Source organism: Oncorhynchus masou, chromosome 10 (genome assembly GCF_036934945.1).
Source record: "Oncorhynchus masou masou isolate Uvic2021 chromosome 10, UVic_Omas_1.1, whole genome shotgun sequence".
Lineage (NCBI taxonomy): Eukaryota > Metazoa > Chordata > Actinopteri > Salmoniformes > Salmonidae > Oncorhynchus > Oncorhynchus masou.
Window position 1 is genome coordinate 26,568,815 of NC_088221.1, and position 142,830 is coordinate 26,711,644.

Sequence of the window (142,830 nt, forward strand, 5' to 3'; positions counted from 1 at the left end):
GGTCACCGTGGTAACTATGAAAGTTAGATGCCAATCGCCATATAAAGTCCAAAGAAGAAAAAGCCTGAAAGGAGGAGAGATGACTAGAAACGATTTGGTTGACCGTTTTATGTGTGAATACATTTTCGAAGTAGAGGACCTTGTGCATTTCAGCTAAAATAACATCTCAACGTTTATATCCTAGGACAAATTAGCTAGTAACAGCAAGCTAGCTAAATAGAACAAATTAGCTAGCAATTGCATGCTAGCTAGCTAAATTTACATAAATGTTTAGTGCTTTGCGACCTGTCCCCAAATTAATTTAATTGGTTCAGAGTTTGTTTTGATTATTTCAACCTGCGTGTCTTGATCGCATTTGGTGTGGGGGGACAAAATCAATTTGCGCACGATGGCACACACGCGCGAGCGGTTTGCGTACAGTGTGAGGGTTTTGTTTTTCTTGGAATAGAAACACCATAATATTAATCAAATTATTTAAGCTAAATTTCTTAAAATCTATCCCATATACTATGTTCTTTCAAAAAAAGGTTTTAAATTCTCTAGTACAGCCAATATTACATTTACATTTAAGTCATTTAGCAGACGCTCTTATCCAGAGCGACTTACAAATTGGTATTGAAGGTTATCAAATATTTCTCAAAGATGCCCTCTGGTGGTCAAACTAACACTAACTAGCATTGTTACTATTAATGGCTGACAATTAAATAACGTGCCATAGAATTCTGCAGCAGCCCGCAAGGTGTGCTGCAGTATGACACAACTTTTAAAGGAAGAACCACTGTATATACAGGGGGTACAGGTTAGTTGAGGTCATTTGTACATGTGGGGGGTGGTCAGTCAATCTAAATAGTCCAGCTGGCCATTTCATTAATTGTTCAGCAGTCTTATGACTTGGGGGTAGAAGCTGTTAAGGAACCTTTTGCACCTAGACTTAACACTGGTACCGCTTGCCATGCGGTAACAGAGAGAACAGTCTATGACTTGGGTGACTGGAGTCTTTAACCATTTTTGGGCCTTCCTCAGACATCACCTAGTATATAGGTCCTGGATGGTAGGAAGCTGAGCCCCAGTGATGTTTTGGGCCATACACACTACCCTCTGTAGCACCTTACAGTCGGATGCCGAGCAGTTGCCATACCAGGCTGTGATGCAACCAGTCAGGATACTCTCTGGTGAAGCTGGAGAACTTTTTGAGGATCTGGTGGTCCATGCTAAATCTTTTCAGTCTCCTGAGGGGGAAAAGGTGTTGTCTTTTAGAAATTAGTAGGGCTCTTTTTTATTTTCTCAGAGGTACTGAATTAGGTAGGAGGATTTAGAAATGTTGTGAACTGTGACTGACCACACACTCCAGCACAATAGGTAGCGGCATGCACCTTTAACTTTGGTTTACGGACCGCCATTATATCATAGAAGAAGAAGAAACTCATCTTGTCTCCTCTTATCTTTGGTTGACCTGAAAAAACAAACTATGGCGGAGCACACAAACTATGGTGGAGCTCACAAACATGGCAGAGCACACAAACTATGGTGGAGCACACAAACTATGGCGGAGCACACAAACTATGGCGGAGCACTCAAACTATGGCGGAGCACACAAACTATGGCGGAGCACACAAACTATGGCTGAGCACACAAACTATGGCGGAGCACACAAACTATGGCGGAGCACACAAACTATTGCGGAGCACACAAACTATGGCAGAGCACACAAACTATGGCAGAGCACACAAACTATGGCAGAGCACACAAACTATGGCAGAGCACACATACTATGGCAGAGCACCCGTCGTCGGATTACTTCCGATTTTTTTGAAAGTGTTTTACTCAATTATTTTGATCAATGGTGAGCTCACCGTGATGTGATGAATTGTAAATACAAATTTCTGTTAGCTAATGCATATTATGGTTTCTGTCAGCAGAGAGTTTGCTAAATATGACCGCTAGGACTAATGTAGCCTCCATATTCCGGTTTGGATGATTGGTCATGCTGTCGCCACTTCTGTGAATGTCTGGACACTGCATCTGTTAATATGTGCATGTGAGTAATTCAAGTCAGAGAGTTGGATAAGATGCTAGCATAATCCTTTACTCATGTATTACATGGTACAGGTCACAACATCCTAATCAGACACTCATAATGCACCTGTTTATCTATCCCAGATAAGTGCCCCGCTAGCGCCATCTCTGGGTTGGCATTATGCCCATTATCTCAACATTTTCCTTTTCATATAAATTAGCTTGAGCACTTCCTACCATTTTTAAAACCACAGTGAAAATACCTATTTACATTATCAGTACCTTGTTCCATTTGTCTTAAAAAACATAATATTAAATAATTAAGGGACTGTAGGGGCAGTCTTATGCTAGCCTGTGTCCTAGTGTGGTGCACTGGTAGCATATTGGGCACCTCTGGGATATTGGACACCTCTGGGAGCCTCAGGGCCTTTCCTTCCTCTTCCACATCATCCTAAAATTGTGGAGGCACAGTCGGCAGAGATAACTGCCCTGGTTGGGTCTTCCCTGTCTCCTCATTATGTGTCCTGCCCACACCATCCAGAGGATATTCAGTCTTCCCACGTGGCCCTCCTATGTTCTCCTGAACTGGGTGTATGTCAGCCCTTTACTTCCACTTCATATGACCTTGCGCTGATGTGCCCTATGCATGTGCCAAGACTCCGTGGCAGCCCTGATATGCCCTATGCATGTGCCAAGACTCCGTGTCAGCCCTGATATGCCCTATGCATGTGCCAAGACTCCGTGGCAGCCCTGGCGTGAGGTGACAGGAGCACTCTGACAGCTTGGTCTTGTTTTTTTACAGGTAGAGTTTTTGCATTTTTGTTTTGACTTGTCCTGATGTGCACACTTGTGTGCCTAAACATCCCTAATGCCCTTTGGTGCGAGGAGCTTTGAAGTTGTTGACAACAGAGAGCGAGTGCATCTAGACATTAAGCGCTGTACTGGACTGCTGCCGAAGCCCTCTGTGGGAGTATTTCTCCATGTCAAAATGGCTTGCCACACATCTGTGCCTTGCTGCATAGCCTTTGTGAGGAGTCTTTGCTATTTTCACTGCTGTCTCCACCTTAGTCTGACTGTGGTAGGGTGAGGAGGTCACATGATGGAACTCCCAGGCTTTTGCAAAAAAAAGCAAAGTCTTGAACCGTTAACTGGAACCTATTATCCGTAACTACACCACTGTCAGGTAAGCAATATCTGCTAAACTGATGCTTAGAACAGTAGATGATCAAATCAAATCAAAGTTTATTCGTCACGTGTGCCAAATACAACCTTACATTGAAATGCTTACTTACAGGCTCAAACCAATAGTGCAAAAAGGTATTAGGTGAACAACAGGTAAGTAAAGAAATAAAAACAACAGTTAAAAGGCAGTGAAAAATAACAGTAGTGAGGCTATAAAAGTAGCGAAGCTACATACAGACACCGGTTAGTTGGGCTGATTGAGGTAGTATGTACATGTAGATATGGTTAAACAGACTCTGCATATATGATGAACAGAGAGTATCAGTAGCGTAAAAGAGGTGTTGGTGGGTGGCGGGACACAATGCAGATAGCCCGGTTAGCCAATGTGTGGGAGCACTGGTTGGTCGACCCAATTGAGGTAGAATGTACATGAATGTATAGTTAAAGTGACAATGCAAATATGATAAACAGAGTGTAGCAGCAGCGTAAAAAGAGGGGTTGGTTGGGGGGGGACACAATGCAAATAGTCCCGGTAGCCATTTGATTACCTGTTCAGGAGTCTTATGGCTTGGGGGTAAAAACTGTTGAGAAGCCTTTTTGTCCTAGACTTGGCACTCCGGTACCGCTTGCCATGCGGTAGTAGAGGGAACAGTCTATGACTGTGGTGGCTGGGGTCTTTGACAATTTATAAGCGTCTGTTGTGTCAATCACTTTCTCCACCTCCCAAAAATCTGAATAGTAGTCCACTATAATCAGAAAAGGAATGTTCTTGACTGTGAACAGATCCATTCCCACTTGACTAAGGACATGCTGGTATATCATGTGGCTGCAGCGTTTCCTTTTGCTGCTTAGGTAGAATAGCATTACATATGCTGCACACAGCCACAAAATGTTTAATTCCTTGGGTCATGTTGGGCCAGAATACAAAGTCTCTGGCTTTCCTGAGACTGGCTTCAACCCCTGAGTGCCCTGCAAGGATACAAGAGAGAATCATCAGGCACAGAGTTTCTAGCACTACCAACCTGTCGCCTTTGTAGACAACCTCTTCCTGCATTGTGAGTTTGTCTCTGTATGTCCAGTAGTCCTTCACCAGGATGGGCATACTCTTTATTGTGTCCGAGCAGCCTCTTAGGATAAGAGATTGAAGCGTTCGAGAAGTCTTGCCCTCTGCTGAATGAGCTTTGATAGCATCCTGTGTCTGCGGGGAGATGTGTTGATCAGTAACATGGTTCACATCTTCAAACTCAGCCTGTAGAGCATATACAGTTTCATTTCTCCAATTTTGCGGGTGACTAGTTGTTGGTAGTGCTACCCTGGAGAAGAAATCTGCAATGTGAAGCTCTATTCCTTGTATACACCTGTAGTTGATAAGACTGAAGCTTAGGATAATCATTCTTAGTCGCTTTGGGGCAGACAGAAGAGGTTAATTTGAAGATAACCTCAAGCGGCTTGTGATCAGTGTGCACCGTGAAAAAGTCCCTACCATTTTAAGGTATTGATCAAAATGGTCACAGGTGAACACTATGGCTAGGCACTCCTTTTCAATTTGGGCATATCCATATCCTCAATGTCATTGACAATTCTTTGACAAGTCTTTGACCATTTTTAGGGCCTTCCTCTGACACCGCCTGGTATAGAGGAAGCTTGTCCACGGTTATGTACTGGGCCGTACACACTACCCTCTGTGGTTCCTTGCAGGCGGAGGCCGAGCACTTGCCATACCAGGCGGTGATGCAACCCGTCAGGATGCTCTTGATGGAGCAGCTGTAAAACTTTTTGAGGATCTGAGGACCCATGACAAGTCTCCTGAGGGGGAATAGGTTTTGTCGTGCCCTCTTCATGACTGTCTTGGTGTTCTTGGACCATGTTAATGTGTTGGTGATGTGGATGTGAAGGAACTTGACGCTCTCAACCTGCTCCATTACCTGCCCCTTTTGATGAGAATGGGGGCTGCTCGGTCCTCCTTTTCCTGTAGTTCACAATAATCTCCTTTTGTCTTAATCACGTTGAGGGAGAGGTTTTTGTCCTTGCACCACACGGTCAGGTGTCTGACCTCCTCCCTATAGGCTGTCATGTCATCAGCAAATGTAATAATGGTGTTGGAGTCGTGCCTGGCCATGCAGTCATGAGTGAACAGGGAGTAAAGGAGGGGACTGAGCACGCACCCCTGAGGGGCCCCCGTGTTGAGAATCAGTGTGGCGGATGTGTTGTTACCTCCCTTTACCACCTGGGGACAGCCCATCAGGAAGTCCAGGATCCAGTTGCAGAGAGAGGTGTTTAGTCCCAGGGTCCTTATCTTAGTGATGAGCTTTGAGGGCACTTTGGTGTTGAACGCTGAGCTGTAGTCAATGAATAGCGTTCTCACATACTGTAAGTGTTCATTTTGTCCAGGTGTGAAAGGGCAGTGTGGAGTGCAATAGAGATTGCATCATCTGTTGATCTGTTGGTGTGTTATGCAGATTGGAGTGGGTCTAGGATTTCTGGGATAATGGTGTTGATGTGAGCCATGACCAGCCTTTCAAAGCATTTCATGGCTACAAACTACAGAGTGCAACGGGTCGGTAGTCATTTTGGCAGGTTACCTTAGTGTTCTTGGGCACAGGGACTATGGTGGTCTGCTTGAAACATTTTGGTATTACAGACAGAGAGAGTTTTAAAATGTCAGTGAAGACACTTGCCAGTTGGTCAGCGCATGCTCGGAGTACACGTCCTGGTAATCCGTCTGGCCTTGCGGCCTTGTGAATGTTGACCTGTTTAAAGGTCTTACTCACATTGGCTGTGGAGAGGGTGATCACACAGTCGTCCAGAACAGCTGATGCTCTCATGCATGTTTCAGTTTTACTTGCCTCGAAGCGAGCATATGTTATTTAGCTCGTCTGGTAGGCTTGTGTCACTAGGCAGCTCTCAGCTGTGCTTCCCTTTGTAGTCTGTAATAGTTTGCAAGCCCTGCCACATCCGACGAGCGTCGGAGCCGGTGTAGTATGATTCAATCTTAGCCCTGTATTGACGCTTTGCCTGTTGGATGGTTCGTCGGAGGGCATAGTGGGATTTCTTATAAGCTTCCGGGTTAGAGTCCCGCTCCTTGAATTCGGCAGCTCTACCCTTTAGCTCAGTGCAAATGTTCCCTGTAATCCATGGCTTCTGGTTGAGGTATGTATGTACGGTCACTGTTGGGACAACGTCCTCGATGCACTTATTTATAAAGCCAGTGACAGATGTGGTCCCAGAGCATATTACAGTCTGTGCTAGCAAAACAGTCCTGTAGTTTAGCATCTGCTTCATCTGACCATTTTTTTATAGACCGAGTTACTGGTGCTTCCTACTTTAATTTTTGCTTGTAAGCAGGATTCAGGAGGATAAATGTATGGTCAGATTTGCCAAATAAAGGGTGAGGGAGAGCTTTGTATGTGTCTCTGTGTGTGGAGTAAAGGTGGTCTAGAATGATTTTCCCTCTGTTTGCACATTTAACATGCTGATAGAAATTAGGTAAGACTGATTTAAGTTCCCCGGCCACGAGGAGCACCGCCTCTAGATGAGTGTTTTCCTGTTTGCTTATGGCAGTATACAGCTCATTGAGTACGGTTTTAGTGCTAGCATCGGTCTGGGGTGGTATGTAGACAGCTATGAAAAATACAGATAAAACTCTCTAGGTAGATAGTATGCTCTACATCTTGTCATGAGATACTCTACCTCAGGCGAGCAAAACCTCGAGACTTCCTTAGATATCGTGAACCAACTGTTGTTTACATATATGCATAGGCCCCCGCCCCGTGTTTTACCAGAGGCTGCTGTTCTATCCTGCTGATAGTGTATAACCCGCCAGCTGTATGTTCTTAATGTCGTCGTTCAGCCACAACTAGGTGAAACATCAGATATTACAGTTTTTTATGTCCCGTTGGTAGGATATACAGTGCCTTGCGAAAGTATTTGGCCCCCTTGAACTTTGCGACCTTTTGCCACATTTCAGGCTTCAAACATAAAGATATAAAACTGTATTTTTATGTGAAGATTCAACAACAAGTGGGACACAATCATGAAGTGGAACGACATTTATTGGATATTTCAAATTGAAAAATTGGGCGTGCGAAATTATTCAGCCCCTTTACTTTCAGTGCAGCAAACTCTCTCCAGAAGTTCAGTGAGGATCTCTGAATGATCCAATGTTGACCTAAATGACTAATGATTATAAATACAATCCACCTGTGTGTAATCAAGTCTCCGTATAAATGAGGTCCGTTAAAAGCGCAGAGAGCATCATGAAGAACAAGGAACACAGCAGGCAGGTCCGAGATACTGTTGTGAAGAAGTTTAAAGCCGGATTTGGATACAAAAAGATTTCCCAAGCTTTAAACATCCCAAGGAGCACTGTGCAAGCGATAATATTGAAATGGAGTATCAGACCACTGCAAATCTACCAAGGCCTGGCCGTCCCTCTAAACTTTCAGCTCATACAAGGAGAAGACAGAGATGCAGCCAAGAGGCCCATGATCACTCTGGATGAACTGCAGAGATCTACAGCTGAGGTGGGAGACTCTGTCCATAGGACAACAATCAGTCGTATATTACACAAATCTGGCCTTTATGGAAGAGTGGCAAGAAGAAAGCCATTTCTTAAAGTTATCCATAAAAAGTGTCGTTTAAAGTTTGCCACAAGCCACCTGGGAGACACACCAAACATGTGGAAGAAGGTGCTCTGGTCAGATGAAACCAAAATTGAACTTTTTGGCAGCAATGCAAAACGTTATGTCTGGCGTAAAAGCAACACAGCTCATCATCTTGAACACACCATCACCACTGTCAAACATGGTGGTGGCAGCATCATGGTTTGGGCCTGCTTTTCTTCAGCAGGGACAGGGAAGATGGTTACAATTGATGGGAAGATGGATGGAGCCAAATACAGGACCATTCTGGAAGAAAACCTGATGGAGTCTGCAAAAGCCCTGAGACTGGGACGGAGATTTGTCTTCCAACAAGACAATGATCCAAAACATAAAGCAAAATCTACAATGGAATGGTTCAAAAATAAACATATCCAGGTGTTAGAATGGCCAAGTCAAAGTCCAGACCTGAATCCAATCGAGAATCTGTGGAAAGAACTGAAAACTGCTGTTCACAAATGCTCTCCATCCAACCTCACTGAGCTCGAGCTGTTTTGCAAGGAGGAATGGGAAAAAATCTCAGTCTCTCAATGTGCAAAACTGATAGAGACATACCCCAAGCGACTTACAGCTGTAATCGCAGCAAAAGGTGGCGCTGCAAAGTATTAACTTAAGGGGGCTGAATAATTTTGCACGCCCAATTTTTCAGTTTTTGATTTGTTAAAAAAGTTTGAAATATCCAATAAATGTCATTCCACTTCATGATTGTGTCCCACTTGTTGTTGATTCTTCACAAAAAAAAATACAGTTTTATATCTTTATGTTTGAAGCCTGAAATGTGGCAAAAGGTCGCAAAGTTCAAGGGGGCCGAATACTTTTGCAAGGCACTGTACATGCTTTCAGTTCGTCCCATTTATTTTACAGCGATTGAACGTTAGCTAGCAGGATGGAAGGCAAAAGAAGATTAGCCACTCGTCGCCTGATCTTCACAAGGCACCCTGATCTTTTTCAGTGAAATCTCAGTTTCCTTCTCTACGAATGACGGGGATCTTGGCCTGGTCGGGTGTCTGTAGTATATCCCTCCCGTCTGACTCATTGGAGAAGAACTCTTCGTCCAATTTGAGGTGAGTAATCACAGTTCTGATGTCCAGAAGCTCTTTTCGGTCCTACGAGACGGTAGCAGCAACATTATGTGCAAAACAAGTTACGAACAACGCGAAAAAACAAAATAGCATGGTTGGTTAAGAGCCAATAAGACGGCAGCCATCCCCTCCGGCGCCATCATGGTTCTTCTTAGCTAGTAGTCATCATCATGAACCAAGTCGACAATCTGCTGGCAAATCCTTTTTAATCCTTGTCATATGAAGACAACTAATGAAGAGAAATTATAGATAAAACGTATCGGTGCTGATCGGCCATTGTACTTAAACAGTACACAACAAGTTGGAAATTCCAAATTCAACAATGAGTGGTTTGGAAGGAATCAGTGACAGTGGCTAACTGCAATTAAAGCAAAGCAGTCACTAGCCTGCTATTCAATGTGACTGTGTGGTCCCAAATCTGGGATTAAGGGTCTCTTTTCCAAGTTTAAAATGCTCAACATTCAACATTTGCCATGCTGTCGATGAAGCATGATTTGTGCCGCACTCAAAACAACTGTTAACTCAGAACTGTGAAAACCTGACTTCAGTGAGTTCAAGACAACTGGGAAGTCGGGACTAAACAAGCTCAAATCCAACTCGGAATTTTAAATCCGGCTTCTTTCTAGAGCTACGACCTCAAGATCAATGATGTCATCATGATTTGACCTTGTTCCCAGTTCGTTTGAAAACAACATTAATCCAGAGAACTTGGATGACAAAATCTGCCTACGAAGGACCACCTCGCCCCCTTCCTGTTCAAGTGAGCACAGCACAACGTGGTGATTCCAAAAATGTCTTGTATTTTTCTGCATAAATAATGTAATATGCCAGGGAGATATGTATACTGTAGCTAAGAAAGTAATACTGTGTAATAAGATTTTAGAAGCCCATGTGCCTCACTCTAATAATTTGGTCTATTGGTGGTGCGCATGTAGCCTATTACCTGTTTTAGATAAATGTAATCATTGAATATTTTAAGAACTATTATTGTCTGCTCATATGCCCCCTTTATTTATCCTACGGTTCTGACTTGGTGTTCAGGGAGAACACTGTAAGAACGGCCCATGTTCTATATTCTGTTGCTGTACATTTCAAAAGGGATAAACAAATATTGACTACATTCGTCCTAGCTCGCTCATTAATGTCTTAATCGAAATTACGTATGGCCTCTTATCCGCTTATCCGCTATTCCTGAGGCAGCGATGACACAGCAATGACACCTAAGAAAAAGTCATGAGATGTGAAATTTGAGAAATCACACAACACCCACACTCTCGTTCTGGCACACACGCACAAACACACACACACACACACAACCTAATCTTTGTATGTATAGTAGTACAGCCCAGTTCAAACAGCAGGGGGCGGCAGGGTAGCCTAGTGGTTAGAGCGTTGGACTCGTAACCGAAAGTTTGCAAGTTTGAATCCCCGAGCTGACAAGGTACAAATCTGTTGTTCTGCCCCTGAACAGGCAGTTAACCCACTGTTCCTAGGCCGTCATTGAAAATAAGAATTTGACTTGCCTAGTAAAATAAAGGTTTAAAAAAACACAGGTGTGACTTAGCAGGGCTTCCTTCCTCTGTTCCATTTAGGGTGCAACATGAGAGTTTTCTGAGTATTTTAGCATACAGTGGGGCAAAAAAGTATTTAAACAGCCACCAATTGTGCAAGTTCTCCCACTTAAAAAGATGAGAGGCCTGTAATTTTCATCATAGGTACACTTCAACTATGACACAAAATGAGGGAAAAAAATCCAGAAAATCACATTGTAGGATTTTTTATGAATTTATTTGCAAATTATGGTGGAAAATAAGTATTTGGTCAATAACAAAAGTTTATCTCAATACTTTGTTATATACCCTTTGTTGGCAATGACAGAGGTCAAACGTGTTCTGTAAGTCTTCACAAGGTTTTCACACACTGTTGCTGGTATTTTGGCCCATTCCTCCATGCAGATCTCCTCTAGAGCAGTGATGTTTTGGGGCTGTTGCTGGGCAACACAGACTTTCAACACCCTCCAAAAATGTTCTATGGGGTTGAGATCTGGAGACTGGCTTGGATACTCCAGGACCTTGAAATGCTTCTTACGAAGCCACTCCTTCGTTGCCCGGGCGGTGAGTTTGGGATCATTGTCATGCTGAAAGACCCAGCCACGTTTCATCTTCAATGCCCTTGCTGATGGAAGGAGGTTTTCACTCAAAATCTCACGATACATGGCCCCATTCATTCTTTCCTTTACACGAATCAGCCGTCCTGGTCCCTTTGCAGAAAAACAGCACCAAAGCATGATGTTTCCACCCCCATGCTTCACAGTAGGTATTCTTGTTCTTTGGATGCAACTCAGCATTCTTTGTCCTCCAAACACAACGAGTTGAGTTTATACCAAAAAGTTATATTTTGGTTTCATCTGACCATATGACATTCTCACAATCTTCTGGATCTTTCAAATGCTCTCTAGCAAACTTCAGACGGGCCTGGACATGTACTGGCTTAAGCAGGGGGACACGTCTAGCACTGCAGGATTTGAGTCCCTGGCGGCGTAGTGTGTTACTGATGGTAGGCTTTGTTACTTTTGTCCCAGCTCTCTGCAGGTCATTCACTAGGTGATCATTTTGACCCCACGGGGTGAGATCTTGCGTGGAGACCCAGATCGAGGGAGATTATCAGTGGTCTTGTATGTCTTCCATTTCCTAATAATTGCTCCCACTGTTGATTTCTTCAAACCAAGCTGCTTACCTATTGCAGATTCAGTCTTCCCAGCCTGGTGCAGGTCTACAATTTTGTTTCTGGTGTCCTTTGACAGCTCTTTGGTCTTGGCCATAGTGGAGTTTGGTGTGTGACTGTTTGAGGTTGTGGACAGGTGTCTTTTATACTGATAACAAGTTCAAACAGGTGCCATTAATACAGGTAACGAGTGGAGGACAGAGGAGCCTCTTAAAGTAGAAGTTACAGGTCTGTGAGAGCCAGAAATCCTGCTTGTTGTAGGTGACCAAATACTTATTTTCCACCATCATTTGCAAATAAATACATTAAAAATCCTACAATGTGATTTTCTGGATTTTTTTTCTCATTTTGTCTGTCATAGTTGAAGTGTACCTATGATGAGAACTACAGGCCTCTCATCTTTTTAAGTGGGAGAACTTGCACAATTGGTGGCTGACTAAATACTTTTTTTGCCCCACTGTATATTGACTCTTACAAAGTAACGTGTATATTGAACCTGAGACCTGGAGTGAGTTTGCTCTATACATGTCAGTCACTTTTTATATATTCATCAATCTCTTGTACTGATGTATCAAAGTAACCTGATAACCAGTAGTTAGCAGTCGGCAGGGCTTATTGCTTAGCATTAGTAAAGCTGTTTCAAACGTAAATGACTGAGTCACTATCTTTGCCAACAGAGGGCAGTAAATACTCACTAACACTTGATACACGGTTAACCATGTACATTCAGAATTCTCTGGTAAGTAAATGTACTGTGGCAATAGGCTGCAAAGCATCAGATGTCAGCAAAATGTTTGTGTGAGTGTGTTTGTATAGTGTGTGTGGGGGGGTGAGAGAGAGAGAGTAGTTTGAAGAGAAACACTGACGCAACACTTCTTGCCCACGTGTGACCTTTTATTGCCTTGGTTCACTGTCCAAAAGATCATACAGCCACACAACTAGGAGGACTAGAAGTTAGTAAAAAGTTATCTTTTCTTTCCAAAGATTAGTCAAATGTTCTTACAAACAATTAAGCAAGGGGAACTGTTTGAAACACAACACACATGTACCAGTTATATGAATTTACCACACATGAGAACCAGAACACGTTTTGGGATATATTTCAGTGTTGAAATGTGCTAAACTATTCTTTATTTGTGAAAAGCCTGTTGTCTCATTCACAAGGTTGTCAAAGCATTGGCTTATGGGAAGCAAATGAGTGGCTAGGGGTCACAAAGGGGTCAAAGCTGCCTTTCTGTCAGAGTTTGTCTAGAGCCGTTTGATCATACCCCCAAAGCCAACACTGGAAGTGTGTGTGCGTGTGCATGCACACGTGTATGCATGTGTGAGTGCGTGCTTGTGCTTGTGGCTTTTCTGCATCATTTGATCTGTGCCACTGGATAAACCCACTGCTGCATTGACCAATGCTTTGCTTTAAGGCACAGCACTGACTGAGAAGCAAGTACAGTTATTTGCAGACAAACTTTACATTTCCCAAACAAATTAAGGGAGTGTTTGCATGTACAAAGGATTATTTGAAAGCTAAGGGAAAAATTTAAGACATGACATTCACATAGTTCCCAGAGCAATGGAAGTTCTTTAACCTTTACAAAGACATCTGAGAATGTACATTTACAGATAAAGCACATACAATTATACATTGGAAAGCAAAATAGCCAAGCATTCTAAATAAAGCAGAGAGAGCAAGAGAGAAAAATATAGAAATATTAAATTAAATACACATAAGTCATACTTTAAGGCATCCCTTTCAAGGGGAATTGTTTTTTTGTTTTAATTTAAAAAGTACTTGTAAGAGAGAATTCTGCTCTCTAACAACTTTTTAAACATGTAAAAATAAAAACATCTCTGGGACAGCGATAAGAAAGGTCAAAGTTCTGCAAAGCAAGTCTTTGGTAATCATGGAAATAATTATTCAATTCTGATAAGCACTTAATTTTCCCTACCAAATCAGTGACTTGAGCAGCATTATGATGTTTCTTGACTGTTTTCTAGTAATTTAGCTAGACATAATATCATAACTTAAACTGTCTCAACATTATGTTTGCTATTAGACATCAGACAGGATGATAGTTTATGTACAATGAGATTCACCATTTATTGTTTTTCTTTCAAAATTTTGTAAACAAGTATTTCATATTTGTACAGGGGCAAGGAACATCAAGGGCAGATAAAATCAAGTAAAACTATTTTTCCCCCACAACAATGTCAAGAAAGCTTGTTTTTCATATGTGAGAGTGGTTTATTTTATTGTCTGTGGCTCCACAATACTTTGTGCTGATCGTGCGTGATCTTTATCGCTCTGAAGCCTGTTTGTACAGCGCGAAAAGAGAGGATTTGGCCTGAGGTTGTTACTATGGTCCAGTCTGTGATCGGGCAAAACCAGCACTCCTCTCTTTCACAAAAAGACATCATTATAACAGTTCACACTTTTGCATTATATAGGCAACAAAATATATAAGTAATCCAAAAGATGAGCTGTAGAATCACATTGAAAAGAGACATTCAACATGTGGTATTTTTGGGGTTTGTTTTTCTCCACTACCCAGCTTTTTGGCTGTACAACGCTGCATATAAACATGAACGGGAGAGATATGTTCTTGTACATAGATGCAAATCTTCCTTCAATTGAAAGAAATGTAAATCTAAGCATAATTGAGTTGATATGAGGGTTATATTGACCTTGCACAGAGTTCTCTGTTCTCTAGGAAATGTGTGCCAAAATGATGCTATTTTTTATCCAAAAAAATGACTACCAACATAGTGTTGAAGAGTCAGTCATAAGTTTGTAAATTTTGTTCCATGATTTTTCTGTGCAAGGACTTGGTGTATAAGAGCCCTTCCACCTGCAACATGTTTGCAACTACATAATTGCAGTCTGTCACTGACTGTATGGGAATGAAAGTGCTTGCCTGCCGACAGTAATGTTACTGTCTTGCAGACAGGAATATATGCTCAATCTCTTCCCCTACCCATTCAACCCCACCAGAATATGTAAACATTAGTGAACTTTCATTGGTTATTGTTAAAGTAAAAATATTTTCCCCTTTCTGCATGTTTGCCCTTTCTACATTTTTTACATAAGAACACGCTTAATGAAAAACATCTATCCCTCTTGTTAACCGCTACTTTTTATAATATTCACTTATCTCACAAACAAGCTCAGATCTTTCTTTGCCTTGTTGAATGATGTTGCCCACGTCATAAGGGTAATGTGTAAGTTGTGATTGAATCTATCCCTGTTGGATTTACATGCGTTTCCCTTGGTTAAGCCCTGCTGTCTTAAGTGTGTGTTGTCTAGAGTTAGGTGTATGTTCTCCAGTGTCCGGTGTGCGTGTGTGCGCGTGTTTTCTCTCACAGGTTCATACGGTGAGATCGTCTGACCTGGCCCTGCTGCTGGCTTTGCTCAATCTGCTCAGTGGTCTGGTGTCTTCTATCGTATCCGTCACCTCCATCTCCGCCTCGGTTGGAGGTCTCCCTTCCCCGTCCACCACCACCGCCTCCTCCACCACCACAACTTCCTTCACCGCATCATCCTGCTCCACATCCTCTTCCACCACAACCTCCTCCACCACAACCTCCTCCACCACCTCCTTCTCCCTCTCCTCTTCATCCTCCTCCCTCTGCTCTTCTTCTTTCTCTTCCTCCCTTTCCACCACACCATCCACCACATCCTCCTCTACCACATCCTCCACCACAATCTCCTCCACCACCTCCTTCTCCCTCTCCCCTTCATCCTCCTCCCTCTGCTCTTCTTCTTTCTCTTCCTCCCTTTCCACCACACCATCCACCACATCCTTCTCCACCACCACCTCCACCACTCCATTCACCACCACCTCCTCCACCACTCCATCCACCACATCCTGCTCCACCACCTCCTCCACTACTTCCTCCTCTTCTTTGTCCTCCTCCTCCACCACCTCCTGCTGCTCCTCCTCCTCTTGGTGTAGTGGTAGTGTGTCCTCCCCTATCTCGGTGGTCTGGGCGTAGGAGGGCAGGGTCTCATTGTACACCTTAGAAATGTCCTCCGTGTGCCTCAGTTCTTCCACCTTCTCCTCCATGCACTGGAAGGGTGGGGCCAGGGGGGTTAACCTCCCTGCCTCCATGCACGTCTCTGCCAGAGGATAGAGGTGGGTCACGGACGGGGTTTTCTCCTCCTCCAGCAGCCTGTAGCCTTTGGCCCTCTGGATGGAAGGCACGGCCAGGGGAGGCAGGCTCTTGAGGATCCCACCTGGGGGGGGCATGGGGCTCAGGCCTTCACCCTGGGCTTGTCCCGGGGTTGGCTTCCAGAAGACAAAGCGGATCTTCTTCAAGCCCAGATGGCTGATCTCCACAAAGTTGAGGAAGAGCGAGACGCAAGCCACGGCCAACATGAAAATTATGAAGACTGTCTTCTCTGTTGGCCGGGACACGAAGCAGTCTACGGTGTTGGGGCAGGGCCAGCGGCTGCACTTGTACAGCGGCAGGATGCGGAAGCCGTACAGAAAGTACTGGCCCACTACGAAACCCACTTCGAACAGCGTCTTGAAGATGATGTGGCAGATGTAGGTCCTCAGCAGGGTGCCCTCCAGCCTGAACTTCTTGCTACCCTTGGTGCTGGTCTCCTTGGTGGTGCGCACACTGCCCTGGTCAGGCGCTAGTGGCAGCCGCTCCTCACTTAGCTCCTGTTGGCGACTCAGCTCGGCCTCCTCACGCTCCTTGCGTTTCTCCTCCATGTGGACGTGGTGCACGGCATGGCCCACGTAGACCAGAGATGGCGTGGACACAAAGATGATCTGCAGAACCCACAGGCGGATGTGGGAGATGGGGAACGCCTCGTCGTAACACACATTCTCGCAACCCGGCTGCTGCGTGTTGCAGACGTAGTCTGACTGCTCGTCGCCCCACACAAACTCTGCCGCCGTACCCAGGATGAGGATGCGGAAGATGAAGAGGACCGTGAGCCACACCCGGCCGATCACCGTTGAGTGCTCATTCACTTCCTCTAAAATATTACCCAGAAAGCTCCAGTCACCCATGATCGGTCCGTAGCGCTGTAGATAGAATGAAGTGGTGGACGCAGGGGGATAGAGAGGGTGGAGGAAATAGAGAGACAGAGAGGTTTTAAAAACAGCCCCGTGGAAAGCAGCGGAACTTCCAAAATTCCTGTCCCTCACCACACGGTTATTGCAATGTCTTTGTTCAGCTAAAAAGCTGTTGCATGACAAAATCTGAATAATGGTGAAAGAACAGCGATATGTCGAGTTAAAGTCCCTCTGCACAGCCTATCACTAAAGCACCGTTCCACTAGTCACCAAATCAACCCTCCATGAAAACTAGCAATAACACACTCATAACCCACATATTTACATCTGTAAGGTATGATATTTGGTTTAATGTGAACAAATAGTTAACTTGCCACAGATGCGGCTCCGGCGAAGTTGTAGTGTCCTGTCCTGTTCTCTTGGCACCCGGCGGGGAAAAGTAGACTTCTGCCCTCTTTCCCACCTAAAGCCCTGTCCTTGTTGCCCCACTGAGCAGATGTGAATGAATCGGCTCTGATGGTTGGTTTTTAGTTTGCTGCAATATTTAAGCTTGGAGCCAGACGGCCTTTATTCGCCGGGCGATGCGTGGTGACGGAGGAGACAATAGGATCAACAGACCCAGAGTGGGATGTATGGGAGCAGGCCTGAGGCTCCCAAAGCAACATGGACACCACAGAGCCAGGGCACCGAGTACATCCCCTCTGCAGCTCTCCTCAATACAGCCCTACACACACACACACACACACACACACACACACACACACACACACACACACACACACACACAGACACAGAGAGAGAAGCACAGCAGCTGACAGGCGACTGTCCTACTATCGGCCTGCAGAGACCGAGTCAGGCTTTAACAGTATGAGAAGTGGGGGGATGGGGGTGAATTTCCTCGTGGACCTGCACTTTTTGGTTGTTGTCATTTCATCCATGGTCATATTGACATTGCTATTAATTGTGAATGGTAGCTTAATTTTATAGTCTTCTACAGAGAGAAAGTATTTTCTGTAGGTGTACTTTTTTGTAAATAACTTAAATTGCAACCATTCATATTCTCATACAATTCACAGTATATGATATGTGTCATGCATTCGGGTTGCTTAGGCTATAAATGATAAGTAGGCTAGATGGTAAGCAAATCAACAGTACTGTAATGAGAATTCACAGTTTTCATCTACATTACTTTGGTGACTAGTTTATGACTAAGAACTGAGTAAGGATCATGTCATGTGTATGTTCGATACATGCCATATTTCGTTAGTGTCACAGGTTTGAATGATCTGTCCAGAATGTGAAGAATTTCAGCTATTGAGTGAAATGATATGTAGCAAGGACTCTATTTTGGAAAAGATCTTTCCAGGAATAGGTAAGGCAAAAATGTCAACGCTTTATGGCTCGCTTTTATCTTTCTATCTACAGTAAGACTCATCTACAACATCATTACATTACATGCTAATAAAAAAATATATGAGCACTTTAACAGATGTGTAGCAGATTTGTCAAATTAAATGACATTTTTTCATGAATTACTTCAAATTAAGGGTTTATAACATTTGAAAACCCTCCACAACGTTCTCTACATTGTATTTACCTCAACCCAGTGCCTGGCACAGGAAGATAAATGAAATTCAACTACAATACTTTTCTCACACTCTATGCCAGTGTTTCCCTGACCCTGTTGATAACATGGCCAAAATTCAGGAGCCGAGCATTAAAGCAGGAGACAAGAACAGGATGGCAGTTAGAGGCCAGAGCTTCATCATTCTGGAGGTGACACAGCCGGTCGCAGTGGCATGTTTATCACCTGTCATACACGCATACACATGCGTACACACACATTCTCATACTTACAGTCTGGAATACAATGCATGACTTGTCTGTGGCTAATATAGATGTACAGTGGGGAGAACAAGTATTTGATACACTGCCAATTTTGCAGGTTTTCCTACTTACAAAGCATGTAGACGTCTGTAATTTTTATCATAGGTACACTTCAACTGTGAGAGATGGAATCTAAAACAAAAATCCAGAAAATCACATTGTATGATTTTTTAAAAGTTTTGTCTTGGCCAGGTCGCAGTTGCAAATGAGACTAGCCTACCTGGTTAAATAAAGGTGAAATAAATAAAAGTAATTCATTTGCATGACATAAGTATTTGATCACCTACCAACCAGTAAAAATTCCAGCTCTCACAGACCTGTTAGTTTTTCCTTAAGAAGCCCTCCTATTCTCCACTCATTACCTGTATTAACTGCACCTGTTTGAACTCGTTACCTGTATAAAATACAACTGTCCACACACTCAATCAAACACACTCTAACCTCTCCACAATGGCCAAAACCAGGGAGCTGTGTAAGGACATCAGGGATAAATTTGTAGACCTGCACACAGCTGGGATGGACTACAGGACAATAGGTAAGCAGCTTGGTGAGAAGGCAACAACTGTTGGTGCAATTATTAGAAAATGGAAGAAGTTCAAGATGACGGTCAATCACCCTCGGTCTGGGGCTTCATGCAAGATCTCACCTCGTGGGGCATCAATGATCATGAGGAAGTTGAGGGATCAGCCCAGAACTACACGGCAGGACCTGGTCAATGATCTGAAGAGAGCTGAGACCACAGTCTCAAAGAAAACAATTAGTAACACACTATGCCGTCATGGATTAAAATCCTGCAGCGCACGCAAGGTCCCCCTGCTCAAGCCAGCGCATGTCCAGGCCCGTCTGAAGTTTGCCAATGACCATCTGGATGACCCAGATGAGGAATGGGAGAAGGTCAAGTGGTCTGATGAGACAAAAATATAGCTTTTTGGTCTAAACTCCACATGCCTTGTTTGGAGGAAGAAGAAGGATGAGCACAACCCCAAGAACACCATCCCAACCGTGAGGCATAGAGGTGGAAACATCATTCTTTGGGGATGCTTTTCTGCAAAGGGGACAGGACGAATTTGAGATGGGTCGTGTATGGGTCTTCCAGCATGACAATGACCCGAAACACACAGCCAGGGCAACTAAGGAGTGGCTCCGTAAGAAGCATCTCAAGGTCCTGGAGTGGCCTAGCCAGTCTCCAGACCTGAACCCAATATAAACTCTTTGGAGAGAGCTGAAAGTCCCGAAACCTGAAGGATCTGGAGGAGATCTGTATGGAGGAGTGGGCCAAAATCCCTGCTGCAGTGTGTGCAAACCTGGTCAAGAACTACAGGAAACGTATGATCTCTGTAATTGCAAACAAAGGTTTCTGTACCAAATATTAAGTTCTGCTTTTCTGATGTATCAAATACTTATGTCATGCAATAAAATGCAAATTAATTACTTAAAAATCATGCAATGTGATTTCTGGATGTTTGATTTAGATTCCGTCTCTCACAGTTGAAGTGTACCTATGATAAACATTACAGACCTCTACATGCTTTGTAAGTAGGAAAACCTGCAAAATTGGCCCACTGTATATTACTGCCAGAAACATGAGCATTTTCAGTTGAGTGCCATTATATTGATCATAAATGTAAAACGGTGAAAAAAGATGAGTGACTGGGATGTCATAAGGTGAATTCACCAATTTGTAAGTCGCTCTGGATAAGAGCGTCTGCCAAATGACTTAAATGTAAATGTACTGTATACTATATAACACCTGCATATTTGAACTTTGAACAGTCCTACTTCTCACCAAGCCAATACTTGAGATGGCAGATACATTCAACCCCCACTCAGACGTGGGAAAGGTTTATTTGAATAAATGAATTGTTTGTGTGTTATCTAAACTGTTGAAATATTGTGCTCCAGAGGAAACCATTGGTGCAGTGCTAAAACGGAAGGGGAAAGAGTTATGGCGCAGTCAATGGGCGATGTTTTATGCAACCTATACAGAACTTTTATTTAGACTTACACTTTAAATCTCCCCTCCACAATCTCATTCTCATGACCCAGGGTTGGTTCATGTACTCAATAGGAGATTTATGCACAAACTATTCATTTAGGGCATAGTTCTTCTATTGAAAATGACTAGATACTGTACGGACTACCACACGCCTATAAGGACAGTTAGAATTGATACCTTTAATACATTATTAGATTAAAAAAACAATAGTTCCATGCTGGTCATTTATGAACATTTGAACATCTTGGCCATGTTCTGTTATAATCTCCACCCGGCACAGCCAGAAGAGGACTGGCCAACCCTCATAGCCTGGTTACTCTCAAGGTTTCTTCCTAGATTTTGGCCTTTCTCTGCAGTTTTTCCTAGCCAACGTGCTTCAACACCTGCATTGCTTGCTGTTTGGGGTTTTAGGCTGGGTTTCTGTACAGCACTTTGAGATATCAGCTGATGTACAAAGGGCTTTATAAATACATTTGATTTGATTTGATTCTTTGGGCTTTAAATGGATTATCACCAGTGGACGCAAGCCACGGCACTTTTCTACACCACTAAAATCTCATGTCTCATTTTAACCCTCCCCTGGGATTTCCACCAACCAGTAAGTGATCACGCTCTCATTGGGTTTTGGACTGGACCCAACAATCTGGGTCTTCAGACTCTGGGGTGTCATTGAGTTGGGTATTTGGTCTCAAAATCTCGATACCAAGAGCAAGCTGCTGGGAACAGCAGTACAGCAGTTAACCCGAGTATTTTTGACCTAGGAATTTACTATATGTTTATTACTGCAAGACTAATGCAGGACAAAACCAAGAGATAATGAATCCTGGTCTTCCTTCATCACACAGAACAAGTCATATTACTTATAAGTGGTATTACTAATGGCTCAGTTGATGAGACTTCCGGAACTTCCGGTGTCAAGTTAGTGGGTGTGTTTTAGGAAATAGTTTTCTGTGCTTCCAGAATTAAGAGGCAGGTTGTAATGTGCTTGCCACTCATCCTCAAATGTGAATATCAGAGAAAAGCAAAAGGTCAGCAAAAGGTTATGAAACACATTTCCTCTCCACCAAGGCCAGGGGAGTAACCCCCTAGAGGAAACGCAGCAGAAAGCACAGGTGTGGTGGTGGCAAGTTGACATTTTCCTAGCCGGTGGACCCATGGTGAAGGATGTATCCTCTGAGGAGGCTGGGGCACTGGAGGACTCCCTTTAAAGCGCTGTGTGTTGGTTTGGTGGATGCTGGCATGCTAAGCCCTGCCATGGGCCCGTGAATGGTGCTGGGATTTCACACAAAGACATGATGTCATGATGGAGGGTGCGGACTCTATTGAGCATGTGCGGTGAGGCGTGAGGCCAGATTAGATTCCTGTGGCAGGGCACTAACCGGCCACTAATCAGAACGCTAACACGCTAACAAACCTATCGTACAGCGATCTGCCTACGGCGCGATGGCGCCACTCGCTTCCTGCTCCCAACATAGCCATTGGAAAAGATGGAGCGAAAAGGAGAGAGAGACAGACAGAGAGACTAAAAGTTATGGTAAAAACTAATATACAGTAAGAACAAAAATACAGTAAGGACAGTACAGTAAGCAGGGTAAATACATAATGGTTGTCATCATGTTATGAGGAGTTTATGTAGAATAGACTAACATTGCCCCCTCCCTTTTTACCCACAAACACACCGACACACCACACAGACAAAAAAAAAGACCACTCAGGTATCTGTGGTTACTACAGTAGCTTCCATTATTGGTCATTGACCTTGCTGCAACAATACCATTACATAAACCTACATCTCTCCCAATGACTCCACATACATTTCCCCAAAGTTAAGAATCTTACATAACCATTTATATGTATTGAGAACGAGTAAGACGAATGAGAAAAATAAAATACATGCCATACTGATTTTATGCTTAAAGCTGCAGCCTTACAAGTTACAAGACTGAAGATTTCCATTATATTCTCAATGTGATTTACAAAACTCTGATTTTAGCCTGACCCCTGACCACCATTTACTCAGTTGATTAGAAATTAAAGTTTATATTGTGTTTGCCTTGAGGGTGGCATAAATGTCCCAGAACATCACAATAGTGCTGACAATCCCAAGTCAGAGAGATGTAACACCCTTCAATAACAAACCCATGAGTCTCAGCCCTTCTACTCCTCTCTACACGAGGCAGAAGTCTCACAGAAGAGATACAGGATGAGTGTCATGAGAGAGGGATGAAGGAGAGAAAAGAAAGCGAGTGACAGAAATGAGTAGAAAAAAAAGACTGAAAACCCAGGGCTAGATCCTGTGAGCTTGTTGTGGTCCTAAGATACTCACACACTTGAATACTTGGTTAGAATCCATAGTGGAACACTGTGCATGTAGCCACCCACGCATTTCATACAGTACATGTCAGGTGATGAATAGGTTATTTGTAAGGGAAGGTTTTCATAAAGCATCCTATTTTCCATTCAGATATACTGTATGGGCTATATATATGGAATTGTTCAATCTGAACACACACATACAGTGGTGATTTTAGCATGTAAATCTTGGTGGTTCAAACTAAAAGCAAAATGTTTTTGATGCATGCCAGCAAAGCCACTACACAATGCAACACATCCCTAAACAATACATTCATTTCACTACAACGGTGACAAACGGTGCCTACAAACTCTTAGGGCCTAGATAAAGCTGTCCCAACAGCAGTCCCAACAGCAGTCCCAACAGCAGAGTCCCAACAGCAGTCCCAACACCTTACCACTGCTACACCTGGCTATCAGCGGAGCCTTGTCTGGCAGTTCATTCAGCCTCATTTACTGCCTTTTAAAAAACATAGCTGATATGGCTGACTTGCCTAAACAAATGTGGTTTCTACTGACAATTGAAATGGACAAACTACGGCATAACGGTGCGACGAGTACATAAAAGGCAATCCGTAATTTCGATTAAGATATTAATGATCAAGCTAGGACGGGCATACAATACATTTTTGGACTCACCTTGTTGTGCTGTGCTCACTTGAACAGGAAGGTGGCGTGGCGGTCCTTCGTGGACACATTTTGTCATCAAAGTCTGTCATTCTCTGGATTTATGGTGCTTTCAAGACAACTGGGAACTCTTAAAAAAACAAGGTCAAATCATGACATCAGTGATCTTCAGGTCGGAGCTCTAGAAAGAGGCCCTAGTTCCCGACTTGGAATTCTCAGTTGGATGACTGTTCAAAACGTATTTTCCCAGTCGGAGCTAGTTTTTTTCCAGAGTTCCCAGTTGTCCTGAACTCACTAAAGTCGGAGATTTCCCAGTTTCGAGATTCCACTTGTTTTGAACATGGTAGAAGTCATTCTGGATTGACAGCATGGCCAGTGTTGAATGTTTATCGTTTTAAGCTCGGAAAAGAGACCCTTAAACCCAGACTTGAACCACACACTCACTGCACTGAATATCAGTCTAGTGATTGTTTGCAATGCTTGATAAACAATGCAAAGCAATCACTAGACTGATATTTAGTGGAGTTGGTGTGTGGTCCAAGCCACTGATTCCTTCCAAACCACTCATTGTTGAATTTGCGATTTCAAACGTGTTGTGTAATGTTAATGTCCAATGGCCGATGATCACTGGAGCAGGGTTTTGGCCGATGATCACTGGAGCAGGGTTTTGGCCGATGAGCACTGGAGCAGGGTTTTGGCCGATGAGCACTGGAGCAGGGTTTTGGCCGATGAGCACTGGAGCAGGGTTTTGGCCGATGAGCACTGGAGCAGGGTTTTGGCCGATGAGCACTGGAGCAGGGTTTTGGCCGATGAGCACTGGAGCAGGGTTTTGGCCGATGAGCACTGGAACAGGGTTTTGGCCGATGAGCACTGGAGCAGGGTTTTGGCCGATGATCACTGGAGCAGGGTTTTGGCCGATGAGCACTGGAGCAGGGTTTTGGCCGATGAGCACTGGAGCAGGGTTTTGGCCGATGAGCACTGGAACAGGGTTTTGGCCGATGAGCACTGGAGCAGGGTTTTGGCCGATGAGCACTGGAGCAGGGTTTTGGCCGATGATCACTGGAGCAGGGTTTTGGCCGATGAGCACTGGAGCAGGGTTTTGGCCGATGAGCACTGGAGCAGGGTTTTGGCCTATGAGCACTGGAGCAGGGTTTTGGCCGATGAGCACTGGAGCAGGGTTTTGGCCGATGAGCACTGGAGCAGGGTTTTGGCCGATGAGCACTGGAGCAGGGTTTTGGCCGATGATAAGGATTGAAAAGGATTTTCCAGTAGATTGTTGACTTGATTCATGATGATGACTGCTAGCTAAGATTTTGAAAGTATGATGTTGACATGATCAGTCCAATTAAATCTACGGTAGGTATAAAGTGATTTGACTTCATTTTATCTGTCGTCCAATGACCTTGAGCATTCTTGGATGGGCCCTTCTAATGTAACTCTATGGCAGCCAGCGCCCAATGGGCTTCAATTTTCGAGCTCTCCCTGAAGATATTACAGTGATGTAGAGTCCGCATGAGTGACTGAACACTGAGCCAGTCAAGGCGCAACTAGAGAACATTACCAACCCCTACCCAATATTTTAGAGCTGCCTTAGTCAAGAAAGCAAAAAAGAGATCAGGTTTGTATTCGACTTTATTAACTCAATTATTATTCAATGTTTTATATTGTTTGCAAACTGATATGTGACGTATTAATGCCAAAATAACATGCAAACAAGGCATTAACAACAACAATATATATATATATATATATATATATATATATATATATATATATATATATATATATATTGCTAAACATGTGGGGCTCTGAATGACAGGTCGCCACTGCACACACGTCACAATATCAAACATGCCTGAGTGGTTATCACATGCAGTCTCACATGCATAGAGAGGTTATTCACTGAGAGTGTTAAAGAGATGCTATTGGAGATGTCTGTATAGGAGGGCCTGGGGGCAATTCTCCCATGACCTAGCACACTACCATGACCACTAAAGTATTGGACTTACTGTGCACTGGAATGCAGAGGGGCTATGCAAAGGGCTATGTCACAATTTTGTAAAACACTAGATATATCACCTTTATATAATGGACCATCTGATTTTAAGTTATGGAGCATTTATGTAGGCTTAATAAAGGCTTAATAAAGGCCATATAAGCCAATTTACCAGTAAAATCAGGCCTAGGCAAAATACTTTTATGGTCATGGCAGCTCCAACCTCTCGCACCTCCAATGTGTGAACAAAACACCTCTCTCTATCCTTGAGAAATGTAGTGTTTCCTCTGAGAACCCAACATTCATTACTTTCCAATGATTGTTCTTAAGATTGAACAGACCACACAAAGGCATTTCCGACCCTTTCCTCTCATAGTCACCAAAGCAAATAAAGCCAAATGTTTGAGAGAGAGAGAATGTGCATCAACGTCGGCCAAGTCAAACTGGTGATAAGACTTTTTTATTCTCAGTGTTTAAACTGGAGCCTGCATTTGGACCAGCTTCTGTGCCAGTAGAGTGGTAAAGGCACACACACCTTGGGTTATGGAAGACATTGTGCTATTTGGCTGGTCACGAGCCATACCATTGTGTTTAGGAGGGCAGATCTGTTGTTGCCCAGCTGGACTTAGGTTATACCATTGTATTTGGGAGGTCAGGTTTGTTGGGTTTGGACGAGCACTCTGTCTCTACCTCTTCTGGAGTAGACCTGGTTTCCAAACCAGATGGGGCATAGCCAAGGTCATTTCACACACACACCCAACACACAAACCAAGCTTCCTTCATTTTAAGTGTGATATTAGAGCTATGCAAAACAAGGAAGTAAATCTGACTAGCTTATCCTTAACGTTTAGCCAGTGATAAATATTTGCGTCGACCATTGTTACATGGTTCGTTAGAGAGGTAAATACTGTAAGATTGCTCATTAGATTGTAAAACAGTTATCAAGATTGTTAGAGATTGTTCGATGGTGGAGGGTTGTATTGTTTGGGTTCACTACCTGGGTTTTTGCTCCAGGCTTCCCTTCCTATGTTCTGCCACATTGCTAACACAATGCTAACACACGCCGGCTACTGTGTGTTTGTGAAGGGACAGAGTTCCTGTATCCAACACTCAGCGTGTCGAGAAGGCCTCTATTGTCTTCAGCTTGTGTTTACTGTGTTGTCTCCACTCCAGACAAGCGTTTTTAGGAGATCTAGTGGTTCTAATGGTCCACATGAGACATGGGGCATACTCCTTCCTGCCTGCTGGGCAAAGGCCTACTCTACACCAGGGCCTGCTTCCTGCCATGTACAGATGTGTTTGTATTTAGTGCAGGTAACTATGTAGAGGAGAACTTGCCTGAGCATGGGACACAAACAGGCAAGGCAGGGGAAACACTGGACTCTGTGACCATGCATCATCTAGTCTACATTCCCACACACCCAGTGAGGGATCTGGCCTGGTCCTGGAGCTAGGAGGGATGAGTGAGTCTCATGTATCCTGAGTCCTGTAGTCAGAGCTCACTGCAGGTTCACAAGCCTAAACCCTGCTCCAGTAAGCCTGGAGACCAGGGAGCTTTTAAATAATTTTTAAATGAGGCAATAAAATAATTCCTTACTGGAAACCAGGAAACACACTCATAGAGCCCATGGGCCCAAGCAGTGGTAGAAAAGAACTAAATTGTCATACTTGAGTAAAAGTAAAGATACCTTAACAGAAAATGACTCACGTAAAAGGGAAAGTCATCCAGTAAAATACTAGTTGAGTAAAAGTCAATTGTAATTACGCAAATATACTCAAATATACTCAAAAGTAAAAGTATAAATCATTTCAAATTCCTTATATTAAGAAAACCTGATGGCACATGTATTTCTTTCTTTCTTTTATTTAAAGATAGCCAGGAGCACACTCCAACATAATTTACAAACAAAGCAATTGTGTTTAGTGAATCCCCCAGATCAGAGGCAGTAGGGATGACCAAGGATGTTATCTTGATAAGTGCATGAATTTGACTATTCCTGTCAAAAATAAAGAGTACTTTTGGTTGTGAGTTAAAATGTACGGAGTAAAAAGTGCATTATTTTCTTTATGAATGTAATGAAGTAAAATTAAAAGTTGTCAATAAAATATAAATAGTAAAGTACAGATATCCAAAAAATGACTTAAGCAGTACTTTAAAGTATGTTTACTTATTAATAAGTACTTAACCCCACTGCACCTAAGAGAGAGAGAGAGAGAGAGAGAGAGAGAGAGAGAGAGAGAGAGAGAGAGAGAGAGAGAGATGGATTGTTCCATTCTGACAGGATGTGGAAGGGCAGCTTCCTCTCTGTACCATGGGAAACCTTGGGATGTAGAGGATGATCGACACACACAATGGAGGAGAGGAAGAGGGAGGGTAGGATGGGGTGGCGGAGGTGAGCAGGTTCAGTGTGATAAGATGACAAGAACGGGGAAAGAGGATAGAGGGTATGGGAAATAAGAAGCAGATCCATAGTTTGAGAAGTTGGGGTGCAGGGAGAAATGCATAACCATAGGGTTGAAATGATGTCTACAGAGACGTTTAGCATATCCAGACCTCCAGGCACACATGCCACTGATGTAGGCCTTTTGAACATACATTTAAAAAAGTATAAGTATAATTTAATATACACCATCAAAATAAATCCATTATTTATTTTAATCATGTATTTAAGAAATGTGATATGAAGAAAATGTATTTCGTTAGCATAGAATGCGAGTTGACATAAATTAATTGTATTTTATTTTATAGTAAGAAGAACATACTTGAACAGCTTAAAAAAATGGGAAAAAACAACATTTTTTCCATAATGCAACGACTGCGAATATGAAGTGGCTACGTTGAGCCTAAAAGTGATCATTTGAAAAAGGGTCCTATATGCTAGATTGGGTTATTTGACAACGTGAGTTGTGAATGACACAAACCTTAGAATGTCTTAAAAATCAAAACATAATATGGGCTGCATGGTGCGACTGACTATAGGCTACTGATGATTTGACGAAGAAGAAAAATAGCTTGGCACAGCTGTTACAGCATCAAGTGATCATAATTTCCAACCATCAAGTGATCATAATTTCCACCCATCAGACTATTCTCAATTTAATCTCGTTTTTACTAATATGTCAAATTAGTTTCGATTTAGAATGGCCCTTTATCAGATAGGCAGGAACAGGGGCAGGAGGAAAGTACATGTATGCATTCGAATAGCGAATGGAGGCCGCGCGCTTTCCCACGGGTCCGTTTTGTAGGCTACTTCGGTTTTATAGTGGAGCATGTGCTTAATATGAGCAACTGAGAAACAAATCTAAGAACACTTATGTCACTCGACGCATCAACCACTGTTTGAGGAGCAAACTCTCGCTGACCCAGCAGGTGATATTCCGCCCAAACTCTGGTGCCACGGGCACTCCAACCTTGTTCCTGCAGCTACCCGGTGTTTAATTTGGGAAACCAAGTGAAATCTGTTCGGGAACATCGATAGTAATATGTTTTTGAAACGAAAAATATTTCACTAAACTGTTGACTGCCCGTCTGCGCGCTCGAGAAAGGAATAAACAAGAGAGAGGAGGAGATGGAAACGCATGGTGGTGAAATATTCTATACACAATTGAAGTCGGAAGTTGACATACACCTTAGCCAAATACATTTAAACTCAGTTTTTCATAATTCTTTACATTTAATCCTAGTAAAATTCCGTGTTAAGTCAGTTAGGATCACCACTTTATTTTAAGAATGTGAAATGTCAGAGTAATAGTAGACAGAATTATTTATTTCAGCTTTTATTTCTTTCATCTCATTCCCAATGGGTCAGAAGTTTACATACACTCAATTAGTATTTGGTAGCATTACCTTTACATTGTTTAACTTGGGTCAAATGTTTCAGGTAGCCTTCCACAAGCTTCCCACAATAAGTTGGGTGAATTTTGGCCCATTCCTTCTGGCAGAGCTGGTGTAACTGAGTCAGGTTTGTAGGCCTCCTTGCTCGCACACGCTTTTTCAGTTCTGCTCACAAATTTTCTATAGGATTGAGGTCATTGCTTTGTGATGGCCACTCCAATACCTTGACTTTGTTGTCCTTAAGCCATTTTGCCACAACGTTGGAAGTATGCTTGGGGTCATTGGTCATAAATGGGTCTTCCAAATGGACAAGCTTTAACTTCCTGACTGATGTCTTGAGATGTTGCTTGAATATATCCACATGATTTTTCTTCCTCATGATGCCATCTATTTTGTGAAGTGCACCAGTCCCTCCTGCAGCAAAGCACCCCCACAACATTGTTTTTTTCACCTTTATTTAACCAGGTAGGCTAGTTGAGAATAAGTTCTCATTTGCAACTGCGACCTGGCCAAGATAAAGCATAGCAGTGTGAACAGACAACACAGAGTTACACATGGAGTAAACAATTAACAAGTCAATAACACAGTAGAAAAAAAAGAGAGTCTATATACATTGTGTGCAAAAGGCATGAGGAGGTAGGCAAATAATTACAATTTTGCAGATTAACACTGGAGTGATAAATGATCAGATGGTCATGTACAGGTAGAGATATTGGTGTGCAAAAGAGCAGAAAAGTAAATAAATATAAACAGTATGGGAATGAGGTAGGTAAATTTGGGTGGGCTATTTACCGATAGACTATGTACAGCTGCAGCGATCGGTTAGCTGCTCAGATAGCAGATGTTTGAAGTTGGTGAGGGAGATAAAAGTCTCCAACGTCAGCGATTTTTGCAATTCGTTCCAGTCACAGGCAGCAGAGAACCAGTTTGCTGAGTAGAGTGTTGGAAGCTATTTTGTAGATGACATCACCGAAGTCGAGGATCGGTAGGATAGTCAGTTTTACTAGGGTAAGTTTGGCGGCGTGAGTGAAGGAGGCTTTGTTGCGGAATAGAAAGCCGACTCTAGATTTGATTTTAGATTGGAGATGTTTGATATGAGTCTGGAAGGAGAGTTTACAGTCTAGCCAGACACCTAGGTACTTATAGATGTCCACATATTCTAGGTCAGAACCATCCAGGGTGGTGATGCTAGTCGGGCGTGCGGGTGCAGGCAGCGAACGGTTGAAAAGCATGCATTTGGTTTTACTAGCGTTTAAGAGCAGTTGGAGGCCACGGAAGGAGTGTTGTATGGCATTGAAGCTTGTTTGGAGGTTAGATAGCACAGTGTCCAAGGACGGGCCGGAAGTATACAGAATGGTGTCGTCTGCGTAGAGGTGGATCAGGGAATCGCCCGCAGCAAGAGCAACATCATTGATATATACAGAGAAAAGAGTCGGCCCGAGAATTGAACCATGTGGCACCCCCATAGAGAATGCCAGAGGACCGGACAGCATGCCCTCCGATTTGACACACTGAACTCTGTCTGCAAAGTAGTTGGTGAACCAGGCAAGGCAGTCATCAGAAAAACAGAGGCTACTGAGTCTGCCGATAAGAATATGGTGATTGACAGAGTCGAAAGCCTTGGCAAGGTCGATGAAGACGGCTGCACAGTACTGTCTTTTATCGATGGCAGTTATGATATCGTTTAGTACCTTGAGTGTGGCTGAGGTGCACCCGTGACCTGCTCGGAAACCAGATTGCACAGCGGAGAAGGTACGGTGGGATTCGAGATGGTCAGTGACCTGTTTGTTGACTTGGCTTTCGAAGACCTTAGATAGGCAGGGCAGGATGGATATAGGTCTGTAACAGTTTGGGTCCAGGGTGTCTCCCCCTTTGAAGAGGGGGATAACTGCGGCAGCTTTCCAATCCTTGGGGATCTCAGACGATAGGAAAGAGAGGTTGAACAGGCTGGTTCCCCCGTGCTTCACAGTTGGGATGGTGTACTTCGGCTTGCAAGCCTCCCCCTTTTTCCTCCAAACATAACAATGGTCATTATGGCCAAACAGTTGTATTTTTGTTTCAGTCTGCGTGAAGACATTTCTCCAAAGAGTACGATCTTTGTCCCCATGTGCAGTTGTGAACCGTAGTCAGGCTTTTTTATGGCGATTTTGGAGCAGTGGTTTCTTCCTTGCTGAGCGGCCTTTCAGGTTATGTTGATATAGGACTCGTTTTACTGTGGATATAGATACTTTTGTACCTGTTTCCTCCAGCATCTTCACAAGGTCCTTTGTTGTTGTTCTGGGATTGATTTGCACTTTTCGCACCAAAGTATGTTAATCTCTAGGAGACAGAACGCATCTCCTTCCTAAGCAGTATGATGGCTGCTTGGTCCCATGGTGTGTATACTTGCATACTATTGTTTGTACAGATGAACATGGTACTTTCAGGCATTTAGAAATTGCTCCCAAGGATGAACCAGACTTGTGGAGGTCTATAACTTTTTTTCTGATGTCTTAGCTGATTTCTTTTGATTTTCCCATGATGTCAAGCAAAGAGGCACTGAGCTTGAAAGTAGGCCTTGAAATACATCCACAGGTACACCTCCAATTGACTCAAATTATGTCAATTAGCCTATCAGAAGCTTCTAAAGCATTACATCATTTTCTGGAATTTTCCAATCTGTTTAAAGGCACAGTCACCTTAGTGTATGTAAACTTCTGACCCACTGGAATTGTGATACAGTGAATTATAAGTGAAATGATCTGTCTGTAAACAATTGTTGCACAAAGTAGATGTCCTAACCAACTTGCCAAAGCTATAGTTTGTTAACAAGACATTTGTGAAGTGGTTGAAAAACTAGTTTTAATGACTCCAACCAAATTGTATGTAAACTTCCGACTTCAACTGTAGCTAAAGGGAATGTGTCACACAATTCAAATCAAATACAAATTCACGAACTGTAAGCCAGACTTCACAATCAATGAACCAGCAGCATTGCCTAGGCCTGACGTTCTCTCCCAGACTCGTGGATGGAAATGTTGGACCGTAGTATAAGGTAACCAGTCCATCCAGTATGCATAATAATGCAGTCCACACTCAAAGGAAAAAAACATTAATTTGTTTAATTTTGGAATATAGTTTAGACCAATTATGTTCCAAAGACATCTTAAATCACTTTGATTTTATGTTTTTCTGCCATGCTTAATATGCAGTAGGCTATGTATTGTTGGCACATTTTTATTTTCAATGACAGCCTAGGAACAGTGGGCTAACTACCTTGTTCAGGGGCAGAACAACATATTTTTACCTTGTCAGCTCAGGGATTTGATCTTGCAACCTTTCAATTACTAGTCCAACACTTTAATCACTAGGCTACCTGTCACCCCTCTTGGCAAATGTAATGGGTTGCGGTTCTTGAACGCAGCCTCCTGCCTCTGTCAGTCACAGGTGTAGCGCATTCTAATTAGAGGTGTGGCTTTTTGTATAAAAGCTGTACTTTTTACCCTGTTTCAGGGGGTGCTTTTTACCCTGTTTCAGGGGGGGGCTTCTTACCCTGTTTCAGGGGGTGCTTCTTACCCTGTTTCAGGGGGTGCGGTTTATCCTGTTTCAGGGGGGGCTTCTTACCCTGTTTCAGGGGGTGCTTCTTACCCTGTTTCAGGGGGTGCGGTTTATCCTGTTTCAGGGGGTGCGGTTTATCCTGTTTCAGGGAGTGCGGTTTATCCTGTTTCAGGGGTGCGGTTTATCCCGTTTCAGGGGGTGCGGTTTATCCCGTTTCAGGGGGTGCGGTTTATCCTGTTTCAGGGAGTGCGGTTTATCCTGTTTCAGGGGGTGCGGTTTATCCCGTTTCAGGGGGTGCGGTTTATCCTGTTTCAGGGAGTGCGGTTTATCCTGTTTCAGGAGGTGCGGTTTACCCTGTTTCAGGGGGTGCGGATTACCCTGTTTAAGGGGATGCCTTTACGTGCAGGCTGGTATGAGCCAAGGTATGGATTGTGACTAGCCTATGTTTATGAAAACTGTGCCCGTAGCCACAGGTACCTGTTTCCCTTCCTAAGTATGTGATTTGTATTTGGCCAGAAAGAGTAAGAATATTTCTTGTTATCAGCAGTGATTGTACTGAGCACTAGGTGCTGAAGATGGTGTCTGAAATAAGCTTTCATTGAGTTACTTGAATAATTGCAATAAAACCTATTTTTGTATAATTCAGGCCTGATCCTTCCCATGCTCCACTACTTGATGTAAAGAACCGGTGCATTGTTAGTTTAGTCCCGAGGACCTCACCTCGTGTATACAAAATGTGGTGTGGTACTACTACAGAAATTGTAAATATGTATAAATCCCCCAATGTTACACAGGGGAACTACATCACTGCCTATGTCACTACCTTATCCCCTTGAATAAAATGCTAAATAGTAGCTAGCAAGATGGAGGTTATTTTTATTGAAATCATGTTGCATGTATTGGGAGAGTTGTCTTTTTAAAGAGGACCCACCCCGGAACAATTTGTTTTTCCCTTATTGAAGTTGCCAAAAGAGTCCATCACTGCTGTTGCCAAGGGTCAGGTTTTCGAGACTAGGCTAGCAACAACAAACTCTTTCTGTTAATAATATTCTGAGATGTTTATCAACCCAATCCATTGCTAACCAGTTTAGCAAAAGTGTGGTACATTTCTTGGTGAAGTTTTTGGAATAACCCAGATCCGTGACCCTTCAGTCGAACCCTGGGCCGGTGATTGGGTATTGTCTGTTGCGTAATATAGTTATGTGGGTAAATCCATTTGAATTAAATCACTTTGACAGCATCTCTTTTGCAACTAGCGCTCTCTCTCACATCAGAATTAGAAGTTTATCCATGTTTCTCAAGGACCTCACCACCTGAGCCTGTTCTCTCCGCTTCCATTACTCAGGCATGGGCAGGACAGGAGCATCATGGCTAAAACTAACAGACTGGCCAATAGCTTCTACCCCGAGAGACATCAGGCTGTTGAATAGCCACCACTTGTCATCTCCCTGTCCCCCCCCCTCCATTTTTTTTGTTTCATTCACACATGCACTGTTGGAGATCGGGGCTTAAGTATTTCACTGTACACTGCAACTACATCTTCAACCCTGTGCACGTGACTAAATATAATAATCAATCTAATCTATTCGTTGTTGTAACTTACACACTATTTCACATCATTTAAGGTTTTTGTGTTGTGCCAGCCATTTGGTTGAGACACAACATGCTCTTGAATATAGGGTGAGTTCCATTTCAATCATATAAGTAGAATGGACCTAAACCTTCACACCACTGCAATTTAGCTGGTACACCATTGACATTTAAATTGTATTGAAATGTTAACTCCTAATTACTACCACAAAGATAACCACCAGTCCACCTACTGTTAAATGTCAACTGAAATTGTCATGTCTATTCTATTATCTATATTTCTATCATTTCAATAGGTTTCCTATGGTAGATTTACAGTATACTTTAAAACAATGGATTTTGCCACTCAAGTCAACATTCTAATGTGTGGACCTCCAATCATCTTTGTGGTACCATTTAAAAGTTTCAACATAAATTCTATTTGTTTATCAGCCAAAACAGCACACCCACCCTGTATTTAAGAGCATGTTATGTTTCAAATGATCATGGGCACAACAAAAAAAACATTAGATGCTGTAAAACAGCTACAACATATGAGAATATTTAAATAAAAACATCAGAGTTTACACCTTCTTAGATTATGGACTGTGGCAAAGAAGGGGGTCGAGTGGTAAATGGCAGATATGTGAGAGCAGAACTAATAAACGGGCTCTGCCCGATCACTAAAATGGCCACCCCTGTCAGAACTACAGATCACAAAATGGCCGACCACCAGAACTACAAGTCACAGAAGCAAGGGGAACCCTCAGAAGGTGGAGCCAACCCAGAGATAAAGGGTCAAGAAAAACCAGGAAGAGAAGAGAGTGCTGGAAGGATCTATGAACAATAGAGAAAGATACAATAGAGATTGGCTGGATTTACTGTGTATGAGTTGGACTGTTTTGGACTTACCTGTTGGCGTTTGGACCTGGACCTACCGAGTACCCGATTTGTGTACCGAACCCTTTTTTGTGGCTTTGTTTGGTTAGGACAGTTTCTCAGGAAAATGAGTATGGAGGGAGCCATACAGGCCCTGTTACAAGCGGCGGCCGCCCAACAAGAGGCAACTAGAGCTCAACAAATAGCTCATCAGGATGCAATGCGAATGTATCAGGACACGTTACAGGTCCAGCACCGCACCAACCAGCTGCTCAGAGAAGAGCAAGATAGAAACACCCGGGAGTTAAGAGAAGGCCTAAAGGTTCTAGCAGACCAAATTGGGGCTCAATTACCAGCTGCAAATACCCAGAGGAGGGCCGATCATTTTCTTCAAAAAATGACAGCGCAGGATGATGTGGAAGCATATCTTACCACCTTCGAAAGGACGGCAGAGAGGGAGAAGTGGCCAAAAGAAGAATGGGCAGGGCTTCTGGCACCATACCTGGCAGGGGACGCTCAAAAAGCGTATTTCGACCTGGAGTTGAAAGATCCACAGGATTACGATAAACTAAAGGGAGAGATCCTGACTAGACTGGGAGTGACCAATACCGTGAGGGCACACCGCTTCCACCAGTGGTCCTACCGGCCGGGACAACCCCCACGAACACAGATGTTCGACTTGATTCACCTGGCACGGAAATGGTTGCGACCAGAGACCCGGTCATCCGCCGAGATCGTCGAGACCATCGTACTCAACCAGTTTCAGCGAGGTCTACCCCAAGAAGTGAGACGATGGGTTGGCCAGAACGAGGTACTTTCCGCCGACCATCTCGTGGGTTCTCCTCTCCTGGTTGAACGGTATTGTATGGCAGGAACAGTTGAGCAGGCACAGGAGGAAAGATTCCCGTTCCCCAGGCATGGGCAAACGAGCGGACAGGGTAAGGCTGTCCCAGCATATAGAGGGGAAGAGAGCAGCGTGGGGCCATGAGGAAAGAATCAGAATCAGGCCGAGACACTAAGGGAAAAAACGGAAACCGGGACTGGGTGTCGAGGGGGTTTCCCCCCCGAACCCCTATTATCTGTTACAATTGTAATCAACCAGGACATATTGTAGCCTACTGCCCTATTAAAGAAGAGCCAATGCAATGTAACCTCGGTGAAAATGAAGATGATATACGGTATGCATGTCCTGTTGTAACCACTGTACTTGAAAGATCAAGAAACAAACATATGTGCAGGGTGAAGGTTGAAGGGAAAGAGGTTGAAGCACTGCTGGATTCCGGCAGTATGCTAACCCTGGTCGTTGCAAGCCTAGTGCCGAATCATAAACTGGATACAAGACAAGATATCAGTGTTACATGCATTCATGGGGATACCCGTCTGTACCCCACGGCCTTAGTGAGCATACAAACAGAGGACGGTCTGCTGGATTATGAGGTCGGTGTGGTCCCAACGATGCCATATGATGTAATATTGGGTAGAGACTTTCCTAACTTTGCGAAGTTAGGCCACAAGAATGGCATATTTGAGAAGCCAACAACCCTGACCAAGCAGGAAGAAGCATGGGGCCTTCAACCAAAGCCAGAAAAAGAGGTATCCCAGGGGACAACATCACAAGTGCTAGTAGGGGAGGAGGAGGATGAAGTGGCAAACCTCGCTGATAACGAACAGCCCGGTACTAGTGGGGCTGGGGTCGGTCTGAATCCAGAGGACGACGAACTAGAACCCGCAGACCTGGCAGGTTCCTTGACTAATTTTGGGACGGCCCAAAACCAGGATCCAACCCTGCAGCAAGCCAGAGCAGATGTGCAGGTCGTAGATGGTACTCCCATAAATGTTGGTATGATGCCTAATAGTTTTCCCCACTTCATCATGAAAAAGGGTTTGGTGTACAGAGTCTCGAAAATAGGGGTTGATGTGGTGGAACTGTTGTTGGTTCCCACTCGGTACCGGATGACAGTACTGGATCTAGCTCATGGGCACATTCTGGGTGGACACCTTGGTATCGATAAAACCCGAGACCGGATTGTAAGGAGGTTTTACTGGCCAGGAATTCAAGCTGAAGTGGCTCGCCATTGTGGAGAGTGCCCGGAGTGCCAGTTAACAGCTCCCCGACCAGCTGTTAGAAGCCCGTTAGTGCCACTCCCCATAATCGAAACACCATTTGAGAGGATAGCGATGGATTTAGTGGGCCCACTACCCAAATCCGCCAGAGGGCACCAATACATTCTGGTCATTCTAGATTATGCCACTCGCTACCCAGAAGCCATTCCCCTTCGGACGATGGCTTCTAAGAATATTGCAAAGGAATTAGTGCTCTTGTTCACCAGGGTAGGGGTTCCAAAGGAGATCCTTACCGACCAGGGGACCCCCTTTATGTCACGAATTATGGCGGACCTTTGTAAACTGTGGCAGGTGAAACAGTTGAGGACATCGGTTTACCATCCTCAGACGGACGGACTGGTCGAGAGATTCAACCGGACCCTGAAGTCAATGCTCAGGAAGGTAATCGATAAGGATGGGAAGAACTGGGATTGCATGTTGCCGTATCTGATGTTTGCCATTAGAGAGGTTCCTCAAGCCTCGTTGGGGTTTTCTCCTTTTGAGCTGGTATATGGGAGGCATCCCCGGGGAATCTTAGACATCGCCCGGGAAACCTGGGAGCACCAATCCACCCCGTATATTAGTGTCATAGAGCACGTCACGGCAATGCAAGACAGGATAGCCACAGTCATGCCCATCGTCAGAGAGCACATGAGACAAGCACAGGAGCACCAGCGGCACACTTATAACCGGCAGGCTACCCTGAGGGAATTTCAACCGGGAGATAAGGTGTTAGTGCTGATCCCCACGGTAGAGTGTAAACTACTGGCCACATGGAAAGGACCATATGATGTACTGGAGAGAATAGGAGAAGTCAATTATCGGATCCGACAGCCAGGTCGACGGCCCCAGGAACAGATTTATCACATAAATCTGTTAAAATCATGGAGAGAGAGAGAAACACTAATGGTCACATACCCCACACACACTCAGGAGACAGCCGAAGTAAATATCTCACCCACTCTGTCCCCAGCACAAGTACAGGAAGTAAAGACCCTGATCCAGAAGAACAGAGATGTGTTTTCAGAGGTACCTGGCCGAACTGAGGTTACGGCTCATGATATCGTTTCCCTACCAGGGAGAAAAGTGAGTATGAGGCCATATCGGGTACCCGAGGCTCGACGGGCCGCGATTAGAGCAGAGGCAGAGAAAATGTTGACAGCTGGAGTGATCGAAGAGTCACATAGTGAGTGGTCTAGCCCAATTGTGATGGTCTCCAAGCACGATGGGTCTTTGCGGTTCTGTAACGACTTTCAGAAGGTAAATGAAATCTCCATGTTTGATGCCTACCCCATGCCCGAGTAGATGAACTACTGGAGAAAATTGGTAATGCTCGGTACATTACGACTCTTGATCTGACAAAAGGGTACTGGCAAATTCCTCTGACCCCCAGGGCCAAAGAAAAGACAGCCTTTGCAACACCTGACGGTTTGTTTCAATACACCGTCATGCCATTCGGCTTACACGGGGCCCCAGCCACCTTTCAACGGCTCATGGACAAAGTCCTAAAACCGCACAAAGCATATGCCGCAGCTTATTTAGATGACGTGGGGATCTACAGCCCAGATTGGGAATCCCACTTACCCCGGGTACAGGCAGTGTTAGACGCCCTTAGAAAGGCAGGGCTCACGGCAAACCCTGCCAAGTGTTATGTGGGGTTAGAGGAAACAGAGTATCTGGGATACACTGTGGGAAGAGGGTTAATCAAACCCCAACATAAGAAGGTGAAGGCAATTAGAGAATGGCCGAAACCAGTAAATAAGAAGCAGGTTCGAGCCTTCCTAGGGCTGACGGGTTACTACCGGAAGTTCATCCCAAGTTATGCCACAGTGGCCGCCCCACTTACCGACATGACTAGAGCCAGAGGGCCAAACATGGTCAAATGGGATGAAAGGGCCACCAAAGCATTTAGGACATTACAGGAGGCTCTCTGCTGTAATCCAGTGCTGGTGGTACCAGACTTTGAGAGAGAGTTTATGGTTCAGACGGATGCCTCAGAGGTCGGCTTGGGAGCAGTGCTATCCCAAGAGGTAGAAGGGGTGGAACACCCCATCCTGTTTTTAAGCAGGAAGCTGGAACCACGGGAAACCAACTACTCAGTCGTTGAGAAAGAGGCGCTGGCAGTAAAGTGGGCTCTAGGAAGCCTGAAATACTACCTGCTGGGGCGCTACTTCACCCTCATCAGTGACCATGCCCCACTCACCTGGATGCATAGGGCTAAAGAGAAGAACGCTCGGGTGATGCGGTGGTTTTTGAGTCTCCAACCGTTTCATTTTGACTTGAAACACAGAGCAGGGAAGGAAATGGGAAACGTGGATGGGTTATCCCGCATGCACGCATATTTTGCTGCGGTAGCCCGACAAAAAAAAAGAACTCTCATTCTTGGGTGATTTGGTGACAGTTTACCACTTAGTTTGTGACAAACGCTCCTAACCTTGAAGAGGTTTGCCACAGGACGTTAAAGGTTAAATGTCATTTTTTTCCCAGAAATTATCAAATTGTTTGACAACTCTGTTTGTAAGATTTCAAATTATATCAATCTCAACCGTTTATCTTCCCCAGTGATGAAGACATGGATGTCTCATGGTATGGTGGAGTATGCAAATTGGGTCACCTTTATTTCTTGAATGGTTTGGCATTCAGATCCAAAAAGTCACTTTCTGAGCATTTCTACAATGAGCAAATATGTATGGAAGGTTTCATTAAAATCATAAGGGATGCTGTCAAAAGTGATTGAATTCATATAGATGTACCCATATTCACTGGCCAAGTTGATGAGCGATGCCCTCCTCATTCATTTAGTTTGTTTTCATGGACGTATAGCACACACACACACAATACACACCCTTTTCTGCCTTCTATCACAAAAGGAGCCATTTCAGTCCACACGCACTCGTTGCATATCTGTCCTCGTATCTGAGGTAGTTGTCTTTGGCAAGGGAGCCTTGTAGATACATCTCTTCCTGCATTTGTTAGCTCTCTCCTACTCAACTGCTCAGTTCAAACTCGACTGGAGACAAACATAGCATTAAAGCCCAAATTTCCTCTAGCTATCTCCCAGTCTTGATTGCCTTGTTCTCGTGGTGGAGGAGGAACAGGGACCAATTTACATTTCTGCTTGTTTTGATTTGAAGAAAAGACCAGTCAGTTATGTTAGGTCTACTAAAGGAAAAAGTCAGAAAACTCATGGAACATTTTGAATATAAACACTGATAAGATCTAAATTTGAATAACAATGGCCCAGCATATGTTCCAGTACATTTCCCATCAATAACTGATGAGAGACATTCCAAAGAAATAGGCTAATTGTAATATATTAGTATAACCTTTTTGTCGATTGTCCTATAACTGTAGGTTATCAATATCATCTTTTTTCCCCTTCACGTAACAACGAATGGAAGTAATCCCTCTCAGAATTCTCTATATGGGCAAAGCCTAGAAGGCACATAAATGATCATTGAGAGGCTGAATGGAAAACACACACGTAAGCAGGATGTAATGACAGTCTCCAGTCTTTAGGAGGGAGGTGAAGGGAGGAGATCAGAGAGGGGAACCGACAGTCAACCTTAACACACATGACCCATATATTCCCTCTATCCCTCAGGTCTGGGATAACAGCACTATGATGATGAGCTCAGAGGGGTCTAAAAAGCAGTGGTCTGATACCCCGTCAGTTGAATGCATTCAACCAAAATGTGTTTTACGCATTTAATCCAACCCCTCTGAATCAGAGAGGTGCTGTCTTAATCCACGTCCACATCATCGGCACCCAGGGAGCAGGTGTTGTTGAGGGTTAACTGCCTTGCTCTCAGGACAGAACAGAAGATTGTCCCACCTTGCTGGCTCAGGGAATCAATAGGGCCCATGCAGGAATGGGAGCAACATCTCTGGGTTAGCCTATCGAATGACTGAGAGAGGGCTACATTAGAACAACACTGGTTTATCAGGAGGCCTACTCGGATCACTTACTGTATGTGGTTTAGTATGTAAGAACAATGCAGACTGCCCTGGCAAATCACTCAGCACATACTTAGAGCACATATCTCACCTATGTGCGAACACGTATGTGCGCACAGACACACACACACACACGTAAGGTTTGGTGATAGTGTCATTGTATATCACAACATATCACTGTTTTTGTCTCTTAAAAGCCATTGTCAGGTCAGTTGTGCTATTTGTGTGTGTTGAACTGAACTTTTGTTCAATTTTCCACAGTGGTGTAACCCAGGCAACCCAGGACTACATCTACATCGGGGTGGGAGGGTGTTTTGGGGGAGCCTGGGGTCAAGCCTGGTTTCCCTCGGACACAGGAGCAGCAGGGCTGAAATCGTGTCAAGTCACCAGTAGGGGTAGTACGTGGGGGTGGTTACTAGGTTATGTTAATACGATCTGGCAGAGTGCCCCCCCCCCCACACGCTCCTCCCCACACACAGCCCCCACCCTGGCACTGCTGCTCTGTTGTAAATGTTGAGATTACGTTAAATTGGAGAGCGTAACCTCTCTGTTCTAGATCACTTGATGCTGTTTGACTAAACAAACTCTGCTCTCACCATAATCCTGCCTGATGATGATAAACACTAAGAGGTGAAAAGGGGTTGAATATCCCTTAGAATTAAAATAGAGTGATTAGGAATTATTAACATATTTTCTTTCCTTAAACATTTCCTTTAAGACTATTATTGATTGATTCAGCCTCAAGGCGCACAGCATGATATCTACATCATTAACTAGTTTCCCAGATGTATATATACATGCACAGGCATTCTCCACAGTCCGCCATCAAAGACAGACTTGTTACAGGGAGAACGGGCTCTTTTCATTACTCTTCAGAACTAGAGTAACCCGCAGAGTAACACCACTGGAGATCTGGCTGATCTAGGACCAGCACAGACAACACATACTGTAGGGAGTATGTTTCCACCCCTCTCATTAGAGATCAGAATTCCCACAAGGTGATGGAAAGCAATGTCACATTTGACAGAGGTGCCCCTGCCATTAAATTAGCATTGTCATAATGTGTATGTGTGAGTGTGTGTGTGCGTGTGCGTGCGTGTATGTTTGTATTCACGTGTGTGTCTATGTGTGTGTGTGTGTGTGTGTGTGCCCTCACCACTTACTGTAATAACAGTCGTTCGAACAGGCTGCCCTGCATCAAGTAGGAATCACAACCTAAAGGATTGACACTATATAATGTCATCATATAGCTGCAGGCCCGTACATCTAGAACAGTGAAATCAGCCAGGCCAGACACTGGCTCGGTGTACAGGAGAAAAGGAGAGAGAAGGAGAAACAGGAGTAGGAGGGTGTGGAGGAGTATCGGCTGGCATCCCAAACTCTGTCTCCTGACTTCAGAGCAGGACTGTGTTTGAGAGCAAGGGAGGAGGGAGAGAAAAGAAGAGAAGACATGACCAAAACAGGTATTCTCGGCACAGAGTGGAGGGGGTAGATTGTTTTTGGCATCCGTGGGGCATGCTTTATTATACAGTATGCCAGATTAACTTGTATTATCCCTGACTTTATCATTCCATAGTAGTTGAACGAGAGTGGGGTACCCAATTCTGTCTAATTTAAATGCTTATTGAACCCTGATCATCATAAATAATGTTTTTGTTTGTAACCTATAATATTTGCATAAAATCTCTATTTTTATTGTAAACTTATTATAAAACATTAAACCTGTTTCACATATAACAGTGACATTATTTACTGTGAATAACATACTTAAAACGTTGCTTTACTAAGCATTTTCCACAAAACTTACTGAACAATGTATAATAGCGAAGGCTTATGCTTCATGACTACTTGCATTCATATGAAATCTCATATTTCTTTCCCGGTAGAGTGATTCTACCTGGTATATTCCTTGACATAATTAATCATGTTACCTACACATTTCGCCACAAAAAAAAACCACGGTAGTTATATAGTAAGCTGGGAAAGTTTGTGTTGCAATGTCAGACTGTTGCTTATGCTGACTACCACTTTAAAGACAATGTACTGTTGACGGTAGTAAAACAAAAAAACACACAACAACGACTAAGTAATGCCTCTGAAAGCTTTGTCAGAACGGAATTCCTATTGATCCCTGAACACAATTCCACTTCCCTTCCCGACGCTAAGGAATTCTTCCCACCTAAATAAAGTGCCAGGGAGCCTACCAGGGAATCTGTGAGAGGGATGTACCATACGAAGACGGGGGAGGGAGGGGACTGCGGATGAGAGAGAGGCAGGGAGGAGGGCAGAGAGGAAATCCTCTCTCATGATGCCCCTGCTTTTCTTCCCGTGCCCCCTGCACAAGTTAGCATTCCCACCCTGGGACGGCACAGAGCTCCAGTACTACTCCATTCTACTCTACAGAGATCCTACTCCACTCTACAGAAATCATATTCTTCTCTGATCTACCCAGCTCCTGTTGATTATATCTGACGGTGTGTCTGCAAGAGGTACGGCTCAGGATCACTGGTCTCCACCAACCGCTGTCCTCCGACCCAGCCCATCTCCACTCATCCCACCAGGTCATCACTCCTCTACGGCCCGGTCCCATCTCCAATCATCCCACCAGGTCATCACTCCTCTACGGCCCGGTCCCATCCACCCTCCACCATTCCATCAGTCTCTGAGGTGAAGACCCTTATGGGAAGCAGCTAGGACCCTCTTCCTCAGTACTGACAGCCATCACCATCTGTAGCACGAAAAGGTAATTTACCACCACATCACCCTCGATGGGATACATAAACATAGGAAGGACACTTCAAAGTAGAACAGGAAACTTGTAGAAATGGACCAGAGTCTTAATTTATCCCTTTTCATAGGTGCACTCAAGGCTAACAGGACTCACACAGCTGTCACTAAGTGAGTGTGTGTGAGGGTTTTATAGAGGTATTCTATTAACATCTGTCTCTTGTATTCGTACTATATAGTTGCTGGGCCACTAAAGCATCATACCCAGTGTCTCTGTCTTTTCCTAGTTGAGACAGAGCATTGCCAGGGCGCTGGTCCATAGCGGTGAGGTATCTGTCACAGAGAAGAGTGTAGGGACGATTAATAAGGGTCCTGGTGTGTGTTAGTCTCACTCTCTCTCAACACTGACTCATCCAGCCAGCCTGCAGCTCCAGAGACAAATATATTTTAACAAACGACTCCACTGTTCCGCTGTCTAAGATGACACGGGTCTCTTAGAGCAGTAAAGGTCCTTATATTAAGTGTTTCTTTCATGAAGGTTATTCATACAGCTACAACACCATTTTAAATCTACAATAATTTACAAGACTTCAGATTGGATGGCTTGACATAAGATTGCTTACATGAAATATCAACAACAGGATCATTAACAAATACAAGACTTTCACCAATTCGGCATTAAATGACATGACAGATGTGTACCTTTTTCACCTCTTTGTTCACCTATAGATGCATTGTCTCATGACCATGGCTGGATGTAGCCTTTTGGGGGCCATAATTGAGATTTGGTTGGGGAGCCCCACCCACCAAGAGGGCAAAAATGTTTACTTGCCTCCCTTTTGATCGAGGAGAGAAAAATGTATGTTTTAAAGTTTAGTTCCTGCAGTTCTACACATTTTGCCATGACTTATGTTAATGATATTTGAGTGAGAGTGACTAACACAATCAGTAGTGGACTCCTTCAGGTCAGGGCCCCTGGGCAGCTAGGGGTACTTCCTGATAATGAGCATACGTTGCTGTGCAGCTAGAAATAGAGATACTGTTGATAAGAAAGACTGTTATAACACCCTATTGCACAAACATTCCATGGTCTGACACACACCTGTTTATTAGAAGAACTGTTGAAAAGTGAAGAGATAACTGCAGGAAACATCAAGACACACCTGGTCTCTGTTTTGCATGCTACTGATTATCACCTCACTCTCTACCTCATGAAAAGATGAAATGCAATTTGATAATCCTAAGAACCACAGTAAATATAAATGTACTTCCCGAAGGCAAAGCATATAGCAACTCAACTTTAGAATCAAACTAGAATCATGTACAATACCTGCAATGAACATTTACTTTTATAACAAAACTTTAATGCAGGTACTATAATTGATAATCAAACATCAATAGTCTTCCCCTCCGGCAACAGGCTGGTGTCTGGGCTGAGCGACCCAGTGTAACACAATTAAAACAATAGCTCATAACAGGGCTGTGGGTCTGTGTACAGTTAGTGGCAGACTAAAAGGCAGACCTCCATGTAAGGTAGCAGATGATCTGGCTAGCTGCGTGGCATCTGGTGGGGTGAGACGGTGACTGATATATGGCTCGCCAGTCCTCAGGGCTTGCTGGTGGCTCGCTGCTCTATAAGTAGCAGTCGTGTGGCAGGTGACTAACCCACTCTGTGATGTAGGAAGTATTTCTCCCTCCGTCTCCCGCTGCCTCCCCACCAACTCACCCAGGGGGTCTGTACCCACCCCACCCCTGCCCATCCATGGCTAAACTAAGTCAGTTAATAGTCAATGTGTTTAGAGAGGAGGGCCATTCAGACCTCAAACTGTTGATGTCTCATATACACATATACAGTTTATTAGGTACACCCATCTAGTACCGGTTCGGAATCCCCTTTGCCTCCAGAACAGCCGGAATTCTTCAGGCCATGGAAACATTGCTCAATTGGAATCGAGGGACCTAAAGTGTGCAAGGAAAATACTCCCCACACCATTACACCACTGCCACCAGCCTGTACCGTTGAAACCAGACAGAATGGATCCATGGACTCCTGCTGCTTACGCCAAATTCTGACTCTGCCATCAGCATGACGCAACAGGAACCAGGAGATTTTTTCCACTCCTTAATTGTCCAGTGTTGGTGATCACGTGCCCACTGGAGGCACTTGTTCTTGTTTTTAGCTGATCGGAGTTGAACCCAGTCTGGTCATCTGCTGCAATAGCCCATCCATGACAAGGACCGACGAGTTGTGCGTTCTGACATGTCGTTCTGCACACCACTGTTGTACTGCGCCGTTACTTGCCTGTTTGTGGCCTGCCTGTTAGCTTGCACAATTCTTGTCATTCTCCTTCGACCTCTCATCAACGAGCTGTTTTCGCCAACAGGACCGCCACTGACTGGATGTTTTTTGTTTATCGCACCGTTCTCTGTAAACTCTAGACACTGTTGTTTCTGAGATACTGGAACCGGCGCGCGAGGCACCAACCATCATACCACGCTCCAAGTCACTTCGGTCACTTGTTTTACCCATTTTAATGTTCATTTCAACAGTAACTGAATGCATCAATACCTGTCTGCCTGCTTTATATAGCAAGCCACAAACCATTTTCATGAACGGGTTGTACCTAATGAACTGTATATATACTTTACTATTCCCCTCTTTCTCTCTCTTCAATCTTTCTTCCTCTCATGTTTCAGGCCGCCTACTAAAAAACTGTGGAGTGTTTTTGTCAGATAACAGGCCCACCTGGCATCCATGTTAAAACCAAAACAACGATTGAGCACCTGCCTTATGTCAGGGTGGGGGTCGCCTCCTTACCCAACCTCTTTGTTCTCCAATGGTACAACAAGCAGTGTGCTGGGACTTCATAGAGAGAGGTGGGAGGAGGAGGACTTTATGTTTTCTTAATATGTCTCTGAAGTTGTGCCACTTTTACTAAGCTGTCACTGCACAGTATATGCATTCGGGGCTGTTATTGATGAGGATATTTTGTTCTCCCCCACAATGAAATCGGGGCGGGGACTGTGGATTTGTCTCTGTCTGTTAGTCAGTTAGTATGTTCGTTTGTACGATATCTCAGACAGCATTGGCCCGATTTTGACGAAACTTGGGTGAATGATGCGTCTTGCCACAGAGATCTGGCATTAAACACTTTCATAGATTGGCCAGATGGTGGCGCTATAACAATAGATTGAACATGTTAACTTTGAAAGGTCACGCACCTCACACCATTTTACCTAAAATCATGAAATACAGCGCATAGGTCCCTCTCCTCACAAGGAACAGATTTGTCTCAGGGACCATAAGGTCGGCCATGATGGATTTTCCGACATTTTAACACTTAACGCTACTCTCCTGTGTCGTGTCTTTACATTTACATTACATTTAAGTCATTTAGCAGACGCTCTTATCCAGAGCGACTTACAAATTGGTGAATTCACCTTCTGACATCAGTGGAACAGCCACTTTACAATAGTGCATCTAAATCATTTAAGGGGGGGTGAGAAGGATTGCTTTATCCTATTCCTTGAAGAGGTGGGGTTTCAGGTGTCTCCGGAAGGTGGTGATTGACTCCGCTGTCCTGGCGTCGTGAGGGAGTTTGTTCCACCATTGGGGGGCCAGAGCAGCAAACAGTTTTGACTGAACTGTACTTCCTCAGTGGTAGGGAGGCGAGCAGGCCAGAGGTGGATAACGCAGTGCCCTTGTTTGGGTGTAGGGCCTGATCAGAGCCTGGAGGTACTGCGGTGCCGTTCCCCTCACAGCTCCGTAGGCAAGCACCATGGTCTTGTAGCGGATGCGAGCTTCAACTGGAAGCCAGTGAAGAGAGCGGAGGAGCGGGTGACGTGAGAGAACTTGGGAAGGTTGAACACCAGACGGGCTGCGGCGTTCTGGATGAGTTGTAGGGGTTTAATGGCACAGGCAGGGAGCCCAGCCAACAGCGAGTTGCAGTAATCCAGACGGGAGATGACAAGTGCCTGGATGATTAGGACCTGCGCCGCTTCCTGTGTGAACTCTGCAGATGTTGTAGAGCATGAACCTACAGGAACGGGCCACCGCCTTGATGTTGTTGAGAACGACAGGGTGTTGTCCAGGATCACGCCAAGGTTCTTAGCACTCTGGGAAGGAAACAATGGAGTTGTCAACCGTGATGGCGAGATGCGGGCAGTCCTTCCCCGGGAGGAAGAGCAGCTCCGTCTTGCCGAGGTTCAGCTTGAGGTGGTGATCCGTCATCCACACTGATATGTCTGCCAGACATGCCGATTCGCCACCTGGTCATCAGAAGGGGGAAAGGAGAAGATTAATTGTGTGTCGTCTGCATAGCAATGATAGGAGAGACCATGTGAGGTTATGACAGAGCCAAGTGACTTGGTGTATAGCGAGAATAGGAGAGGGCCTAGAACAGAGCCCTGGGGGACACCATGGCGATTTTAGGAGCGACCTGTCAGGTAGGACGCAATCCAAGCGTTGCCCAACTCGGAGAGGGTGGAGAGGAGGATTCCGTGATACAGAGAAGAGCAGTCTCAGTTGAATGACTAGTCTTGAAACCTGACTGATTTGGATCAAGAAAGGTCATTCTGAGAGAGATAGCGGGAGAGCTGGCCAAGGACGGACGTTCAAGAGTTTTGGAGAGAAAAGAAAGAAGGGATACTGGTCTGTAGTTGTTGACATCGGAGGGATCGAGTGTAGGTTTTTTCAGAAGGGGTGCAACTCTCGCTCTCTTGAAGACGGAAGGGACGTAGCCAGCGGTCAGGGATGAGTTGATGAGCGAGGTGAGGTAAGGGAGAAGGTCTCCGATAGGGTCAAGAGGGCAGGTTGTTTTCACAAGAAGCAAGATTTCATCTGGAGAGAGAGGGAGAAAGAGGTCAGAGCACAGGGTAGGGCAGTGTGAGCAGAACCAGCGGTGTCGTTTGACTTAGCAAACGAGGATCGGATGTCGTCTCGTCGACCTTCTTTTCAAAATGGTTGACGAAGTCATCTGCAGAGAAGGGGGGGAGGATTCAGAAGGGAGGAGAAGGTGGCAAAGAGCTTCCTAGGGTTAGAGGCAGATGCTTGGAATTTAGAGTGGAAGAAAGTGGCTTTAGCAGCAGAGACAGAGGAGGAAAATGTAGAGAGGAGGGAGTGAAAGGATGCCAGGTCCGCAGGAGGCGAGTTTTCCTCCATTTCCGCTCGGCTGCCCGGAGCACTGTTCTGTGAGCTCGCAATGAGTCGTCGAGCCACGGAGCGGGAGGGGAGGACCGAGCCGGCCTGGAGGATAGGGGACATAGAGAGTCAAAGGATGCAAAAAGGGAAGAGAGGAGGGTTGAGGAGGCAGAATCAGGAGATAGGTTGGAGAAGGTATGAGCAGAGGGAAGAGATGATAGGATGGAAGAGGAGAGAGTAGCGGGGGAGAGAGAGCGAAGGTTGGGACGGCGCGATACCATCCGAGTAGGGGCAGTGTGGGAAGTGTTGGATGAGAGCGAGAGGGAAAAGGATACAACGGAGACTTGGAGGGGAGTTGCAATGAGGTTAGTGGAAGAACAGCATCTAGTAAAGATGAGGTCGGTTTATTGCCTGCCTTGTGAGTAGGGGGGAAGGTGAGAGGGTGAGGTCAAAAGAGGAGAGGAGTGGAAAGAAGGAGGCAGAGAGGAATGAGTCAAAGGTAGACGTGGGGAGGTTAAAGTCGCCCAGGACTGTGAGAGGTGAGCCGTCCTCAGGAAAGGAGCTTATCAAGGCATCAAGCTCATTGATGAACTCTCCGGGGGAACCTGGAGGGCGTTAAATGATAAGGATGTTAAGCTTGAAAGGGCTGGTAACTGTGACAGCATGGAATTCAAAGGAGGCGATAGACAGATGGGTAAGGGGAGAGAGAGAGAATGACCACTTGGGAGAGATGAGGATCCCGGTGCCACCACCCCGCTGACCAGAAGCTCTCGGGGTGTGCGAGAACACGTGGGCGGACGAAGAGAGAGCAGTAGGAGTAGCAGTGTTGTCTGTGGTGATCCATGTTTCCGTCAGTGCCAAGAAGTCGAGGGACTGGAGGGAGGCATAGGCTGAGATGAACTCTGCCTTGTTGGCCGCAGATCGGCAGTTCCAGAGGCTACCGGAGACCTGGAACTCCACGTGGGTCGTGCGCGCTGGGACCACCAGATTAGGGTGGCCGCGGCCACGCGGTGTGGAGCGTTTGTATGGTCTGTGCAGAGAGGAGAGAACAGGGATAGATAGACACATAGTTGACAGGCTACAGAAGAGGCTACGCTAATGCAAAGGAGATTGGAATGACAAGTGGACTACACTTATCGAATGTTCAGAACGTTAAGCTTACGTAGCAAGAATCTTATTGACTAAAATGATTGAAATGATACAGTACTGCTGGAGTAGGCTAGCTGGCAGTGGCTACGTTGTTGACACTACACTAATCAAGTCGTTCCGTCGAATGTAATAGTTTCTACAGTGCTGCTATTCGGGGCTAGCTGGCTAGCTAGCAGTGTTGATTACGTAACGTTACGTTAAAAGAACGACAATAGCTGGCTAGCTAACCTAGAAAATCGCTCCAGACTACACAATTGTCTTAGATACAAAGACGGCTATGTAGCTAGCTAGCTACGATCAAACAAATCAAACCGTTGGACTGTAATGAAGTGAAATGAAAATGTGATACTACCTGTGGAGCGAGGCGGAATGTTGACCGGGTTGTTGAAGTTCAATTCGGAAGACGTTGGCTAGCTGTTGGCTAGCTAGCTAGCAGTGACTCCTACGTTAAGGACGACAAATAGTTGGCTAGCTAACCTCGGTAAATTAAGATAATCACTCTAAGTCTACACACTCCAAACTACACAATTACCTTGGATACGAAGACAGCAAAGACAACTATGTAGCTAGCTAACACTACACTAATCGAGTCGTTGAGTGTAATAGTTTCTACAGTGCTAGTGGATTAAATTATATATGACATTTATCAAATCAATTCTCTGTAATTAATATTACCCGATTAAACTAATCATGCAAATGTAATTAACTAGGAAGTCGGGGCACCACGGAAAAATGTTTATAGAGTTCAACTGGCTAACAAGTTGAATCAGCAATACTAAATTTGGTTTAATTATTTATTTACTAAATACCTAAATAATCACCCAGAATTACATATACACAGGATGGATCATACATTGATTACTAATTATGTCATCGAAGAAAACGTCCCTAGCGAATGAAACGATATGACGGCTGGTTAGACAATGAAAGGGTGTTGGGTTTGAATGAAAGAGCGGGAAGACTGAGGAACAAAAGGATTGGGTCTCTATCGGACCTATGCTATCGTAAATACAGAATCTTGTGCATTATAAATAACCGCCCATTTGGAAAAGGAAAATGCAAGAAATATATTTACTCTGAGCTGCACTTCGATAGATTGGTCGAAGATGGAAGGCTGGGTTCTCCAGCAGAGATCTCCCTTGTCCTTTGATGAATATTTCTGGGCGGATACGTTGTCGTCTGTTGTCATGTGGTAGAACGGATACGTTGTAGTACCCTGTCATTCTGAAGTGATTGTCCGTCCTTTCCTAGGCCACGCATGTTTACAGCTGCTGATAACTCAAAGTCTAGGATGTATCACTTCTTTAGTGAATAAGAGTTCAAAGTTCATACCAAGTTGCCATACTCAGCTCATGCTATATTCTGGCTGGTGTAGTCTAAATTCATCCTTCCAGCGTGGCGATCGTCACCTCCACGTTGAAATTAGCCCTTTTAAATGAATGGACACCAGTCCTCATGTCGTCGGGAACATAAGTTAATTTTGTTAGGTTGCAGTCAATATTAGCCCTTTTAAACGTATGGACATCAGTCCTCACGTCATCGGGAACACAAGGTTGACTTTCGTCAATGTGCTTTTGTAGTGGGTTCAGAGGAAGGCGTGTTTCATATTTCTCAACCAATGTCTGTTCACTTGGGCGTGGCCACCGAGTGATCATAGTTTACATAATGAAAACAATTCTCTCATTGAGAAGCTAAAATTACATTTAATTTTTCACAAATTGTTTCATATTTAAACATTTAAATTGCACAACAATTCCATGTGAATCTGATAACTAGAATGTCTAAACTTTCCAAGATACATTTTATGTCGTCCTATCATCAGATATAATGTCTTAGACAACAACTGATCTGACATCATATTCTTTAAGTACCAACGGACACTTTCAAATAGTTGGATTACAGAAAGATTGTTCTTTACCCCAACCTTTTGATGTTACCATACTCTCTCTATGTTAACAAATGGCTTTCCAAAAGTTCATTCTGTAGAGTGGAGAGAAAAAGGGGAAAAGGTATTTAGGGGGGTCATAAACCTCTTATTTGACACCGGGCACCAAAAGGTCTGTAGAGTGGAGAGAAAAAGGGGAAAAGGTATTTAGGGGGGTCATAAACCTCTTCCAACAAGGCAACTTTATGACACCGGGCACCAAAAGACCGATCTGTAGAGTGGAGAGAGAAAAAGGGGAAAAGGTATTTAGGGGGGGTCATAAACCTCTTCCAACAAGGCAACTTTATGACACCGGGCACCAAAAGACCTGTAGAGTGGAGAGAAAAAGGGGAAAAGGTATTTAGGGGGGTCATAAATCTGTAGAGTGGAGTGGAGAGAAAAAGGGGAAAAGGTATTTAGGGGGGTCATAAACCTCTTCCAACAAGGCAACTTTATGACACCGGGCACCAAAAGACCGATCTGTAGAGTGGAGAGAAAAAGGGGAAAAGGTATTTAGGGGGGGTCATAAACCTCTTCCAACAAGGCAACTTTATGACACCGGGCACCAAAAGACCGATCTGTAGAGTGGAGAGAAAAAGGGGAAAAGGTATTTAGGGGGGGTCATAAACCTCTTCCAACAAGGCAACTTTATGACACGGGGCAACTTTATGACACCGGGCAACCAAAGACCGATCTGTAGAGCGGAGAGAAAAGGGGAAAAGGTATTTAGGGGGGTCAAAACCTCTTGATGTGGCACCGATCTAGTGGAGAGAAAAAGGGGAAAAGGTATTTTCTTCTGACACCGGGCACCAATGCAATATTTTCTTCCAACAAGATGAGATCTGCACAAAACTTGATGTGGCATAAAACAATGCAATATTTTCTAGATGAGTACATAAAACAACACGGCCGCTATTGACCAATAAACACTCACATGGGTGTGGTCTGTCACATAAATGTATAAATATCAGTCAAGGATATTCGTATTGTAACTAAATTTGGCACACATGTTGCAAACACTGTCAAGACTCAACATATGGAAGAACATTCATATTAACTTCACGGTGGTTCTATAACGGGCACATGTTTATATGTCTTGATCTGCTTGACTCAGAGTGATGAAATTTGGCACACATGCTCAGGGATATAAGTCTTGCTCAGACACCACTGGCCTGATTTTGACAAAACATGGGTGAATGATTTGTCTTGCCGTAGAGATCCGGCATTGACTAAATTATACTGATTGGTCAAACGAGGGCACTATAGTAATCAACTGTATGTACATTTGTCACACACAATCTCAGACACCAATGGCCCAATTTTTACGAATCTTGAGTAAATGATGCGTCTTGCCATGGAGATAAATGACAAAATTACACTTATTGGCCCAAGTAGGGCGCTGCATCATTCGTGGGGGATGACATGTTTACTGTTGCCTTGTTATAATGTGCATTTGGCAAAGGCTTGTATGAATTAATTTAAAATGCAAACTATGCCATACAGTGGCATGGTACAGTATGTTTGTTTCTACAGTTGTTGAGACACATATGGTAACATAGACACAGGACATTGCATTCCTCTATTTCCCAACCAGACATGGTGTAAACCACCTGACAAAACAAACCCTTTTAGCCAATAATACGAAGTTTATGCATTAGGCATATCACTTCTTCACTACCACTTAAAAAGTTTCATCTAAACAGAGCATGGCCTGGAATCTCTGTGTAAATTTACTTATTACTTACTCTGATTGTCTGAAGTTTTTCAAGATGCTGTGGTAAAGTCGTAGTCATATACAGTACCAGTCATACGTTTGGACACACCTACTCATTCAAGGGTTTTTCTTTATTTTACTATTTTCTACATTGTCTTTGGCCTGAATGCCAAGCATCCCATCTGGAGGAAATCAGGCACAAGAAGAACTAGACAAGTCAGGACAAGTCTCTTAATGTCCTTGAGTGGCCCAGCCAGAGCCCAGACTTAAACCAATTGAAACATCTCTGGAGAGACCTGAAAATAGCTGTGTGGTGACGCTCCCCATCCAACCGGACAGAGCTTGAGAGGTTCTGCAGAGAATAATGGGAGAAACTCCCCAAATACAGGTGTGCTAAGCTTGTAGCATCATACCCAAGAATACTCAAGGCTGTAATCGCTGCCAAATGTGCTTAAACAAAGTACAGAGTAAAGGGTCTGAATACTTATGTAAATGTGATATTTCAGATATATATTTTTTATACATTTGTCATTATGAGGTATAGTGTGTAGATTGATAAGGATTTTTTAAAATCCATTTTAGAATAAGGCTGTAATGTAACAAAATGTGAAAAAGGTTTGGACACACCTATTCATTCTAGGGTTTTTCTTATTTTTCTTATTTTCTACATTGTAGAAAAGTAGTGAAGACATCAAAACTTTGAAATAACACAAATGGAATCATGTAGTAACCAAAAAAGTGTTAACAAATCAAAATATATTTTAGATTCTTCAAAATAGCCACCCTTTGCCTTTGCCTCTCAACCAGCTTCATGAGGTAGTCACCTGGAATGGTTTTAGAACAGGCTTGAAGGAGTTCCCACACATCCTGAGCGCTTGTTGGCTGCTTTTCCTTCACCCTGCGGTCCAACTCATCCCAAACAATCTCAATTGGGTTGAGGTCGGGTGATTGTGGAGGCCAGGTCATCTGATGCAGCACTCCATCACTCTCCTTCGTTTTCAAATAGCCCTTACACAGCCTGGAGGTGTGGCACACTTAACAGTTGATGTTGAGATGTGTCTGTTACTTGAACTCAGTGAAGAATTCATTTGGGATGCAATCTGATGTGCAGTTAACTCTAATGAACTTATCCCCTGCAGCAGAGATAACTCTGGGTCTTCCATTCCTGTAGCGGTCCTCATGAGAGCCAGGTTCATCATAGCATTTGATGGTTTTTGCGACTGCACTTGAAGAAACATTCAAAGTTCTTGAAATGTTCCCGATTGACTGACATTCATGTCTTAAAGTAATGATGGACTGTCGATTCTCCTTGCTTATTTGAGCTGTTCTTGCCATAATATGGACTTGGTCTTTTACCAAATAGGGCTATCTTCTGTATACCCCCCTACCTTGTCACAACACAACTGATTGGCTCAAACACATTAAGAAGGAAAGAAATTCCACAAATGAACTTTTAACAAGGCACACCTGTTAATTGAAATGCATTCCAGGTGACTACCTCATGAAGCTGGTTGAGAGAATGCCAAGAGTGTGCAAAGCTTTCATTTAGGCAAAGGGTGGCTACTTTGAAGAATCTCACATTTCAAATATATTTTTATTTGTTTAACACTTTTTTGGTTACTACACGATTCCATTTGTGTTATTTCATAGTTTTGATATCTTCACTATTATTCTACAATGTAGAATTAAAGGACTTTCAGACCATGAGAAACAAGCATCTCTGGTCTGATGAAAACCAGATTGAACTCTTTGGCCTGAATACCAAGCATCACATCTGGAGGAAATCAGGAACAAGAACTCAACAAGTCAGGACGAGTCTCTGAATGTCCTTGAGGGGCCCAGCCAGAGCCCAGACTTGAACCAATTCAAACATCTCTGGAGAGGCCTGAAAATAGCTGTGCGGCGACGCTCCCCATCAAACCGGACAGAGCTTGAGAGGATCTGCAGAGAAGAATCGGAGTGGCTTTTGGCAAACTCCAAGCGGGCTGTCATGTGCCTTTTACTGAGGATTGCCTTTCGTCTGGCCACTCTACCATATAGGCATGATTGGTGGAGTGCTGCAGAGATGGTTGTCCTTCTTCACAGAAGAACTCTGGAGCTTTGTCAGAGTTACCATTGGGTTCTTGGTCACCTCTCTGAACAAGGCCCTTCTCCCCGATTGCTCCGGTTTTCGCTTTGTCAGTATGGGGTATTGTGTGTAGAATGATGAGAAATATTTATTTTATGTATATATACATTTTAGAATTATGCTGTAATGTAACAAATTGTGGAAAAAGTGAAGGGGTCTGAATACTTCCAATAATGCACTGTATATAATGTGTATATATACAGTGCCTTCAGAAAGTATTCATACCCCTTGAATTATTCCTCACTTTGTTCTGTTACAGCCTGAATTCAAAATGGTTTAAGTAGATGTTTCTCTCTCAACCATCTACACACAATATGCCATAATTACAAAGTAAAAACATGTTTTTAGAAATTTTAGCAAATTTCATGAAAATGAAATACAGAAATATCTCATTAACATCAGTTACATCTCATTTACTCCCCTGAGTCCATGCATGTTATAATCACCTCTGACAGCGATTACAGCTGTGAGTCTTTCTGGTTAAGTCTTGAAGAGCTTTGCACACCCGGGTTGTATAATGTTTGCACATTATTATTTTCTAAATTCTTGCCATAGATTTTCAAACTGATTTAAGTCAAAACTATAACTAGGCCATTCAATGTTGCCTTAATAAGCCTCTCTAGTGCATATTTGTTCTTGTGTTTTAGGTTATTGTCCTGCTGAAAGGTGAATTCATCTCCCAGTGTCTGGTGGAAAGCAGACTGAATCATGTTTTCCTCTAGGATTTTGCCTGTGCTTAGCTCCATTCCATTAATTTTTTTATCCTGAAAAACTCCCCAGTCTTTAATGATTACAAGCATACCCATAACATGAGTCAGCCACCACTATGCTTGAAAATATGGAGAGTGGGTTCTCAGTAATGTGTTTTTTTGGATTTTCCCCAAACGTAACATTTTCCATTCATTTTTTATGTGCAGGCATCCTTATTTTCACTCTGTCAATTAGGTTAGTATTGTGGAGTAACTACAATGTTGTTGATCCAACTTCAGTTTTCTCCTATCACAGGCATTACATTCTGCAACTGTTTCAAAGTCACAATTGGCCTCATGATGAAATCCCTGAGAGGATTCCTTCCTCTCTGGCAACTGAGTTAGGAAGGACGCCTGGGTTGGTAATCAGGCCTACCACTGTCATGTTGTCTGCAAACTTGATGATTGAGTTGGAGATGTGCATGGCCACACAGTCATGGGTGAACAGGGAGTACATGAGTGGACTGGGCACACAGCCCTGTGGGGACCCATTTTGTGGATCAGTGTGGCGGAGGTGTTGACCAGACCACCTGGGGGGGCGGCCTGTCAGGAAGTTCAGGACACAGTTTTACAGGGCCGGGTTCAGACCTAGGGCCCCGAGTTTAATGATGAGCTTGGAGGGTACTATGGTGTTTAAGGTTGAGCTGGAGTCTATGAACAGCATTCTTACATGCACTACAAGGCCAAAAGTATATGGAAACCCCTTCAAATTTGTGGATATGGCTATTTCTGCTAACAGACTTATAACATCGAGCACACCGCCATGCAATCTCCATAGACAAACATTGTCAGTCAAATGGTCCGTACCGAAGAGCTCAGTGACTTTTAACGTAGCACCATGATAGGATGCCACCTTTCGAACAAGTCAATTCGTCAAATTTCTGCCCTGTAAGTGCTGTTATTGTGAAGTGGAAATGTTCACGGCTCAGCTCAATTACTGTTTGCCAGGAGCTTAATGAAATCGGTTTCCATGTCTGAACAGCCACACACTAGCTTAAGATCACCATGCGCAATGCCAAGTGTCGGTTGGGGTAGTGCAAAGCTTGCTGCCATTGGACTCTGGAGCAGTGGAAGCACATTCTCTGGAGTGATGAATCACGCTTCACCATCTGGCAGTCCGACAGACAAAGCTGGGTTTGGTGGATGCCAGGAGAACGATACCTGCCCGAATGCATAGTGCAAAATGTACAGTTTGGTGGAGAAAGAATAATGGTCTGGGGCTGTTTTTCATGGTTTGGGCTAGGCCCCTTAGTTCCAGTGAAGGGAAAGCTTAATGCTACAGCGTAGAATTACATTTTAGATGATTCTGTGCTTCCAACTTTGTGGCAACAGTTTGAGGAAGGCCCTTTCCTGTTTCAGCATGACAATTCCCCTATGCACAAATCGAGGTCCATACAGAAATGGTTTGCTGAGATCAAGTGTGGAAACTTGACTGGCCTGCACAGAGGCCAGACCTCAACCCCATTGAACACCTTTGAGATGAATTGGAACACCGACTGCGAGCCAGGCCTAATCGCCCAGCATCAGTGCCCAACCTCACTAATGCTCTTATAGCTGAATGGAAGTCCCCGCAGCAATATGCCAACATCTAGTGGAAAACCTTCACAGAAGAGTGGCTGTTCTAGCAGCAAAGGGGGAACCAACACCATATTAATGCCCATGATTTTGGAATGAGATGTTTGACGAGCAGATGTCCACATACTTTTGGCCATGTAGTGTAGGTATTCCTCTTTTCCAGATGAGAAAGGGCAGTGTGCAGTAGGATTTTGACTGTGTCATCCGTGGATCTATTGGGGCTGTATGCAAATTACAGTTGGTCTAGGATATTGGGTAAGGTGGAGGTGATATGATCCTTAACTAGCCTCTCAAAGCACTTCATGATGACAGAAGTAAGTGCTACGAGGCAATAGTGGTGACAGCAGACTGGGGTAGGGAGAGATTGAATATGTCCGTAAACACTCCAGCCAGCGGGTCTGCGCATGCACTGAGGATGCAGTCCGGGCCGGCAGCCTTGCGAGGGTTAAAGTGTTCTACTCACATTGGCTACAGAGATTGGCGCTGATTTTCCCTTTATAATCCATGATTATCTGTAGTCCCTGCCACATCTGTCTCGTGTCTGAGCCATTGAACTGCGACTCCATTTTGTCCCCGTAACGTCTCTTTTCCTCTTTGATTGATTTACGGAGGTCATAGCTGGTCTGTTTGTACTAGTCCATGTTCCCAGTCACCTTACTGTGGTTAAATGAGGTGGCAGTCCTGTAGCATGGATTCCAATCAGGCCAACGTTGAGTAGTTCTTACCACGGGTGCTTCCTTCTGTAACGTCCCTATGTTCTGATCAATGTCAGAGACATATCTGAGTGGTATGCTATGCCCAGTGTGTGCCGTGTTAAATACCTCATTGCCAAAGTGTCCATTACTCAGAGACAGATATTATAAACCAATATGACAGCTATGACGGTGGTCAGTGGGTACAGTGTATTACAGTAAATCCCTATTTATTACTGGGCACCCAGGAATGGAATAGAACAATCTCAAATGTGACGGCAAAGATGGGCAGCTACTGTACCAAGTGGTTAGGTGTACAAATTACTGGACATTCTCTCTAAATGTTTTCTGTTGAAGTAATGACACATACGGAAGACTGTTTATTATTTAACATATTGTTCCAGGAGCAAAAAGGGCATCCCTCCCCTTTGTATTTGAACCAAATATTTTCACTTTTAGCCAACAACTCCTCTTCACCTCCACCCTTCCTCATTTTCCTTTATTTTTCATTAATATCAAATTAGGCCTCTTCCCAACAAGGAGCTCTTAAATTCCATGCTCTAAAATTGCTTGCAAAGTGATTTCATTAATTAAGTTCAGAGATAAGTCATTGTTAGACCCTATTACATGGATTTTTATAGTGCCATGGGGTCCTTTAAAAAGAATCACAGCCAGAACATGCCTTTCTGCATCCAACTGTCATCAAAGCTTTGGGTAGCGATCAGATAATGTGTTTACAGCGAGCCACAAAGAAATGAGGAAGAGCTAGCCTCGACTAGAGGAAGGGAGTGAGAGCCTGGCCTTCACAATGGCAGGAGGTAGGAGTTAAAACAGTCATTTTCCTACCAGACTGGTCTGACAAAAGGGTTTCCTCACCTGTTTACAACACAACCTATTGGCTGTGTAGCCTGGCTGGCCAACATTGCAATATTAGTATCAATATGAGGCCAGACGTTTACATACAGTAGTGTTGTGTTTAGTTAGTCAACACAAGTTATGGTATGATCAGATGAATTTTACTCAAAGTGGTGAGGTCATCTTTTGTTAAAGTTCGTCATTTTGTGTCTTGAGCCTTCCAGTAAGTCTGTTGTTTTCACCTCATATATTGTTGCTCTGTAGGCCATATTTCATTGTGCTGTCACACAGTGTATCACACATGCTGTTCTAGTTTACTGTTAACTTTCTGATCGCTTTAGTCCTGCACCCTTAAGTCACTCTTGATATCTCTGACTGTTTATTTCTCCGACTTCAAATCAAATCTAATTGTATTTGTCACATGCACCGAATGCAACAGGTGTAGTAGACCTTACCGTGAAATGCTTACTTACGAGTCCTTAACCAGCAATGCAGTGTTTTAAAAAAGTTAACTAAAGGAAAAGTAATAACACTATAAAAATAACAATAATAAGGATATTTGCAATGGGTACCGGCACAGAGTCAATGTGCGGGGTAGGGGTTAGCAGTGGTGGAAAAACTATCCGATTGTCATACTTGAGTACAAGTAAAGATACCATAAAATTACTCAAGTAAAAGTGAAAGTCACCCAGTAAAATACTACTTGAGTGAAAGTCTAAAAGTATTTGGTTTTAAATGTATTTAATTATCAAAGTAAATGTAATCGCTAAAATATACGTAAGTATCAAAAGTAAAAGTATATATAATTTAAAATTCCTTATATTAAGCAAACCAGACAGCACCATTTTCTTGTTTTTTATTTACTTACGGATAGCCAGGGGCACACTCCAACACTGAGACATAATTTACAAACAAAGCATTTGTGTATAGTGAGTCTGCCAGATCAGAGGCAGTAAGGATGACCAGGGATGTTCTCTTGATAAGTGTGTGAATTGGACCATTTCCCTCTCCTGCTAAGCATGTAGCGAGTACTTTTGAGTGGCAGGACAAATGTAAGGAGTAAAAAGTATATTATTTTATTTAGGAATGTAGTGAAGTAAAATAAAAAGTTGTCAAAACTGTAAATAATAAAGAAAATTACAGATACCCCCAAAAAACTACTTAAGCACTACTTTAAAGTATTTTTACTTAAGTATTTTACACCAGTGCTGGTTAGTCATGGATATTGAGGTCGTATGTACATGTAGGGAGGGGTAAAGTGACTATGCATAGATAATAAACAGAGAGTAGCAGCAGCATGTGTGAAGAATGTGAAGGAATTTTATTTTATTTAACCTTTTATTTAACTAGGCAAGTCAGTTAAGAACAAATTCTTATTTACAATGATGGCCTACCAAAAGGCAAAAGGTCTCCTGCAGAAACGAGGGCTGGGATTTAAAAATATATGTGTATAAGTATAGGACAAACTCACATCACGACAAGAATGCGTGGAATGTGAATGTAACGGTTCTCGTCTGTCAAAGGAGAAGCGGACCAAAATGCAGCGTGGTGGTTATTCATGTTCTTTAATGAAATGAACTAGACATGAAATAACGAACAAAACAAAGAACGAACGTGAAAACCTATACAGCCTATCTGGTAAACAGAGACAGGAAAAATCACCCACGAAATACTCAAATAATATGGCTGCCTAAATATGGTTCCCAATCAGAGACAACGATAAACACCTGCCTCTGATTGAGAACCACTCCAGACAGCCATAGACTATGCTAGATACCCCCACTAAGCCACACACCCAACAACACCCCAAGACAAAACACACCACAATAAACCCATGTCACACCCCGGCCTGACCAAATAAATAAAGACAAACACAATATACTACGACCAGGGCGTGACAGAACCCCCCCCCCCCTAATTTGCGGACTCCTGGACGCTCACCAAAACCATAGGGGAGGGTCCGGGTGGGCGTCTGTCCATGGTGGCGGCTCCGGCGCAGGACGTGGACCCCACTCTATCAATGTCTTAGTCAATCCTCCTTGCGTCCTTGGATAGTCCACCCTCGCCGCCGACCATGGCCTAGCAGTCCTCACCCAGAACCCCACTGGACTGAGGGGCAGCTCGGGACTGAGGGGCAGCTCGGGACTGAGGGGCAGCTCGGGACTGAGGGGCAGCTCAGGGGACTGGATCTGGGGCAGCTCAGGCAGAGTCTGGTTGGATCTGGCAGATCCTGGCTGGCTGGCGGATCTGGCAGATCCTGGCTGGCTGGCGGATCTGGAAGAGTCTGGCTGACTGGCGGATCTGGAAGAGTCTGGCTGACTGGCGGATCTGGAAGAGTCTGGCTGACTGGCGGATCTGGAAGAGTCTGGCTGACTGGCGGATCTGGAAGAGTCTGGCTGACTGGCGGATCTGGAAGAGTCTGGCAGACTGACGGCTCTGGCTGCTTCTTGCAGACTGGCGGCTCTGGCTGCTCCATGCAGACTGGCAGCTCTGGCAGCTCCTTGCAGACTGGCAGCTCCTTGCAGCTCTGGCAGCTCCTTGCAGACTGGCAGCTCCTTGCAGACTGGCAGCTCTGGCTGCTCCATGCATACTGACAACTCTGGCTGCTCCATGCAGACTGGCAGCTCTGGCTGCGCTGAACAGGCGGGAGACTCCGGCAGCGCAGGAGAGGAGGAAGGCTCGGGCAGCGCTGGAGAGGCGAGGCGCACTGTAGGCCTGATGCGTGGTGCTGGCACTGGTGGTACTGGGCCGAGGACACGCACAGGAAGCCTGGTGCGGGGAGCTGCCACCGGAGGGCTGGTGCGTGGAGGTGGTACTGGGTAGACCGGACCGTGCAGGCGCACTGGAGCTCTTGAGCACCGAGCCTGCCCAACCTTACCCGGTTGAATACTCCCGGTCGCTCTACCAGTGCGGCGAGGTGGAATATCCCGCACTGGGCTATGCAGGCGAACCGGGGACACCGTGCGCAAGGCTGGTGCCATGTAAGCCGGCCCAAGGAGACGCACTGGGGACCAGATGCGTAGAGCCGGCTTCATGGCATTTGGCTCGACGCTCAATCTAGCCCGGCCGATACACGGAGCTGGAATATACCGCACCGGGCTATGCACCCGCACTGGAGACACCGTGCGCACCACAGCATAACACGGTGCCTGCCCGGTCTCTCTAGCCCCCCGGTAACCACAGGAAGTTGGTGTAGGTCTCCTCCCTAAGACATTTTTGGGGCTGACTCTCAGGCGTCCATCCGCATCGCCGTGCTGCCTCCTCATACCTGCGCCTCTCAGCTTTCGCCGGCTCCAGTTCTTCTTTGGGGCGGCGATATTCTCCAGGCTGATCCCAAGGTCCTTCTTCGTACAATTCGTCCTCCCATGTCCATTCCTCTCTTTGTTGCTCCTGCTGTTGCTGTTGCCTGTTACCACGCCACTTGGTCCCGTTGTGGTGGGTGATTCTGTAACGGTTCTCGTCTGTTGAAGGAGAAGCGGACCAAAATGCAGCGTGATGGTTATTCATGTTCTTTAATGAAATGAACTAGACCTGAAATAACGAACAAAACAAAGAACGAACGTGAAAACCTACACAGCCTATCTGGTAAACACAGAGACAGGAACAATCACCCACGAAATACTCAAAGAATATGGCTGCCTAAATATGGTTCCCAATCAGAGACAACAATAAACACCTGCCTCTGATTGAGAACCACTCCAGACAGCCATAGACGATGCTAGATACCCCCACTAAGCCACACACCCAACACCTAACAACAGCCCAAGACAAAACACACCACAATAAACCCATGTCACACCCCGGCCAGACCAAATAAATAAAGACAAACACAATATACTACGACCAGGGCGTGACAGTGAATGTACAGTGGGGAGAACAAGTATTTGATACACTGCTATTTTTGCAGGTTTTCCTACTTACAAAGCATGTAGACGTCTAATTTTTTTATCATATGTACACTTCAACTGTGAGAGATGGAATCTAAAACAAAAATCCAGAAAAATCACACTATGATTTTTAAGTAATTAATTTGCATTTTATTGCATGACATAAGTATTTGATACATCAGAAAAGCAGAACTTAATATTTGGTACAGAAACCTTTGCTTGCAATTACAGAGATCATACGTTTCCTGTAGTTCTTGACCAGGTTTGCACACACTGCAGCAGGGATTTTGGCCCACTCCTTCATACAGACCTTCTCCAGATCCTTCAGGTTTCGAGGCTCTCACTGGGCAATACGGACGTTCAGCTCCCTCCAAAGATTTTCTATTGGGTTCAGGTCTGGAGACTGGTTAGGCCACTCCAGAACCTTGAGATGCTTCTTACGGAGCCACTCCTTAGTTGCCCTGGCTGTGTGTTTCGGGTCGTTGTCATGCTGGAAGACCCAGCCACGACCCATCTTCAATGCTCTTACTGAGGAAAGGAGGTTGTTGGCCAAGATCTTGCGATACATGGCCCCATCCATCCTCCCCTCAATACGGTGCAGTCGTCCTGTCCCCTTTGCAGAAAAGCATCCCCAAAGAAGGATGTTTTTTCCTCCATGCTTCACGGTTGGGATGGTGTTCTTGGGGTTGTACTCATCCTTCTTCCTCCGAACACAGTGAGTGGAGTTTAGACCAAAAAGCTCTATTTTTGTCTCATCAGACCACACGACTTTCTCCCATTCCTCCTCTGGTTTTCATCCAGATGGTCATTGGCAAACATCAGACGGGCCTGGACATGCGTTTGCTTGAGCAGGGGGACCTTGCGTGCACTGCAGGATTTTAATCCATGACGGCGTAGTGTGTTACTAATGGTTCTTTGAGACTGTGGTCCCAGCTCTCTTCAGGTCATTGACCAGGTCCTGCCGTGTAGTTCTGGGCTGATCCCTCACCTTCCTCATGATCATTGATGCCCCACGAGGTGAGATCTTCAATGGAGCCCCAGACCGAGGGTGATTGACCGTCATCTTGAACTTCTTCCATTTTCTAATAATTGTGCCAACAGTTGTTGCCTTCTCACCAAGCTGCTTGCCTATTGTCCTGTAGCCCATCACAGCCTTGTGCAGGTCTACAATTTATCCCTGATGTCCTTAGACAGCTCTCTGGTCTTGGCCATTGTGGAGAGGTTGTAGTCTGTTTGAGCGTGTGGACAGGTGTATTTTATATAGGTAACGAGTTCAAACAGGTGCAGTTAATACAGGTAATGAGTGGAGAACAGGAGGGCTACTTAAAGAAAAACTAACAGGTCTATGAGAGCCGGAATTCTTACTGGTTGGTAGGTGATCAAATACTTATGTCATGCAATAAAATGCAAATTAATTACTTAAAAATCATACAATGTGATTTTCTGGATTTTTGTTTTAGATTCCGTCTCTCACAGTTGAAGTGTACCTATGATAAAAATGACAGACCTCTACATGCTTTGTAAGTAGGAAACACTGCCGATTTTGCAGGTTATCAAATACTTGTTCTCCCCACTGTATGTGTGTTTGTGTGTAGCGTCAATATGCTTGTGTGTGTGTTGGAGTGTCTATGTGTGGTTAGTCAGTGAGTGTACACTGAGCCTGTGCAAGAGAGTCAGTGCAAGAAATAAGAATAGATAAGAATAAAATAAGGGGGTCAATGCAAATAGTCTGGGTAGCCATTTGATTAACTGATCAGCAGACATGACTTGGGGGTAGAAGCTATTAAAGAGCCTTTTGGTCCCAGAGCCTTTTGCCATGCGGAAGCAGAGAGAACAGTCTATTCTTCGGGCCTTCCTCTGACACTGCCTGGTATAGAGGTCCTGGGTGGCAGGGAGCTGGGCCCCAGTGATGTACTGTGCCATACTCACTACCCTCTGTAGCATCTTACGGTCGGATGCCAAGCAGTTGCTATACAAAGTGGTGATTCAACCAGTCAGGATGCTCTTGATGGTGCAGCTCTAGAACTTTTTGAGGATTTGAGGACCCATGCCAAATCTTTTCAGCCTCCTGAGGGTGAATAGGCGTTGGCGTGCCCTCCTTACAACTGTGTTGGTGAGTTTGGACCATGATAAGTCCTTAGTGATGTCGACACCAAGGGACTTGAAGCTCTCAACCTTCTCCACTACAGCCCTGTCGATGTGAATGGGAGTGTGCTCTGCCCTCCCTTTCCTGGAGTCCAGGATCAGCTCTTTTGTCTTGCTCATGTTGAGGGAGAGGTTGTTGCTCTGGCACCACACTGCCAGGTCTCTGACCTCTTCCCTATAGTCTGTCTCATCGTGGCCACGCAGTCGTGGGTGAACAGGGAGTACAGGAGGTGACTAAGCATGCACCCCTGAGGGGCCCCCATGTTAAGGGTCAGCGTTGCTGAGGTGTTGTTTCCTACCCTCGTCAGGAAGTCCAGGATCCAGTTGCAGAGGGAGGTATTCAGTCACAGGGTTCTTACTTGAGCAGTAGTCAATTAACGGCATTCTCATTTAGGTGTTCCTTTTGTCCAGGTGGGAAAGGGCAGTGTGGACTGCAATAGAGATTGCATCATCTGTGGATCTGTTGGGGCGCTATGCGAATTGGAGACTTGATCTTATTTGACAGTTTTTTTGTTGTTGTTCCCAGACAGAGTTGGCATGGTTGCTCAGTGGAGGATAAGAGGGGTGAGAGGTAGAAGTAGGAGCACGGGGGTACAGACCCATCACAGGAGCAGTAATTAGTCTGTCAGTCTGTCTGGATACTCACACAAGGGCTGTCATGGTGGGAACGGAATCTTAGCTACGCTGAGAATCGGAACAGAGCAGAGGTTGCAGAGGGCTGAGCGGTCTCAGTCTGTCTCCTTTCCTCAACTTCCTGTTCTTATTCTCAGAGGAACCAATCCCAAACAATATGATTTCCTAAAGAAAGCCACTCAAAAGGGACCTCTCTTAAGGGTTGTAATTTGGCTAACTCTAGAGCTTGAGATGTACTGTCAAACCTCTCATGGTCATATGTATTTATTTTATTTAACCTTTATTTAACTAGGCAAGTCAGTTAAGGACTTTTTACAATGACGGCCTACCCCAGCCAAACCCGGACGATGCATGTGTGTGTGTGTGTGTATGTGTGTGTATGTGTGTGCGTGTGCATGTGCGTGTGTGTGTGTGCGCCTACTTTATTTTCTTCGATGATTTGGGGTTTGATGACACTCATAAAGCGATCTGCTGAGATGCCTTATAGGGACAGTAGATACACACAAAGTCTCACTCATACTGCGGTCAGGGGGCAATGACACACACACACACACACACACACACACACTGATACAAATCACAGGAGGAGTGGAAAGGAGAGACGAGCGAGTGAACATCAAAGGCTTCAATTAACCGGTACAAACATGGTGACCAATGACCGATGCTGTGCTCTGGACAATATGGAGGAGATATTGGAGATTGTAGGGTTAGGTCAGGGGCACAGAATTCCATTCCATTTCTAACATTCGGGGCCACTAGCTCCTAGCCTTGTCCTGCCCTATGGCCCCTCACCCTTTCTGTCTAGTTATAATGTGTCAGTGTCAGGAATAGTAACAAAAACATCCAACTACTATATATAATTTCTCAGAAACAACCTCACTAGTTACTTTGAAATGCCCTTAAATATACAGTATGTTTGTGTGTGTCGTGGGAAAAGATTCCTTCTCAGGCATTTGTGTCGTGTCCAGTCTCCAGGCCAATCACAGGCTATTTATACATGCATACCATGCCACTCACACACACTAGTCATTTTATCTCATTTCTTTTCTCTCCCTATTTTCTTTCTTCTTCACTCACTATCTCTTCTTCGTTCTCTCCCTCCTTCCCTCCTCTTTCTCTCCCTTTACCCTCACCCTGCCCCTCTTTCTTTCTCTCTCCCTCTTCTCCTCTCTCAGGTGTGTGCCAGTGACCAGTGAGCAGTAGTGATGGGGGACTGGAGTCTCCTAGGGAACTTCCTGGAGGAGGTTCAGGAACATTCCACGTCAGTGGGGAAGGTGTGGCTCACCGTCCTCTTCATCTTCAGGATCCTGGTCCTGGGCACGGCCGCAGAGTCCTCCTGGGGAGACGAGCAGAGTGACTTCCTGTGCGACACCCAGCAGCCCGGTTGTACCAACGTCTGTTATGACCAGGCGTTTCCTATTGCACACATCCGCTACTGGGTCCTACAGATCATCTTCGTATCCACGCCATCACTGATCTACATGGGCCACGCCATGCACATCGTGCGGAGGGATGAGAAACGAAGGAGGAGGGAGCAGGAAAAGAGGGAGGAGATGGAGGAGAGAGGAGAGGGGGGGTGCGTATCAGGGGAGAAGGCATACCTCCAGCAGAGGGATTGTGGGAAGGTGCTGGAGCCGTCAGGGCAGGTTCGCCTGCGAGGAGCGCTGTTATCTACATACATTCTGAGCATTCTGATCCGCACAGTGATGGAGGTGACCTTCATCGTGGTCCAATACATGATCTATGGAGTCTTCCTCAGGGCTCTGTACCATTGCAAGGCCTGGCCCTGTCCCAACCCAGTCAACTGCTACATGTCCAGGCCCACAGAGAAGAACGTGTTCATCGTCTTCATGCTGGTGGTGTCTGGTGTCTCCCTGCTCCTCTCTGTGGTTGAGCTCTACCACCTGGCCTACAGGCGTATCAGAAAGTGCAAGCGTACCCACGCTGCCCTCAAGAACCGCACCCATAACGCTGTGGCCATTGCCGTTACCAGGGACCCCGACACCCCGCCCCATCACAACTCCCCGGGCTGCACCCCTCCCCCTGACTTCAGCCAGTGCCTGGCATCGTCGGATACGATGAACCCCATGAACCCCATGACCTCCATGCCTTCTCACCCCTTCAACAACAGGATGGCACACCAGCAGAACTCCGTCAACATGGCCACCGAGCGCCATCATTCCCATGACGACCTAGAAGGGGAGGGAGGATTCCTGAGAATGAGCTATACCCAGATGCCAGGGGAGATGCCCAACGGGTGCTCCGCGCCAACCCTGCAGCACGCCAGCTACCTGAAAGACAAACGCCGCTTCAGCAAGACCAGCGGTACCAGCAGCCGGGTCCGACCAGATGACTTGGCCGTGTAGAACTAGACAGACAGAGAACGAGAGAGGGGCTGAGAAAGAGAGGAGGGAGCAGACAGGACTTTCAGACACAGCAGGAGAGAGGCCCTGCCTAGAGGAGATTGGAGCAGGCTGGGTCTATAGACCCAGAGACTGAACTGGAGCAGGTACTCTACCGGTCAAAAGTTTTAGAACACCTACTAATTCAAAGGTTTTTCTTTATTTGTACTAATTTCTACATTATAGAATAATAGTGAAGCCTTCAAAACTATGAAATAACATATATGGAATCATGTAGTAACCAAAAAAGTGTTAAACAAATCCAAATATATTTTATATTTGAGATTATTCAAATAGCCACCATTTACCTTGATGACAGCTTTTGCACACTCTTGGCATTCTTTCAACCAGCTTCACCTGGAATGCTTTTCCAACAATGTTGAACGAGTTCCCACATATGCTGAGCACTTGTTGGCTGCGTTTCCTTAACTCTGCTGTCCGACTCATCCCAAACCATTTCAATTTGGTTGAGTTTGGGGGATTGTGGAGGCCAGGTGATCTGATGCAGCACTCCATCACTCTCCTTCTTGGCAATTGGGTCATTGTCCTGTTGAAAAACAAATGATAGTCCCACTAAGCCCAAACCAGATGGGATGGCATATGCCTTGAGAATTCAAGTGTGCCTTGAATTCTCAATAAATCACAGACAGTGTCACCAGCAAAGCACCGCCACACTATAACACCTCCTCCATGCTTCACGAAGGGAAATACACATACGGAGATCATCCGTTCACCTATTTTGCGTCTCACAAAGACACAGTGGTTGGAACCAAAAATCTCCAATTTGGACTCATGACCAAAGTACAGATTTCCACCCGTCTAATGTCAATTGCTTGTGTATCTTGGCCCAAGCAAGTCTCTTCTTCTTATCGGTGTCCTTTAGTAGTGGTTTCTTTGCAGCAATTTGACCATGAAGGCCTGATTCACAGTCTCCTCTCAACAGTTGATGTTGAGATGTGTCTGTTACTTGAACTCTGTGAAGCATTTATTTGGGCTGCAATTTCTGAGACTGGTAACTCTAATGAACATATCCTCTCCAGCAGAGGTAACTCTGGGTCTTCCTTTCACGCGGCGTCCTCATGAGAGAAACGACAGTTTCATCATAGCACTTGATGGTTTTTGCGACTTTCAAAGTTCTTGAAATTTTCCATATTGACTGACCTTCATGTCCTAAAGTGATGATGGACTGTCGTTTCTCTTTGCTTATTTGAGCTGTTCTTGCCATAATATGGACTTGGTCTTTACCAAATATGGATATCTTCTGTATACCTCCCCTACCTTGTCACAACACAACTGATTGGCTCAAACACACTAAGAAGGAAATAAATTCCACAAATGTACTTTTAAGAGGGCACATTTGTTAATTGAAATGTGATTCCAGGTGAGTAGCTCATGAAGCTGGTTGAGAGAATGCCAAGAGTGTGCAAAGCTGTTATCAAGGCAAAGGGTTGCTATTTGCAGAATCTCAAATATTATATATTTTATATTATAACACTTTTTTGGTTACTACATGATTCCATATGTGCTATTTCATAGTGTTGATGTTTTCACTATTATTCTACATTGTAGAAAATAGTAAATATAAAGAAAAACCATTGAATTAGTAGGTGTTCTAAAACTTTTGACCGATAGTGTAATACAGACTGGGGCTAAAGATGGATGTGTTGGCAAACTCCAAGTTGATCCATTCAGAAGGCACCAGGCTGGCCGTACAAACCCAGGAGCAGCAGCCCAAAATGGGGGAAACTGTGGAGGATTGTCTGGTGTACAGCTCCAAGAGCATCACAGGAAGAGAGACCTTGGGGTGTGTAAGCTCACTGGGAGTGGGTTGAGTGGACCTTGAGAGCTTCCGCATATTGGACTGAGCTTTAAGATTGTGACCCTTGGGAGAACTGATGTTTTTTGTTCGAGCAATAAGAGCCTGGCCAAGCTTGAAACATGGACATGATAACTGTGATCAAATATTGATCTTGATGCAAAAGAGAAATACACCTTTTAAATCACAATTTGGGAAAAGCCTTGAAATAACAGATAATTGCACATTGTATGTTTTGATGTTTTATAGATCAGAGAATTACAGTAGATCTTTCTTTAAAGTCTAAGAATAGTGTACATTAAGCTTGCATATTCAGTGTGCCAAAAACTGTCCCACTGTATACCCAGCTGCTGATTATAATAATACAAACATGTACATGCTTGCATATGGAACACACAGAGACGCGCACACGCCCACACACACACTGCTGTCAGAGGAGGAAAAAACCCTACATTCAGGGGTCTGACCAAAGAGTGTTGTCCCCTGATCCCTGCGATCCAGTGATGGAGGCTATCTGCAGCAGTTGGGAAATTGAAATTGGGACACAGATCTCTGCAATGCAATCCACTGTGCACTATATCAGCTTCAAATATAGCAGGAGCAACTGTTTTCTCTGTGTTTAATCCTGATTGCAGACACTGCATTCGGAAAGTATTCAGACCCCTTACATTTTTTCCACATTTTGTTACATTACAGCCTTGTTCTAAAATGAATTAAATTGTGACAAATGACAAAGCAAAAACAGGTTTTTCGATGTTTTTGCAACCATTTTATTTAATGAAATATTACAATTCAGACCTTTTTATTATTCAGACCCTTTACTCAGTACTTTGTTGAAGCACCTTCGCATGCGATTACAGCTTCAAGTCTTCTTGGATATGATGCTAAAAGCTTGGCACACATGTATTTGGGGAGCTTCTCCCATTCTTCTCTGCAGATACTCTCAATCTCTGTCAGGTTGGATGGGGAACATCGCTGCACAGCTATTTTCAGGACTCTTCAGAGATGTTCGATCGGGTTCAAGTCTGGGCTCTGGCTGGGCCACTCAAGGACATTTAGAGACTTGTACCGAAACCAATCCTGCGTTATCTTGGCTTTGTGCTTAGGGTCTTTGTCTTGTTGGAAGGAGAACCTTCACCACAGTCTGAGGTTCTGAGCGCTCTGGAGCAGCTTTTCTTCACGGATCTGTCTGTACTTTGTTCCGTTCATCTATCCCTCGACCCTGACTAGTCTCCCAGTCGTCCCTGTCGCTGAAAAACATCCCCACAGCATGATTTGGCCACCACCATGCTTCACTGTAGTGATGGTGCCAGGTTACCTCCAGTGACACTTCAGGCCAAAGAGAATCTCATGTTCTTAGAGTATTTTAGGTGGCTTTTGGCAAACTCTAAGCGGGCTGTCATGTGCCTTTTACTGAGGAGTGGCTTCCATCTTGCCACTCTACCATATAGACCTGATTGGTGGAGTGCTGCAGAGATGGTTGCCCTTCTGAAAGGTTCTCCCATATCCACAGAGGAACTCTGGAGCTCTGTCAGAGTGACCATCGGGTTCTTGGTCACCTCCCTGACCAAGGCCCTTCTTCCCCGATTCCTCACTTTGGCCTGACAGCAAGCTCTAGGAAGAGTCTTGGTGGTTCCAAACTTCTTCCATTTAAGAATGATGGAGGCCATTGTGTTGTTGGGGACCTTCAATGCTGCAGAAATGTTTTGGTTACCCTTCCCCAGATCTGTGCCTTGACACAATCCTGTCTTGGAGCTCTTGGGACAATTCCTTTGACCTCATGGCTTGGTTTTTGCTCTGACATGCACTGTCAACTGTGGGACATTATATAAACAGGTGTGTGCCTTTCCAAATCATGTCCAATCAATTTAATTTATCATAGGTGGACTCCAATCAAGTTGTAGAAACATCTCAAGTATGATCAATGGAAACAGGATGCACCTGAGCAAAATCTTGTCATAGCATAGCAAAGGGTCTGAATACTTATGTAAATAAGTGTTTTATTATTTAGAAATTTGCCAGAATTTCTAAAAACCTGTTTTCGCATTGTCATTATGGGGTATTGTATGTAGATTTATGAGGGAAAGAAAATATGCAATCAATTTTAGAATAAGGCTGAAACGTATCAAAATGTGGAAAAAGTCAAGAGGTCTGAATACTTTCCGAATGCACCGTATAGAGTAACATAGCACAAGCATTGTCGTCCAGTCAGAAATCAGAACAAGGGACAGCTGTGCAAAAAAAGAAAAGTGTTTTCTCCATTCAACAGACTCCAATCATTACAGAGGGTTTTATGCGCTCAGGTACAGATAGTGAGGAACTATGCAAAAGTAATCAAGTGCCTATGAAAAGTGAATTCACAAAAGGATCAAAGTCACAAACGTTCAGCTCCATGTTAGATTTGAGAAAATGTCATGTTGTGAAAGAACAGTGTGTTCAAAAGCCATATATGAAAACAAATCATTTAGCTTGAATCAAGGCAAGGCACAAGCTTGAAAAGTTGATTGTCCTTCAGTATATCTGCATGTTTCAGGGGTTTCTTTACCCACATGGTGGAGACATTTCCCCTTGAGCCTTTAAAATACAGTGTAATTCCTTTCTTACAACAAAATTACAGGTATCTTCCAAAATGTGTGGGGCCACCACGAGCCAGAACAGCTTCAATGCACCTCAGCATAGATTCTACAAGTGTTTGGAACTCTGTTGTAGGGATTGTACACCCTTCTTTCACAAGAAATTCCACGATTTGGTGTTTTGTTGATGGTGGTAGAAAACACTTTCAGGCACTGCTCCAGAATCTCCCATAAGTGTTCAATTGGGTTGAGATCTGGTGACGAAGACGGCCATGGCAAATGGTTTACATAATTTTCATGCTCATCAAACCATTTGTGACTTCTGGATGGGGGCATTGTCAGGAGGCATAGCCATGGTAGCCAAAATAATTCCCTGCCGAGCATTTTTATACTTGACCATAAGGATGATGGGATGTTAATTGCTTAAACTCAGGAACAACACCTGTGTGGAAACACCTGCTTTCAATATACTTTGTATCAATCATTTACTTGTTTCCATTATTTTGTCCGTTATCTATACTTTAATGTGACTGTGTGAAACAGTTGATTGATTGTCACATTGGTAGCTATCTATCTCTTGGCAGTACATGTATTTTCATATTTGTTTAAATGTGATTTATTTTTGTTTTTAAATGTGAGGCTAGTCAGAAAATAACATGTCTAGGCCTGGAGGCTACTAAAGAATGCATAGCCACAACCTGTGAAGTTCTCAACTGATTTTGCACTGGGCTTTTGGGGTTTTGGAATATACAGCCCCCTTTATAATATCATTAATCATATTTTATTTTTCTATAGAGTAGAGGAACCTCTTTTGGAATGCCAACAGACTGGTTGCCGTTTCTCTGTGCACATTTCAATGTCATGTTGTCATTCTGTTCCTGTAAAGCCTGCAATAAAATAAAACTAATCTGTCAAATGAATTTGTCCGCCAGAAATTAATGGAACACAAACTTTCTCAGTAAAGTCGACCACAGCCCAAACATTTGGTTGCCCTCAAAAAAATTAACTGACATTGAAATGCCACACTGTGGCTAACTCTACACAAGACCTTCCCTCTATAGAAGCGCTCATCTGGTCATCCAAGGAATGATTTTATACTGTATGTCAGGTCCTTACTCAATTAGGGTACTCTGGGAAACACTGATCAAAACTGTTTCCTACCCTCTACCCTGTCTACTGTAGGCCTTCATACACGCAATCTTACTAGTTGCAGATAGCCTTCATTCACACTACTCATTGTCTACAATAAAATGAATAGGCTATAATTATCATCATTGGATATTCATTTTTTATCATATTGCCTGTCTGAACACGTAGTGATGAATATCGGCTTCATCATTAGATAATATGAATACATCATAACATCCAATGTGTATATCTACTTTATGACTTACACACTAAAGTACACAAGATGGGTCTAAAGTTCAAGTCGCAGACAAGGCACTTGGGCAATTTCAATTCCAGTAGGTAGAAAGATTAAAAGATTTAGTTCACAAGTAAATCTCCACACATAAAACCATAGACCATAGGCCTATATTTATAATATGCATAAAACACCAAAGAAAGGAAACACCAACATAAAGTGTCTCAATAGGACGTTGGGCCACCACGAGCCACAACAGCTTCAATGCACCTTGGCAAGTGTCTGGTACTCTATTGGGGAGTGCGACACCATTCTTCCTCAAGAAATTCCATCATTTGGTGTTTTGTTGATGGTGGTAGATGCCTCAGGCGTCACTCCAGAATCTCAAAAATAGTTCAATTGGGTTGAGATCTGGTGTCTGAGACGGCCATGGCATATGGTTTACATCGTTTTCATGCTGATCAAACCATTCAGTGACCACTCATGCCCTGTGGATGGGGCATTGTCATCCTAGGGCATAGCCATGTTAGATGACCCTAAGCATGATGGGATGTTCATTGCTTTTTTTCCCATTTATTTTTGTAACCTTTATTTCAAATCAAATTGTATTTATCAGGTGCATCGAATACAACAGGTGTAGACCTTACCATGAAATGCGGAATACAACAGGTGTAGACCTTACTGTGAAATGCGGAATACAACAGGTGTAGACCTTACTGTGAAATGCTTACTTACAAGACCTCAACCAACAGTGCAGATCAAGAAAGAGTTAAGGAAATATTTACCAAATAAACGAAAGTAAAAAAAATAATAAAAAGTAACACAATAAAATAACAACAACAAGGCTATATACAGGGGGTACCGGTACAGGTTAGAGCTAATTTGTACATGTAGGTAGGGGTGAAGTGACTATACATAGATAATAAACAGCGAGTAGCAGCAGTGTAAAAATCTAATGGAGATGGGGGATGTCAATGTAAATAGTCTGGTGGCCATTTGATTCATTGTTCAGCCCTCTTATGGCTTGGGGGTAGAAGCTATTAAGGAGCCTTTTGGTACTAGACTTGGCGCTCCGGTACCGCTTGCCGTGCGGTAGCAGAGAAAACAGTCTATGACTAGTTGACTAGGGTCTTTAGGGCCTTCCTCTGACACCGCCTAGTATTTAGGTCCTGGATTTCAGGAAGCTTGGCCCCAGTGATGTACTGGGCCATTACGCACCACCTTCTGGGACATACACACTCAATTATTATTTACAATGGCGGCCTACCCCAGCCAAACACTAACCCGGACGATAATGGGCCAATTGTGCACCACCCTATGGGACTCCCAATCACAGCCGGTTGTGAAACAGCCGGTAATCATACCAGGTTCTGTAGTGACGCCTCTGGCACTGAGATGCAGTGCCTTAGACCGCTGCGCCTTCTCTGAGCCCCTCAATTAACTCAGGAACCACACTTGTGTGGAAGCACCGGCTTTCAATATACTTGTATGACTCATTTACCCAAGTGTTTCCCTTATTTTGGTAATTACCTGTATACTGTCTGTTTAGTTTTAATTTTATTTCCCACTTCATACATTATTGCGCTATATTTATATGCGCACCACGCTGTTCTTACGGTAATGAGGGGCATGGGAGGGAAATGACGCATGTGGGTAGCTTTTCCGTGAAGAGCAGTTTCACTTTGAAAGCATGGATCACACCAGAAATGACTACATATTCCAAAAAACATTTTGTCCCTAGCCGGGTGACGTGTTTTCAAAATACACGGAGTTAGTCGATGACTTTTATTTTGTTTTAAAACTAGTTAATAACTTCCAGTGATAATTAAACGTAAGTACTGTACATTTGAGTGCAACATATTGTGCCGTTGAAGTAGCTAAAGAGCTAGCTAACCCGAAAATGAATCAATTTCGGGTTAGCTAGTTAACGTTACATATTTAGATAACGTTACTTGAATGGCTTTGACATTAGCTGAGATATCGACTGTATCGCTAGTTAGCTAGCTAACCTCATCAGTCTGCAGCACATTCTCAATATTGACATTACCGACACAGCCAGTTTGTTTCAAACGCCTGCTTCATAACTTGCTATCATCGACACCAAAATATCAAGTGCCAGGTTTACCCAGAATGTAGTTGTATACAGTACGTTAACTAGATAACGTTAGCTACCGAAAATAAAGATTGGAATAAAGTTTGCTACCGTTAGCTAAAATCTTATGCAGATCACTAAACATGGTTAACGTTAGCTGCAAATGATAGGCAGTGTGCTAGCTAGCAAGCTATGTTCAATGTTGGTATTGTGTGGTCTGTCTCGGCAGTATAGTAACGTAAGCATGAGGACGAGGAACCTCTTGACCAAAGCAGGTGTTTTGGGCTCGGTGTCCATGGCGTTTGGATCCATGCTCTGGTCTCATAAGAAGACAGAACCAACCCAGACGGATTCGGGTTCGGCCCCCTCATGCAAGGAACCACCTTTTCCTTACGAGCTCAAACTCGTACAAGTCCTGTTCCGCCACGGAGCCCGAACCCCGCTGAAGTCTATACCAGGCATCATGGAGGTGAGAGACCACCTGTGTCACACAAGAACATCTGACAGACCTGATGCTCTGTTTCCCAGGACTTGAAGTTGAGGGAAAGTCATTTATCTTAGCCTGATCTCCAAGACAAGGCATATGAAAGTATGTTCACCAGCATCTGGAAGTCTAACCTTTTTCCTTGTCCTGTCTGTATCAGGCCCAGTGGGTGCCTAACCTCCTGGAACCCCCAGCACACACACAGATCAACTATGTGGTGACAGACCTGGAAGGAGGTCCACGGCCCTCCTCACCAGTGGAGGACAGCTACCGGGCCAACATACTGACCGTGAGTATGCCTGTGTCTGTTAACGAGCAGAGGAAGTAGTGCCTAGAGAGATAAGGAAAGGAGTAGGCAGTGCTTGGATAAGTACGGTTAATGGATTTAAGTTGTCACGTAGGTGTGCTGGCATGGACTCCATACAGACATATGTCACTGTCACTTACTGGGTTACTCACAGCCAGCTGTCAACCATTAGGATTTCCCGCTCCAGACCAGTAACATCACACACCACACTGGCACGATGTGTCAGGATTGAAATTCTAGTTGCCCATTTAATCTATTAGTGATCTTTGAGGGTAGGGGTCATCATAAAGGACTTTGCACCCTGAGAGACCTTCTCCTGAGGCTTAGACCGGGAGCTGTATCTCAGCTAAAGGCCTGTTCAAGTGAAAGAACCACTGTGGTTCACTCTGACCCAGCTCTGACTGTTATGGTCTGGGCCTGGCACTGAGGGAACGAACAGATAACCAATGAGCATATACTGAGAGGTTTGTCCTTCACTCAGCGGGAGATTGCTGCGAGACTCTTCGGAGGATTGTGTCTGTTTCACGGTGCACCTAGCATACCACAGTACTACTCCGTGGGCACACAATAGATAGACACTGGTGATGCCATTTTGGATTGACTGTCTTGGCAACCTTTGACTCCTGACCCTGTTCCTCTCCCCTGCAGGGGGGTACGTACCCAGGTCAGCTGACCACGGTGGGCATGCAACAGCTGTATGAGCTGGGAGAGAGGCTGAGGAAGAGATACATCCAGGACACAGCCTTCCTCAACCCCACCTTCAGCCCTACAGAGGTTTAGTAAGTACCACAGCCATCCTCAGCCCCACTTTCAGCCCTACAGAGGTCAAGAAAGTACAGACCAGTAGCCTGGTAGTCACATCTGGTTCTGTAGCCAACTCCCTCTTTGTTTTTGCTTGACAACGTAAAAGGGTATAGGAGAAATATCTGGGCCCCAGGTTAGGTAATGTACTGTTAATGTACTGTTATTACTTTATGGGTCTAGAAAGAAAGACTTACATTTACTAAAGTAATTAGCAATGGCATAATTACATTGCTCATACACTATGCATGACTGTAGGCCCTTGGTCCATAAAGGGGACATGAATAGTTAACAGAACAAGAACATACCGTACAGGTTGATAACTGATTATGGTAAAGTACACTCCTACTACAACACGATTGTAAGATCTGTGACAGAGTACATGATCTGTGACAGAGTACATGTAGCCACAAGACATTGATATATTCTTCTCTCTCTCCCAGTGTGCGTTCCACTAACATTGTGAGAACCATAGAGTCTGCCAAGTGCCTGGTGGCAGGGCTATTCTGTCAAAGCCAGAGAGGTAGGTGTCAGTTTGTGTTTGTGTGTCATAGGAAATACTGGTCTATCTCCTAATGTTGCTCCCCCTCTCCTGAAGACATAGTTCCCATTCTGACGACTGAGGCAGAGTCAGAGATCCTGTACCCTAACTACCATGGATGCAGACTGCTCAAACTCCTCAGCGGGTGAGTGACTGTCTGGGTCCCTTTTCTTGTTGATTTTTGTGATTGGCTGGATCCCTCACTCGTTGATTTTTTGTGATTGGATGTTTCTCTCGTGTTGGTTTTTGTGATTGGCTGTGTCTGTGTGTGCTGTAGTCATCGCTGGGCGGAGTCATCCACTCTGCCAGACATTGCTGCGGACCTGAGGAGCATCAAGAGTGCTCTGGGCATCGCTGCCCAACAACGGGTTGACTTCATCCTCATCAGGGACGACATGGTGGCAAGAGAGGTGACACAAAACAACAAAAATACAATACCATGACTAAAAAATATCCTTTTGTTACATTTACATTTACATTTACATTTAAGTCATTTAGCAGACGCTCTTATCCAGAGCGACTTACAAATTGGTGAATTCACCTTCTGACATCCAGTGGAACAGCCACTTTACAATAGTTACCAAAGTTGATTATGTGGTCAAAGGATATGAGTGATACTATCACTGCGTAACATTGACATTTTAACGTAACAATATATGTGTTCTAACAGACCCACGGCCTACCCTGCCCACCAGTCCTTGACTCCTGGAGAAACACAGTGGAGCGGAGAGCTGTGGAGATGATCTACCACATCTACGAACCCAGCAAGAGGTCAAAGGGCAGAGGGATTTAAATACAGATCAGCATGTGTAGAGGGTTGGGGAGTAGAACACACAGAAAATACAGTTCCATGAGCATATGCTTCCTTATTCCACATTATGAAATCACAGTCCACTGTGCATTAGAGGTGTTTTAAAAAAATCACTCAATACAGTTGTTTTCTTAATCTATTCTGGGTTTGGTTTGTTGCGACTAGGGAGAACCTGCAGCTGTGTGTGGGTCCCCTCCTGCATGTCCTAATGGGCAACATAGAAGATAAACTACAGGACACAACCTCAGAGCCCAACAGGTGAACTACTGTAACATTTACCTGTCCATTAGAACACAGAGCCAGTAGCAGAAATTTGCAGTTCTCAACCCAACCACTTGATGGTAGCAAATTTCCCTTTCCGAATGCACATTCTTAGAACGTGTTGTTGCTAAACATCAGAAATCTGAGGGTATTTATGCATGTTTCTCTCAGGAAGCTCTTCCTGTACTCTGCCCACGACACCACTCTGATACCCTGTCTCATGGCTCTGGGGATTTTTGACATGCGATGGCCACCCTACGCTTCCGACATCACCCTGGAGCTGCACCAGCACCGGCAGACCAAAGAGGCCTTCGTCAAAGTGTCCTACATTGGCCAGGTAGGATGCAGGGCTCACAGAAGTGTGCGCGCAATATTGAAACAATTTCCAGACTGTTTTTCTCCGAGAGTCAGTGATCTGTTTGTCTAGCTAGGTTTGCATCCAATGGTGAAGGTACATAAAGGTGGAGGAATTCAGATATGACATTGTTTTTAGCACTACCCATAGAGTTCTTAAACTACGGTGCGTAACATGGTCCAATGTGCCAGTAAATCAGCACAATTATTTTTTTTCAAAATGCTGCAGTATTGGAGCTAGAATTGGGATCATGTATACTGTGCTGATGCCAATATAAGAAAAGAGTAATGGATGGAGAACATTGTACAATACGGCGAACTGAGCAAGCGAGACATTTGTGTTAAATACTTGGGGGGCCGCCATCTTTATGCACCTTCGCTATTGGCGACAGATTTTCATGTGAATATTCTAAAATCCGCATAAAGAAAATGTTTCCACCAAACTGACTTGTTGCAGATTTTTTTTTAAATCAGTACATGTACTTTTTGCTGAAGTTGAAATCTAAAGTTGTGTTTCCAATGCATTTTCAACTCTACTGATAGTTTTGTCACAACTGTTGCGTTAAATAGCAAATGTGCCAACTCTCCTCTTGGCACATGCTGCAGGCTAGTAGTCTACATGATGAGATTATTGTGGATACTATTTATTTGTCAACTGGTAGTGGTGCATCGATCATCATGTCACCAAAATAAGATCCTCTATTTATTGGAAAGGAGCATCAAGCTCATCACCTTGCACTTTCACCACCCTGTGAAGGTCATCAGCTTATTTCATCTGTAGCCTAATAAACTGCATGGTTTACTGAGTCAGTTTTCACCACCATTTCTCGCATAATACATTTTACCAATACAAAAAGGTCCCTCCGTGTCGAATGAACAAATTATCTGCATTTTTTTATACGGTATAACTGGATGGAAACGTGATTAGTGTCTTTCTTACACATTCTTTATTTTGATCTGTCTCTGTAGGACCAGTTGGTTCCAGGCTGTAGTGGAGTCTACTGCCCCCTGCAGGAGTTCAAGCAGGCTCTCTCCAACTACTCACTGACCTTTGAGCTCTACGAGTCACTCTGCAACCGCACAAAGGGCGTGGCTGAACCCTGAGGCTTCTGCAACCCCCAGCTCTACCCCATGCACTCACTGTTACATCCCACCAGAGACTTCCACTCTCCAGCCCTAGCCTAGCATTTGCCTATCACTAGCCAGTGTATTACAACAGAGGTTTTCAAAGTGTGAGTACGCGGTTGTCTTAATGCTCATTGAAGGGAGGCCCACTGTCTCAGACTTTGAAAATAGTCTGTATTACAGTACAAACTGTGTTAGGATACCTCACTGTCTAAACGCACAAATATAGCTTCACTGTCAAAGTGTATAACTGGCTTTGAAACCACATCCAGCTGATATCAGGGCAATGGGCATCCTGTGTGTTACTGCTCATACTGGTTAAGATGAAGAGTTTTACATAGAGGTCTTAATTTTTGAAATAATCTGGTAATATATTCTGCCTAAAAAGTGTGTTACCAATTTATATTCATATGTTTACATTCTGTGACTACTATGCACACAGCAATGTGTATTTACTGTATAAATTCAGTATATCTGATTACTTTATGCACAGCACTGTAAATTTATAGTGCACCAGATTCTAACTATCTGAAATATGTTCTGGCTTTGTTGCTTTTAGAGTGAACTAAATTTCTTCATATCAAACTGCAATCTTTTCCTCAGGGGAAAACCAAGCACATCATGTACGTAGTGTTCATAAACCAAGGGAACCAAATGTGTGTGTGCACGTTTACCCACTCCAAATCATTCATTTTAGAACCTGTTAAAAGGGAATTATTCTGCTAAAAGTCTGTTGTGAGTGAAACAGTAGGTGCTGCCTTTTAGGATTGTATTGTGTATAAATGAAATGCATGGACCTATGAGCAAATATACACCCCCACACTGGAGTGATTTAATTTGCTTGTTAGTTGTATGCCAAATCATGTAGAGTTGTCAAGAAATTCATTGACTTTGGAGTGGTGGAGAGTAATAAAACAGTTGGTCAAGGCTTTGTCTCTCCTTACTGTGCAGCATAGCAATGCAAATTGTGGTCCAATCTCAACATCAGTGGTCATATATGGTCAGTCAGTGGGCCTCGTAAGGATACCTGAACCTCACCTTTCAGTTATGTTGCATTAGAATTCAGGGGTATTCAGCTCTTACCCTACGAGGTCTGGAGCCTGCTTGTTTTCGGTTCTACCTAATTAATTGCACCTACTTTTTGTCCCAGGTTTAAATAGGTCCCTGATTAGAATGGAACAATGGCACTGTCTGATACATTGTAGTTTTGATTCACTCAAACACGGCCAATATGTTGTCTTCCATTGCCACAGCCTTGGAAGACGTGTCTGTACCAAAGACAACGGAGGTACACATGACAAGCTTACACAGACGGGTGAGGAAGTAGGGATCTTAGTTTTTCCTGACCATGTGACTTGGAGCAGGAAAAGTAATGCTATATGGTCTGGAAAGATGTTGGTGGTCAGATTTCTGTCTTTCTTGATACCCTGTCCCACTAATGTCTGAGACCACCATACATACAGCACCTGACTAGCTCATCGAGGCCTGTCCCACTAATGTCTGAGACAACTATAAAGTACATGACGAGCTCACCAGTTCTACAGTCTGATCCCACTCAGTTCATTTTCTACGAGATTAATGCTGTGGGAATGATATTCCAGAGTCAATAGAAGAACAAACAGGAGTAAGAGAGCACACAGAACAGTACTACCGCTATTCACACTGACTGGTAGAAATGTTCATATGTGAGTAAGACACTTAAGTTGATCCATGTTTGTGCTTTTTTAATAATACTAGTATCTTTGAGGTCATAGTTTGGTTTGTTATACACTGGAGTTACAAAGGAAATGAATGGAAAACAGTACTGTTCTTTAGTGGGGCGTCCCTCCCCCAATGAAAGGTGGATAAGAGAGCTTAGAGGTCATTGATAGAATCCCTATACATACTTACAACAAAAACACACACACACACACACACAGGCGCATACACACACAGTCATACTGGACAGAAATAGTCAAAACGATGCGAGCCAGAGAGAAGATTGGAGTTCCATTGAAATCTTCTCAAAATACGATTTTATTCCACAAAGTCTATGTTTGTTATCCATTACCGGACAAATCCATTGTTGATTTTTAACTGATTTGAAAAAGTCGATGTACAGTCCTCCAAGGTGGCTCACTCCATTCGTCTCCGATGCTCAACTCACCCTTATAATCAGAGATTTAGAAGAAAAAAAACACTTGAACAGTTTAAATTGACATTGAAGCACAGCAATCCCATACATTCAGACATTTCTGAAGAGACTAAATGAAATGCTTGTGGTAAAAGACAAGTACTGGGCTATGTAGCTCCCACAAGCCATTAACTACCCATTCCTCTGCACTACATGTTTCAATCCAGAGAACCCACCTCTGTCTTTCATTCCTTACTTCCTGCGTTTTAATCCATCTCTTATCTGCTGTGAGACTTATTCCATCCTCATACTGTATATCGGCTCGGAACATTCAAGGTCCAAGATTCTATGAGTTGTGTGTTAGAACATTCCGGGCCCTGGGCTGAACCCCATGTCCATGTCCCTGCCACGATGCCTCATATGCCCCCCCATCATCATCGTTTGCTGGGGGGGTGCACCCATGCCTTGTAGTGACATCATCATATTGGGTGACCCCCCAGGCCCAGGGTGGTTGTAGAGCACCCCCCTCTCCTTCCCCTGCATCATGCCCCCCGGACCCCCCGGTGACATCATCCGGTGCTGGGGTCCCATCATTCCCTGACCCATGAACCCTGGGGGTCCATGCGGCCGCATATGATTGTGAGAAGGGTTTCCCATGGGTATGTCCTGGGGGGCCATACCACCTCCCGGCCCCCCAGCCATCCCCCCCATCCCTTGCATGGACATGCCCATTCTGGGCGGGCCCTCCCCCATCATACCCTGCATCATCCCCTGCATGTGTGGAGGTTTCCCCCCTGGGCCAGGCCCATCTCCTCCTCCCCTGGGGTAGTAGGACAGAGTCTGGCTGGGCTTCTCTGATGGGATGATCCTGGACAGGTCAAACTCTGGCATACCGGATGCTCCTGTTCGCATCACTTCATGCAGATCTGCATCACTAAACTCTCCCTGCATGTTGAACTGCGGTCCTCCAGGGTTGTTGGGCCTACCCCCGTCGCCTCCCCCTCCATGGGGCATGTTCCCCATCCGACCCCCCATAGGACCCCCCTCTCCCTGGAAGCCCATGGGATGTCCTGGGAAGCCCTGGGGCCCGGGGCCATTGTGGGGGGAGAAGGGACCCTGCTGGGAGGGGGATTGGGGCAGGGGGTAGCCCTGCACTCGGTGGGAGTAGCCCATGCGCCCCTGGGGCATCATCTGGGGGTTGCCCATGCCTTGGTCCTGGGGGTTTGGGGGCATCATCATGCCATGGGGCATCATGCCCGGGCCAATGTTGGGAGAGGGCATCTGCTGGGGCATGCCGTGGGAGAGAGGCTGGGAGCCCATGGGGGTCATACCCAGAGGACTGAGGGCAGGCATTGAGCTAGAGGAGCCGGGGCCCATCATACGAGGAGGACCTTGGTGCTGGTTCATTCCCATACCTACAGAGGGCCACAGAGAGAGACAAGAGGGATGTTAGTGCACCATACAACACAGACAGCAAACCTACATCAAGTGGCATAAACAGAGTCACACCTCTATGAAAAAGGGTTCAAAATACATCCCAAAAATGGTTTAACATGACTTCTAGCCATGTCTCCATCCACTCACCATTGTTGTTCATGGGGGGTAGATTTGGGGAGCGCGCGGGGGTGAGTCGTCGTCCGAGCTCGCCACCGTCTTGATGGCGTCGTGATAGAGGGGGGTGGAGCTTGGCATGGCGAACTTAGACATGCGTGACATCATGATGGAGAGGGGGTTCTGGGATAGCGTGGGTTCGGGGGGGAGGGAATAGGGGCTGCCGGTCGGGGCGCCACCTGGACCCCCCTGGAGGGGCATGGGGCCAGACTGGGCTCCTGACGAGGGGGGGACGTTACCACCTGGTGAGAGAGGAGAGAGAGAGGAGAGAAGAGAGGAGAGAGATGAAATATAAGAACTATTTACCCTAGGTAGCAAAACATATCCTGGTTTGAAATAGATATATAAGGGACATTGTGGCAAACACATTTTAGATTCAGACATCAACCGGCCGTGATTGGGAGTCCCGTCGGGTGGTGCACAATTGGCCCAGTGTCGTCCGGTGTTTGTCCGGTGTAGGCAGTCATTGTAAATAAGAATTTGTTCTTAACTGACTTGCCTAGTTAAATAAAGGTTAAATTAAACTTTAAAATGTTTTAATTGTAAAAAATGATGGGGGTGTGATTTCCCTGAAAAGGGAGAATGTTTCTGCTTTGGGAAAATGTGTTTAGATGGATGAGAATGATGCTTTCAATTGACTTATAAATTACATGATTTAAAGATGACAGACAAATGCTAGCATGCCTGATTCACAACACAGAGGTCTGTTTAGACTGCTTTGGTCAACAGACATTACAAAACAGCCCTCTATCAAAGACGTGAGGTCATCTTCACCCAATCATCATTCAAGAGAAAGGTAGTAAGTATTAAAATCTCTTTGAAAATGAATATTATCTGTCTTGAAATTGAAATACAATTTTTTATGTTGTTTATCACAGCAGTTGAGAGAAAGAGGGGGAGAGAGAGATGAGACAGCCTATAGGGAGGAGGTCAGAGACCTCAGCAAGACAAAGGAGCTGACCGTGGACTACCGGAAAAGGAGGGTCGAGCACTCGCCTATTCACATCAACGGGGCTGTATTAAAGAGGGTCGAGAGCTTCAAGTTGGATCTACCATGGTCCACACACACACATCAACACAGTCGTGAAGAGGGCACGACAACGCCTCATCCCCCTCAGGAGGCTGAAACGATTTGGCATGGGCCCTCAGATCCTCAAAGTGTTACAGCCGCACCACTGAGAGCATCTTGACTGGCTGTATCACAGCTTCATATGGCAACTGCTTTGCATCCGACTGCAATGGCTGGGTGCTCTGTTATACAGGACCTCTATACCAGGCGGTGTCAGAGGAAGGCCCTAAAAATGGTCAAAGACTCCAGTCACCCAAGAATGCTAAATAGTTAGTTAAAAAGTTAACCAAATAGCTACCCGGACTATCTGCATTTACCATTTTGGTACCGACTGACGCATCACATACGTTGCTGTTACCATTTATCATCTATCCTGTTGCCTAGTCACTTTATTCATACCTATATGTACATATCCACCTCTTACCCCTGCACATCAACTCTGTATATAACCAAGTTTTCATTACTGAATGTGTATTTATTATTATTATTATTATTATTATTATTATTATTATTATTATTATTATTATTATTATTATTATTATTATTATTATTATTATGTGTTTTACTTTACTATTATTTCTCTCTGCATTGTTGGGAAGGGCTCGTAAGTAAGCATTTCACTGTTAGTCCACACCTGTTGTTTACAAAGTACGTGACAAATCAAATTTGATTAGCGAGAGAGCGAGCGAGAGAAAAAGAGAGAGGTAGAGGGAGAAAGAACATCAACAAGAATAAAGCCATAGAAGTACTGTACCTTGCTCCATGTTACCCATCATGTTAGGTGAGGTCATACTGAGGGGGGTTTTTCCCCCCTGCTGCTGGGGGAGTACTGGGCTAGGCATGGGGGGTTTGGGGGAGGATGCCCACCCTGGAGAAGGGTTGGGGAGGGACGGGGACCTCATATGTACTGGGGAGGCACCAGCAGACCCCATCATAGAGTGAGGGGACTTCATTGGGGCCGAGTTGGCAGTGTTAGGGGGGCCGTTGGGTCCCGGAGGGCCGGAGAGCATACCAGCCAGCTGGGAGGGGGTCTGGGGGGACTTGAGGTTCCCAGAGGGAGAGCCCATCATGGGGGATTGCACCTGCCTCAAAGGAGGGGACTTGAGGGGATTGAGACTGGGCGAGCTGGCCCCTCCTGACTGGATGTTCAGTTCTGCAGGCTTACGTCCCCTCTGGCCCTGGGGTGTTCCGGCGGCGGGGGGAAGGTGGTTGAGTCGGCCGTTGCCCGCCGTAGGCGTGGTCCTGTGCTCCGGGCCACGGTAGGGCTGCTCTCCATGAGGCCCCCTCATACTTCCAGGACCCCCTTGGAAGGGCCGTCCGGGCCCCATGGGGAAGTCTCCTGGCTGGGGATGGTCAGGGAAGTGGGACCCCTGCATCTGCCTTCCCTGGGGCCCCATGTTGTCCATTGGAGGCCCTCTCATTCTCATTATCTCGTCTGGGCTCATATTCATTGGCCGATCTCGTAGTTGGGGGTTCCCATGGGGGCCCATGCCAAACTCAGGGCCCATATCCCGGCCCCCCATCACAGCCAGTCTGGAGGAGGGGCTCATGGGGCCCTCGCCAGGCATCCTGGGAAACATCATCCCGCCCCCGTTGCCCGGCTCCATGCCGCCTCTTTGGTGTCCCATCATCCTCTGCATCTCCATCATCATCTGTGGAGGAAGGCCCGGTCCCTTGTCTCCCCCCATGCCCTGGTGAAACATAGCCTCCTGGACTGACTGGGGGTTGGGGAAGCGCTCTCCCCGCAACCCTGGACCTCCGAACATCCCCCCTGGCCCTCCTGGGAATCCTCGGCCATCCCCCATCCCCATTCTGGGGGGCATGTCTTCAGGCCAGCCCATCCCAGCCCTGGGGGGTCCCTCCATATCAGGATTCATCATGCCTTGGGGGAACCCTGGCATCCTCTGCATGTGAGGCGGCATCCCTCTGGGGCCCATGGCAATGCGCTCCTGGTAGTGCTCTGATGGCCCCCCTGGACCCCACACCTCTCCGGGGCCCATCTGGTAGGGGGGTGGGGGTCCTCTCATCATGCCGCGCGGCCCGTGGGGATGCATCATCATGTCGGGAGGAAGTGGGCGGTGATGCATTTCCTGTTTCCTCTTCTTCTCCTCATAGAACTCCTGCTGCAGCTTCAGCCAGGCCACCTGCTCCGGGGTCATGTGATCTCCGTCTCCACACCCCCCAGGACCTATCATGTGACCCAGCTCATCTGGGAAGGGGGGCATGTCTCTGGGGTGTCCATGCAGGGGGCCGAATGGGGGTCCCTGGGGTCGGGGCCCTCCTGGTCCCACTGGTGGACCTAGGCTCTGGGACTGGGCCATCATGGCCTGGAGAGGGCCCTGCTCCGGCCTCCTGGGTCCCACATCAGGCATGCTGTCGTGGAGCTGTGAAGGTCCCCCATGGGGGCCGGGTGGCGGTGGGGCGTCGCGGTCGTCAGGGAAGAGCATGCGCTGGATGTCTCGGAGGGTCTGGAGGGAGCGTTGGCGGTGCTCCAGCTGTTCCTGGGACAGTCCCTCGGTATTGGCCTCCATGTTGAGAAGCTCCTGGGCCAGTTGCTGCTGCTGCTGCTGCTGGGGTGTCAGACCAGGGTGACCCATCCCCATTGACCCCGGCCCTCCTCCTTCCCCAGGCTGAGGGGGGTTCACAGGGGGCATGCCCTGTTCGGACTGAGGCTGGCACCCAGGGGCCTGGTCACCTGGACCCATGGTATTACCAGGGATTTTCTTGGGGTCCATGCCTGCTGAGGAGGCCCCATCCTGGGTGAGTGAACCAGGCTTAATCCCCTGGGGAGGGGGCTGGGGTGGAGCTTGATCAGTCATGCCAGGTTTAGACACTGTCTGGTGGTTCTGGTCTGAGGGGTGAGATGACTGCTGAGAGGGCTTGGAGTCACCTCGGAGGGGTCCTGTCTGATTGTTCTAAATTGAAGAAAGGAAAAAAGAGAGAGGGAATTAAAAACAAGGAGGCTTGAGTAAGTGAGGGTTTGTGCGGTCATCACCTTTGTCACTGTGTATTGTGTGTATGTGTGTGTGTTTAACTATACTGGACGTGTTTAACTAAGTCCCCACAAGAATAGTAAACAAACCAAAATTTTACCAACTGGGAACATTTTGTTAGTCCCCACAAGGTCCAATGCTATTTCAAGGCAGTTTAGGGTTTAGGGTTAAGGTTAGTGTTAGGCTTAGAATTTGGGATAGGAGCTGGGTTACGGTTTAGGTTTGGTTTTAGGGTTAAGGATAGGTTTAGGGAAAATGTAATTTAAGGGGACTGAATTGTGTGTCCCCACTAGGTTATTTATACAAGACTGTGTGTGTGTGTGTTCTTACCAGGGGTGGGAGGGGGGTCTTGTCCTTGCTGTTGGATATGTTTTTCATGTGGAAGTTGATTATGTTTTCTGAGTGTCCTGTTAAAACAGCATCGGCTGCCCTGAGGATCAGAAACCAGACAGTCACACATCAGTCAGCGGTCTGTGTGTGTGTGTGTGTGTGCGCGCATGCGTGGTGTGTGTCCACGTGTGCCAGCAGAATGACGGCAGTGTTAGACAAGGGCATGAAGGAAATGCCAAGGTTGACAGACTTAACAAACAACTTTACACACATTCTCCAATTAACATCCACATCTTTCATCTCCTATTCCCTACAGAGGACAGTGTTAATCTGAGCTAACTGAAACACACACACACTTTCAGGCACATTGAAAACAAAGCATAGCTGCAGGCTTTCACATGTTCGGTGGAGAGCAATATTTCTGGATTTGATGTCTCCTCTACTTTCTCAGAGAAATGTGCAGCATGATGTGCTTATGCACATTGGTTATTATTCTCTGCCCCCTCCGTGTGTACAGTGTGTGTGCGTGCGTGCGTGCGTGCGTGTGTGTGTGTGTGCCTTGAGTGTACAAAACATTAGGAATATCTTTCCATGACACACTGACCAGGTGAAAGTCATGATCCCTTATTGATGTCACAATCCCTTATTAATTGTTGCATTTATATTTTTGTTCAGTTTATATAAAGCACCAGTCAAAAGTTTGGACACACTTAGTAAAAATAAAGAAAAACTTTTGACTATTTTCTACATTGTAAAATAATAGTGAAGACATCAAAACTATGAAATAACACAAATGGAATCACGTAGTAAACAAAAGTGTTAAACAAATCAAAATATATTTTCTATTTGAGATTCTTCAAAGTAGCCACGCTTTGCCTTGTCTAGAGCATATCGGACTGTCCATCAACCAATTTCTTGGGCTAAAATACCTATTTGCCAATTGGCCTGGATCCTTTTATTGCCTACACAGAGCCCTGCCAATCCAACACGACTGGTCTGCCGACGTAACCGTCCAAGGGGGCTACAACAGACTCTTCCGTTGCGACGTCCCCCTAAGGCCCTTATGCTAGCCTGCTAGCCCCGGCCCGCTAGCTGTCTGAGTCGCCGTGTCTCCAGCTCGCCTAGTTACCACTGGTCCATTTGATCACTCGGCTACGCATACCCAAATGTCAATATGCCTTGTCCATTGCTGTTCTGGTTAGTGATTATTGTCTTATTTCACTAGCCTTTAGCCGTACCCTTATCCTACTCTTCGTCAGTTCCTCTGGTGATGTAGAGGTGAAACCAGACCCAGGAGCACCTAGCTCCACTCCCATTCCCCAGGCACTCTCCTTTGTTGACTTCTGTAACCGTAAAAGCCTTGGTTTCATGCATGTTAACATCAGAAGCCTCCTCCCTAAGTTTGTTTTATTAACTGCTTTAGCACACTCCGCCAACACTGATGTCCTAGCCGTGTCTGAACCCTGGCTTAGGAAGGCCACCAAAAATCCATCCCTAACTAGAACATTTTTCTTCGACAAGATACAACTTCCAAAGGGGGCGGAGTTGCAATCTACTGCAGAGATAGCCTGCAGAGCTCTGTCATACTATCCAGGTCTGTGCCCAAACAATTCAAGCTGCTTCTTCTAAAAATTCACCTTTCCAGAAACAAGTCTCTCACCGTTGCCGCTTGTTATAGACCACCTTGTGCCCCCAGCTGTGCCCTGGACACTGTGAATTGATTGCCCACCATCTATCTTCAGAGTTCGTAGATGACCTAAACTGGGACATGCTTAACACACCGGCCGTCCTACAATCTAAACTAGATGTCTCACACAAATCAATGAACCTACCAGGTACAACCCCCAAATCCATAAACATGGGCACCCTCATTGATATCATCCTGACCAACCTGCCCTCTAAATACACCTCTAGGATCTCAGCGATCACTGCCTCATTGCCTACATCCGTAATGGGTCTGTGGTCAAAAGACCACCCTTCATCACTGTCAAACGCTCCCTAAAACACTTCAGCGAGAAGACCTTTCTAATCGACCTGGCCCGGGTATCCTGGAAGGATATTGACCTAATTCCGTCAGTAGAGGATGTCTGGTTGTTCTTAAAAAGTGCTTTCCTCACAATCTTAAATAAGCATGCCCCGTTCAAAAAATGTAGAATCAGGAACAGACATAGTCCTTTGTTCACTCCAGACCTGACTGCCCTTGACCAGCACTAAAACAACCTGTGGCGTACTGCATAAGCATCGAAGAGCCCCCGTGATATGTAACTTTTCAGGGAAGTTAGGAACCAATACAGGCAGTTAGGAAAGCAAAGGCTAGCTTTTTCAAACAGAAATTTGCATCCTGTAGCACAAACTCCAAAAAGTTCTGGGACATTAAAGTCCATGGAGAATAAGAGCACCTCCTCCCAGCTTCCCACTGCACTGAGGCTAGGAAACACTGTCACATCCACAATAATTGAGAATTTCAATAAGAATTTCTCAACGGCTGGCCATGCTTTCCACCTGGCTACCCCTACCCCGGTCAACAGCCCTGCACCCCCCACAGCAACTTCCCCATTTCTCCTTCACCCAAATCTAGATAGCTGATGTTCTGAAAGAGTTGCAAAATCTGGACCTCTACAAATCAGCTGGGCTAGACAATCAGAACCCTCTCTTTCTAAAATTATCCGCCGCAATTGTTGCAACCCCTATTACTAGCATGTTCAACCTCTCCTTCGTATCGTCTGAGATCCCTAAAGGTTGGAAAGCTGCCAGGGTCATCTCCCTCTTCAAAGGGGGAGACACTCTAGACCCAAACTGTTACAGACCTATATATATCCTACCCTGCCTTTCTAAGGTCTTTGAAAGCCAAGTTAACAAACAGATTATCGACCATTTCGAATCCCAACGTACCTTTTCCGCTATGCAATCTGTTTTCAGAGCTGGTTATGGGTGCAATTCAGCCATGCTCAAGGTCCTAAACGATATCATAACCGCCATTGACAAAAGACAATACTGTGCAGCCGTATTCATCAACGTGGCCAAGGCTTTCGACTCTGTCAATCACCACATTCTTATCGGCAGACTAAACAGCCTTGGTTTCTCAAATGACTGCCTCGCCTGGTTCACCAACTACTTCTCAGACAGAGTTCAGTGTGTCAAATCAGAGGGTTCAATTCTCGGGATGACTCTTTTCTCTGTATACATCAATGATGTCGCTCTTGCTGCTGGTGATTCTCTGATCCACCTCTACGCAGACGATACCATTCTGTATACTTCTGGCCCTTCTTTGGACACGGTGTTAACTAACCTCCAGACGAGCTTCAATGCCATACAACTCTCCTTCCGTGGCCTCCAACTGCTCTTAAATACAAGTAAAACTAAATACATGCTCTTCAACCGATCGCTGCCTGTACCTTGCCGCACGTCCAGCATCACTACTCTGGACGATTCTGACTTAGAATATGTGGACAACTACAAAAACCTAGGTGTCTGGTTAGACTGTAAACTCTCCTTCCAGACTCACATTAAGCATCTCCAATCCAAAATGAAATCTAGAATTGGTTTCCTATTTCGCAACAAAGTATCCTTCACTCATGCTGTCAAACATACCCTTGTAAAACTGACTATCCTACCAATCCTTGACTTCGGCAATGTCATTTACAAAATAGCCTCCAACACTCTACTCAGCAAATTGGATGCAGTCTATCACAGTGCCATCCGTTTTGTCACCAAAGCCCCATATACTACCCACCACTGCGACCTGTATGATCTCGTTGGCTGTCCCTCGCTTCATATTCACCGCCAAACCCACTGGCTCCAGGTCATATAGAAGTCTTTGCTAGGTAAAGCACAGCTCACTGGTCACCATAGCAGCACCCACCCATACCGCACGCTCCAGAAGGTATATTTCACTGGTCACCCCCAAAGCCAATTCCTCCATTGGCCACCTTTCCTTCCGGTTCTCTGCTGCCAATGACTGGAACGAATTGCAAAAATCACTAAAGCTGAAGACTCATATCTCCCTCACTAACTTTAAGCATCAGCTGTCAGAGCAGGTCACAGATCATTGCACCTGTACATAGCCCATCTGTAAATAGCCCATCCGTAAATAGCCCATACAACTATCTCATCCCCATATTGTTTTTTTCTCTTCTTTGCACCCCAGTATCTCTACTTGCACATTCATCTTCTGCACAGCCATCACTCCAGTGTTTAATTGCTAAATTGGAATTTCTTCGCCACTATGGCCTATTTATTGCCTTACCTCCCTAATCTTACCTCATTTGCACACACTGTATATAGCTTTTTGTGTATTGTGTTATTGACTGTATGCTTGTTTATTCCATGTGTAACTGTGTTGTTGTTTGTGTTGCACTGCTTTGCTTTATCTTGGCCAGGTCGCAGTTGTAAATGAGAAGTTGTTCTCAACTGGCCTACCTGGTTAAATAAAGGTGAAATATATATTTTTTTTAAATGACAGTTTTGCACACTCTTGGCATTCTCTCAACCAGCATCATGAGGTAGTCACCTGGAATGCATTTCAATGAACAGTTAATTAAAAGTTAATTTGTGGAATTTCTTTCCTTAATGCAATGGAGCCAATCAGTTGTGTTGTGAGAAGGTGGTATACAGAAGACAGCCCTATTTGGCAAGAACAGCTCAAATAAGCAAAGAGAAACAGCAGTCCATCATTACTTTAAGACATAAGGGTCAGTCAATACGGAACATTTCAAGAACTTTCTTCAAGTGCAGTCTCAAAAACCATCAAGCACTACGATGAAAATGTCTCTCATGAGGTCCGCCACAGGAAAGGAAGACCCAGAGTTAACTCTGCCGCAGAGGATAAATTCATTAGTTACCAGCCTCAGAAATTGCAGCCCAAATAAATACTTCAGAGTTCAAGTAACAGACACATCTCAACATCAACTGTTCAGAGGAGACCACGTGAATCAGGCCTTCATGGTCGAATTTCTGCAAAGAAACCACTACTAAAGGACACCAATAATAAGAAGAGACTTGCTTCGGCCAAGAAACACAAACAATGGACATTAGACCGGTGGAAATCTGTTCCTAGGTCTGATGAGTACAAATTTGAGATTTTTGGTTCCAACCACAGTTTCTTTGTGAGACGCAGAGTAGGTGAACGGATGACCTCTGCAAAGGTGGTTCCCACCGTGAAGCATGGAGGAGGTGTGATAGTGTCACCAGCAAAGCACAGTCACACTCACAAAACACACCGAATAAAGCCCATTGAGTGGAGAACATTTAGCAAAAAGTTAAATCTATGCACGCCTAAATATCTTATATTGAGTGATAATTAACTTGTTTTTTCGTACCAAGCTAGCAGATACAAGCTGGCAGATAATTGTCTTATTTCAAGATATTTTACCTTCATATGACAATTAATACGGTGATTAAGTTCAAATATCTTGAAAAATATATTTTTGCAGTGTAATATACATTCATTCGCTGTGATCGACCTTACTTGTTGGCCATCTCTGTAGTGAAGACATAAACCACTTTAGACCCAGCCTTCTGACCACCCGCCGACTCCGACGCTGCGCCCTGGCCTCCTAGTGGATTGTGGGAGGGCGTGGAAGAGCGGCTGAGTCCGGCGTTGGAGGGAGGATGGGAGTTGGAGTCCTGGGGCTTCACGTCACTGGAGTTACAGTCTGGGGAAGGACAGAGAGGTTCATTGGTACTGTAGTTTTCAGTAGCAGGTAGAAATGGGGATGACCGACAGACACACAAAGTCACACACACACACTCACTGAAGAATCCTTTGTCGTCCTCATCACTCTCTCCTCCAGAGCACCAGTCAGCTCCACTGTAGGGCTGCCTCCTCTCAGCCACACACATCCTCTTCACCCTGTTACTGTCTGTATACACACACACAGTCAGTGTGTGTGTAGCTGTGTTTTCATGTGTGTGCGTGCGTTTCTACAGACCAGAGTTCGAGCTGAGCTCCCATGTCAATAGCACACACAAACACACTTTCCCCTCTCCCCTCCCTTCTCTAAGTGCAGTCCTGTGCACCAGACTCCCAGGAGCAGAAGAGAGACCGACACAGCAGTGGATCAAGGGCAGAGTGCGTGACCATAATGACACGCTTTCAGGGGCCTGCTGCTGTTTCCACAGCCACAACACATGTTCACACAGAATGGATTCGTAACATGCCCACTAACATCAACAGCTATTGTGTTAGAGAAACAGAAATATATAAGCACTTTAGCTTCATGGAAATGCAAGCTTAGAAAGTAGGAAGTCATCAGTAAATAGGTCACTACTTCATACCACTACATATACCGGTACTCAACTTGACATATTTGAGCTGAATACTACTTAGAGTGCAGTGTAATACTCACCCTTGTCATCGCTGGTGGGCGTGACTGTGTCTGGCTGCTGCTCGTTGTAGGACTCCACCGAGGTGCTCCTCTCTCTTTTTACCTTCACCTTTGACCCCTGTCCCCCAGAGGTCAGGCCCTGGCCGTTCTTCAGCCCCCCCATGCCCCCTGGGCCTGTCCCCAATACACCCCCCTGCTGGGAGCCCTTAACACCCACTGTCTTGAGGTCGCAGGGCGAAGCCTGAAGTTGGCTGCCGCAGCTTCCTGGTTTGTTCTGATTGGGCAGTTTGGAGTCCATTTGGGCGGCACCACCGGAGGGAGACATGACAGGAGGGGAGCGCACCATGACTTCTGGCTTGGGTTTAGGACTGAGAGAGGGGGAGATGAGGAGGAGGGAGAGAGAGAAGTGCTTATCAACTGTACAGAAATAAACTGAAGCAAATTGTACTTCATGCACTCTTTCATAGTGACAGACAGTGAAAAAAAATGTCAGCATAATTTTTATTTAACCTTTATTTATCCAGGTAGTCTCATTGATATAAAAATCTATTGACCTGGTCATGGTTAGGCAAGAGGGAAGACAACTTTACTTAGACTGATGAGGAAGAATTACTGGAGACTTGGGTTATGACATTCCAGGAGAATCAAGTGCATATCTCACACTCTGTGTGTACGTGTGTGAATGCCGCAACAGATATGGCTCCCCAAGTAGTACACTCAGGGAGAATCTCAATTGCATACTCCTCACGTCCCTTCTCCTGTCTCTAGTCAGACCGCAATCCCTCCTCACATCCCTTCTCCTGTCTCTAGTCAGACCGCAATCCCTCCTCACATCCCTTCTCCTGTCTCTAGTCAAACTGCAATCCCTCCTCACATCCCTTCTCCTGTCTCTAGTCAGACTGCAATCAGTCCTCACCTCTAGTCTGAAACTTCCATCATTGAAGTTGTTTGTGGTGACGAGGGGCGGAGAAGAGTTTTACAAAACAAAGTCATCCGCGATTGGATCATCTAACCCAGTGGTCACCGAAAGGCATTCCTAGTCGATCACCAAACATTCACAAAAAAAAACACGATTAAGATTTGCGATCATGTTTTTTAATTCGTCTTGTACTGTTTACGGTAGATGCACTCGATTCAACTCACCTGCGCCTCGAGTAGGCGAAGCTTTCCCATTTGTCTAAAGGTACAAACTCTGTCATCCCGCGGGCCCGGAGAGCAAATCAAGTGCACTATATTGGCCACGGTCTACCGCTGGCAAATCGGATGACTCAGTGTAACGTAGCGGACATAAAAGAAAGCTACAGCGAAGTTGATACTGTGAGATGTCAAAGCTTTTAAAACAACGACTAGAGCGACTGTCAACAAATACAGCAAAGAGCTGCTGTTTTTATGAGTGAGCTCATGTTTTAAAGTTCTTACTCAGCACTGTCAACACTTTTTATAGGCCATAAAATGCGCAATTCTTCCAACTTCCACTCGCGCTACAACCAGCATTGTAGCTGTAATGCATGAGTAGGAACGTATCGATAGGCTTGCGTTGTTATTTGCAGCTTGGGTCTATATTTCACTTTCTCTGTTCATAGGAGTAACAACATGAATTTGTGCACGAGGCAGAAATAATGCAGTGCGACTTCAGTTTCGCCATCAGCTGGAAAACGGTGTCCCTTTTTGGTCAATGTCAGCGGAGGAAAGGGAGAGCGGAGGGACATTGAGGGGCGGACCCTCAGTCTGCTGCTCTCTCCCTCCACTGAGACTGACTATCAGATGCAGGCACCATCAGCCCAGTACAATTAGAATAAAAAGCACATTATTTAAATGTATAGTCACTCAGCTGTGCCTCACAAGTAATACAACAACTGATCTATTACCGGTGCGATAATACAGCCTACCTCAAATGTTGAAATGTCATTGAAAATAATTGTCTGAACAACAATGATTTGGCAGGGTAATTCAAGCAAAGCCCATATGCGGTGATAATGTATTGGGCCTATAGCCTAGTAAACCTACTGCACAAACCTCATTGCTACAGTACTGTTTTTAATTGGCTAATGTTGCATATGCTTATGTTTTTTAAGTCATGTTAATTCTAAAAATCTTGGCTGTAGATCTCAGCTTGCATTTTGACTCAGAAAGTCATCTTGGCTCAAAAAGGTTGGTGACCACTAGTCTAACCAATCTGAGCAACAAAGCCAATGACAAATTTTCAAACAGCCACTTAACCCATGTGTGTTCTAGCTCTGGCTCAACCTATTGGTTTCTGAACCAATTAGAAGGCCCCGAATGTGTTCGCAGTCGCTGAAGGGTCGGACAGGTACTCCGGTCCAGACTCATTGCAGAGAAGAAACTAACGTCTGTGGGCGTGGCAAGGAGTGTGTGTGTGTAGCCAGGCAATCCTCTCTCCTCCTTCTCAAAATACAGATCAAAGGGTCCCTCCCCTCTGATCTTCTCCTCCGATGGGTTTTGAGAAGGAGGCAACGAGAGGAGTATGCAATTAAGATTCTCCCACAGTCTCTGTTAGTTCTTTTACTTCCCCACCACAACTTGTTTCCCCTAGAAAAGCAGTGGTGGCAAAGGTCGCAGGAAAAAGGTGGGGAGACAGAAGTACAGTTCTGGTGACTTCTTAAAAAGGACATTCTACTCAAACGATTCCAAATTATTTTAGAGTTTTTAAAGTCAGCCTTTTAGAGAACAACTTTACATTTGACACAACATCCTAATTGTTATTACTATTTAAAATAATTTTGAATAAGCATGAATTATTCAACCGAAAAAAACTGTTTCAATTACAAAGTATGTAATTTCCCTTTCAAGACACCATTGCCCCGTGAAGAGTTTTGTTGTGCAGTTGTTCCTAAACCATGCTACAAACTCTAGTTGTAATTGCCTTTTTTAATGGTGCCATGCATGCAATTACATTAAGAAATGTTGGACATTGACTGATTATCAGAATGCATGTTTCTCTCTCTGTGGCAATATTTTTATGTTCCTTTTTTGTTGTTGTGTGGCAGCATCAATTTTGTGAGTACAGAGAAAACACTTGACACAACCAGGGACACAGAGGGGAAACAGGCCAGAGCCTGGAGCTAGAGTTAATGCCCAGTGAACAGACTCCTGACTGAGGAGTCTCAGTTGGAAAAGAGACCAGAGTCAGACGGCTGGTTGGGAGTGGACCAAACTGACCTCTTGTCCCATCAACCCCTCCCCATCTCCCCCTACCTCTTTCCTCACTCCGCTCTTTCCATTGCCGGGAGGAGAGACTGCCAGAGTAGTGAATCACACACACACAACCTAACATGTGTGCAGACTAATACATAAAACACACACACACACACACACACACACACACACACACACACACACACACACACACACACACTCTCCTTCAGCAGCTCTATTTGTATGGAGGCACCCTAATTGAAAAACAGACTAAAAACAGTAGGCCTACTGTGTTCAAGACTTACGTTGTGGGAAATCCCCCAACCTACCATGATCCATCATTATAGCTACTAACCACTGTGCTGTACATACATCATCATTATAGCTACTAACCACTGAGCTGCACATACATCATCAGCCAATACCTACAGTTAGACCAGTGGTCACCAACCTTTTCTGAGTCAGAGTAATCCTATGCAACATTAACCAATTAAAAACAAACTGTAGCAGTGAGGTATGTGCAGTAAGCTATAGGCCCAATACATTATCACTGCATATTGGCTTTGCTTGTGCTTGTTGTAGCAGGAAGAACCCGCATTGTATGGCTTATAAAAGTGTGGAATACAAATTGTTGACAATGCTGAGTAAGAACTTACACATGAACTCCCTCATAAAACCACCATTTTGCTGTATTTGTTGACCGTCTCTCTTGTTAGGGTTTTAAAAGCTCACAGTATCAACCTTGCTGTAACTTTCTTTTATGTCTGCTACGTTACTGCAGACCCAGCAATCTGAGCCATCCGATTGGCCAGCGGTAGGCCTATAATGCACTTGATTTGTTCTCCGGGCCCCCCTGGGAAGGCAGAGTTTGCAGCTTCAGACACATGAAATGGTTCAAAATTTGAACACGTCGCCAACCCGGTGCGCAGGGCAGCTGAATCAGGTACACCTACTGCCAACAGCACGAGATGAAAAATAGGAATGTAAGGCTTTATTGTTTGAGAGAAATATTTGGTGATCGACTAGGAATGCCTTGTAGATCACAGTTGGTATAGGCAAGTATAGGCACAGTACAGACAGACCGAGGGGAGGGAAGGGAAACACACACACACACACACACCATTTTCTCACTGGTCAATAGTGAGGTAGGAATAATGTCTGCCAGAGTATTATATTTGGCTCGGATCACAACCATGTACAACTGACAGGGGCAGTTCTTCACAACCGTAGGCCAGAGACACAAACCATAATAATCTGGCGGAGAGGAGGATCAGGGCGGCTGCTTCTCAGTGGCCATGAGAAAAGTACAGCTCAGGAGAACAGGACACTTCCAACTGGCAGAGACAGCCCCATACCACACCCTACTGACACACACAGCTGAGAGAGAGAGAGAGAGGGATGGCAGGCGTTTGGCAGGGCAGATGCTGATTTTCAGTGGCTCCAGAAACATGAGTCAGCAGAGAGAAGATCCAAACACAGTGTACTCCCTGACCCCAGGACACACACCACTTTTACTACTACTACTTTACACAGACAGACACACGTACACTCGCTCTCCCTCACCTCTGTGTGTTGGTGGATGGGGAGTTCTTCAGTCTGTTGTGATGAATGGAGGGGGCTCCCAGCACCACAGAGCAGGGTGGGGTGATGAGCTGGTGGGGGCTGCCTGTGTGTGTGTGAGGGGCTTTCCCTCTGCCGTTCCCTCGGCCACCCGAACCTGGAATACTGTTCCCGATATTCCCAAGATTCCCCCGGCTGTCCTTGGCCTCCTCTCGTTCCTTCTTCCCTCGCTCTTTCTTGCTGAAGTGTGTTGCTGCCGTCCCTGCTGTGGCAGGCCTTTCCTCCTGGACCTCCAACATGCTCTGTGTGTGTGTGAGTGAATGTGTCTCAATAAGACTGTGCGTGTGTCAGATAGAGTGTGTGTTTCTATGTGAGGAAGAGAGTGGGTTTGTGCATGAAGTTTCCCCAAGGGGCTCTCACAGCCCTTGGGCACTCTGTGGAGAGAAGACAGAAGACAAATGTAAGGACACCTTTACAACAATTGTCATTGCTGTTACATGGTCATTGGTTATCACATTTGAAAATAATTCTGTTGTGTATCATCCTTTCTGGGAGAAGTTATGGGAGTCCCTGAATGTGGTTGACTGGGGGAAACACAGAATACTAATGGAGGCTCCACTGACTGAACTCTCAATTATGACTGCCTGGATTCTTATTGACCACAGAGCCCACACCGGTTCTTACACTGTGTGCGCATGCGTGTTTGCATATGCATTCTATGATGCGGCAGTGTGTGTGTGTGTGTGTGTGTGTGTGTTTGCCTGTGAGTGCATATGCATTCTGTTGCAGCAGTGTGTGTGTGTGTGTTTGCCTGTGAGTGCACATGCATTCTGTTGCAGCAGTGTGTGTGTGTTTGCCTGTGAGTGCATATGCATTCTGTTGCAGCAGTGTGTGTGTGTTTGCCTGTGAGTGCATATGCATTCTGTTGCAGCAGTGTGTGTGTGTTTGCCTGTGAGTGCATATGCATTCTGTTGCAGCAGTGTGTGTGTGTTTGCCTGTGAGTGCATATGCATTCTGTTGCAGCAGTGTGTGTGTGTGTTTGCCTGTGAGTGCATATGTATTCTGTTGCAGCAGTGTGTGTGTGTTTGCCTGTGAGTGCATATGCATTCTGTTGCAGCAGTGTGTGTTTTATCCCCCTCTGGTAATGACATGAGAATCCACAGTGAGCAGCACAGTCAGATCACACTGTCATCCCGCAAATATTTAGGAACTCCTCCAAAACACTCATACTGTAACCGGCTCCAGAAATCCACAGGGGGGGGCTGCTGGGACTGGAATTAACAGACAATCTCACACTGTTAGCTGCTCCTACAAGGGCTAACTATACACTACTGTACAGGGTTGTGTGTGTGTACAGCGAGAGAGAACTCCATAGGGACAGAGAGACCGACAGTGCTTTCAGAAAGTATTCACACCATTTCACTTTTCCACATTTAGTTGTGTTACAGCTTGAATTGAATTGAGATTTTGTGTCACTAATCTACACACAAAAGCCCATAAAGTCAAGGCATTTTGTTTTGTAGAAATGTTTTGAAAAACTTTTTTTTTCTTTCTTTGAAATGTCTTGAGTCTATAAGTATTCAATCCATTTGTTATGGCAAGCCTAAATAAGTTCAAGAGTAAAAATGTGCTTAACATATTGCAAAACAAATTGTGGTAATAGTGGTTAACATGATTTTTGAATGACTACCCCACACATACAGATAATTGTGCAGTCCCTCAATCGAGTAGTGAATTTCAAGCAAAAATTCAACCACAAAGATTAGGGAGGTTTTTCAATGCCTAGCAAAGATGGGCACCAATTTGTAGATGTGTACAAAAAAATATATATATACACATTTTTGAGCATGGTGAAATTATTAATTACACCATGAATGGTGTATCAATACACCCAGTCACGAACTCAGTTGCCAGAGAGGAAGGGATTTTACCATGAGGCCAGTGGTGATTATAAGTTTAATGGTTGTGATATATATATATATATATATATATATATATATATATATATATATATATATATATATATATATATAATAAATAAAAAACTGAGGATGGATCAACATTGAAGTAACTACACAGTACTAACCTAAAATGACAAAGTGGAAAGAAGAAAGCCTGTACAGAATACAAATATTTCAAAACATGCATCCTGCTTGCAACGAGGCACTTAAGTAATACTGCAAAAATGCGGCAAAGAAAATAACTTTTTGTCCGGAATACAAAGCATTGTTTGGGGCAAATCCAAACCATCACCGAGTACCACTTCATATTTTCAAACATTGTGCTGTCTGCATCATGTTATGGGTATGCTTGTCATCGGCAATAACTAGATTAGTTTTTGGGGATAGAAATAAACGGAATACAGCTATAAGCACAGGCAAAATCCTAGAGGAAACCCTGGTTCACTCTGCTTTCCAACAGACACTGTTTCAGCAGGACAAAAACAATAACTTAAAACACAAGGCTAAATCTACACTGGAGTCGCATACCAAGACGACATTGAATGTTCCTGAGTGGCCTAGTTAGTTTTGAAATCGGCTTGAAAATCTATGACAAAACTTAAAAATGGCTGTCTAGCAATGATCAACTTGACAGAGCTTGAATATTTTTTTTTAAATAATAAATGGGCAAATATTGTCTACTGAAAAAAAAATATAAAATGCATCATATAAAGTGTTGGTCCCATGTTTCATGAGCTGAAATAAAAGATCCCAGAACTGTTCCATATGCACAAGAGTTTTTTTCTCTCAAATGTTGTGCACAAATTTTTCTAACAAACCTGTTAGTGAGCATTTCTCCTACACACACACACACACACACACACACACACACACACACACACACACACACACACACACACACACACACACACACACACGTAAAGTCCACCTGTATGCAATCTAACTAATTATGTGACTTCTGAAGGTAATTGGTTGCACCAGATCTTATTTAGGGGCTTCATTGCAAAGGGAGTGAATACATATGCACGCACCATTTTCCCTTTCTTAGAATTTTTTTAAACAAGTTATTTTTTTAAATTTCACTTCACCAATTTGGACTATTTTCTGTATGTCCATTACATGAATTCCAAATAAAAATCAATTTCAATTACAGGTTATAATGCAACAAAATAGGAAAAACATCAAGGGGGATAAATACTTTTGCAAGGCACTGTATGCTGAGGAAAACCTAGTGCATTTACAAAGAAATTAGTTCTGCCTGAGCCTTAGAATAGCAAAACCACTCTGTCTTTCCTGTTGTAGCTAGATATACTCACATCTAGCTCACACACACACACACACACACACAGCAGGAACTGTCAATCACCCTCTCCCTCCAATCACACACTAACGAGACGCTAATTGGGCCACTTGCTGACATTCCTATCACACAGAACAAACACGCAGCACCCACCACACACACAAGCAACCACTAAAGCCTTGTTCACACTGGCAGTTTGAAGTGACTCAAATAAAATAAAAATGCATATCTGATTAGAATATGTTATTCTTCCTGCCAAAAAGCACATGTAATCGGATATTTCAAGCCACAAATCTGATTATTGGCCATGCGGCTTGTTTCTAAACGGTCAAATCGGATTTATTTGTTCTTTAGACTGATATTTGGCATATTTTGTTGTGTTTATATTTTTGTTGAATATAAGCATGCATACGTACATACAGAACAAGAATATAAACAATACATGTAAAGTGTTACTCCTATGTTTCATGATCTGAAATAAAAGATCCCAGAAATATTTCATACACACAAATAGCTTATTTCTCTCAAATGTAGTGACCAAAACATGTGTTACATGTTTAGTGAGTTTGCAGGCCATGGAAGAAGTGGGACATTTTCAGCTTCCAGAAATTGTGCACAGATCCTTGCGAAAAGGGGCTGTGCAATATATTCGGAAACATGAGGTGAGGATGGCAGATGAATGGCATGACAATGCGCCTCAGGATCTCATCACGGTATCTCTGTGCATTCAAATTGCCATAGATAAAATGCAATTGTGTCCATACTTTGTAGCTTATGACTGCCCATACCATAACCCCACAGCAACATGGGGCACTTTGTTCACAACGTTGACATCAGAAAACCGCTCGCCCACACGACGCCATCTGCCCGGTAGAGTTGAAACCGGAATTAATCTGTGAAGAAGACACTTCTCCAGCATGCCAGAGGCCATTGAAGATGAGCATTTGTCCACTGAAGTCGGTTATGACGTCGAACTGCAGTCGGATCAAGACCTTCCCTGAGAAGGTTTCTGGCAGTTTTGCAAAAATTCTTCATTTGTGCAAACCCACTGATTCATCAACTGTCTGGTCTCAGATGATCCCGCAGGCGAAGAAGCCGGATGCGGAGGTCCTGGGCTGCAGGCGAAGAAGCCGGATGCGGAGGTTTTGGGCTGCAGGCGAAGAAGCCGGATGCGGAGGTCCTGGGCTGCAGGCGAAGAAGCCGGATGCGGAGGTCCTGGGCTGCAGGCGAAGAAGCCGGATGCGGAGGTCCTGGGCTGCAGGCGAAGAAGCCGGATGCGGAGGTCCTGGGCTGCAGGCGAAGAAGCCGGATGCGGAGGTCCTGGGCTGCAGGCGAAGAAGCCGGATGCGGAGGTCCTGGGCTGCAGGCGAAGAAGCCGGAAGTGGAGGTCCTGGGCTGCAGGCGAAGAAGCCGGAAGTGGAGGTCCTGGGCTGCAGGCGAAGAAGCCGGATGCGGAGGTCCTGGGCTGCAGGCGAAGAAGCCGGAAGTGGAGGTCCTGGGCTGCAGGCGAAGAAGCCGGATGCGGAGGTCCTGGGCTGCAGGCGAAGAAGCCGGAAGTGGAGGTCCTGGGCTGGCGTGGTTACGTGTGCTCTGCAATTGTGGTGCCGGTAGATGTACTGCAAAATTCTCTAAAACGACATTGGAGGCAGCTTATGGTAGAGAAATTAACATTAAATTCTTTGGCAACAGCTCTGGTTGACATTCATGTAGTCGGCGTTCCAATTGCATGCTCCCTCAAAACTTGAGACATCTGTGGCATTGTGTTGTGTGACAAACTTTCACATCATAGAGTGGCCTTTTATTGTCCCCAGCACAAGGAAGCACCTTCGTAATAAGCATGCTGTTTAATCAGCTTCTTGATGTGCAACATCTGTCTGGTGGATGGATTATCTTGGCAAAGGAGATATGCTCACAAACAGAGATGTAAACAAAGTTGTGCCCAATTTGAGAGAAATAAGCTTTTTGTGTGCACAGAAAATGTCTAGGATATTTTATTTCAGCTCATGAAACGTGGGACCAACACCTTACATGTTGTGTTTATATTTTAGTATATAGAGTTAGATACAGTACATCTACACACACACACACACACACACACACACACACACACACACACACACAAAGAGCAGCCCCAGCAAAACAAACACCTATACGGTAACGGATAATCGGAGAGGTTCCTCTCCCACTATTAAAGTTGCTGATCAGTTAAACAACAAATGTGCTTCTTCAGTAAAGAGCCGCTGATATAAAGAGTGATTTCCACATTTAAAAAGAGGCAACTTAATTAAGTTTTGAAGTGCAGGTTTATTTATTTTTACACAGCTTGCACACAAACACACACTACCCTCTGGCTGGAAATGGCCTGCAGATGTTTCAGCCTCATTTATGCAAATCCAATATCGCAGCCCAGCCACAAGAGCAGTCGCGCTCTATACCTCGAAATCATTTTAAACACTATTTGTTAACACTCTCCCTTGCTTTTCTCTCCTCTGCAAGACCATGATTCACTCACACACACACACACACACACACCACACACACACACACACAGCTAAACCTGGATAACCACTGGAACGGCATATTAGACACACTCGTCTTGCACAATGAAAACATATTTACATGTAGCATGTGTCAACCTAGCCTGGATTTCATAGCAATAGCACACCACACACTCCAATTTGAACTGTCAGTACACACACACACAAGACAATAAAGACAGAAAATACCTTTGACAGACAGAACACAGGCGATAGCAGAAGGAACATTCATCTGTACACTATGCAGCTCCCAGTTCATTTCACTGAGTGTTCTAGTCCTTCCAACCAACATGTCTGAGACAGGGGGATGCCTTCCTCTTCCTGCTCTGATTGGCTGACAGCTGACACCTGGGATCTCACCTGTTCAGGTGACTTCCTGTACCCGGTGCCAGACAGACAACACGCCCTGGAGATAACACACACACGGAACGCACAGAATTCTTGGAACTCAGGGTAACGGCTAAATATAGCGCTGTGACGCCAAGGGAGAGGTTTGTGACATACAGGTAACTGCCAAAATAATGGAAACACTTGAGTAAATGAGGGATACAACGTATATTGAAAACAGGTTCTTCCACACAGGTGTGGTTCCTGGGTTAATTAAGCAATTAACATCCCATCATGCTTAGGGTCAAGTATAAAAATAGTTAGTGCTAGCAAGATCATTGGGAATTCCCTAACCATAACCATTTCAATGGGGTAAGGGATGTCCCAAGGATCCCGGATAGCACGTACCGAATAAAAATGCTGGGTAGGCCATTATTTTAGCTACCTTGGATTTACCCACATATAAATACAATGTCCCCCATCCACAGGGGAAAGGGTGGTCACTGAATGTTATCATGCTCATCAAACCAATGTAAACCATATGCCATGGCCGCCTCTGTCACCAGATCTCAGCCCAATTGAGATTCTGAGACAGCCTTTTCCACCACCATCAACAAAGCACCAAATTATGGAATTTCTTGTGGAAGAATGGTGTCACATCCCTCCAATAGAGTTTCAGATACTTGTAGAATCTATGCTGAGGTGCATTGAAGCTGTTCTGGCTCAACACCCTATTAAGACACTTTATGTTGGTGTTTCCTTTATTTTGGCTGTTACCTGTACATAGACAAACACATTCATACGCACACACACAGTTATGAGTGAGCTCTTGTTCCTTGTGAATGTGAGCCATGTCAAATGTTTACAGTGAACTCTTCGACTGTTCCGCATACTTAACTCACACATTAAGGATGCGTAGGGGCAGCAGGGTAGCCTTGTGGTTAGAGAGTTGGATTAGTAACCGAAAGGTTGCAAGTTCAAATCCCCGAGCTGACAAGGTACAAATCTGTTGTTCTGGCCCTGAACAGACAGTTAACCCACTGTTCCTAGGCTGTCATTGAAAATAAGATTTTGTACTTAACTGACTTGCGTAGTTAAATAAAGGTTAAAAAAAATATTATCATCGGCTTTAGCGCACACATCTTTCTCTCTATCGCTTTACCCATCAATGTGCCTGTCTCTAACCATATTAAACTCAACATATCTAGCTAGTAATGGCCTCTTATAAAGAAAGACTTGCTGTATTGATGCACACCGGCATCCAGGGCCCTCAAACTCCTCCCCACTGTTACGCTGTAATGTCGTGTTTAGGACATGACTATGATCACATCACTCACCATGTCCATCATTGTCATGATATAGATGTGGCCATCCCTGCAACGGGAAGAGAAACGTGTGTTACTCCAAAACCTGCAGGCAGAAGAGACGGAAAAGGTTACACGAGACACACAGCTGACTCACGACGGACACATCTGCTGTCTGAGCCTGGGCACGGTGCCATGTGTGTGTGTCAGCCAAGCGGGCAGCAGGACTGGCACTCAGCAGCTCTTCTGCTGCTCTGATCTCTGGCTCACACACTTCATCACACATTATCCCTCTCTACCTCACTCACACCCCTCTCTGTTTCTGTTTGAGGGTGTAATATAATTACTAACATATGATAATACCAAGCACACACTATCACTTTCCTTAACACACACAGTTATATCCATCTCAAATACTTGTACACACACACACACACACACACACACACACACACACAGCGCAGAAGTTGATAACAGACTGAAGTATAATCCTTAACATTCTTTGTTTATTCATGGAGTAGGTACTATAGGTGGAGAGATATTGATTTGATGGTTTCTGACTGCAACTCCAGTGCTTTCAACACACTAGCTCCTGTCTCCTCCCCCCTTTCCACTCCCTCAGCCATGTTCCCCTTCCCTCCCGCAGGTCGCTCCCACACTCCGGCCACATTCCTCCATAGCTCATGCCGTGAGGACTCCCTGCGGCTCAAAGCATTGTGGGAAATCCCAACAGTCGAAGGGAGCCTTCGGAGGCCCTGTGCCCCACAGAGACAGACAGAGGGAACACACACTCCTCTCTACTCCCAAGGAACTGGGTAGGCCCGGCTAAATGTTGGCGACATTGAAATAGCACAATGCAAATATTTAAAAATATTTCCATTTGATGTGCAAAAACAACTAAATAAAATGTGTTGGTGCGTTACACACATATAAACATTCCAGTCTATCATGTAAAAATGTATGATGGTTTGTCATACAGCTGGATATGGTGATGTTAAATTTATGTGGTCCACTTCTATACTGTACACCTCCCCTCCACCCAATCCTTTACTGGTGAGCAGGAGGAGCATGTAGTAATGCCTGAAAGAGAGACCATGTAATTGATTAGTGATCCTGGGGAATGGGAGGTGCATGGGGACAGAGAGCAGATTTAGCTGAGCTCAGAAACAGAACATGCAATGTGGCCTGTCTGGTGTCTCACACACATTACATACTGCACATACACGTCTCCAATAAGGTCCTTACTGACCAAACGTGTACAATAAATGGTGTAGAGGTCATATTTGTGCAAGTAATTATTATCTTTGATGATCACAAATTCACACACACAACCTTTTCTTCTCTAGCCCAACATTAGCACTGTGGAGCGAACATGAGTCAGGGTCTGTCCCTGAATTAACCCACTTTAACCTGGTGTTTCATTCCCATGGGATTTTTAAAATACTGGCAAAGACCTGTCCAATTAAATGCACAGGCAGACACAGAACTACACACACACACACAGCATTCGGAAAGTATTCAGACCCCGTTTCAGCCTCATTCTAAAATGTATTAAATTGTTTTTTTCCCCTCTCATCAATCTACACAATACCCATAATGACAAAGCAATAACAGGTTTTTAGAAATGTTTGCAAATGTATTATAAATAAAATACTGAAACATCACATTTACATAAGTATTCAGACCCTTTACTCAGCACTTTGTTGAAGCACCTTTGGCAGTGATTACAGCCTCGAGTCTTCTTGGGTATTACACTACAAGCTTGGCACACCTGTATTTGGGGAGTTTATCCCATTCTTCTCTGCATATCCTCTCAAGAGCTGTCAGGTTGGAAGGGGAGCGTTGCTGCACAGCTACTTTCAGGTCTCTCCAGACATGTTCGATGGGGTTCAAATCCTGGCTCTGGCTGGGCCACTTAAGGACACTCAGAAACTTGTCTCGAAGCCTTAGGGTCATTGTCCTGTTGGAAGGTGAACCTTCACACCAGTCTGAGGTCCTGAGCACTCTGGAGCAGGTTTTGATCAAAGATCTCTCTGCACTTTGCTCACTTCATCTTTCCCCTCAATCCTGACAAGTCTCTCAGTTCCTGCAGCTGAATAACATCCCCAAAGCATGATGCTGCCACCACCATGCTTCACACCATAGGGATGGTGCCAAGTTCCTCCAGATGTGAAGCTTGGCATTAAGGACAAAGAGTTCAATCTTGGTTTCATCAGACCAGAGAATCTTGTTTCTCATGGTCTGAAAGTCCTTTAGGTCCCTTTTGGCAAACTTCAAGCGGGCTGTCATGTGCCTTTTACTGAAGAGTGGCTTCCTTCTGACCACTCTACCATAAAGGCCTGATTGGTGTAGTGCTGCAGAGATGGGAGAACCTTCAAGAAGGACAACCATCTCCACAGAGGAACACTGGAGCTCTGTCAGAGTGACCATCGGGTTCTTGGTCACATCCCTGACGAAGGCCCTTCATCCCCCAATTGCTCAGTTTGGCCGGGCGGCCAGCTATAGGAAGTCTTGGTGGTTCCAAACTTCTTCCATTTAAGAATGATGGAGGCCACCATTTTCTTGGGGCCCTTCAATGCTGCAGAGATGTTTTGGTACCTTTCCCCAGATCTGTGCCATGACACAATCTTATCTTGGAGCTCTACGGACAGTTCCTTTGACCTCAGGGCTTGGTTTTCGCTCTGACATGCACTGTCAACTGTGGGACCGTATATAGACAGGTGTGCGCCTTTCCAAATCATGTCCAATCAATTGAATTTACCACAGGTGAACACCAATCAAGTTGTAGAAACATCAAGGATGATCAATGGAAACAGGATGGACCCGGGCTCAATTTCGAGTCTCATAGCAAAGGGCCTGAATACTTATGTAAATACGTGATGAGGGAAAAATGTTGTAATCCATTTTAGAATAAGGCTGTAACGTAACAAAATGTGGAAAACGTCAAGGGGTCTGAATACTTTCCGAATGCACTGAGAGAGAGAGAGAGAGAGAGGAGGGGGGGGTAGAGGGGGGAGAGAGAGAGAGAGAGGAGGGGAGGTAGAGGGGAGAGAGAGAGAGAGAGAGAGAGAGAGAGGAGGGGAGGTAGAGGGGAGAGAGAGAGAGGAGGGGAGGTAGAGGGGAGAGGAGGGGAGGTAGAGGGGAGAGGAGGGGAGGTAGAGGGGAGAGGGGAGAGGAGGCGAGGTAGAGGAGAGGTAGAGAGGAGAGAGAGAGAGAGAAAGGTTGGCCTACAACGTCACAAAAAGGATGCGCATGGATGTGGCTAGAAGCGTTGCTATGATTCGGAATGGTCAGATAGCTAGCAATAACGGCACGAGGCCTTGTGGTGACAAGAAGTCCTGTGGGAAATCGTAGGTGAATTGTTTCAGCTCGTTGTATCTTGTTATGGGGTGTTTTGACAGATTTAAAAAAATATATCATGTAGATGTAAACCCAAGGAAGAATTGCATTGTCATTGATTACTGCATTGTTGGGTTTAGCACTTGCAAGAAAACCATTTCACTGTACTTATGTATGTGACATGAGAACTTGAAGACCCCAGGAAGACCTCATCTTTCAAGCTGAAGCACATGATGCATCTCTACCTCTTTCTAAACACACATTTCTCTCCTACTGTTTGACACCAAGATTTTTACTTGAAAAGCCACAAAGTAAACAAAATAGGAAACATTAGGCCAATTCACTCAGGAGAAGAAAAAGAAATTGTCCTTAATACGGGGCGGCAGGGTAGCCTAGTGGTTAGAGCGTTGGACTAGTAACCGAAAGGTTGCAAGTTCAAATCCCCGAGCTGACAAGGTACAAATCTGTCGTTCTGCCCCTGAACAGGCAATTAACCCACTGTTCCTAGGCCGTCATTGAAAATAAGAATTTGTTCTTAACTGACTTGCCTAGTAAAATAAAGGTTAAAAAAATATATACATCCGTATCCTGTCATCTTCCTTGCTGTGGTTTTTGGTAAACACTGTGGATTAGATGACAGTGTGGATAGTTTTCTCAGGCAGAAAGCTTTGACCCTCCAGTGTCCTCAGTATGTACAGATCACAGATAGTGCTGCCAGCCCAAAACAATCCAGCCCTGAGTCATCCCTACTCACGGCCTTGAATGTTCAACAGGCATTGAAGCAAGCAAAGGTAGTGTGTGTGTGTGAGAGACAGACAGATACAGACAGAGTATAGTGATTGATAGGTTACCTCAGTTGGTCCCCAGCCCCCTCAGCAGGGCCTCATATGGAAATACAGCCTGCAGGTCCTCAGAGTCACAACCTTTGAACCCTGACTCCTCCCACTCAGACAAAGACAGGCTGAAGGCAGGAGTTGATCCTTGCTCTGTCACTGGCAACACCCTCACAGGTCACTGCAGCCAAACACACACCTAAGAGAGACAAAGTTTTACTCAACATCCAATAATTTTGACTTATGTTGCAAAAATACTTGTAACACTGCCAGGAGCGATACAACAGCAGCAATTACTCAAATGTAAACTAGTTCAGCCCCTCTTCAGTAGAATAGATTATATCTAGGAACTAGTTATCCCTCTCTAGAACTAGCCTAGTTCAATGATTAAATGGTCTCCAGCCTTAGTCCTGGAGAGATACAGGGTGTTCAGAATTGTATTTTCTTCCAGACCAGAATTATTACAACTTCACAAATCAACTTCAGTAATTCAGTAATCAGTAATAGTGTATTAGTTGATTCAGAATTGTTAATGTTGGGCTGAAACAAAATAAGCACCATCCAGGGCCAGGGTTGGTGGGGAATACTGGATTAGTAGAGAAAAGACTTCAGTCCAGAAGGGACAGATTAGGGTTCAGGGTAAGCAGGTGTGTGGACTCTAGCCAATCAATAATATGAATTGATCAATTACGTGCCTGGGAGAAACAAACCACAACCCTTGACACACACACAGTCATGCAATGCCACTTAATAATATATCTGTCCTTGGTTAGTTTAAATATCTGGCATCCTGAGTGACATCACTTGATTTCAAATGTCCCAATCGCAGAATAGACTATACAAGAAGCTACAACCAGATAGAGTAATGTAGAGCTGGCACTGTAGTAATGCGGTAAACTAGCTATACAGTTATAGCCATAAATACACCGTAAAAATGTATATAATTGTAGGCCTAGTTTGCAAACGAGTGAAAAACTCCTGAAACAAACGAAATAAGTGACCCCATGAAATCTCAGCGTCTCACTGGCTAACGTTTTGCGTCCTCAGTATTTCAGGGCGCTCCAAACTCCAACTTTTTCCTCCTAAAATAAGTTGTTCCTGTTTCGCCCAAGAACTGGGGGAAGGGAATACTACAGCTCTCACACAGCCCCGGCCAGCGCAAACAAAGTCGGCCCCGAGAGGGGGGCTCTCACGGCGGTTGCCACTCGCCACAACCCTGCTTGTCCAAATCAGCGCCCACAGACAGACAATACTTAAAAAGGGGAAACATTATAAGCTTTGTCTAATAGAAAAATATAGCCATTCCCACGACAAGCAGTGTTACATTTTCAACTTCAGTACAGTAACAATGTAGAATGTTATCGTCACCGAATTCGCTTGATCTCAATAGCACGTAGGATCGGTTCTCTGTGTGGATAGCCTAATAGGGTAGGCTACTAAGGATAGGCTAGGCTATACGTTTGTTAGGCCTATAGTGGACCTACAATAGCCTACGCCTTTTTCAAGCAAATATAAATTGTGTTGTATATTGCTTGCGCCGAATTGTATTGAAGAATGTGGCACATGCATGCTGCACCGTAGGCTATTTTCATTTTCGAGAAGCAAGATTGGTACTCCAGTAAAGCGTAAAAAGCCATATTCCTCCGCGCGTAATATCATATCCTGTCAACGTTGTGTGGAATTATCCTCCGTAATCACGAGAAGAAAGAAAAAATCACCGTTGATGAGAAGAAACGATCTTTCCTTGTCAGACCGGGTACGCTGGGTTTTGTGGCCATCCTTCGGGGACAGAGGTAGGTAGAGCGGATACTGGACTGAGATGTCCCCGGGAGGAGGACCCCCGTGTAGCCTTGCCAGGAGGTGAGCGGCCAGCGACACTTTCCACGAAAACTCACCTGGAATAACTCATCGGGCTTGCTTCGCTTAGTAGGCTACGTTCTATAGTCTAATTGTAGCGATGAAATAGCTACATTATTCGACCAATGTTATAAACAGAAATGTCTCCCCCCCTTTCGCCGTAGCTTCCAGCGGTCCTACTACATTATATCCATAACTAAGATTTCCTGCTGTCTCCCCCGCCCGTCCCAGCGTGTTGGTTTAGTCCGAATTCTATGTAGCAATTCTAGGTCAGGTCTATGTGCCAGTGAGAATGTAACTGTCGGAGAAGGGGACAAGAAATGCCGTCTCAAGACAGAAAACGGGCAAGTAGACTTTTGAAAATTAGAATATTCAACTGGTTTGACGTAAAACCCATTAAACTGTGTGTACGTAGGCTACACATATTATACCATTACCTGCACAATAAAACACACAGCATTCACCGCAGACTGTATGTAGCCCTTTGAGTCTATCCTCATTAAGAATCTACTTCAACCAAAATCCCTCGTCTCCACTCCTTTCTTGCAATGTCTTTTCATTTGAATCCTACACTCGGTTGAATCCTACTCACAGAATCCTACACACAGTTCAATGTGTCTACATCTGGTAGACACATTGATTCAATTATTAAAGTGTCAAAAAGTCTGACACAGAGAGGGAAGGTGATATTAATAAGAAAAGAGTGAATTATAAAATATGCCTATACCAAAAGAGTGACTTCTAGGATATGCATATATGAAAAGAGTGACTTCTAAGATGTGTTTTTACCAAAAGAGTGAAGAAGAAAAGGGTACATTTCTCCATAATACATAGCCTGCACACAGACACACACACACACACACACACCAACAATATGTAATTTCCCTTTAAATGTTACATTTTATGGATGAATGACACACACATACACTCAACTGTGCACAAACACACCGATTGATTAAAACCTCAGTTGTTATAATTAAACATTTGGATTACATTTGAAATGTACTGTATCTTGATTACATATTGAAGAGCACCACTCTCAGATTGCTTGCGCTTAATGTTTCTCTTCTCCTATGAGGCCCCTGACAGCCCCCTGCCCCCTCTCTTTCTTAGTGGAGGGGGGGGGGTTCTGATGAACCAGATGATGATTATTGTGGAGAAAAGTGAGGAAATAATACTTGCATTTTTTACCCATGAGGCTATGGCAGAGATTATTCCTGAATGACTATCTCCAATTAACTATCATCCTGTGTGTGCATAACATATTACTTGTCACGTGCAAGACAAACCCTTATCACATAATACCATTGCAATAACAGGATACAATTGCATGTGATATTAAAGAGCCCATAAGGTTTCTATGTTAAAGGAATACTTTTTCCAGTATGAATAATTTGAATAATTTGTCCAGTATGAAGGAAGTTTCATGAGCCAATGCTAACTATTGTTAGCACAATGACTAGAAGTGTATGGTTATCTGCTAGTTCCAGTCATTGCGCTAGGGCTGGTTAGCAAACTGCACGCAGGGACATACAAATGGTAACCACGAGTTGGATACCATCTGACTGGGAAAGTAGATAAAGGGCTTCACTGCCAAAATCCTGAAGTATCCCTTTTAAGGTAGTCAATGCTTGGTTACCATAGTGTGGCTACTAAATGTGAAATCTTGTGAAAAGAATATGTTTGGAAACATTATTTCAAGTTATTTAATTAACCAACTCAATTTCTTGATTTACAGGGAATGTATTTAATTGCTTGTAACTCAATTGAATAACTCAATTCATTACAAATTTAAAAGTGATCTTGGAACAATATTTTTTTTAAACTGGGTTGTATTTATATGAAATATAGTTTGTATTAGTTATTTATTAGGTTTAATCAAAGAGGAAAAGTAAGTTGAGTGTTAAAAAGAATAGGCTGCACCTTGAAATATACACTGCTCAAAAAAATAAAGGGAACACTAAAATAACACATCCTAGATCTGAATGAATTAAATATTCTTATTAAATACTTTTTTCTTTACATCGTTGAATGTGCTGACAACAAAATCACACAAATTATCAATGGAAATCAAATGTATCAACCCATGGAGGTCTGGATTTGGAGTCACACTCAAAATTAAAGTGGAAAACCACACTACAGGCTGATCCAACTTTGATGTAATGTCCTTAAAACAAGTCAAAATGAGGCTCAGTAGTGTGTGTGGCCTCCACGTGCCTGTATGACCTCCCTACAATGCCTGGGCATGCTCCTGATGAGGTGGCGGATGGTCTCCTGAGGGATCTCTTCCCAGACCTGGACTAAAGCATCCGCCAACTCCTGGACAGTCTGTGGTGCAACGTGGCGTTGGTGGATTGAGCAAGACATGATGTCCCAGATGTGCTCAATTGGATTCAGGTCTGGGGAACGGACGGGCCAGTCCATAGCATCAATGCCTTCCTCTTGCAGGAACTGCTGACACACTCCAGCCACATGAGGTCTAGCATTGTCTTGCATTAGGAGGAACCCAAGGCCAACCGCAACAGCATATGGTCTCACAAGGGGTCGGAGGATCTCATCTCGGTACCTAATGGCAGTCAGGCTACCTCTGGCGAGCACATGGAGGGCTGTGCGGCCCCCCAAAGAAATGCCACCCCACACCATGACTGACCCACCGCCAAACCGGTCATGCTGGAGGATGTTGCAGGCAGCAGAACGTTCTCCACGGCGTCTCCAGACACTGTCACGTCTGTCACATGTGTTCAGTGTGAACCTGCTTTCATCTGTGAAGAGCACAGTGGCGAATTTGCCAATCTTGGTGTTCTCTGGCAAATGCCTTAACGTCCTGCACGGTGTTGGGCAGTAAGCACAACCCCCACCTGTGGACGTCGGGCCCTCATACCACCCTCATGGAGTCTGTTTCTGACCGTTTGAGCAGACACATGCACATTTGTGGCCTGCTAGAGGTCATTTTGCAGGGCTCTGGCAGTGCTCCTCCTGCTCCTCCTTGCAAAAGGCCGGAGGTAGCGGTCCTGCTGCTGGGTTGTTGCCCTCCTACGGCCTCCTCCATGTCTCCTGATGTACTGGCCTGTCTCCTGGTAGCGCCTCCATGCTCTGGACACTACGCTGACAGACACAGCAAACCTTCTTGCCACTTCTCGCATTGATGTGCCATCCTGGATGAGCTGCACTACCTGAGCCACTTGTGTGGGTTGTAGACTCTGTCTCATGCTACCACTAGTGAAAGCACCACCAGCATTCAAAAGTTACCAAAACATCAGCCAGGAAGCATAGGAACTGAGAAGTGGTTTGTGGTCACCACCTGCAGAACCACTCCTTTATTGGGGGTGTCTTGCTAATTGCCTATAATTTCCACCTGTTGTCTATTCCATTTGCACAACAGCATGTGAAATTTATTGTCAATCAGTGTTGCTTCCTAAGTGGACAGTTTGATTTCACAGAAGTGTGATTGACTTTGGAGTTACATTGTGTTGTTTAAGAGTTCCCTTTATTTTTTTGAGCAGTGTAGGTTTGGTAATCATCAAACAAAACATTTGGCATTGAATCATATATTTTGTTTCAACACATATTCTATTTTCAATTGAGAAAACCTAGCTAACTCATTTATTTGTAAACAGTTGAAGTGTTTTTTTTTTACAATGCATGGTTTTAGAGGAGAAATAGTAAACAACAGAGCTGAGAGAAATGCCAGGGGACTTCAGAACTCCACAACAGCACATAGGACACAGCCGATTCAATTATTGAAGCAGCGTGTTGATAGTGCTATAAAATAATCCACAAAAAATAACACAAAGATGGGAGTGGATGAGTGAAGAGGGTATCTGTACAGGAGAACACAGACTGCAGGACAGGGGTCGTGTCTTGTGTCAGGGTTGGGTTTCTTTGTCATGAACACAGAAATGATGTCATATAAGAGAGGGAAGAGCCAATTGAAACACGGAATTCAGAAAAAAATCCAGAGATATTCTGTGTTTGACTGACATTCTCAGATTCACTCGCTGTCCTTTTACACACAGATACAGACAAGTGAACAACAGAAGCTAAATAACAGAAGCTCCCCTGGGTTCTTAGACTAGCGCTGCATATTTGTGACTTTTGACTGAGGCCATGGTTATATTAGACATGTTGGTGCATGTTAGTGCCGATCTGTGACAGAGCATAAAACTGTATACAGATCTCTCTCTTTCTCCCCCTCTGGATTTACACTGAGTGTGCAAAACATTAGGAACAATTGCTCTTTCCATGACATAGACTGACCAGATGAATCCAACAGAAAGCTATGATCCCTTATTGATGCCACTTGTTAAACCCACTTCAATCAGTATAGATGAAGGGGACAAGACAGGATAAATAATGATATTTAAGCCTTGAGACAATTAAGGCATGGATTGTGTGTGAATGCCATTCAGAGAGTGAATGGCCAATACATAATATGTAAGTTCCTTTGAGCAGGGTATGGTAGTAGATGCCAGGCACATAGGTTTGTGTCAAGAACTGCAACGCTGCTGGGTTTTTCATGCTCAATATTTTCCAATGTGTATCAAGAATTGTCCACCACCCAAATTGACATTCAGGCAACTTGACACAACTGTAGGAAGCATTTGAGTCAACATGGGCCAGTATCCCTGTGGAATGCTTTCAACACCATTTAGAGTCCATGCTCCAAAGAATTGAGGCTATTCTGAGGGCAAAAGAGTGGGGTGCAACTCAATATTAGGAAGGTGTTCTTAATGTTTTGTGCACTCAGTATAAGCCTAGACTGTGTGTATGTCTGTGTGATAAGTCCACTGTTCAGTAACAGCAGACTGGCAGTATTCCCAGACTGGGATGCATTAGACATGCACACTAGCAGAGCTTTCCAGGCCGCTGTTCTGACTCTCCGGCGTTCCCACTCTGGCTGCTTCATTGGCTGAGAAGTTGGAACACACTGAGGAAACAGGACAACAGGCTCCACCTCCTGTCCTAAACTCAAACAAAATACGTATCATATATTTAGATATGGGCCTACGTACATAAAAATTGGTGGACTACTTCGGTGATTCCTTGACTGGTTCAGTGTGTGTGTATTTGTTGGTGTAGGTGTACGTTCATGAGTGTTGTGGTCTGTTATATATGTGTCTGATCGGTCTTTGTCTCGGTCTGACTATCTATATTTGTACTGTGTGTGTGCGCGCACGTGTTTAAGCAGGACACCAACATTGACTCTTATCACATTACCATCTGCATTATTTAAGGCTTTAGTAAATTCTGCTATGCAGGGAGACATGCTGTAGACACACTGACAGGGAAAGGGGGTGGCGGAAGAGAAAAGGAGAGAGAGATCTTCTCATTAAGGACCTATAGAGAACAGTACTCGCGCTGCTGCTCTCCAAGACCAGATGAGGACATACTAATCGATGACCTATTCACGCCCCAGTCTGCCCAGTGAGGGGTCTTCAAGGATCCGCCATACATGATGGGATGAGGCGGTACCCGGTCCTTGCACTGCTGTTCCTAAAAGAAGCTCGGTTGGCTACTCCACACACATGAAAAGGGGCTTTATTGTCAAAGTAGAGAGATTTTTCATCACCAACAAACACTATGACTCTCATTTCAATGACCCTTCAATACAGAAAGACAATAGACATAACATGACCAAAACACCTCATCTTTGCTAACAGAAACCCATCTATAGCCATGCCTGTATCCTTAGACTAGTCCCTGCTGTTGATGTTTTGGTTCTGGAGGTATTGGATTTGTTTAGTGAATTCATTAGCGTATTCTGCAGTGGTGAGAGCAGCCTCACTCAACAGGGTTATCAAAATACTGAGACAGTGAGCTCACTCACACACCGATGAGGTCACACACTGGAGCTCCGCTGTCAGACCAATCATCAGACAGCCATTATCATGGTTTGCAGTGTTGCTATGAGTAACAGTCAAGCAACACTACAGAGATCCTCACTGATGGTTAATGCAGAATCTTCTATTCTATTTTACAGTTGTCCTTCTACAAGCACTAGGCCTATAAGATCCACTCTGGGGAGATTCTGCTTTATTGACCTTTGTCCCTTCTTTCTTTCTCAAACGGTTGAATTTGAATCCATTTCACTGTTATGTGTCTCTTCAAACTGAAAATACTCATAGCACTTTTTCACCAACAGTCACATGAATTGAAATGGATTTTATTCCTTTGCTCTCATTTACAGTTTCTCTCCATCCTGCTTTCCTTCCCCATCCCTCTCTTTGTTGAGTGTCTCCCAGCAGTCTTTTTTGTCTGTTCTATTCCCCTTGGCAGGTACAGTGCCTTCAGAAAGTATTCATACCCCTTGACTTAATCCACATTTTGTTGTATTACAGCCCAAATTGAAAATGTATAGTTTTCTCACCGATCTACATACAATCAATACCCCATAATGAAAAGTGAACATTTATTTTTTGAAATTGTTGCACATTTATTAAAAATGAAGTACTGAAATATTGAATTTACCTAAGTATTCACACCCCTGAGTCAATACTTTGTAGAAGCACCTTTAGCAGCGATTACAACTGTCTTTCTGGGCAAGTCTCTAAGAGCTTTCCACACCTGGATTGGGTGACGTTTGCCCATTATTTTATTCACAATTATTCAAGCTCTGTCAAATTTTCAGGTCTTGACATAGATTGTCAAGAAGATTTAAGTCAAAACTGTAACTCGGCCCCTCCAGAACATTCAACTGTCTTCTTGGTAAGCAACTCCAGTGTAGATTTGGCCTTTTTAGGTTATTGTCCTGTTGAACGGTAAATTAATCTCCCAGTGTCTGGTGGAAGCAGACTGAAGCAGGTTTTCCAGCTGGATTTTACCTGTGTTTAGCTCCATTCCATTTCTTTTTGTATCCTGAAAAACTCCCCAGTCCTTAACAATTGGGTTAGGGTAGCCTAGTGGTTAGAGTGTTGGACTACTAACCGAAAGGTTGCAAGATCAAATCCCTGAGCTGACAAGGTAAAAATCTGTTGTTAAATGAAGGTCAAATTTAAAAAATACAAATAGATAAAAAAAAGATGATGCAGTCACCACTATGCTTGAAAATATGGAGTGTGGTGTTCAGTAATGTGTTGTATTGGATTTGCCCCAAACATAACACTTTGTATTCAGGACAAAAAGTTAACTGCTTTGCCACATTTTTTGCAGAATTATTTTAGTCTCTTGTTATAAACAGAATGCATGTTTTGGAATATGTTTAATCTGTACGGGCTTCCTCCTTTTCACTCTGTCAATTAGGTTAGTATTGTGGAGTAACTACAATGTTGTTGATCCATCATCAGTTTTCTCCTATCACAGCCATTCAACTCTGTAACAGTTTTAAAGTGGCCTCATGGTGAAATCTCCTTCTTCTCCGGCAACTGAGTTAGGAAAGACGCCTGTATCTTTGTAGTGACTGGGTGTATTGATACACCATCCAAAGTGTAATTAACAACTTCAGCATGCTCAAATGGATATTCAAGGTCTGCTTTTTTACTTTTACCCATCCTACCAATAGGTGCCCTTCTTTGCGAGGCATTGGAAAACCTCCTGGGTCTTTGTGGTTGAGTCTGTGTTTGAAATTCACTGCTCAACTGAGGACCTTTTATCTACATGTGTGGGCTACAGAGAGGATGTAGTCATTCAAAAATCATGTAAAACACTATTATTGCACACAGAGTGAGTCCATGCATCTTATTATGTTACATGTTTAGCAAATGTTTACTCCTGAACTTATTTAGGGTTGCCATAACTAAGGGGTTGAATACTAATTGACTCAAGACATTTCAGCTATTCATTTTTAATTCATTTGTAAAAGAAAATGTGAAAAACATAATTACACTTTGACATTATGGGGTATTGTAGGTAGGACAGTGATCAAAAAATCTAAAGGTAATCCATTTTAAATTCAGGCTGTAACAACAAAATGTGGAAAACTCACACTAACACACAGTTATATTAACAGTATTGCACTTTTCATGTAGCCTCATTTTGGCCACCTAATAGCCAAATCATCGATCAAGCAACATTTATGGACTAAAAGTTCAATTTCATTTTTATTTAAATCTTAGTAGGTGAGGTAAGGTGACTGAGAACACATTCTCATTTACAGCAACAACCTGAAGAATAATTACATGTGAGAGGAGGGGAGATGAATGAGCCAATTGGAAGCTGGGGATGATTAGGTGGCCATGATGGTATGAAGGCAAGATTGGGAATTTAACCAGGACACCAGGGTTACCACCCCTACATGGTTTCCGTGTGTTTGATGCCATTCCATTTGCTCCGGCTATTATTATGAGCTGTCCTCCCCTCAGCAGCCTGTTGTGCCCTACACAGGGCAATGTCCCCACTGCCCTGGGCCACTGGGATATATATATTTTTAGACCAGAGGAAAGAGTGTCTCCTACTGGTCCTCCAATACTACTTCCAGCAGCACCTGGTCTTACATCCAGGGACTGACCCTGCTTAGCTTCAGAAGCAAGCCTGCATTTAGGATGCAGGTTGGTATGCTGCTAGCTGTTGCTGCAGGATTATTTTTGCTGCGGCAATACTGGTCAAATTAAGATCCGACACATCTGTAGCAGAGGCAGCCACCAGAGATTTGAGTCTCCGCCCACCTGTGTTTCAGCAGTACACTAACTGGCCTGTTAATGACTAATCAGGGAGGGTGTGTTGAGAACAGTGTTTCCCAACTCCGGTCCTCCAGTACCCCCAACAGCACACAGTTGTAGCCCCGGACAAAAACACCTGATTCAACTCGTCAAGGGCTTGATGATTAGTTGACAAGTAGAATCAGGTGTGCCTGTCCGGGGCCACATCAAAAATATGTACTGTTGGGAGCACTTGAGGACCGGAGTTGGGAAACGCTGGTTTAGAACAGGTATTAACGAGCTGGATTTATGATTGAACAGGGCTATAATATTTATACCATAAGAGAGCTCGAACACTGGGAAACTGCTGGTAGACAACCGATAAAGATAGAGAGAACTTGGTAGTTACAGTGTTACAGTGAGTGACTGTGCTGGTAGACATAGTTAGCTGTGCCGCAACTGAATATCATCTAATTGAATGTAATTTAAAACACCCAGAGTATGTATTGATCTCCCCTCAACTTCTCTCTCTCTCTCTCTCTATTCTCTCTATGAATGTTTAGAGAGGAAGCGATGGATGCACACATTCCACAACCCCCCCACCCACTATCTTGTTGCCATGGGAACCAAAGCAGAAGGGAGACAGGTTCATATCATCCTCCCTCAGGTCTCCAGTCGCTCTCCCTCTTTTCCTCCCTCCTCTCTTATTTCCCCTCACTCTTTCCCCTATTCTCTCTTTTTCCCTCCCTCTCTCGCTCTCTCTTTCCTCCATTTCTCTCTCCTTCCCCTCTATCCTATATTCTCTCTATTTCTCTCTCTCCCTCTCTTTCTCCTGTCAGAGCTGGCTACTCCTGTGTGGGCCACTGATACTCGCTGATTAAAGGAAGTTATAATTTGATTTTCTCAGCAGGCGCCATTTAATAGAGCAGTTTAACTAAAGATGTGCCATCCCTAGGGCTTAGAGAAAGAGAGTGAACGAGAGAGAGCTTTCGAGTCATATACTAATCCCAAACATTGAGCAGTCACCCACCACCAAACTCCCTCACTCTCTCTCTCTAATTCTGTTTGCCTCTTTCTCACTCTCCCTCCACTTTAATCTCTCCATTCCTCTCTCTCTCTCATCCCTCCCTCCTTCAGTGAGGCAGACAGCCTGTATTACTGGCCCATTGTGATAATAACGTTTAATTATACTCTCTCTGCTAACATCAGCTCCATCTCTCTGCTTCTTTTTCCCTGCTCACTCACTCACACACTCACTCTGTCTGTGCTGCCTAGGCCTAATTCCTCTGCCTCCCCCTTTCCCTCCTATCCCTCCCTCTGTCTCTCCCTCCTCCTCCTTCACCCTCCTTCTCCTTCTCTCCTTCCATCTGTTCAGACCCATTTAGTTGGATAAGCATCTTGAGACAGACAGAGGGTTTCTGCTCTCTTTCAGAGGGATGCAGGGAGAGGATATGGAGACTGGCATTGCTGCTGCCCACTCTGGAATACCAAACAGGGCCCAGGCATCTTAATATGCAGTGTGGGGCAGAGCTGGAGATCAAAGGGAGCGACAGAGAGAGAGAGAGAGGCGTGTGTGTGTGTATGCGTGTCATCTCTCACCTCCTCAACTAAATCTCCTCTCCTCCTCTCTCTCTACCTTGCTCTCCTCGCCTTCCCTCTATCCCCTCTTAACTGTGTGTGTGTGTGTGTGTGTGTGTGTGTGTGTGTGTGTGTGTGTGTGTGTGTGTGTGTGTGTGTGTGTGTGTGTGTGTGTGTGTGTGTGTGTGTGTGTGTGTGTGTGTTTGTATACACACAGACAGATGTGCGTGTACCTGTCTGCCTAAGCCTATATTCTATCAGCCAATTGAGATCATCAGCTGTGGTGGCTGAAGCAGTAGAGACAGACTAAATGAAAAGGTATTGGATGTGAAATATGAATCATTAGACTAGAGCCAGGACAGGGTTTGAGAGGGGGAGGGAGGGTCTGTGAGAGCGATAAGAAATGGAAGAGAAAGAGAAGGGAAGACTGAGAGAGCAGATAATGAAAGATGATCGCCATGCTTCTCAGAGTCGTGGAATTTGAAAACCTTCTAGATGAAATGATTTATCCCTGTCAGTAGAGAGAGAGGGACAGAGAGAGAGAATACAAAAAAGTAAAGGGAAAAAGAGGAGAGAATGAAATGAGGGCCTCTCGCACTCTTTGATGCCAGTCCAATATTTCTGTGCTTGTGTGTTTGTATGCATATGTGTGTGCGAGATTGTATGTATGTTTGTTTGTTTGTGTGTGTTTGGGGATATGTGTGTGTGTGTGTGTGTTTGGGGGTGTGAGCTCACACAGCCCTGATGCACAGGTGTCAACCTCAAAGCTGTTTCTGTTGAGAAGAAAGAGGGGTAGAATAAGAGGAAAGGAGAGTGATTAAACGAGTCCTGCTATTTTTTCCCATTCTTCTCTAATTTACAGTGAGATGAAGAGCAGAGAGAACAGACTGCCTACACAGCCCTGTACACTCTACCTTTCTCAGTCTCAATGAAGACAACACACACATACACCACCTACACTCTCTCATACACTCCTCTGTCTAAAGTAAATACGCACCAACACACACAAACATGCACAAACACACATAAATGTGCAAATACACACAAACTCACAACTGATTTGTTTTCAGCTTCTACAGACATTCCTTTACATGTTTATCCCTGCCTAAGCTCTCCCTCCCTCTCTCTTTACCTTCTCCCTCTCCTTCTCTCGTTTCTAGTACTGCTATCCTTGACCCTAGGACACAAACACACACACATTCTCAATGCACACCCAACGGAATAGACTACTGAGCGTACAACACACAAACACACACACTCCCTCCTCATTAGCCCTGATTCCCTCTGAGTGACATCTTTAACAAAAGGATGCAGCGCTGCCGCCATGGCAACCATGCCTCCTCTATACAGCACCTCAGAGTGTTTAGAGGACACCATAAGTGATCTCCCTCTCTATGAGAGGTCACACACACTCCCCCAAATCTGAGGAGTGAGACTAAGAATAGACCACCATGGAAGTGTTGTCTTTTTGGCTTCTGCCTTTCCTTTTCCTCCTCCCTTCCTTCTTCCATTCCTGCTGTCATAATTTGTGGTGTGTTGTAAGTCAACCAATTCATTTTAGATTATATCTCCTTCCCTGAGCTTAGCCCAGCAATAGCGCTCCTTCCTGGGCATGATGTCCCTCATGCAGCCCTAGTCCTGGATGTCCCAATTGGTTGGGGAAAAGCGGGACTGTTGTGAGCTACTGCCCACATGTGCATCATTAGTGTGTGTCTGCTGCTTTAAATAGGTTTGGTGCTGACGAACAGCTTGCACAACTCTGTGCATATAGGTAGACTGTAAAGGAAAACTAATCTTGCTTGCACCAATCCCTTGAAATTACATTAAAATACTGTGAAATACAAACCCCTTCCTTCCATTCATTCATTCCGATTATGGTAACATTTACTTTTTCACAGTATAATAGTCAATTTTACAGTATTGTACTGTGTGTCATTACACAGTACTTGCTTTGATACCGTATTTACTGTAATATTAAATACAGAACTTGCCACCAAGGTGCAAATGTATGGTAACCCCTTTTCAGTTTAGGCTGCATTCAACAATATAATAACAGATACTGTGCCTTCAGAAAGTATTCACACCACTTTACTTTTTCCACATTTTCTGTGTTACAAATTACAATCGAAATGGATTTGTCTTTTTTTTTAACAATCTACACAAAATACTATGTCGACTTCCGCCGAAGTCGGCTCCTCTCCTTGTTCGGGCGGCGTTCGGTGATCGACGTCACCGGCTTTCTAGCCATTGCCTTCATACACATCATGACAGAATTACATGGAGTTGAATGGAGTCAGCAGGATCAGGTACCCGGTTAGAGGAGTCGAGGAGCATGTCCAGGAACATTCGGCCATGCTACATCATCTTGGTGCCATGATGGATCACGTTGTCCAGACCATGGACCGCTGGGAGAGACAGGAGGTCTCTCCAGTGCCTCGACCAGCACAACCAGGGTTGTCTCCACCCGTTCCATCCGGAGGGGATTCCAGGGGGATGCGTCTCTCCCTTCCCTGGTAGTATGATGGAACAGCAGCACAGTGCCAGGGATTCTTGCTACAACTGGACCTCTACCTGGCCACTGTGCACCCAGCTCCCTCAGGAGGGGAGAGAGTGGCCGCTCTCATCTCCTGCCTCACAGGAAGAGTGCTGGAGTGGGCAAACGCCGTTTGGAGAGAAGGAGACACGGCTCCAGACCACTTCGAGGATTTCACCCGCCGCTTCAGGACCGTCTTCGACCATCCACCTGAGGGCAGAAAGGTGGGGGAGAGGCTCTTCCATTTGAGGCAGGGGACGAGGAGCACTCAGGACTTCGCCCTTGAATTCCGAACCTTGGTCGCCGGAGCAGGCTGGAATGACAAAGCCCTCATCGACCACTATAGATGCAGCCTACAAGAGGATGTCCGACGTGAGCTAGCCTGCAGGGATGCCACCATTACCTTTGACCAACTGGTGGATCTGTCCATCCGGTTGGATAACCTTCTGGTCACCCGAGGACATCCAGAGGGGGCTCTGTTGGTTCCATCATCCAGCAACCCCGCTCCGGTGCCCATGGAGTTAGGAGGTGCAGCGCATAAGGAGACGGGAGGAGGAGCCATCACGGGCACCATCTGTGGCCTCAGAGGACACACTGCTGGTCGGTGCCGTGTTGGTTCCTCTGGGAGTCGAGGCAACAGGCAGGGCACTCTGGCATCACCCCAGGTGAGTTTGCACCACACTCCTCTGTTGAGCAACAGTTTGTGCCTGTTTGTTTCCCTGATTTTTCCCCACATTCCCAGCATAAGGCGCTTGTCGATTCAGGCGCAGCTGGGAATTTTATCGACAGAGCATTAGCCATTAGGTTAGGGATCCCCATTTTTCCTATAGTTAAACCCTTCCTGGTACTCGCTCTAGATAGTCGACCATTAGGGTCCGGACTAATCAGGGAGGCCACCATCTCCTTGGCCATGGTTATGCAGGGGAATCATGAGGAGAGAATCAGTCTCTTTCTCATTTTACTCACCTGCAATTCCTGTGGTACTAGGCCTTCCCTGGTTGACTCTGCATAACCCCACTATTTCCTGGCAAAAGAGGGCTCTCACGGGGTGGTCGCGAGAATGCTCAGGGGTGTGTGTGGGGGTTTCTGTTGGTGCTACTATGGTGGAAAGTCCAGATCAGGTCTCCACCGTGCACATCCCCCCCCAGAATATGGCGATTTGGCTCTCGCCTTCTGTAAAAATAAGGCGACTCAGTTACCACCTCATCGACGGGGGGATTGCGCAATAAATCTCCTGACAGACGCTGTGCTTCCCAGGAGTCACGTGTATCCCCTGTCGCAAGCAGAGATGGTGGCTATGGATACATATGTCTCTGAATCCCTGCGTCAGGAGAACATTTGGCCCTCTACTTCACCTGCCTCCTCGAGTTTATTTTTTGTGAAGAAGAAGGATAGAGGTTTACGCCCATGCATTGACTATCGAGGTCTCAATCAAATCACAGTGGGGTACAGTTACCCGCTACCTCTTATCGCTACGGCGATTGAGTCAATGCATGGGGCGCGCTTCACAAAACTGGATCTCAGGAGTGCGTATAACCTGGTGCGAATCCGGGAGGGAGACGAGTGGAAGACAGCGTTCAGTACCACCACAGGGCATTATGAGTACCTTGTCATGCCGTACGGGTTGAAGAATGCTCCATCAGTTTTCCAATCCTTTGTAGACAAGATTTTCAGGGACCTGCACGGGCAGGGTGTAGTGGTGTATATCGATGACATTCTGATTTACTCTGCTACACACGCCGAGCATGTGTCCTTGGGGCGCAAAGTACTTGGACGACTGTTGGAGCATGACCTGTATGTCAAGGCTGAGAAATGCCTGTTCTTTCAGCAGGCCGTCTCCTTCCTAGGGTATCGCATTTCCACATCAAGGGTGGAGATTTAGAGAGACCGCATTTCAGACGTGCGTAATAGGCTGACTCCCACCACGGTAAAGGAGGTGCAGCGATATTTAGGGTTTGCCAATTACTACCGGAGAGTTATCCGGGATTTTGCCAGGTTGCTGTGCCCATTACTTCATTGCTGAATGAGGTTCCTGTAAGGTTGCAGTGGTCAGCTGAGGCGGACAGGGCCTTTGGGCAGCTAAGAGCTCTGTTTACTTCAGCTCCAGTGCTGGTCCATCTGGATCCCTCTTTGGCATTCATAGTGGAGGTGGACGCGTCCGAGGCTGGGATAGGAGCTGTGCTCTCACAGCGCTCTTGCATGCCACCGAAACTCCGCCCCTGTGCTTTCTTCTCGAAGCCCCGTGCCTGGTAGTGCCGGTCATGTAGGATCTGGATGCGGACATTGAGCAGGCGCTGAGTACGGAGTCCGCTCCCCTCCAGTGTCTCATTGGGCGTAAGTACGTTCCGTCTGCTGTCCGTGACCAGTTGATCTCTTGGGCTCACACGTATCCCTCCTCTGGTCATCCGGGGATCGGTCGGACGGTGCACTGTCTGACTGGGAAGTACTGGTGGCCCACTTTGGCTAAGGACTTGAGGGTTTATGTTTCCTCCTGCTCGGTGTGTGCCCAGCGTAAGGCTCCGAGACACCTGTCCAGAGGTAAGTTACATCACTTACCCCTTCCACAATGACCTTGGTCACATCTGTCAGTGGATTTCTCAACAGATCTTCCTCTCTCACAGGGAAATACCACGATCCTGGTCGTTGTGGGTCGTTTTTCTAAATCCTGTCATCTCCTCCCTCTGCCTGGTTTCACTACGGCCCTACAGATTGCGGAGGCCCTGTTTACACATGTCTTCCGGCAATACGGCGTACCTGAGGATATAGTGTCGGATCGGGGTCCCCAGTTCACGTCGAGAGTTTGGAGGGCGTTCATGGCACGTCTGGGGGTCTCGATCAGCCTTACCTCAGGTTTTCACCCAAGAGTAACGTGCAGGTAGAGAGAGTCAACCAGGATATGGGCAGGTTTCTGCGGACCTATTGCCAGGACCGGCCGGGGGAGTGGGCAGCGTTCGTGCCCTGAGCAGAGATGGCACAGAACTTGCTTCGCCACTCCTCCACTAACCTTTCTCCCACATTTTCTTGGTGTGTTGAGGTACAATACCGCTCCAGGAATCTGAGGTGCGGGAGGTCCCTCCGCCCCCTTTGGACATCGAGGGGGCACCGGCGTACGTCGTTCGTTCCATCCTGGATTCGAGGCGTCGGGTGGGGGGCCTTCAGTACCTCATGGAGTGGGAGGGGAACGGACCACTACTGCGGGAGTTTCACCGTTGCCGCTGGAGCCGCGCGTCAAGGGGGGGGGGGTACTGTCACGACTTCCTCTCCTTGTTTGGGCGGCGTTCGGCAATCGACGTCACAGGCTTTCTAGCCATCGCCGCTCCATTTTTCATATATCCATTTGTCTTGTCTTCTTTTCATACACACCTGGTTTTAATTTCCCCGATCAATCTACTTGTATTTAACCCTCTGTTTCCCATCATGTTTTGTGTGTCATTGTTTTCATGTCAAGTGATGTTCGTTTAGCGCTTTACTTTAATGTTCCGTTTTATGAGCGCGTTTGTTTTGTTGTGCTCCCAGTTTGGAACTATAATAAAGTGTGCTTTATTTAATCATACTCTGCTCTCCTGCACCTGACTTCGCCTTCATACACATCATGACACAAAGTAGTAGAAAAATTATTTGTAAAACATTTATGAAAACTAAAACGCATATCTTGATTATCTAAGTATTTAATCCCCTGGGTCAACACATACATGTTAGAATCACCTTTGCCAGTCTTTTTAGGTAAGTCTCTAAGAGCGTTGCACACCTGGATTGTACAATATTTGTCCATACATGTTTTTTTACTCTTCAAGCTCTTGTCAAATTGTTTGTTGATCATTGCTAGACAGCCATTTTCAAGTCTTGCCATAGATTTTCAAGCCAATTTACAGTACCAGTCAAAGGTTTGGACACACCTACTCATTCCAGGGTTTTTATTTATTTTTACTATTTTCTACATTGTAGAATAATAATAAGTTAATTTGGGGAATTTCAATCAGTTGTGTTGTGACAAAGTATGGGTGTTATACACTATTTGGTAAAAGACCAAGTCCATATTATGGCAAGAACAGCTCAAAAAAGCAAAGAGAAATGACAGTCCATCATTACTTTAAGACAAGAAGGTCAGTCAATCTGGAAAGTTTCTTTAAGTACAGTCACAATAACCATCAAGCTTTATGATGAAACTGGATCTCATGAGAACCGCCACAGGAATGGAAGACCCAGAGTTAGAAGAAGTTCATTAGAGTTACCAGCCTCAGAAATTGCAGTGGTTAAGGCCGCTGTACTGCAGCGCCAGCCGTGCCACCAGAGACTCTGGGTTCACGCCCAGGCTCTGTCGTAACCGGCCGCGACCGGGAGGTCCGTGGGGCGATGCACAATTGGCCTAGCTTCGTCCGGGTTAGGGAGGGCTTGGCCGGTAGGGATATCCTTGTCTCATCGCGCACCAGCGACTCCTGTGGCGGGCCGGGCGCAGTGCGCGCTAACCACGGTTGCCAGGTGCACGGTGTTTCCTCCGACACATTGGTGCGGCTGGCTTACAGGTTGAATGCGAGCTGTGTTAAGAAGCAGTGCGGCAGGCCTTCTTGGTCAAATTTCGGCAAAGGAACCACTACTAAAGGACACTAATAAGAAGAGACTTGTTTAGGCCAAGAAAAACAAGCAATGGACAATAGACCGGTGGAAATCTGTCCTTTGGTCAGATGAGTCCAAATTTGAGATTTTTGGTTCCAACAGCCATGTCTTTGTGAGATGCAGAGTAGGTGAACGGATGATCTCCGCATGTGTAGTTCCCACCGTGAAGCATTGAGGAGGTGTGATGGTGTGGGGTGCTTTGCTGGTGACACTGTGTATGATTTTTTTTTTGAATTCCAGGCACACTTGACCAGCATGGCTACCACAGCCTTCTGCAGCGATATGCCATCTCATTTGGTTTGGGCTTAGTGGGACAATCATTTGTTTTTCAACAGGACAATGACCCAACACACCTCCAGGCTGTGTAAGGGCTATTTGACCAAAAAATGAGAGAGTGAAGGAGTGCTGCATCAGATGACCTGACCGCCACAATCACCCGACCTCAACCCAGTTGAGTTGGCTACTTTCAAGAATCTCAAATATAATACATATTTTGATTGTATAACGGTTTTTTTGGTTACTACATGAATCCATGTGTTATTTCATAGTATTGATGTCTTCACTATTATTCTATGATGTAGAAAATACCCTCCAAAAACTCCTTAGTCTTTGCCAATGACGAGTATATCCATAACATGATGCAGCCACCATCATGCTTGAATATATGAAGAGTGGTACTCAGTGATGTGGTGTATTTGCCCCAAACAAAACACTTTGTATTCAGGACATTTCTTTACCACATTATTTGCAATATTACTTTAGTGCCTTATTGCAAACAGGATGCATATTTTCATATCACAACCATTAAACTCTGTTTTAAAATCACCATTGGCATCATGGTGAAATCACTGATCAGTTTCCTGGAAAGACGCCTGTATCTTTGTAGGGACTGGGTGTATTGATACGCCATCCAAAACGTAATTAATAACTTCACCAGGCTCAAAGGAATATTCAATGTCTGCTTTTTTCCTATCTACCAATAGGTGCCCTTCCTCGCAAGCCGTTGGAAAACCTCCCTGGTCTTTGTGGTTGAATCTGTGCTTGAAATTCACTACATGAATGAGGGACCTTGTATGTGTGTTTAATTGTATGTGTGGGGTACATAGATGGGGTAATCATTCAAAAAGCATGTTGACCACTATTATTGCACACAGAACTTTACATTTTTTTTAAATAATTTGTAAAAATTTCTAACAAAATTCCACTTTTATATTATGGGTTATTGTATGTAGATCTATGGCACAAAATCTAAATTTTTATTAATTTTAAATTCCGTCTGTAACACAATAAATGTGGAAAAAGTAAAGGGCTGTGAACTTTCTGAAGGCACTGTACATATTTTATGCATCCATGCATGCTGAACACACATACATGTCAGTACATGCAGAATAAAGTGTGTGTGTGTGTGTGTGGTATTGTCCTGCTCTCCGTCTGGCTCCTCTGTTTCTGTGCTGTCTGAGGCCTCCTCTTCTCCATGAATACTAATGTGCTTCAAACCCCTGAGATCACCCCTCCTCCCTCCATCCATCCCTACCTCCTGCTCTTTCCTCCCTCTCTCCATTCCTTCCTTTCCATCTTTCCCTCCTTCCCCACTCCCTCTATTGCTCCTTTCCCCTTCTGTGCATCCCTCCCTTCCCCCCTTTCCTCTTACTCCACCACCCTTCCTCTATCAGTCCTCCCCTCTCCTTTCATCCATTCACCTATGTTCTCTTACACCTCTCTCAGAACTGAGTCTCCTGAATACAGCTTCCACACCAACTTACAGCTGTAGAGGTAGGTGTGTGTGTGATTACTGTTTCTCCTCTCTACCAGCCCCTCCAGTGAACCATCCAGCACCCCAGTCGTATACACACCTTAACCCAAACACGTTTCCACATCCACACATTATTCAGTTATTAACTTATAATTACACATCCTTTTTTTAAGAGTCTTTTGAAACCACAAGTGCAATAAATGAAAAGGGACCAGGGGTTTCTGATTTTTGTAGAGTAGAAACAGACTGCTGACTGGACATTCTGGAACTTTACTGCTTTTCCACACAAAAAAAGATTCAGTCTGGAAATGAAACCTCTGTGACTGCCAAAAGGAGCCTCTATTTTGTGTGTGTGTGTGCGTGACTGAACACAAAATGTTCCTTATAGAAAGAGAGCGAGAGGGGAGGAAAGAAGAGCAGAGGGGAGTGGATTAGGGAAGACTCCATTCAATGTGGGCTTTTAAAGTGGTTAATTTAATCAAACTAATTTTTTCCTTCATTAATAAAGAACTAATTTAGATTGTTAGGAATTTGTCTTTCATTTTCTGATGTCAGATAAATCCTGCCATGGGTGCTCCCTCTGAAAAGGAAAGATCCTACTAGCCGTGAAAAGGATGGAGAGAGAAAGTGGGAATATGTCTCTGTCTGGGTTTCTTATTGATGCAGATGGGAGAGGAGTGGATAGGGGGGAAGGCAACAGGCTATACTGCCACAGCCACAGCACAACCACACATATTCTCAAGACTATTACAACCCCTACTGGGGAACAGGGGAGAGACATGCTGGTGTTTACACAAACACACACATATTGCAAACACACAAAGCAAGATGCACACCTGGCAGTGTGTGTCTGGATTCTTTTGAAGGGATGTCTCTGTATCGTACACACGCAAACATGCACACACAGTCTACATGTACACTTTGGGTTTCATCATCTTTTTTCCCTTTGTTTTTCCTTCTATTTCTCCTGTGTGGAGGGAGGGGGAGAAATGGGTGTCTCATTCCCTCTCTTTGTTGCTGTTTGTGAAAGAGAGCACATATCCATACAGAACACTCCGATCCGGCAACCTCACACACACACACAAAGATGCACACCAGGGCAGCATCAAAGAGTAGAGGAATCAGTTCAGCCCCACACACTGGCTGCTCAGTTGGAGTCTGTTTTCCCCGTTGAACCCCCTCCTGGCTTTCACTTGGTACAGTCCACGCATTCCTGCCAAGTAGCATTCACACATGGAGGGGAAGCTTGTCTCAAGCAATTGCTGACAAGCAACAAACAAGACAGACCCTCTGTCCCTTTCCCTCCCTCTCTTGCCTCTCCCCCTCCACCTTCTTTAACCTCCCACCCACATACTCCTTACCCCTTCTGACCTCTCTCTCTCTCCCACTTTCTCTCTCTCTCTCTCCCACTCTCTCTGAGAATGTGGGGGCCCCACTAGACATGTATTAAATAGTCAGCTGTTCCTGGGCGTTCTCTACTCTCCTAACTGTCATAAACTGGCACATGCAGCCGCTGGAAACTGTAAGGTTACCTAAAGAGTGATGGTATGTATTAACAGAATATTCATTGTTAAAAAATGAATGGATTTTTTGAGAACTTACTGTAGTAGTGAACCCCAACTATACATCCTCAGGTTTCAGTCCAATTCACATAGTGTGTTTGTATATATGGTATCTACACAACAATCATTATCATGAACATTATTATCTCTATAACTGTTAACATGATCATTATCAACAGCTAGATTGTCGTACTCCTATGGCAATCATCATCAGCAGCAGATCCCCATTGATCATGATGATTGACATACTGCGTATGACAATCCGGCTGTTGATAGTGATAATGTTAACAGTTGAGGAGACTGTATACATCCTGTGATGACTGGGACTGCGCAGTTGCATTTTGACAGGGTGTGGCATAGCATTCAGGAAGTAACCTATTAGGAGATGGTGATAAAACAATTTCCTAAGTTGGGATCAATAAAGTACTACTACTCTACAGATGGCCTGCCTGGTACCATGATCCTAGAAAACCCTATAGGCTGAACCCTGTGTTGTTCAGTATCATGGAGAGCGCTACACCCAACACTACAAGCTTGCACCCAATGGATGTGGTTTGATGTAGTTTACAATCAAAGTTACCTGCTACAGTATATCTCCGAGTTCTGTGCTCAGCTCTTTTGTTGCCAGTTGCTCTCGGTGTATCCATTATAGCTCAGTGGGTGTATCATGCAATGCGTTCACATGGCAGAGGGAGACACATTCATAACGAGAGTGCAGAAGCCTGCCCCCCCATCCCGTTATAGATAGAGCCCCATCTGTGCAAAAGCCCACCATCCGATCCCATGGAATGTGTTTTTCGTCACTAAACAGTAGCCACGCAGCACACTTAACATCCCCTGTGCGGTGTCATGGTCGGGAATCGTGAGACAGAACAATATGTCCTCATGAATTGCATCCCCCGACATGTAGCCAACAAATGTCAATGCGCGGCATCTCAGCTCTCACAGCGAACGTACTTTTGGAGAGCATAAGCTGGGGAGTTTGAGTTGTTTAGTCGGTTTCCTCTTTATTGCTAGCTGGAGCATCAATTCTTAGTTTCACAGTGTGATTTGACAAAGGTATTGATGTGAGTTTCTGTTCTTCTGCTGGTGGCCTCCCCACACATTGCTTTCACCATATCAATTGCCGCTGGGAATATCAAAGTCTCTGCAATAATGTGTGGTTTCATAGTGTAAACGGCTCAGCCATTCACCGTGGGAATAATTCAAGTGCAACGGTCAAGTGCAGCCTTTTCCCATGATCTAAGAGCGCTCTCTGGTTGAATTTTATCTTTTAGATTTTAATCATTTTCATTTATATTTTTAAGGTTAACCACATTACAATGATTGAGATATAAAGACGATATAATATATATATATATACATACTGTGGGGCAAAAAACTATTTAGTCAGCCACCAATTGTGTAAGTTCTCCCACTTAAAAAGATGAGAGGCCTGTAATTTTCATCATAGGTACACTTCAACTATGACAGACAAAATGAGATTTTTTTTTCTCCAGAAAATCACATTTTCATTTTTTTATTAATTTATTTGCAAATTATGGTGGAAAATAAGTATTTGGTCAATAACAAATGTTTATCTCAATACTTTGTTATATACCCTTTGTTAGCAATGACAGAGGTCAAACGTTTTCTGTAAGTCTTCACAAGGTTTTCACACACTGTTTCTGGTATTTTGGCCCATTCCTCCATGCAGATCTCCTCTAGAGCAGTGATGTTTTGAGGCTGTTGCTGGGCAACACGGACTTTCAACTCCCTCCAAAGATTTTCTATGGGGTTGAGATCTGGAGACTGGCTAGGCCAGTGGCTGAATGACAACATGGATATTCAGCTTGTGGGATATACGCTGCACCGGCAGGATATAACAGCACAATCCGGTCTGTGCATATTTGTAGACAGCAGCTGGTGCACGAAATCTAAGGAAGTAGAGTATATTGTGATAAATTGCAGGCCACGCTACTTGCCTAGAGTTTTCAGCTATACTTTTCGTGGCTTTTTATTTACCACCACAGACAGATGCTGGCACTAACGACACTCAGTCAGCTGTATAAGGAAATAAGCAAACAGGAAACCACTCACCCAGAGGCTGCGCTCCTAGTGGCCAGAGACTTTAATGCAGGAAAACTTAAATTAGTTCTACCAAATTTCCATCAACATGTTAAATGTGAAACCAGAGGGAAAAAAATTCTAGATCACCAGTACTCCACACACAGAGACGCGTACAAAGTACACCCTCGCCCTCCATGTGGTAAATTCGACCAAAACTATCCTCCTGATTCCTAATTACAAGCAAAAATTAAAGTAGGAAGCACCAGTGACTCGGTCTATAAAAAAGTGGTCAGATAAAGCAGATGCTAAACTACAGGACTGTTTTGCTATCACAGACTGCAACATGTTCCGGGATTCTTCCAATGGCATTGAGGTGTACACCACATCAGTCACTGGCTTTATCAATAAGTGCATCGAGTGACTGTACGTACATACCCCAAACAGAAGCCATGGATTACAGGCAACATTCGCACTGAGGTAAAGGGTAGAGCTGCCACTTTCAAGGTGCGGGACTCTAACCCAGGAAGCTTACCAAAAATCCTGCTAAGCCCTGCGACGAACCATCAAACAGGCAAAACGTCAATACAGGGCTAAGATTGAATCATACTACACTGGCTCCAATGCTCGTCTAATGTGGCAGGGCTTGCAAACTACAAAGGGAAGCACAGCTGCGAGCTGCCCAGTGACACAAGCCTACCAGACGAGCTAAATCACTTCTATGCTTGCTTCGAGGCAAGCAACACTGAGGCATGCATGAGAGCATGTCCCGGACTACTGTGTGATCACGCTCTCCATAGTCGACGTGAGTAAGACCTTTAAACAGGTCAACATACAGGTCAACAGGTCAACAAGGCTGCGGGGCCAGACGGATTACCAGGATGTGTGCTCCGGACATGCGCTGACCAACTGGCAGGTGTCTTCACTGACATTTTCAACATGTCCCTGATTGAGTCTCTAATACCAAAATGTTTCAAGCAGATCATAATAGTCCCTGTGCCCAAGAACACAAAGGCAACCTGCCTAAATGACTGTAGACCTGTAGCACTCACGTATGTAGCCATGAAGTGCTTTGAAAGGTTGGTAATGGCTCACATCAACACCATTATCACAGAAACCCTAGACCCACTCCAATTTGCATAATGCCCAAACAGATCCACAGATGATGCAATCTCTATTGCACTCCACACTGCCCTTTCCCACCTGGACAAAAGGAACACTTATGTGAGAATGCTATTCATTGACTACAGCTCAGCGTTCAACACCATAGTACCCTCAAAGCTCATTACTAAGCTAAGGATCCTGGGACTAAACACCTCCCTCTGCAACTGGATCCCGGACTTCCTGATGGGCCGCCCCCAGGTGGTGAGGGTAGGTAGCAACACATCTTCCACACTGATCGTCAACACAGGAGCTCCCCAGGGGTGCGTGCTCAGTCCCCTCCTTTACTCCCTGTTCACCCACAATTGCATGGCCAGGCACGACTCCAACACCATCATTAAGTTTGCAGACGACACAACCGTGGTAGGCCTGATCACCGACAACGACGAGACAGCCTTTAGGGAGGAGGCCAGAGAGCTGGCCGGGTGGTGCCAGAATAACAACCTCTCCCTCAACGTAACCAAGACTAAGGAGATGATTGTGAACTACAGGAAAAGGAGGACCGAGCATGCTCCCATTCTCATCGACGGGGCTGTAGTGGAGCAGGTTGAGAGCTTCAAGTTTCTTGGTGTCCACATCAACAGTAAACTAGAATGGTCCAAACACACCAAGACAGTCGTGAAGAGGGCACGACAAAGCCTATTACCCCTCAGGAAACTAAAAAGATTTGGCATGGGTCTTCAGATCCTCAAAAGGTTCTACACCTGCAACATCGAGAGCATCACTGCCTGGTACTGTTATGCACTTGAGTGAGGACCCAAAAGCGGTTTAACAAAAACAGAGTCCTTTAATGTAAACACAGGGAAGACATAGATCCTCTTCAGATGTAGATAATGGAAAAATAGACAACCCGCAGAGAGGGCGACAAATGGAACAAAAATTCCTTCTGATAATTACAAAAGAGCCCCCTTCTTAGCAGCAGAGGAGAATAGCTGGGTTAGCGGAGACAGGCTGCAGGTCTCTCTGGGTAGGCGCGGGTCGTAGAGGAACAGTGGTACCTGATCTCACGTAGCATCAGATGAACTGGACACAGTACAAACGATAAGACAGTTAGCTGAGTACAGGATGCACTTGCCAGGCAGATTCCGACAGGACCGGACAAGGATGAAGCAAACGAGACGATAGTTTGTTTCTGGCATGAGAAACTCAAACGAGAATCTGACACAGAAAGAAGCAGGAACAGAGAGAGAAATAGAGACCTAATCAGAGGGAAAAAGGGAACAGGTGGGAAAAGGGTGAACGAGGTAGTTAGAGGAGATGAGGAACAGCTGGAGGAGGAGAGAAAGAGAAGGTAACCTAATACGACCAGCAGAGGGAGACAGAGTGAAGAGAAAGAACAGGAACAAGACATAATATGACAAGACATGACAGGTACGGCATTTGCTCGGCCTCTGACCGCAAGGCACCACAGAGGGTAGTGTGTCCGGCCCAGTACATCACTAGGGCTAAGCTGCCTGCCATCCATGACTGCTACACCAGGCGGTGTTAGAGGAAGGCCCTAAAAATTGTCAAAGATCCCAGCCAAAGACTGTTCTCTCTACTACCGCATGACAAGCGGTACCGGAGTGTCAAGTCTAGGACAAAAAGGCTTCTCAACAGCTTTTACCCCCAAGCCATAAGACACCTGAAATGGTAATCAAATGGCTATCTGGACTATTTACATTGTGTTCCCATCCCAACCAACCCCTCTTTTTACGCTGCTGCTACTCTCTGTTTACCATATATGCATAGTCACTTTAACTATACATTCATGTACATACTACCTCAATTGGGCCGACCAACCAGTGCTCCCGCACATTGGCTAACCGGGCTATCTGCATTGTGTCCCACCCACCACCCGCCAACCCCCTCTTTTACACAACTGCTACACTCTGTTCATCATATATACATAGTCACTTTAACCATATCTACATGTACATACTACCTTTCATTTATCGTTGAAGGAATGAGCGTTACAGAGGCCTGTACTCTGGAGCGGTATCGATTTTGAGGGGTGGATGGTCCGTTATGGTCTGGGGCGGTGTGTCACAGCATCATCGGACTGAGCTTGTTGTCATTGCAGGCAATCTCAACTCTGTGCATTACAGGGAAGACATCCTCCTCCCTCATGTGGTACCCTTCCTGCAGGCTCATCCTGACATGACCCTCCAGCATGACTATGCCACCAGCCATAATGCTAGTTCTGTGCGTGATTTCCTGCAAGACAGGTATGTCAGTGTTCTGCCATGGCCAGCGAAGAGCCTGGATCTCAATTCCATTGAGCACGTCTGGGACCTGTTGGCTCAGAGGGTGAGGGCTAGGACCATTCCCCACAGAAATGTCCAGGAACTCACAGCAAGAACTGACAAATCTGGTGCAGTCCATGAGGAGGAGATGCACTGCAGTACTCAATGCAGCTGGTGGCCACACCAGATACTGACTGTTACTTTTGATTTTGACCACCCCCTTGTTCAGGGACACACTATTCCATTTCTGTTAGTCACATGTCTGTGTACATTGACTGTATAAAATAAATTATTCCAATACTGAGCTATATTGTATGCTCTAAAGAAATGGGAGATTATATTCTTTATACAAATACAATTACCCAGATAAATATATTTTGTAGTAGTTGTAGATGTGTGCTAGGAATATGGGAACAAATACTAAACTTTTGAGTACTTTATTTTTAAGAATCTTTAGGGGTGTCAATTTTGACCCTACATTTTTGTGAAATAAAATATTACTTGAAAAAAAAGTATTTTTCTCTAAGCAATTGTATTAGTCTAAAATAATATATTTTCCCCCATTTTTTTAGCATACAATATAGCTCAGTACTTGAATTGTTTATTTTATGCTGTCATTATTGTCAATAATTTCAGACCCCACTGTATATATACCAAATATGTATTTTATTTTTGATTTGATTATTTAACAAGGCAAGTCAGGTAAGAAATCATTTTTTACAATGAAGGCCTGGCAAGAGGCAAAGGGTATTCTGTGGGGACGGGGATGAGATAAAAAAAATAACTAAACAATGTAATACAACATGAATAGACAGCACCGTAGAGATGGTGAGTAATAGACAGCACCGTAGAGATGGTGAGTAATAGACAGCACCGTAGAGACGGTGAGTAATAGACAGCACCGTAGAGACGGTGAGTAATAGACAGCACCGTAGAGATGGTGAGTAATAGACAGCACCGTAGAGACGGTGAGTAATACAGCACCGTAGAGATGGTGAGTAATAGACAGCACCGTAGAGATGGTGAGTAATAGACAGCACCGTAGAGATGGTGAGTAATAGACAGCACCGTAGAGATGGTGAGTAATAGACAGCACCGTAGAGATGGTGAGTAATACAGCACCGTAGAGATGGTGAGTAATAGACAGCACCGTAGAGATGGTGAGTAATAGACAGCACCGTAGAGATGGTGAGTAATAGACAGCACCGTAGAGATGGTGAGTAATAGACAGCACTGTAGAGATGGTGAGTAATAGACAGCACCGTAGAGATGGTAAGTAGTAGACAGCACCGTAGAGATGGTGAGTAGTAGACAGCACCGTAGAGATGGTGAGTAATAGACAGCACCGTAGAGATGGTGAGTAATAGACACCACCGTAGAGATGGTGAGTAATACAGCACCGTAGAGATGGTGAGTAATAGACAGCACCGTAGAGATGGTGAGTAATAGACAGCACCGTAGAGATGGTGAGTAATAGACAGCACCGTAGAGATGGTGAGTAATAGACAGCACCGTAGAGATGGTGAGTAATAGACAGCACCGTAGAGATGGTGAGTAATAGACAGCACCGTAGAGATGGCAAGTAGTAGACAGCACCGTAGAGATGGCGAGTAATAGACAGCACCGTAGAGATGGTGAGTAATAGACAGCACCGTAGAGATGGTGAGTAATAGACAGCACCGTAGAGATGGTGAGTAATAGACAGCACCGTAGAGATGGTGAGTAATAGACAGCACCGTAGAGATGGTGAGTAATAGACAGCACCGTAGAGATGGTAAGTAGTAGACAGCACCGTAGAGATGGTGAGTAGTAGACAGCACCGTAGAGATGGTGAGTAATAGACAGCACCGTAGAGATGGTGAGTAATAGACACCACCGTAGAGATGGTGAGTAATACAGCACCGTAGAGATGGTGAGTAATAGACAGCACCGTAGAGATGGTGAGTAATAGACAGCACCGTAGAGATGGTGAGTAATAGACAGCACCGTAGAGATGGTGAGTAATAGACAGCACCGTAGAGATGGTGAGTAATAGACAGCACCGTAGAGATGGTGAGTAATAGACAGCACCGTAGAGATGGTGAGTAATAGACAGCACTGTAGAGATGGTGAGTAATAGACAGCACTGTAGAGATGGTAAGTAGTAGACAGCACCGTAGAGATGGTGAGTAATAGACAGCACCGTAGAGATGGTGAGTAATAGACAGCACCGTAGAGATGGTGAGTAATAGACAGCACCGTAGAGATGGTGAGTAATAGACAGCACCGTAGAGATGGTGAGTAATAGACAGCACCGTAGAGATGGTGAGTAATAGACAGCACCGTAGAGATGGTGAGTAATAGACAGCACCGTAGAGATGGTGAGTAATAGACAGCACCGTAGAGATGGTGAGTAATAGACAGCACCGTAGAGATGGTGAGTAATAGACAGCACTGTAGAGATGGTGAATAACAGACAGCACTGTAGAGATGGTGAGTAATAGACAGCACCGTAGAGATG

At 44.8% G+C, this 142,830-nt stretch overlaps 4 protein-coding genes across 9 annotated transcripts; 2 read left to right on the forward strand and 2 right to left on the reverse strand.

The window, feature by feature from the left end:
- Positions 1–15,021: 15,021 nt before the first annotated feature.
- On the reverse strand, positions 15,022–16,677 carry LOC135546956 (gap junction alpha-8 protein-like). 5 transcript variants are annotated; one of them, XM_064975516.1, is made up of 3 exons: positions 15,751–16,677; positions 15,517–15,663; positions 15,022–15,180 (listed from the first exon to the last, which is right to left on the reverse strand). In XM_064975516.1, the coding sequence occupies exons 1-3, from the start codon at positions 16,675–16,677 to the stop codon at positions 15,022–15,024; spliced, it is 1,233 nt and encodes a 410-aa protein (XP_064831588.1). The 5 variants fall into 5 exon arrangements, with proteins under 5 accessions (XP_064831588.1, XP_064831586.1, XP_064831589.1 ...); XM_064975514.1 differs by adding an exon at positions 15,238–15,266 and having other exon boundaries at positions 15,022–15,176; positions 15,590–16,677; XM_064975517.1 differs by having other exon boundaries at positions 15,022–15,133; positions 15,590–16,677.
- Positions 16,678–43,785: 27,108 nt separating this feature from the next.
- On the forward strand, positions 43,786–69,270 carry LOC135547427 (gap junction alpha-5 protein-like). Its single transcript, XM_064976445.1, has 2 exons — positions 43,786–44,164; positions 67,915–69,270. The coding sequence occupies exon 2, from the start codon at positions 67,945–67,947 to the stop codon at positions 69,103–69,105; it is 1,161 nt and encodes a 386-aa protein (XP_064832517.1). The 5' UTR covers positions 43,786–44,164; positions 67,915–67,944; the 3' UTR covers positions 69,106–69,270.
- A 7,280-nt stretch (positions 69,271–76,550) lies between these two features.
- Positions 76,551–82,597, forward strand: LOC135547428 (lysophosphatidic acid phosphatase type 6-like). Of its 2 annotated transcripts, none has more exons than XM_064976446.1 (11): positions 76,551–76,724; positions 77,215–77,454; positions 77,630–77,758; positions 78,425–78,555; positions 79,021–79,100; positions 79,176–79,263; positions 79,396–79,528; positions 79,789–79,889; positions 80,095–80,187; positions 80,362–80,527; positions 81,514–82,597. In XM_064976446.1, the coding sequence occupies exons 2-11, from the start codon at positions 77,230–77,232 to the stop codon at positions 81,646–81,648; spliced, it is 1,281 nt and encodes a 426-aa protein (XP_064832518.1). In that variant the 5' UTR covers positions 76,551–76,724; positions 77,215–77,229; the 3' UTR covers positions 81,649–82,597. The 2 variants fall into 2 exon arrangements, with proteins under 2 accessions (XP_064832518.1, XP_064832519.1); XM_064976447.1 differs by having other exon boundaries at positions 77,220–77,454.
- A 781-nt stretch (positions 82,598–83,378) lies between these two features.
- On the reverse strand, positions 83,379–106,940 carry LOC135547430 (B-cell CLL/lymphoma 9 protein-like). The gene is given in 10 exon segments (XM_064976448.1): positions 83,379–85,197; positions 85,367–85,402; positions 85,405–85,635; positions 87,217–89,377; positions 89,786–89,885; positions 95,253–95,439; positions 95,539–95,646; positions 96,133–96,479; positions 100,831–101,261; positions 106,815–106,940. Coding segments are annotated over 9 exon segments (4,521 nt in total). The 5' UTR covers positions 101,127–101,261; positions 106,815–106,940; the 3' UTR covers positions 83,379–84,142.
- Positions 106,941–142,830: the final 35,890 nt, after the last annotated feature.

Bases quoted from the DNA above. Each gene is read 5' to 3' on its own strand.
- LOC135546956 (XM_064975513.1), bottom strand. From the start codon at position 16,677: ATGGGTGACTGGAGCTTTCTGGGTAATATTTTAGAGGAAGTGAATGAG. The intron at 15,208-15,534 runs GTGGTGGAGCAG...GTGGTGGAAGAG, and splicing joins AGGAGGAAGTAGTGGAGGAG to GATGTGGAGCAGGATGATGC.
- LOC135547428 (XM_064976446.1), top strand. From the start codon at position 77,230: ATGAGGACGAGGAACCTCTTGACCAAAGCAGGTGTTTTGGGCTCGGTG. The intron at 78,556-79,020 runs GTAAGTACCACA...TCTCTCTCCCAG, and splicing joins TTCAGCCCTACAGAGGTTTA to TGTGCGTTCCACTAACATTG. The intron at 80,528-81,513 runs GTAGGATGCAGG...CTGTCTCTGTAG, and splicing joins AAGTGTCCTACATTGGCCAG to GACCAGTTGGTTCCAGGCTG.
- LOC135547427 (XM_064976445.1), top strand. From the start codon at position 67,945: ATGGGGGACTGGAGTCTCCTAGGGAACTTCCTGGAGGAGGTTCAGGAA.